The following is a 140,483-nucleotide window of genomic DNA, read 5'->3' on the forward strand; positions in this document are numbered from 1 at the left end:
GGAAGGTGGGCACAGCGTGCCCCACACCTATCTGGTTGTGGACACTAAAAATAGGCTGATTGTTTAGCTGGGGGACCCATGGGGTTCTATTTGGGCAGGTTTGGATTTATGCACCTGAGAACCCAGGTGTCCAGGCTTCTTACTGAGCTGATGAAACGGAGAAGACACATGAGATGGCGTAGCCCATGTTACGTAGGGTCTTACTCTGAACCATGTGTGTGCACATACGTGCATATGTGTGCTGGTAGGTGCGGGTGTAGGCAGAGGGGTGTGGAGGTGAGCATGTGTGCAGATGTGCATGGAGGTGAGCGTGGTGCAGAGGTGCATGGAGATGAGCGTGTGTGCAGGGGTGTGTGGAGATGAGTATATGTGCAAGGGGGTGTGAGTCTGGAGGTGAGTGTGTGTGTAGGGGGTGTGAGTGTGACGGTGAACGTGTGTGGAGATGAGCGTGTGTGCAGAGGGGTATGGAAGCGAACGTGTGTACAGGTGTGCATGGAGGTGAGCATGTGTGGAGGGAGTGTGGAGGTGAGTGTGTGTGCAGGTATACATGGAGGTAAATATGTGTGCCGAGGGGTGTGAATGTGGAGGTGAGTGTGTGTGCAGGGGCACGTGGAGGTGAGCGTGTGCATGTTGGGGGGGTGACTTGTGCGCCCAGAGAAAACATGACATGACGTTCACCAAAAGATTCAAGGTCGACTTCTCTAGGAACAGGATTTTTGGCCTGATTCCTAAACATTCTGTGTGATCTCCCACCTGTTTCTTTCTCCTCATTTGTGAAGTGCATGTCCCGTGTCAAAAAACAAAAACTGCTCTTTTCCAGAGACTCCGCCGCAAGGCTGCCCTCAGCAGAGCTGCAGAAACACATGTCAGCTGTTTGTGGTGTTGTCGGTCTGGAAGAGCAGCCAAGGTCCCGTCCACTGCGGTCTGCGTTGTGAGGCTGGAGGACCCTCTCCCCGCAGCCTCCCTCCAGGGGGCAGCCTGGCCGGGGGTCCCAGCCACCCCATGCACAGGGGGAGTTCTGAGGAACATGTTAAAAATTCATAATTCAGCCCACACTGTAGAGACCCTCGGCGGGAGCAGCGATGGCCTCTCCAAGGAGGAGCCAGAGGGACCTGACAAGGAGCAGATGGGGAGCGGGGTATGCTCTGCTGAAAGCAAGTGACATGGCAGGGCGAGGGGCCTCGGGGGCTCGTGGACGACCCGCAGGCCCAGACAGTGGCCTTGCAGTGTGTTCTTGTCTCTGCCACAGGACACATCACCCACAGCAACATTGTTTACCATTTGTGGGTCACAAGTCTGGGCGGCACTCACAGTCCAACGTGGTGGGGGTGCGACCCACCTGGAGCCCAGTCCCCTCAGCATCCAGGGTCACTTTCAGGCCTGTCCCCTGGGACCCTCTGCCTCCAGAGCCAGGAGCATGGCCCATTCCCACAAACAAGCCCTTTGGGAAGAAGGGATGTTCCTGATCAGGTCAGGCCCACCAGGATGCCCCTTTCCTTAAAGTCAGGTTCCCGGCCTCGCCCGCATCCCGGGTGAGACGATGATTCCGGCATGCGTGCAGGGGCAGAACCCTGGGACCATGTCAACCTGTTGCCTCTCACCCCAGGGCAGCCGCCCTCTCTGCCAGAACAGTCCTACGCACTTAGCCCAGATTAGTAGGGCTGTGGTCGGTGGTCTCGGTGTCCACCTCCGGTCAGGCCAGCCAGAGCCTGAGGGTGGTGAGCCCAGAGATCAGCAGGGGGCATGGTTGCAAAGCCGCTAGCCTCCAGGCTCTGGCCGAGGAGGCCACGGCCCAGCGCCCTCATGGCTGACGACCCGCAGTCCCAGGAGCACAGGGTCACCTGAAAAGCTTCCAGGCCATCTCTGCCACCCTTCCTGTCCTGGAGGCCCTCCCGGGAGGGGCGGCTAATGTGGGGAACAGCTGGTGGAGAGGCTCGTCCGCCCTGGGCTTGGCCGCTGAGGTGTGGCAGCCTGGCTCTGGGCCGTGGGACCCGGGCCAGACCCCAGCTCAGCAACCCTGGGATGCCACGGCCTGCCCTCAGCCATGCTGGATCAATCACTCCTTTTACAGCTGAGAAACCAGGGCCTGAGGGTTCTAGACTCTCCGTGCATTTCTCACTCGATCTTCACGTCCATTCTGGGAGAAAGGGGATATCGTCTGCTTTCAAACATGAGGAAGCCAAGCCTTCACTCGGAAGGCGAGTTAGGACAAGCTTCTGGGTCCCTGTTATAGTCACTCAACATGCGTGGACTGGGCACTGGCTCCAGGCTGGCCCCGGCTGGGCCTGGGGGCATGGATGCAGATGTTCTCTGGTCCCTGACTTCCATGGCCCACAGCGGTGACGCGGGCACAGCGGGGAGGGCAAGGGGGTGAAGGGGGCCCTCAGCCTCACAGATCCTGTTGCTTGCAGGCCACGTGCAGAACACGCCGGGAGTTTCCTGGGGACCCCCAGGGATCCATCTCTTCTCACACCCCGACCAGCCTGCATGGACCTGCCAGGGGTCTGACTGGCCGAGGCTTGACTCCGCCCAGTGGCCCTGCTCAGTTACCCATGCCCCCAACCTCCCTTGTCCCCTTGCATAGCTCTTCAGTCATGCTCACTGGGGTGGCTCCTCCCCCTCCTGCTCAGCACAGATGCAGGTCCTGTCTATCTCCTTGGACATCAGCCTTCACTTGGATATCTCCAAGAATGGGGAACTCACTTCCTTGTAAGGTAACCCATCCCCTATTCTAATGTTTTGGACATTCTTCCTCTTAACCTCAGGTCTTTGTACAGGCCATTCCCTCTGTCTGGAGTATTGTCCCTGCTCCACCCAGTGTCCACTGCTCAGGCTGGCTCTGACCCTTCTTCAGGTCTACTCTAGGAAATCTCAGATCCTTTCTCAGTCTGGGGGACGTGTCCTCCAGGGACCCCAACAGTCCCGTGCCCTGACTGTGATGTCACCACTACATAATTACATGCTTACATTTGGGGTACCCCCTCTAAGCTCTGGGGGCAGGGACTACATCATGGCACCACCATGCCCCAATGCCAGGCCTTAAGCTGCACCCCTGAAGTCCCCATTATTAACTCACATTCTCCCCAAGAAAGCCACACAGGAAGTCGTTATTCCCAGTGGGAAGAGCCAGCTTCCCTGAAGGCATCCCCCTCCCCAGTGGAGTGGACATCAGTAAGCCAGGGACAAAGCAGCCGCTGGCCACCAGTAATGCTGTCCTCCCAGCCAGTGTACTGAACAGTCCTTTACCGCCCCAATCTTATAGATAGGGTACTTGAGTCTCAGGTTTTTTAGTTGATAATGGAAATCAGCAATCAGGATTTGGCTCAGCTAGATGGGAGAGAAAGCCCAAATGAGCAGAGAAATAAGGTAGAAGTTTTGTCTCTCCCATAGTAAAGTCCAGAGGGGGAACATCCAGGGCAGAGGCAATGGGCAGTCACAAGATCATCCAGGACCCTGGCTCCGTCCTTTTGTTCTGTCATCCTTACAGAGCAGCTGACATCTTCAGGGTCACCTCCTGGTCCAAAATTGCCACTGGAGCTCCAGCCATCACATCCAAATTCCAGGCAGAAAGGAGAAGGAAGGGGAAGAAGGCAGAAGGGATATATACAAATAGCCCAGTCCCTTCGAACATTTCTCGGTAGCCCATCCAAGCAACTCCTGTCACCTCTCTTTGACCACACTGGGTTACAAGGGAAGCTGGGACATGGAGTCTTCCAATGAGTACATTACCACTGTGCTGATTGCTCACCCTTTTGCTCTCAGCCTCATCCCTGCTCCGTGTCATGGGGACACGTCTCAGGATCCCAGGCCAGGTGGCCTTCAGGTAGGCTTTAGCGGTGGAAGATGTGGCTGGGGGATGGGAGAAGCAGACTATCTGCTCTTTCCAGGGTCACGTGGGAGCTCTGGACTCCTGCAGTAACAGCTGTAACAGCCTCGGTGCTGGGCCCAGCGGGCCACGTCTGCGGAACTCCACCAGCAGGCACGGACTTGGGCTCCGCCCCCGGAGCGAGCAGCCCTGATCCCGGGGCATCAAGCTCCTGTCACTTGCTCCCCCAGCCTTTCCAGCACTCGGTGACCAGCACCTTGTATTAGATCCCATCTGAAGGACCTGGATGGGCTTCTGTTTTCCAGACCAACAGCAGCACGGGATGAAATCAGTTTGTATTGGGAAGAAATCGGGACAGCAGGCAGTGAATGGGCAACTCTCAGTGTCCTCCAGCCACACTGGGGAAACAGGGTCCCCACGCCCAGCACCCTGCAGTCCCCATTCTGACTCACTGCCTTATTAGGACAGGAGGCCACACATTGCATTTCGTTTTGTTCAATTTATGGCTGGACCTAACACAAGCAGTTTCCCTACCGTCACAATCTCTGGTATTCTGTGTGCTCGAAGACTCTCAGGCCACTGCCCCTGCCCATAAATAAAGGAAGCTAGAAAAGGAAAAGCTTTCCCCAGGCTCGTCGGCAGAGACGGTGGCTCGGGCTTGGGAATGCCATCCCCGCAGTGAATTGACAAGAACAGAGAAGTTCGTTTCTTCACAAAAGATGCCAGGCTGTGTAATCAGGCTCTGGGTTACCAACAGATTTTGAACGTATCACAAGAAACCTCTACCTTCCAAGAAGATCTCCGATCGCCTGTAGATCCTTGGAAACCCTGCGGCCGGCCCAGACAGACGGGGGACCATGTTATTGATTGGATGCTCTCAGGAGTAACTGTCACCTGCCCATCAATCAGGCAGTGCCAGCGCGAGCTGAGCTCTCTGCCCTGCTGCCCATTGAGGGACAGGCCATATATACAGTGACTGCACTGCTAGGTTCTTCTGCTACCTCTGGGGTGGGGGTGCGGGGGAAAACCAGCCACTCGGGCTGCTGAACCCACAACACATTTGGACTCAGATGTGCAGGCTGGACATGGGGTGGGGGACACGGGGAGCCTCATCATTGTCACCCGGCCACCTCCCCTGCCAAGTGGGGGAGCACAAGAGAGAAGCTGAGTAAGAGGGAATTGCAGAGGAATTAGGGAATGAATGACTGCTCATGAGAGCTGCATTAGGTAACTGCCTTCACGTGCCCCGGGCCTCCTGCTTCCAAAGGTGCAGCGGGCCCTGTGGGGGCTGTTTGCCGATGATGGGCCCAGGGCCATGCTGCCGTCAAGACTGGGATTCCTTGAGGGCCTGGAAGAGCAGCTGGGGACCCTTTCTGGAAGGGGTCCGTTCAGCCATTTATCCTGCCATTCAGTACCCCGTGTTGGGTCCCCAGGGCAAGGTAGGGTGCAGGAAGGGCACAGACTTGGTGCTCCCCTGTTCAGCAGTGGGGTTCCGGGTGCCTGTACTATGGGGCTGTCGATGGGACACAATGACAAAGCCCCCTATTCCTGCAGCGGTGTTTAACGTCTGGGCCTGCACATCAGCTGTGCTCAACACGCTGACAGAAAACAGCCTAATCTGAGATGAGCAGGTGGTCTGGGGGCAGAAGCTGGGGCGGGGGGGGGGGGCGGGCAGGCAGCACAAGGCCCAGCTGGAAGACAAGGTCCTAAGGTGTGTGCGGGCCACCTGACTCCCCTCCCTTGGTGGTGTGCTGGCAAACCCGTTCCCAGGAAAGCCAAGAATGAAGAGCCCTGATCTGTAGCCCTTGTCAGTTTCCTTGGCGCAAACACAGCTCCCTTGGCCGATTCTGAGCTGGGGGCCATTTAACAGTTCCTCCCTGTGTTCCTCAGGTCATAGCATCTGTCCTCTAGAAGATGAAGGCCATGCCCCCAGCAGCATCACCCAGCCATTTGTCCAGACCATCCGTCCACCCGACCCCCAAACTCTGTGACACACAGCCCTCATGCATCCTCAGCAGCCAGGCTCCTAGCTGCCTCCAGAAGGCTTTTCCAAACCATGAGATGTCCCAGATTCCTCGAGGAGCCCATATCACCAGAGGGCTGGGACCTCTGCTCAGGGCAGGACCCCTCCCAAGAGGAGACTGTTTCCTTTGCGTCCCTCCTGGGTCCAAGGGAAGGAGGAGACGCACCTGCACCAAGGCCCCCCATGCTGTACCAGGCCCCAGGCTGCACACTTGCCCTCAGAGCCCATTTCACCGGTCAGGAAGTAGAGGCTCCCAGGAGTGAAGGGTGTCCACTCGGGCTTGATGGCAGAGCCAGGATCCCAGCCTGGGGCTCAGGCTCTTCCCTGCACCCCTCTGCCTCCCAGAGGGAGAGGAGAGCAGAGCCTGGGAGTGAGCGGTCCGGTTCTGGAGCGTAGCCAAGCCACACCCCATCCTGACTGTCCAGCCTACGGGCTCAGCCAGTCCCACAGTCTGACCCAGCCACCCCACCAGGCAGCTACCTCCACTCTGGGCTGCTTGGTCTCATCAGTCACTTAGGTTCCCACTATCACGCTGCCACCCCTGCCCTGACGAGGGTCCCCAGACAGTCAAAGCCCCCGTGTCCACCACAGGCCAGAGCCCGTTGGGGGCAGCCCTGTTGAGCCACCTGCTTCCAGCCATTTCTGTGATGACCAAAGCCTTGGATGGCTCCTGGAAGCCCTCCTGGCTGAAGGTCAGCTTCCCTGACTCTGGGTGTCTAGGGAGAAGAGGGACCCATGGCACAGATGCCAGAGCAGCAGGGGTCTCATTGGACACATCGCCCAGGTTTTACGGGCTCCGTTGAGACTTCAGTTCTCCCTCACGAGCTGAGAGGCAGTGCTGCTATGTGAGTGACCTGTTTGAAAAGTGTCACAGAGATACAGGGCTTGGGGGAGCAGGGAGGATGATAGCGAGGCAAGAGTGGGGAGCAGGGCCTCATGGGCAGGCACAGCCGTAGTGAGAGGTCAGGAGGCTGGCTGCGGGATGTCTGGGAGTAGAGCTGGACGCTGTCATGAGGATCGGGAATTACACGAAGCCGCGAGCAGGCAGTGGGCTGTTGTCCAAACGTCCACTCAATCCCCCCGCCGTGCCCCGGGAAAGGGTTACTGCTCTTGCCATCCACGCAAGGCTTCGGGACAATTCCAGCCCCTCAGTCTGCAGGCCTACCTCCTTTGCTGTGACCTAAGCTGGTGGCTTGCTGCTGGGACACACCCAGCATGACCCCATGGAAGTAGGACAGGAGAGGAATCCAGACGCCTGGCACTGTGACCTCCACATTGACCATGGCAGGTGCCCAGGGTCTGACCTGGAGATTGAGCCTGGAACCCCCACTGCCCAGCCTCAACCTCCAACATTCTCTCTGCCTGGCTCCTGCTGGTTGTCCTTTCAGGCCTCACGTGCTGGCCCCCAAATCCCCGGGACCCTGTCGCCGCCTCCCCACCCTGCACGTTTCCTCCTCCCACCGGCCTCCCCGTGAATGTGCTCTGGGCTGGACTGTTTACAAGGGCAGGTTTGCTGCAGCAGTGCTCCCGGAGGCCAGTGCTCCCAGAGGTCGGTGCTCCGGGAGGGCTGTTCTCCTGGAGGGCGGTGCTCCCAGAGGTCAGCGGCCATGCCTGCTCCCCTAGCCCAGGGCACCCCGCAGAGCTGCACTAGGGCTGGCTCACTGAGCTCCAACCGTGGAAACTGCCCATTGCTTCTGTGCAGAAAGGGACAGAAGGTCACCTTGGAGCATCTCTGCTTGGCCATTGAAGAGTCACCTGAACCGCTGTCCATAGCTTGTTACTGAATTCCAACATAATTAACGAACAGCATTGTGTTTGTTTCCGGTGGACAATATGATGACTCGATTCTGTACATCGCCCGGTGCTCACCACCAGTGTGCTCCCCAGTCCCCACCACCTCTTTCAGCCACCGCCCCACCCACTGTCCTTCTGGTGACCATCTGCTTGCTCTCTTTAGGTAAGAGTCTATTTCTTGGTTTGGGTCATTTTTTCTTTGTTGATCTGTTTTGTTTCTTAAATTCCACAGATGAGTGAAATCACATGGTCTTTGTCTTTCTCCGATTGACTTATTTCGCTTAGAATAATACCCTCTAGATCCATCCACGTTGTTGCAAATGGCAAGATTTCATTCTTTTTGATGGCTGCATAATATTCCATTGTGTGTGTATATACCACATCTTCTTTATCTATTCATCTGTTGATAGACATCTGGGCTCTTCCCTTATCTTGGCTATTGTAGATAATGCTGCTATAAATATAGGGGTGCATGTGTCTTTTCAAATTAGTGTGTTAATGTTCTTTGCATAAATACCCAGTAGTAGAATTGCTGGGTCATAGGGCTGTTCTATTTTTAACATTTTGAGGAAACTTCATACTGTTTTCCAGAGTGGTTGAACCAGCTTGCATTCCCACAAACATTGCATGAGGGTTCCACTTTCTCCACATCCTCGCCAACATTTGTTGTTTCTTATGTTTTTTATTTTAGCCATTCTGACTGGTGTGAGGTGGTATCTCGTTGTGGTTTTGATTTGTATTTCCCTGATACCGTGGGATGTTGAGCACTTGTTCATATGTCTGCTGGCCATCTGGATGTCTTCTTTGGAGAAATGTCTGTTTGATGCCTTCTTCCCATTTTTTAATTTGTTAAAAAATGATTATTTATTTTGGGGATGTCGAGTTGTATCAGTTCTTTATGTGTTTTGGATATTAACTCTCTCTGGATATGTCCATTGCAAATATCTTCTCCCATTCAGTATGCTGCCTTTTTGTTTTGTTGATTGTTTCCTTTGCCATGCAGTAGTTTCTATTTTGATGTGATCCCAACAGTCTGACTAGAGACAGAGGTCACGTACCTCAGTGGTGGCCCTACCCCACAAGCCATGCTGCACTGGGGTTGGAACCTGCCATACGGTGAGAGCACATGGCCAGTCCTCCTGTCTGGCCCACTTCCTCCTGGTACCCACCTGACACAGTTCCCAACATCTGGTTTGCCTCAAGCGTTATTCTCAATTCCTCCAACTACCCATTGGGACAGGGATGCTCTGAGCCATTTCATGGGCTTGTCCTTGGTGCTGCCTGACCCCAAGCCCCCTGTGTCCTTGAGCGAGGCACTCCCCTGCAGGCGGGGATGTGAGCTGGGCTGGACGCCCTCATCCTGCCTGCCCAGCATCCATCCCACAGTTCAGGCCAGACTTTGCCTGGTGACTCATCCTCGCCATTGGCCACTACCTTGGTGAGGTATGGGTCAGGGACCTCCCCTTCCCTGCCTGGCAGAGAGGGCTCACAAGACCAAAGCCAGGTTACCCGCTGCTCTCCCAGGACGGTACTCCTGGATCTACAAAGCACTGTGCACTCATAGTGAAACTGTCTCAGAAGTCACACTGAGTCACTCCCACCCCTGGGGTCCCACTCCAGCCCTGCCCTCCCACCCTCTTCAAAGCACGGATCCTTAGCATCTCCCTGGCTTCTGTTAATGTCTTGATATGCTTCTAGCACATTCCACTCTGACTTAAGTTTTCCAGAGCAGTTCCCACTATTTGTATTTTTTAAAAGATTTTATTTTTATTTATTTGATAGAGGGAGAGAGAGGCAGGCAGATGGAGAGGGAGAAGCAGATTCCCCACTAAGTAAGGAGCCTGATATGGGCCTCAATCCCAGGACCCTGGGATCATGACCTGAGCTGAAGGCACTTAACCGGTCATGGTGTCTTCTCTGTGAGGTCTGTAGCTCTCATTTCAGCTTGCTCAACACCTCAAGTTGGGCTTGGACCTGCAGCTGCCAGAGAATGTGCCCTCAGAGCCCTTGCCAGCACAGCCACGGTCCTCAGCGGGGAAAGTCGGCCCTGAAAAAAGATGAGGAAGTAACAGCCTCCCTTTCCTCCCTATCCCCCTGCCTATTGCTCAGCCCTGGTCCCTGGCTCTGCTCCCAGAAGCTCCATGGGGAGGTGGTCCTGGGGATCCCCAGAGGGACGGGAAAGGCCCAGCCCAGAGCCCCCCTGTGGCCTTAAGCTGAGCTGCAGTCAGGGCCAGGAACACTTCAGTCGCTCATCTGTTCAAGTCTCATCTCCCATGATGCATCTCCACACACCTGACTACACAGACTTTCCTCTTTCCTGTTCTCAGCTGAACAACTTCTCTGTCAGGACCTTCCAAATGCAGTCCACCTGCAGAGATGGTGTCTTAACCAGCACCCAGGGAGGGTGGGGCCAGGGCAAGTGGCTGGTGGTGGGTCTGAACAAAACAGAAAAAGCTAGAAATTGGCCCCAGACACTCAGGTTCCAAAACCACTAACCTTAACTAACTCCCATGGATGAGGGAGCCATGGGACCTAGGAAGCAGCAGAGCCAGTCCAGGAGGAGAGCAAAGACAGCTGCAGAAACTTGCAGTGCAGCAGACCTGAGGGGCAGCCTAGCCAGGGTGGAGCTGTAGGTAGAAGGCCCCAGGGAAGAGGCTATTAAAAATGACCAGGAGGTAACCTGATGCACTTGGCCACAGTGTAGGGAGTTTAGGGATAAGTTAGTGATAAGTATGTGAAAAAGCAAGCAAATGAAAAATACAAGGCAAGTGCCAACTCCAGGCAAGCGAGAAGGCTGGAAAGTCAATATAATCATGGTCTATTTCGTGCCCATAGGTGAGGGGCATTTACTAGGTCACAACACTGAACACTGGCTAAGCCAAAACTGTGCTGCAACTTCTGGGAGAGGACGTAGAAGGGAGGGAAAAGAAGAAAAATACCCCTCTTCCAGAGGAGGAAGCCAGGAATAGTGTCTCCAGTTAGGAAACTGAGAAATAGCAGCACTTTTCAAGTGGGGGAAGGAAGATGCCATGGCAGACACACAGCCAATTTTGCCAATACCCAGCAAGTCTGAACATTTTGTGAGATTTTTACCTAGCAAAGCATCAATATTTTCCATAAACAGGTGTTTCATTTTCCCTGTTTGGATGCTATGAAGTCCCCAAGAAGGAAGATATGTCCTAAGGGTGCCAGACTAAAGTCAGTAAAGAAATAGACAGTCTTAGCCATGAGCACGGCTTTCCTGGGGCCTCTGGAACATTCTTCCCAGCATCCAGAGAGCCATGGCCAAGGGTGTGGACGCCTGGGGACCATGGCAGGGCTTGGTCCTGAGAAGTTGGGTCTGGACCCACTCCCTGATGACCCTAGTCTCAGGAGCAGACCTGAGAATTGGCCCCTCCCACAAACTGAGACCCTGCCTCATCCCACCTATCCATGTTGCCCCTAGCAGGAGAAGACAGGTGGCAAGCTCAGAAGAGGTTCCCAGCTCCTGGACCTCACAACTGGGTGGAGGGTGTGGGTGAAGCAGTATGGGGAGTGGAAGAAAGGTTTGCAGGTGGGCAGACCTGGGTCTAGCTCTGGCCCTGCTGGGGGCTGCCATGGGTCCCAGGCAACACTACTTCCTTCTGAGCCTCTTCTTTTCCTGCTGTGTTATGGGTGCCCCCCTAGGAAGCCAGAGAGGACTAGAAGGGCTCATATGGGTAAAGCCAAGCCAGTCCATGAGGAGCACACAGCCTTTACATCTCTGCATCTTGGTCCATCACGTTTCTGAGTTTGGCATCTGGAGGAACTTGGCAAATGTCTAATAAGTGAATGACTTAATGAATGGACAGGTGAGTGAATGAGTGAAGGGCTAGAACCAGGCAGCCAGGCTCCTGGTCCAGGAATCTTAATAGCATCCTTGTTGCTACCTCAGAAAGAAGCTCCAAGTGGCTTTCACTTCTTTGATTGTGAAATTCTGTGATTTCAATGAGCACCGTCCTTCAGAAATCGCCAGAAGGAAGCCAGTGCTCCCTGGTCCTCAGCATTTCCCTTGCACTGTATGGCTGACTGCATCCAGCTAACACCAATCTGAGAAGTGTGGGAAGATGCATGAGTTATCAGTGTTCTGGATGAATCATCCGAGACCCTAGGTTGGAAGTAGGCAGAGCTCTCAAAGGCCCCAAGTCTACGGGCCCTGAGCACCACAAGCCATCCTGCTGTGGCGGTCCCCACCCTTCTCTCTGCTCAAGGCCAGGAGCCGGCTGAGGATTCACCCCTGCACTGAGGGTCTCCCAGCCAGCTGCGAGCACAGAGCGTGCTTCTGCTGCCTGGCCTCCCTGCCTGCCGTGGAGGGGGTCTTTGCCTGGTGCTTGTGCCCACAGCCTCCTCTGCTTGAGGAGGAGAGAAGCTCCATACTTCTCTTCTGTGTCGTGTTTTCCACAAGTAAGTCTTTCACTACACTCTTCAGAATATACGGAGGTTTCAGGACTGACTGGGTGCCTGTCTGTCCCTTCTCCTTCAGGCCCATGACTGTGCTGTCCACACAGAACTCGCTGCGGATTTTCCCACTGGTCCTGTTCTTCCTCTCACCATTTTTACCTTCTTCTTCTTTTTTTTTAAAGATTTTATTTATTTATTTGACAGACAGATCACAAGTAGGCAGAGAGGCAGGCAGAGAGAGAGAAAAGGAAGCAGGCTCCCTGCTGGGCAGAAAGCCCGATGTGGGGTTCGATCCCAGGACCCTGGGATCATGACCTGAACCGAAGGCAGAGGCTTTAACCCACTGAGCCACCCAGGTGCCCGCCATTTTTACCTTCTTATAACCTACAGGTTTGACCACATATCCAAATTCTTTTCCAACTCATGTTAAACGACTACACAGAAAATCTTGCCTCCTTCTGTCCTGGGACCTTGGTGTCAGTCTGTTGCCAAGAGATTCCTTGAGGGATTAACTCAGGCTTATCTTATCTTTTTTCCTTCTTCCCTTTTAGTATTTTATTTCTTCTTTACAAGCTGCTCTTACATTGCATGGCCAGTGACTTGTTTAGAGTCGTATTAGCAATCAGACCCCTGAACGTCGTCTATCAGAGCACACATTGGGTCTCACTCTCCTGGGAGCTCAGCTGGGGGCCGGGCGGGGGCAAGCGTTGGCACAGTCACCCGGGGTCCCGGGCCTGGTGACGTGTGTGTCAACACCCAGCTGGTGGAGGGAGCGAGAGGGGGTAACACACAGCTCTTCCCAGCTGCTCAGGCCCAACTTTCTGGAGCTTTCTGGTGCAAAGGGCAAGGAAGGCAGAGTCTGGTGGGTGCGGCTTGCAAACCCAGCTCTGCCTTTGTGAGTCACTCCCTTAGATTCTCTGAGCCTTGGTTTTCTAAGTGTTCTTTGGTAAAAACTGCAGACCCTGAGAAGTGACAGGGACAAAGAGTGAGAGCTGTGGTCACGTGTGACTGAGTGCCATGTGGGCATGGGGTGGGGGCAGGGATAGAATGAGTGGATAGGTTGGAGGGAGAGGAGGGGAGAGAGGATTTGTGACGGGTGGGGCAGCAGGGAACAGCTCCCTCTGGAAAGAGTCAGAAGAAGCTCGGCCTGTCTCAGGCCGGAATGAAGGAGAGGTGACAGGAAGGTAGGGAGTTTTCAGTCAGGGAAGGAGCAGCTCTTGGGGTTGGGCACCTGGCTGAGGGAGGCGGAGGGAGAAGAGAGGGGCTGCAGAGGGGAGAGCACCAGGCACCAGGCCCCCATCTGTGCTGGCCTCCTGGGCTGTTTCCTGCTGTCTCCCAGACGACAGGATTCACTGCACTAACAACAAGGCCCCAGGAGCCCACAGGTGTCCACACCTCCCTCTCCCAGTCCAAGGAGCCTAAGTCTCTGGAGCAAGGGACAAAGCTGATTGCTTGGTGTCCTGTCCTCCCACCATCTGTCCCGCACGCAGCATAGCTCCAGGAGATGTGCAGGAGGTCAGGCAAACCCAGACTGAAGAGGGGACCCCTGAGAACCAGAAAGCCCCCAGAGACATCATAAAGAGGAAGGAGCTTGGATCCTGACACCAGGGGCTGTTCCTGAACCCCTAGGCCCACTCCTGAGCTGCCCATGTGTGCATCCGTGTAGACAGTGTGCTAGGACTGAGGACTTGGCTGAGTAGAGACCACCAGACCCAGACTGGCCACTGGGTGGTGCATGCAGGACAAGTCACATCCAAGACTGGAAACGGAGCCCGTGTTAACGATATTAAACCTCGACACAAAGAACCTGTGGGAGACTGTGGGCTGGACCCAGCTAGATCCATCCCCAGTTACTACAAAAATATGGATATTCTCCATAATATTTAAACAAGACCCAGAGTCGTATAACGTAATACTCTAAATGTCCAGGATACAATCCAGAAGTACATGGCATACGAAGAACCAGGAAAATTTCAACTTGGTGGGAGAAGACCACCAGCAGACAGGAAAGCCACGAAGACTCAGATGTCAGCACTGTCTCTGACAACTTGAAGGCAGGATCGTAAAACTAACCCAGGAAGAAAGCATGAACATGACTGAAATGAAAGAAACGATTTTTTAAAAAAAAATCTCAGCAAAGAAACACAAGATGTAGAGAGGAACCAAATGAAAAAAGTAAGGCTGAAAAATACAGGAATCAAAATTTAAAACTCATTGTAGGGCCTCGATGGTCAGAGAGAAATGACAGAAGAAAAAGCTGGTGAATTTGGAAATGGAGCAATAGAGATTACCCAGTATGAACAAAAGAGAACAAAAGAGGTTAAAAAAAATGATTACAAAATCCAACGCCCTTTCATGAGAATAACACCCAACAAATGGCACAGGAGAGAACTTCCACCACCTGATAAAGGGCATCCACAGAACGGTCACCCACAGTGACCATCACGCCTAACAGTGACAGGCTGGCTGCTTCCCTGAAGATCAGGCCACTTCTGTTCAAGGTTGTACAAGGGCTCTAGCCAGGCAATGCAAGGAAATTACAGGCTCCAGGTTGCAAAGGAAGAAGTAAAAGTCTCAGTTGACGTGTGACATGAACTTATGACTTGGGACATAAGTCACAAGTGATTTGTGACATAAACCCCAAGAAAGAAATGAAAGCAGAGCTAAATAAACAGGAAGACATCGTGTGTGCCTGGACTGGACGGCTTTGCTATTTTGTTCCAAAGGCAATACTCCCCAGACGGAGCTACGGCTTCCGGGCAATCCCTATCGAAAGTCCAATTGCAGAGATGGATACGCTGGTTCTAAAATTCATCTGGAATTTTAGAAAGGGAGCCCAAATAGCCAAAGAACTCAGAAAAGGGAAAACAGAGCTGGAGGATGCACGTCCCTGATTTCCAAACCGACTAACAAGCTAGCTTCATTGAAATGCTGCAGGGCTGGCGTCACCATAGACAGAGACCCGGGCGCGTGCCGACACAGCTGGGGCCGGCTGATCTTCCACGCGGCTGGTGAGACCATTCGACGGAGAAAGAACTGTCTGTTTAATAAACGGCGGCCGGACCATTGGGTAATCCATGTGCAAAAAAAATAAATTGGGACCCCTACCTCACACCATATATAAAAATTAATTCAAAAATTAATTTGAAGACTTTAAGGAAAAAGCTAAGACCATTGAACCCTGGGGAGGAAACACAGGTGTAAGACTCTGTGAACTCTGATTTGATAAGTTTCTTAGCTATAGAAGCAAAAGCACAAGCAATAAAAGAAAGACGAGATCAGTTGGACTTCATCAAAATTAAAGACCTCCACTGCAAAGCATATTCCCAAGAAAGTGAAAAAGAAAAAAACCCGCACAGAATGGGACAGACTATTTGCAAATCATGTATCTGATCAGAGTCTGGTGCCTGGGTTATAAGAGTAAAAACACCAATGATCCAATTTCGACATGAACTAAGATCTGAACGGACACTTCCCCAAAGAAGACATATGGAGGGCCAGTCGGCCCACGAGAAGGTGCTCACGTCCCTTGTCACTGGGGACATGCGGATGCTCACACAGCATTACTCCCGGTAGCCAGGTGGGGGAAGCAGCACGCGTGTGCACCAACGCATGGACAGAGCTTTTAAGTGTAATGCGTCCGTACAAGGGAATGCTTCTTAGCCACTGGAAGGACACGGGCTGTGGCCTTGAGGACTCCAAGGGGCTCCAAGGAAGAAGCTGGGCACTACAGGCCACGTGTCCCTGGTCTCGTCCACCGGCAATGTCCACACCAGGCAGATCCACAGAGACAGAAGGCAGACAAGGGGCTCCGACTCTGGGAGAGGGGGCTGGGGTGGTGGCTTACAGGTATGACATTTCTTTCTGGGTGGGGACGAATGTTCTGGAAGCAGACTGCTGATGGCTGCCCAACACTGGGAATGTACTAAAAACCATTACACTGTACATGTTTCAACAGTTTAAAGGGTAACTTGTGTTACATGAGATTCGTCTCAATAAAAAGTGTAATTAAAAAAAGAGAATTAGGGGGCGCCTGGGTGGCTCAGTGGGTTAAGCCGCTGCCTTCGGCTCAGGTCATGATCTCAGGGTCCTGGGATCGAGTCCCACATCGGGCTCTCTGCTCAGCAGGGAGCCTGCTTCCCTCTCTCTCTCTCTGCCTGCCTCTCTGTCTACTTGTGATCTCTCTCTGTCAAATAAATAAATAAAATCTTAAAAAAAAAAAGAGAGAATTAGGGGTGCCTGGGTGGCTCAGTAGGTTAAAGCCTCTGCCTTCAGCTCAGGTCATGATCCCAGGGTCCTGGGATTGAGCCCCGCATTGGGCTCTCTGCTCAGCAGGGAGCCTGCTTCCTCTTCTCTCTCTGCCTGCCTCTCTGCCTACTTGTGATCTCTGTCTGTCAAATAAATAAATAAATAAAATCTTTAAAAAAAAAAGAGAATTAGTGGTTCAGTCAGTTAAGCGTTCGGCTCTTCATTCTGGCTCTGGTCGTGATCTCAGGGTCATGAGATCGAGACCCAGATCAGGCTCTCTGCTCAGTGGGGAGTCTGCTTGAGACTCTCCCTCCCTCCCTCTGCCCCTGCCCCTCCCTCCCTGTGTGTGCACGAGTTCTCGTTCTCTCTGCCTCTAAAATAAATAAATCTTTAGAGAAATAAAAAGAAAAAAAGAAAGATGTGAGTACCGCTTTGGAGACCTGGGGAAGAGCAGAAGTTCTCAGGCGTGATGGGAGAGGGGCTGGCGGGCGTCTGGAGGAACAGCGGCTGACACCTCGCCACACTGGGCGAAGGACACCCATGTGAAACAAGGCACGTGTCCTCCCCTGGGTGAACGGAAAACCAGCCAGGCCATGTCCCCCGACATCGCCCACCAGCGACAAATGGGAATGGCCCCAAGGGTCTCACAATGGTGAAGGAAGCTGTCCTCCGAGGCCCACTTTCTTCTCGGGCAAACTTCACAAAGCTGCTGTGAAAAATTTGTCGTGTCTCATTCCACTCACATGATGTCCTGGGAGGACAGAGCCACCGGCATGGGGTGGGCATGGGGGGGGGGCATGGGGGCGGGCGTGAGCGCTGCGGACAGGGTCTCCCATGGCATCTGAAGGGGTTCTCTGGGGGACAGGCTGGTGCGCTCACACAAATCCACACGCATGTTAAAACCCACAACACCCTGCACCCAAACAGCCACATGGCCTGTGCGATAATTTGAAAAACAAAACATATAAACTTAAAAACAAAATTTTCATAACAACCCAGGCTCAGAGAAGAGACGCACTCAGATCAAGAAAAAGTGGGCGGTCCTCCCGGTCAGTATTTCGTCCTAGGAAACATTATTTACACACATGGGACGGCGCAGGTCCAGAAGCCTGGCCTCCGCACCCACGGAGTCAGGTTGCTGCATACCAGCTCCCAGAGCACAGAGGCCCAGACACACAGCCTCACATGTGCACACACACTCACACATGCATACACTCGTGTGCACACGCATTCACATGTATACTCACATGTGCCTATGCACATGCACGTGTGCACACACGCACAGTCATGCACACACGGTCTCATTTGCTGGGATGTCACTTTTGTGACGTGGCTGCAGAGGGCTTTCCCTGGGGTGGGGGGAACGACGGAGAGCTGGGCTGGGTTGGGGGGAAAAATGGAATCTCTAAGCATAACCCAGTGCCTCGCCCACAAAGCCACCCCCAGACCCCGCAGCCACAGGCTGTCTGCACGCCTGTTTCCTCAGCTCCAAAACTGGGAACAGAAAGTCAAGACAGAAAGAGGAGGTGTCCAGGCCGCAGCACCCAGGGGACGAATATCAAGCCTCGGTGCCTGTCCTCACTGCGCCGTGCACCCTCACGCTCCCCAGGGGCAGCTAGACACGACTCGAGGGAGCCTGGTCCCCACCCCTTCGCGTGCATGTCTGCACAGAGCTGCGGGTCTGGCACGGAGAGCAGAGCTGCGTTCCAGTTCCCTGGCAGTGGTTTCTCCCCTAGCGGTCTGCAGATGAGGAAGCATCTTGCAGAGGACCGTGTCCAGGGTCAGTGGGGGTGGGGCTCCCTGGATGTCGCCTGCCGCCCCCATCCCCCGTGCTGCCTGGGGCTCCCTGAAGAATGAAACCTATCCCAGGGCCAGCCACGTAGACACAGTCGGAGCAGGGGTGAGTGGCAGGCAGATGGAGGCCCGCCCCAAATGTTTGCCATGTTGGGGGCTGACCCTGGCGCAGCACCACCACCCCGTGCACACTCCCCCAAGCACGCCTTCACGGCGCTGACCTTGCTCCTCCCTGGAGGCCTTGGCCTCGCCCGTGATAGAAGAGTCCAGACGGGCTGACATCCCGGGAACACAAACCCTCCTTCCTCTGAAACTTGGAATATTTGAGATTCCACAGGATGCCCCAATGAACTTTTCCAGAAATATTTCCTGAGCAGCAAATTCTTGACCCTCCTTTGAAATGCGTCTTCCTTCTGCTCTGCTTTTCTGCTGCCCTTTGCCAATTCCATGGCCCAGAAACCTCTCCGGTTCACAGGGAGGCCTGCATGCTTTTCAACCGCCTTTGCTGGAGGCCCTCGATGAAAGGCTGAGTTTTCAACCTCTGTCTGTCCCGGGGCCTCTATGGAGATGGATTCTGAAGGTGTCACCCACAAAGCACCTCCCACTAGAAGCCCTCCTGATTAACACCCAACCCTGGGGCAGAGACCTGGCTGGAGACCTGAATTGCCCTCTCCCTTTGCCTCCTCTTGGCCAGCTCCTATTCATCCCTCAATACACAGCTGTGGTTTCACGGCTCCCAGGCAGACTTCACCCAGGCCAGGCCTGTCTTTGGTGCCTCCTCTGGGCTCCCCCAGCCTCTCTTCTCCCCTCTGTCACAGCAGAAACACCATCCAACAAACTGGGGTCAGTCAACACAGTTCAAAACCCTGCTTCTCTTTTACTGGGTGACCTTAGGGAGGTTCCTTAACCTCTCTAAGTTCAGTTTCCTTGTCTATAAAACAAGACGCTAACATAGCCTCTAAGGATGTCTCAGGTGTTCAATAAGGTTATCTTTACAAGCTTCCTGGCACCATAGAAGGATGCTGTCGCTGACCATTGTCGTGGCCGTGCACGTGTGGCCCTCTCTCGGCTCCCCAGCTTCCCCGCTGCACCCAGTGCTCCTGGGGTCAGGAACCGAGTGTGGCCTGTGTGGCTGTTTGCATCTGCTGAGCAGAGCGAAACTGCACTGCCCGGAGACAAGGCTAGGACACGGGGAGGATTGCTGGAAGGAAGAGCAGCTTGGCCTTGGGGAAACGGGGCTCCGGTCCACGTGGCCACCCGGTTCCTTCCAGAGCATTCCTTTTCACAGTGGAAAGTCAGCCCTGGCAACCTCCCTTGCCGGAGGCGGAGACACAAACACCGGCCAGGAGAGGGCTCCTCCAGATGGGCTGGGGAACATCTCAACTGCATCCCGGCCCAGCGTGCTCTCCAGCCCACTGCAGTCACCCGGACCCCAGCATACAGGGTGGGACTGCTCAGTGTGGGAGGCCTGGCATACACCAGGGACACAGCCAAGCAGGCTCTACGGGGGAACCCAGGCCGGACACTTTCTCTCCTGAAAGTCAAAACGAGGAGGTTGAAATGTTGAAAAACCACCAGTTTTTTCAACAAGACCTCTTTAGCCCTTGCCATGTCCAGCCCTCAATAAGACGTGGAGGGTTGAGGGGGGCGGGGTTTGGAGACCCAGCCCCTGCTGTCCAGCTGGAATACCACCCACGTCCTGCCTGTGATCCCATCACTAAGATGGGAGCCAACGGGGCACAGGGGGCCCCCAGAGGGTCCATCCTCCTCACCCGCACACCAGGGGCTGCCCTACCCCAGGCCTGCCACCCCACCTAGCCCTTTGTGTCGAAGGCACGGTATCCTATGGCAAGGAGCCCCTATATGAATGCACATGGTCCTTCCGTTCACTTATCTTTCTGGGCCTCAGTTTCCTCATCTGCACAATGGGGACATGAACATTCCCCACCTCGCAGGGATGGTGTGTGGATTATCTCTGGGAGCAAAGAAGTCTTAATTAACCATGCGTTTTCGCCCTGTCCGAGATCTGTTGCAGCCAAGTGGGAGACCAAGGAATCAGGCAGAGGAGAATGGAAATGCATGATTAGCTTGTTGGTTAAAAGAGAACAAAAGGTTGGATTCAGAAGAAGGTAGCTTGATGGTGCAGCAATAATCACTTCCTAACAGCAGGCCCTGGGCTTAGGCTGCTGCCCGGCCAGCAACAGCAGGGACCCCCAGCAAGGAGCTGTCCCGAAGCCTGGCAGCCGGGAGAAGCCGCCACCCTGCACACCTGGAGTGGCCAGAGGGCGCAGAAACTGTGCCTGGGTGCACGGTGCGCTCCCGCGGGAAAGGATGCCGTCCTCTGGAGGGGGCCCAGCAAGGCTGGAGGCCAGAGCCCAGGAGGGTCCAGGAAGAGTCCCTTCTTAGGATCCTGGGTGTGGGAAGCTGCATTCTGCCACCCTCGTCCCGTCCATATATTCACACACATGGACAGGGTGTAGACAGAGCCAGGGGGGGACTTGGGGCACAGTGACCACTAGCTGTCATAGCGCTGGCCACCGGTAACTTCTCAACCCTAAGTGCATGTGTGCCAGGCATGGGGCTGGAAGCCGGAGACACAGCAGTCCTCAGAGCGCAGGCAGTCCTGCCGCCTGGGCCTCCAGCCCCTGTGCTCCTGGCTGGGGGTATCCGGTGAGCCAGCAGCTTCCTACACCCCAGTACCCTGCAGGGTCCTTGAAGGGACGCTGTGAGATAGTGCACAGCCCCCATGAGCATCCCTTCTTTTTCCCCTACCTCATGCAGTCCCCGGTTCCGGAGAATGGTGGGTGTTCGCAGATGTCTTTGATCCAGAGGAAGTTCCCCTCCACTCCTAGTCTGCTGAGAGTTTTTACCAAAAATAGGCACTGGCTTTTGTAAAAGGTTTTTTAGCTTCTTTTGAGATGATTCTGTTTTTTTGTTTTTTTTTTTCATGTTTTGCTTGTTAATGTGGTAAATTACTCTGGTTGCTTTTTTAATGTTAAACTGACCTTGCATACCTGGTATAAATTTGCTTCGGTTATATTAGCCTATTTACATATTATTGGATTCAATTTGCAAAATTTTGATTAAAGATTTACACCTACATTTATAACAGAGATTAGCTTCCGGTCGTCTTCTTCAGACATGAGGTCAGCTGGGACCCCAGATCCTCCTGTTTCTGCTTTGGCGTACTCTGTGTGCTGTGCGGTGTGTGTCTTCAGAGTCACAGTGCAGCTGCTACAGCTCCAACTAGCAGATCTGCATTCCAACCGAGAGGAAGGGAACAGCAAAAATTCGAAGGGGCGAGCACCTGCGGTCTGCACCCCCCCCCCGCCACATCCCTTAAGGAACATTCCTAGAGAATCCCTGGACTATGTCCACCTCCCTCTCATTGGCCCGTGCCCGCAGCTCTAGCTGACCCTGCTCTTCCCCCCAGCCTGTCTGCCGGGGTCACAATAGGCCCACCCCTTTCTCCAGCTCAGCTCCACACCTGACGCCTCACCTCCCCACCAGAGGAAGCCTGGCTCCTTCCCTAACCAAGGTTCCCCATCACTCCACACATGGGGAAACAGAGGCCTCTAAAGACGGGGACCCACCCAGGGGCACTCACAAAGTTAGTGACCCAGCAGGGCAACCAGGCCAGCCAGAGCCCTTGTAGGCACATTCCGTCTGGCTCTCTGAAGATGACATTTGGAGGGCATAATGGATGCCTCTAGGACCACCCAGAGAGTTGTCCCATGGTCAGTGTGCCAGGCGCCCTGAGCCCTCCGGAAATGTGGTTATTGTCTTACTTATGGTGAACACTCTCATTCCCTCCCCACACGTTTCTCTGACCCGACGCAGACCAGATGTGGCTCTGAGCCTCGGTTTCTGCGAAGGTTCTTCTTGTCTTCCCAGAAATCGCTGTCTGCCCTGCTGGGCTCTGGGAGTGCAGCCAGGCCACCCATCTCCTCCTCACCTGGGGCACACTAGGACACAAAATGGGACCTGAGGGCAAATGACATGACATGGGCAGGATCCACCCCACACCCCTTGTCAGGGTTGCAAAGAACCAAAGGAAGCCTTTGATGCATCCGGGGCTGCCCTGTCTCCTGCCCATTTGACAGGTGGGCAGCCTGAGGTCCCGGCTGGTGTGACCACAGGGGCCTGGCTACGAAGCCAGCTGTGAGAAGGGCCACCTGCCCCTGATGGTGCTCTCCTGGGCCTGGCTGTCCCTCCAGAGCCCTTACTCCCCCGGCCGTCTCCCCTCCTGGGTCAGGGTCCCCCAGTAGGCCCTCTGCCCCCTGCTGCCCTTACATGTGACTGAAGCCAGGTGGGCAGAAGCAGAGCCCTTTGCAAACACCAGCTGGCGCAGAGAAAGGGGTCCTTTCAAGGCAGAAAGTTTCCTGAATACGACTCAGTTCTTGGAAGTCACTTTTTCCTTCTCAGTCTGAGGAGAGGAAAGCAGCTCCCTGGGGGCCTGCTCTCCCTTGCTTCCTGCCAGAAGCCTGTGCCTCGTGGAAACCCAGAGAGCACGGGCTGCCTCCCAGGTCAGGCCTGCTGCTGACGTGGCCTTGAGCCTGGGCCACCATGGGAGAACTCAGGGATCTTCCAAGGAACCCGTGCTGGGAAGGGGCCGTTTAGGCCCAACTGCCCAGACCCTTGCAGTTGGCCTCCAATCTTGGGGAGCTTCCTGGGCAGGGGCTTGCCCCGCCTCTACTCTCATTTGACCCTTCAGCCCACAGATCTCCACCCCAGGGCTCCCCAACAGCCCTGCCAGCCCCTCCTTCCTTCCCTGCAAAGCCCGGAGGAACTGCCTTGGGCACCTACCTGGTACAGGTCAGAGCAGAAGAGTCTGACCCCAGTTACCCAGGAGTGCGTGGCTCAGCCCACAGCCTATACTCCTGTGCAGGCTGCTCCCTCCTGTAGTGGAAGACAGGCTCAGCGAAGGGGCACAGCCACAGCAGACTGTCCACGTCAGGGGACTCAGGGGACCTGGCCCATGTGCAGGTCTCACGTGGGGAATCAGAGGCCCAGGATCTGCACACAGAGGGTTGGTGACGGGGCTGGGACATGCCTGCCACTGCCTCTAGGGTAGGAGACCCCGCACTGCCCTTCCACATGGCCTGCTTCCGGAGGTGAGAGAGTTGCACCAGGGTCCGGATTCAACACGCTACAAGCCCCACCGGAGAGAGAGGAGTTTTGAAATAAATTTCTGGATGGAATCAGAGCTCCGGGAAACCTTCAAAAACTTCCTGGGTCTGCTGGAGGCTTCTGTCCTGTCTACCCTGTCCAACCGCTTCCTGCTCCCTCTGTCCTGAAAACCTGTAAGTAATTCAGGGGCTCCAGATTCGGCACCAACGCTGCCCCACAGATGGCTGCCTGGCAATCGTGACTGATCGCGGAGGACGTGGTGCTTTGTCTTGTTACGTTCATTCTCATCTCAGACAGCAGTGAAGTGGGATGGCACCTGCATCGAGAAGAGGCTTGGTCTGCACGCCAGTCCCTTGCTCAGAGTTTAAAGATCTTTTTTTTTAAATTTCTTTATTTGACAGAGATCACAAGTAGGCAGAGAGGCAGGCAGAAAGAGAAGAGGAAGCAGGCTCCCTGCTGAGCAGAGAGCCCGATTCGGGGCTCAATCCCAGGATCCCGAGATCATGACCTGAGCCAAAGGCAGAGGCTTAACCCACTAAGCCACCCAGGTGCCCTCGCTCAGGGTTTAAACACAGCTCTGGAGAGAGCAGACTCCAGAAATGGTGTTCGGGTAGTGCTGGTTACACTGTTACAAGGTTACAATATCGCAAATGTCCTTCGGGACCTCCAGGCAGAATCACACAGCGGGGAGCACCGAGCAGGTGGGATGTCTGTGGTTCAACAAGCCTCTTGTAGGACAAAAGGATGGATAGATGGGTGGTGTGTGACCTGGCAGGTCAGCTGCTCCCCTTGGTCTCCGAGTCTTCGTTTGTCCAGTGGAAGGGACTGCCTTGTTCACAGCACTGTCATGAGTGTTGAGCGAGAAGATGAATGGGTCGGACTCCGTGGGGCAGCTCGGACACCGTGGGGCAGACTCACACCCAGCAGCAGGGTGGGGACCTCCCCATGTGCGGGCTTTTGCTTCCCCCATCTCAAGGCCGGCCACAGCCCCCAGGAGAGAGCAGGGTGAGGCCCGGGCCTCAAACCTCCCGCAGGGGGCAGAGGGGTGGGGGGGATCCCAGCCCCGCACATGACGGCCAGTCACACAGCTTAACTCAGCACCGCTGCGCGGGGCAACCCAGTAACCTATCCCTTTGGAAACAGACTCGTAGGTACACACGTGTGAGGATAAAGAGAATCCTGCACTGAAGTGTGTAAGCATGTGTGTACGTGTGTTCTTCTATAAAGGAATGAGTAGATATACATGTCTATGCAATGCTTGATACAAGCCTGATATACATGTGTGTATGTGCATGTACACATACATTTATGTAAAGACATTAATTAATTTAATAACAATTATTTTATAATTTCATAATATAAATTATACTTACAATAAAAATATATTCATTATTTGTGCATAAAGGACTATGATAACATAGTCTTTTCTATAAATCTGTACATTGATAGATTCACACGAATGTATGTCCAGAGACATGCAGACGAGAACCGGTAAGAAACATACACATTGGAGACACAGTGTCCTGCCTCCCTGACAGACCCCTGACAAGGGGCCCCTGGGTATCTAAATGTCTTTTGATTCTTTATCTAGAAAGTAAAACAATAGCCCCCTCGAATTCTAGCAAAGGGCAGCACAAAACAGAGTTAAAAATGGCCCAATCCATCTCATCGTTTCCAAGGAAACCTAAGTTTATGTGTAACAGTCGTCATCAGAATTAATTTCCCATGCACTTCCATTGTTTCGATCTACTTGGTTCTAATGACAAATGTAGGGTAACTAAATCCAGAAGATGATGTAAAGTCTTCACATATAAAGAAGGATCGTAGGAATTTTCTTTTTTGATCTGTTTTAATTTACATGATTACGTTTGTAACAGAGCGGCTTTGAAGATGGCGAGGCAGAACCGCACAGTTTCCAATTCAGCAACTGGGATCTAGACATCACAGACTCAGGTGTGTACTTTCCTGGAGTGGATAATAATCAACCACATTTGTTGAAATGCCAACATTAAAAACTAAGCTTATTTGGCCATTCATCGCCATTTAAACTTGGGGTGACAGTGTGGAGAGAGCTGTTCAACACTCACTTGGGGGACAGGCAAGAGGAAGAGTGGGAGAGCCCTGTCCCCAGCCCAGCCTGGCCGCCCCTCTGGGAACTCCCTCCTGGCCCCAGGGCCCCCATGCCGGGTGGCCTCCTTTGGGGAGGGCACGTGGAGATGGAATGGGGAGTCAGACCCCATTTGGTCTGTGGGGACCCACACTCACCCTTGGGGACATGAAACCGGAGACCCTGCAGACATCTGCCCCCTTCACTCCAGGCACATGGGGACAGCACTCTGCGCTCCTAGGACTTGGGACGTCTGAGGCTCTAAAGGCCCTTTTTTGGAGTTGAAGGAGCCCAGATCCCCCTTCACTTTCATCTTTGCCTGGAAACGACTTTCTCTCTGAGTGGCAGGGGAGGGTCCAGGCAGCTGAACACACAGCGGTCAATCGGGAGTGGGCTCTCAGGTGGCCCACCCAGACAGGGTTCCTGGCCTCTGTGGGAGACCCTGCCAGCAGGCCCTAAGCCGGAGGCTGGCACAGTCGGTGTTAAAGACTTTTCTCATCTCCCCTGCCCCGCCCTGAGCCCCGGGCTGTTTTCCTGGAGTTTCTGTCCCGTTAAGAGTGTCCCTTCTTCTGTATGATTATTGATGGTTTGCTCCTGTCCCTTATAGTAACAACCAAACCCAGAGCCAGGGCCACCCACTACTGTACCTGCACGCCCCCCTCCCCCCCAGGGAGACAGTCCAAGAGTGAGCCGCCCACCCAGACGCCCAGGCCCATGCTCTCGTAAGCAGACATCCCAGGAAGGATCCCCACGTGTGCATGCGTGTGGCAGGGGCAGTGGGAAGGGGTCCATCCTCCACCCACCACCCTGGCCAGATCCTCCACATCCTTGTCCAAGACGAGGTCTCTGCGCCATGAGCTTGAGCTGTGGCCCACACCCCAGGGCCTCTGTGTGGTCACTGCTGGACAATGTTCTACGGGGGATCACTCCTGACCTGCCCGGCCTCTTCAGGAGGGAGCGCTGTGCCCTGCCCGGTAATACTTCGGCGTTCCCCTAGTGCATCTTTCTGATGGAGTTAGCCACATCCATGGAAAATGTCAGAGGGACTGAGCATGCCCTCAGTATGTGTGACTACATTATCATCATGTCCGTCCCCCCTGAATATGCAACAGTCTTAAGGGCCCAGAAACATGCCGCATTCCTCTTTAGAGCTTCTGTATCCGATATGACACAGGGGTCACAGTCGGCACTCAGCAAATGGTGGGTGGATGGATAAATGGAAGCATGGATAAATACATGAGTGGGCAGGTGGACGCGGGACGGGTGGGGGATGGCTGGGCGGGTGGACGAGGGATGGGTGGCTGAAGGAAAGGGAGGAAGACAGGACGGGTGGTCGGATAGGTGAGCCATGGAGCAAGCCGGCAGTGAAGGCTGAGCACACCTCGGGTAAAGATAAAGGAGAATGAGGGCAACAGTGCACACATCCTCTTCACAAAGAACTAAGTCCATTTATTTGCTAACTGATGGGAAATAACAGGAGTTTTGATGTGGAAACAGACTCGTGGACCCCTTGGGTGCAGCCCACCTGATAAAAAAAAGCCTGTGGGGGCCGTGTGTCTGGCTTCGGTCCCTCCAGACTGCAGGATCTGCAGGGGCCTGAATGTGGGTCTTAATGGAGACCCCTGGAGGCCATCGGTCCTTGGGAATGGGTTCTGAGGGCCACTGTGCTCCCCCACTCTGAGGAGACACGCTCCATCCTTCCAGGACCAACCCACCCTGCTCCCTTATTCTGATGGCTGTCCTGGAGGGTCTTCATGATGCTCTCCGAAATGGTCTTTCATCTGCATTGCCAGTGGGCGCCTGTGGGCATCCCACCTTGACCCAGACATGGGGAGCCTCCATTCTTCGTCCCACGCCCCCAGACTCCCCCGGTGTCTCCGTGGGGCTCCAGACGGAAACATTGCAGGGCCTGGAGGTGTCCTCCAAGACATGTCCCACGCCCCCTCCACCACCACCACCGCAGGGATGGCAGGGGACTGCGGACATCCCTGGAGGTCTGGGGTGAGTGTGAAGCCAGAGGTCTGGTTCTGGCCCCAGTCGTGTGGCTAAGTTCCTGCACTCAGCTTTGGGCTGTCCCTTTTTCCACAAGATGGGGTTACCGACGCCATGTCAGGGGTTCACAGTGACATGTCAGGGCCTCAATCAGAGTAGAACAAAGAAGTGTTCACCAGAGCAACAACACTCCTTCCAGAAGCTGAGAGCTTGTCCTGAGGTGTGTGCCCCCCACCCCCAGGAGCCTGACCTCCAGAATGGGAGGACTGCCCCAGGTCCATCCCCCGGTTCTTTCCACAAACCTGGCCAGCCCCTCCCCAGGTCTCAAAGCCCCACCAGGACCCACCCAGTGTCTGCAGCTGACCCCTCTAAGAGAGGCAGGGGTCCAGGGGCAGAGCCAGTGCCCTCCAGCCAGTCCCAAACAGGCCCCAGGGAGGGATTCAGCGCCCCTACCCCACAGCCCATGTCAGCAGATACCGAAACTCTTATCTGGGGCCAGAAAGAGACTTCTAGCAGCATCTCGGTGCAGAGTGACCCCCACAGGGTAAATGGGGCCAACCAGGGGCTGTACTTCCAATTTGAGCAACTCCCTGCATTCAAGTCAGACGAAAGCCTTCTTGTGCATCCAAATCCTCGAGGGAAATGACCATGCTGAGGGAGGGCTGTTAAGATCCTGTTAAGACCGGGCCTCCCCATGGAGGGTGTTGCCTCCCAGTCAGAAGCTCCAATATCGGGTACACACCCCACATGCACCCATCTCTCTGAGCCCGGGATTCTGCATCCGTGAGAGGGGATCGGACACACCACCGCAGGGTGGACACCCTGGGTGTCCTGACCAGAGCTCCCCTCCCCCAGCAGCAGGGGGGCTGGCTGACTCACAAGTGCCCCTTCAGAGGAGAACTGCCCTCTGTCAGTGCCTCCCCTGAGGGCCGCCCCCGCCCCAACCCGGAGCACATGCAGGCATGCCTGATGGCTCCTTTCACGCTCCAGAGCCCCTGGGTGGAGGGCGGGGACCAGGCTGCCTCCAACAGAGACCCTGCCTCATCCTGAGAGCATCCCCAGCAAATCCCAAAGCCACAATCCTTGCCTCAGGCTCTGCTTCTAGGGGACCTGGGTGCAGAAAGAGCCAACCCCTGTCCAGGGTCTCCCCCATGCCTTCTGCCACAGTCAGCCCAGATGCTGCAGCCCTCAGTCATCCTTTCTCTCGGGAGGGGCCTGGGGGCACCTGCCTTTGCCCCCGCTCTTTCATGGGGGAGGGCACCTCAGCACCATGCAGAAACCCAGCTCCAATGGCTAGAGTGGGATTGAAGATCTCATTGTGTTTTCAGGTTACCCGAGAGCTGCGATTACAAAATCTCAAATTTATCTGTGCTCTGTTTTCTGATTTCCATGGAAACGCCACAGGCTCTCTGTCATCAGCTGTGGGAGGAGTGGCTGGCTGGGCGCCCCCAGGCCCTGCCCCTGCCAGCCCTTTGGGGGAGCGTGGTGTAAGGAGAGGCCAAGCAGGGAAAGGGGCTGAAAGTAGGTGTCACCCAAGGACACCCCTGCTTTACAGGCGAACACTCTGAGGCTCGGGGAGGGGAACAGACTTGTCCCCGAGTGCAGAGGAACCGTCTCAGGACCCACTGGGAACGGAACCCTGGGGACACGTCGTCCCATGCGTGCAGCCATCACCTCACGTTAGGGCCAATGTCCCCGTGTCCTCGTTGCAGCAATCACATGGCCACAGTAGGGTCAGCCGGACCCTGGTGGCTGTGATCATACACTTGAGGGACAGGCTCTGTGAGCGGCTGCCTGCACGTGGAGGTAGCTCGGAGTGGCCCTTGTCTTGGTCAGAGGCCTCTCCTCGGGCTAGGGAGTCTGGTGAGATGTGGCCAGGAGTTCCTGTCCATCCCACAAGGCCAACAACGACCAGCTGGCTAGTGATGGCACAACTGCTGGGACTGTCCCCTGCCTGCCTCACAGGCCCAGTTCTCGCCCCAGGGCTGCCTTGGAGTCCCGTGTGGACAGAGCAGATGCCCCCGACTCCCGAGAGCGCGCTGGGCAGAGCGTTTTCGGGAGTAGACCTCCACCTCCTGGTGGATTCAAACTGGGGGCCAGTGGTGCAGACCGTGGACATGCAGGCTCGTTCTCGGGCCCTCAGGGTCTGCGTGCTTCTGTTCACTGACCAACAGCCCTGCTTCAGGTTCTGGGTGGAGTGGACAAGGGCGGGACCCCAGACCCCCAGGCAGGGGGCACCTCACACCCCAAGTTAACTCTTCCTGGATGTTGTAACAGACACGAACTCTAGTTTAGCCAAACAAGAGAGAGAGAGAGAGAAAGAGAGAGAGAGAGGGGAAGGAGGAAGGAGATGGTGTCACAGAACCCACAGCCAAGCATGGCTAGGGAGCTCAGGGACCTTCTAGAACCAGGCAGTGTAGGAGCCTATGGGACTCTGTTTATCACTTATGCATCTCTCAGGGATTTGGCCTGGTCCATTCTAGGTGGAATCACAGGACAGAGTAAATCCCCACCCACGTGACCCCAGGGTTTCTGACCGGCCAGGCCTGGTCCCTCTGTTGTGACCGTGTGGGCGAGGCGTGCGGTGGAGGGACTGTCACTGGATCCCGGAGCAGGCGGTGCCCCTGGGAGAGCAGGGGGTAGAGGGGGGTGGAGGGGGGTGGAGGGCGGGGCCCCCCACAGGCCCAGGCCAGGCTGGGGGAATCAGCATGGCCACAAGTGTCTATAGCGAAGTGGGTTCCGATGGGGAAGCTTTCTCTGGCCAGTCTCAAGGGAAGGCCGGCCACACTGTACTGGGGGGCTCCACAGAGGCAGCCCTGGCCCCCCAGCTGCAGCCAGGCCCTGGGTGAGCCCAGACGGAGGGCAGGCTGCCTGGCTGACCAGGCAGCACTTCTCTTGTGGAGCAAGACGGAGCTTGAGCTGTGGTTGTTATTCCTGCCAACAAACGGCTCCTAGTTCTCCACGCTGGGCCTCTGCGGAGCCTCGGTGGGGCGGGCGCCAAGCAGGCGAGGATCCACAGAGGAAGTGCACACGCAGCACTTGGCCGGCCCACAGGGACCCCCAGGCGGAGGGAGGGACCCCAGGATGGAGCAGAGCCAGCTCTGAGGTTACATCGGGTGAGTCGGCGTGGAGTCTGGAGCCGTGCCCTGGCCGAGCCCCGCTGGCTGTGGAGAATTGTCCTGACTCCCTTCCAGCCTGGGCAGCGGAGCTGCAGGCTCTGCCACCAGCGCCAAGGTCTGGCAATTCCACAGGCTGGTTAGGAAACCGGGTGTTCCAGGCAATGCTCTCTGGGGCCCCTGAGGGTTTGTTTCACTGCTCGGCTGGAGGAACCTCTTTGCGCTGAGCTGTCGGCGGGGTTCAGCATCAGGGGTGCCCCTCCTGGAGCTGTGGGACACCCCCCGTGGCTCCAGATCTCAGGGAGGTCCTAGGACATCGCGGGGACCCCATATCTTCATCTGGGACCCACGAGAGCAGGGAGAGCCCTTTCTCCTGCACTCCAGCGAGACAGCCCAGATCCAGCGCTGGGCTGCCATCCACTGTGTGGCCTTGGGCAAGTGTCTCAGCCTCTCTGGGTCTCTGATTCCTCCTCAGTGTAAAGACTGAAGGTGAGGACACCCTCTCTTGGGGGTTGTGTGAGGATGAAAGGCAATCCAAAGCAGGGGACAGGGTACATGTTACCTGCCTCTCTGACACTGTGACCTCAGCCCTCCCTCCACTGCTTCTCCAGGGCCACAAAGAAAGCCCAGGAGGGTTTCTGTCCACCACCCCTTTTACAGGTGAGAAAGCACCATCCAGTCCTCCACCCAGGAGAGCAGCCCACGACCCACATATACAGGGTGGATGAGTGCGGGCAGCAGAAGTCGCTCTGGGGGCATGCTCTCTGCTCCTCACCGGGGCCCCGCGCATCCCTTCTCCTCATGGACCCTCCTGTGGACCACAAACTCTGCCCCTCTTGGCTTGGATCTCCACCTGAGTGAGTCTGGTGCTTTGAGCCAGACTGGTTCAGGTCCTCAGGCTGGGTCCCTTCGGGCAGAGTCGGAGCAGGAGCGCTCCCTTCCAGGGGCTGTGGGCTGGCAGGTCTCACATTGTGATTTATAATATGAAATATATATTTGGTCTTCGTCCATCCTGGCACAGAGCCCCCAAAACTCTTGGGATCTCTCAAGTTCTGACAGTGACAAAAGTGTCTTGTTGTGTGAATGAGGTGACCTTTGAAAAGTCCCCTGAGGTCCCAGGGGGCTGGTTGCCAGGGAAACCAATCACGAGATTGGAGGGGGGTCCAACTCTCAGTATCCCCCTCAAGCCTCAAGGGCACAGTGGCTGGAGACTGAGGCCCAGGAGCAAGGCCCGGGATTGGATTCGTCAGGCCCATGGGCACGTGGGCGAGGATTGGGGCCAGTAACCGTGGGTATGCAGGGACAGGATGGCACTTACATGGGGAGCCTCTCTCCCATCTGGGGGCTCTGAGCGATGTCCTCTTATCACAAATCAGTGACCCCGGCACACGACACACTGGGCAAGGCTCCACAAGCTCCTCCAGCCAATGGTCAAACCCAAGGAGGGGGCTGTGGGACCCCTGGATCCACGGGCAGGCGGTCAGAGTGCGGGTGACTGTGGGGCCTAAAGTGGGGGGGGGTGGCCCCGTGGGACTGAGCCCTTCCCCGTGGGGCCTGATGGCACCTCCAGGAAGAGTAGGTTGGGGCTAAGTTAGACTGGGGGGGATCTCAGCCAGGGTCCATGGAGAACTGAGCTAATTGCTCGGTAGTACAGGAAACAAAACCTCCACTGGTCAGCCTGGGAGGTGGGTGGAGTGGTTGCTCGTGTCAACTTATGGAAGGGATCGGGGCGGGGGGGACAGCCTGCAGCCTGGGGCAGGGGGACACAGCCACGGCATCCGGGACCCGGGTCAAGCCGCACCACTGCTGATGGCTGAGGAAGCAGAGACCCAGCGGGAGGCTGGTCACCAGGACCCGTACAGGCCTGGGAGCATGTGTCTGCAAGGATGAGGACCAAAAGGCTTGTGCCCACCCACACTGGGACGCACATAGCAGCGGCCCTGAGGCCCCTGTCCTTCCCCGAGCATGGGCAGGCCTGCTCCTCACATCTCGCCAATGGGGTCCATGGGGGGACACGTGCCGCTCCCACGGTCACGGGGCACGGCACTGAAAGAGGTCAAGCCGGACTCTCTGCCTTGGGGCTCCCAAGAAGCAAGTGGCCCCATCCGGAACTTGACTCCTCAAGCCAAGCAAGGGCAGCCTCTGGCCAACAGCCGGCGAAGAACGGGATCTGCCAATAATCTCAGGCTTTAACACACAGGTTCTTCCCCAGCCGAGCCTGAGCGGAGACCCCGTCCCCTGCCGACTCGTGTATAGCCTGGTGTGGTCCCGAGCGGACGACTCCCGCCGCAGCTGACCCAGGGCTCCTGGGAGGGGACACATAATTCCTGCTCTAGGCTGCTTGGTTCATGGCTCCCAGCCGTAGATAAAAGACAGACGGAGGGGTCCTTATTGCCCACCTGACCCGTCTGTGGGAAACACGCAGGCGTGGCCAGCCAGCGCCACAGAGAAAAGTCAGGCATGTGCCCCGAAGTCATGAGGACACTCCAGGGATACACTCAGGACTCAGGGAGCGTGTTCTAAAAATACGCCCGTTAGCCTTTGTGGTCAACAGACAGGACTCTGAATTTTCAAGGTTGAACCATTTTGGAGAAGACCATGGCAGGCTTATCAGAACAGACGGATTCTCTCTCTGAAGACAGCGTCAAGAACCCCTCTGTCGACACGGTCAAGTGCTGTGTAAAGACCCAGTGGTGTTTCCCTCTAGGAGAGGCAGGAAACCTGGATGTCCGGCCTGGGGCTGTCCCACTGGCACCCAGAACCTAGGCAGGGGGCCTCGCCCATGTGGCCTTCTGGAGCCCAGGATGGGGGAGAGCTTTGCCTGAGACCACATTGCAAGTTGGAAGCATGAAAGGGAGGAGACTCCAAGTCTCCACAGCTGGGTTTCACACGGCCTAGAGCTCCACCCAAACACCTCCATTCCCAGACACAGACTCTAAATCAAGAGGCACTCTGGAGTTCATACCCCCAAAAAATATCAGCAGGGAAAACCATCACCCAGCATCCCTGCCAGATAATCCTGCAGCTTCCACTTACACACCCCTGGCAACAGGATGCTCACTACCCAAAGGCAGTGTGTTCTACTTCTCATCAGTAGATGGCCCAAAAGTGTTTTATGGACTGGGCAGAAATCTGCCCCCATCCATGTTCCTGAATTCTGTGAAGTCTCACAGTGGAGGGTGGCACAGAACATGCCATTTTGTCCTCCACTTGAGGCCCCTGGGATGGCCGCTTCTCCCCGAGCTGAGCTCCTCCACTCGGCCCCAGCCACTCCTCCTCAGCATGGTTGCCTCCCCAGCCCCTCTCCAGCCCTCAGAAGGCCCCCCCGGAGCTGCCATGAATGGTCAGGTCAGCAAGGGAGCCAAGAAGGAGCACCTTCCCAGAGGGCTGGATTCCTCTGGGTTTGGAGGAGTAGGAACTTGGCAAGCAGAGGGAGGAGCTTTTCCAGGCAGAGAGAAGAGCATGTGAAAAGGTGTGGAAATGCAGCATTTCCCTCCCCAACTCACACCACTGGACAAGTCAATCGCAGCTGCTGAGCTTGCTGGTTTCACCTCAGGGGTTCTGTGAGCAGAAGCCCCACAATCTGCATTTCCAAGACTCCCAGGCCAGGCCCACACTGTGTGTCAGATCACACTTGGAGCAGCAAAGAAAGGACTGCAGCTCTCTGCATGTGCGGCCATGTAAATTTGAATCATAATTACTAAAGCTAGAGGGGCCATTCCTCAGTTACAATGGCCACATTTCCAGTGGCTGGTGACCAGGTCGGCACACCAGACAGTACAGCTTGTGGGTATCCCCACCGTTGCAGAAGCTCACGCAGGGCCAACTCTACCATCAACAACTAGAAACCTGGTGAAAACAGATGTCTGAAGGCATCAGACAATGATCAGAATCAGGTGTGATGAGGGGAGGGGTATATCCCTGACAGAAGGGGTGCACATGGGGTGATGTACATCGAAGACACCGTCTGGACCACGCAGCGTATGGGGGCAGAGATCAGGCAGAAAGCTGTGGTCTCACCACCCCAAGGAGTCCATGCATGGGGTTTAGGGTTGCCAAAATAACTGGAAATTGAGGGGAAATCACCCCACAATCTGCATATGAGCTCCCCTGAAACCCTGGCGGGAGCAGGCCAAAAGACCAAGAGGGTCTGGATGGGAGCTGGACATGAAGCTGAGCAAGGCTCATGTGTGCCTGCATGTCACGGGGGACACTGTATGGGATTCAAGTCCTGCAACTTCCCCCTGAAACCCCAGAAAGGCCCATCTTAGCAGGAAGGCTTGTCCCAGGACTGGAAGGTGGGCAAACCAGAAACAGATCGGCCTTAACAAAGCCTGATGCCAAGCCTCCACCAAGTCAAAGCGATTCACTGACAAATTAAACAGGCACTAAAACAAAACTCAGCACTCTTCGTAGGAAGACAACAGAGTTCAGGATCCTATGATACATCACCCACAATATCCATTATACAATAACAGCAAAAAAAATTCTCGTCATATGAGAAATAGGAAAATGTGACTCATGGTCAAGAGAAAAAACAGTCAATAAAAACAGACCCGGAGATGGCCCAAATGTTGGGTCTGGCCAGAAAGGACATTAAACCTGATGGACAGAGGCTGAAGAAATGGGAAGTTTCAGAAGTTCAGAAGTTGTTTTGTAAAGACAAAAACTATGATATCTGAAATTTTGAAAAAATATATATCATTGAATGGGATTAACAGTATATTGGATGCAACACAAGAAAGGACCAACAACTTAGAGACCAGTTAAGATAGAAGTCACGTGTTAGAAACTGAGACACGTGTTAGAAAAAGGTTAAAAAGTAAACAGACTCAGTGACCAGGAGAGGTGGTGTCAAGTGATTGTTAATACACACACTGGAATTCTAGCATCAGACACTGAGAGGAATAGAAAGAGCTGTACGGAATATTGGCTGATTTTTTTCCCCCCAAACTTGATCAAAAACAGCAACCCAGGGATTTAGAAAGCATACCCATGCAAGATAAATAAAAGAAAATCACACCTCATGCATGTTACACACAACAGCTGAGAACCACAGATAGGGAAAAAATTCTAAAAATCAGCCACAGATGGAGCATTCATTGCATACAGGGGTAAAACAATGAAAACCACAGTTAACCTCTTACCAGAAACCTGGGCCAGAAAAAGATGGAATGACATCTTCAAAGAGCTAAAAGAAAAACACTGTCAAGCCAGAATGTTATATGCAACTATAAAATACCTTTCAAGGGGCGCCTGGCTGGCTCAGTTGTTAAGTGTCTGCCTTCGACTCAGGTCATGATCCCAGGGTTCTGGGATGGAGCCCCACATCAGGCTCCCTGTTCATCAGCTCCCTCTCCTTCTGCTGCTCTGCTGCTTATGCTCTCTCGCTTTCTCTGTCAAATAAATAAAATCTTAAAAAAAAAATACTTTTCAAAAATGAGGACCAAAAAAAAAATGTCATTTTTCAGGCAAACCAAAGATAGATGATTAGATCACCAACAGACCCTTGCTGCACGAAATGCTAAAGGAAGATCATCAGGCTGCAAGGAAGTGATACTAGACAGAAATTGGTATGGACAGAAAGGAATGTGAAATACAAGAAATGGTAAATATGTGGGTAAATATAAAATTTTTTCCTTTTAATGTTTAAAAGTCAATGGACTGTTTCAGGCAACAGCAACAACACTGTGCTCCTAGGTTTACAACATGAGAAATAAAATGCCTGATAACAACAGCACAAAGAACAGGAGGATGTAAATGGCATGACGTCACTGGGGAGGCTTCTGCCTATTCTGGAAGTGGCTTTAATATTGATCGAAGGTAGACAATGACATGTGAAGGACATGAACTGTAAATCCCGACCAGCCACTAGAAATGCAATGTAAGGGACGGTAGAGTGCATGCCAGGTTGTGACTCTTCCGGGGACCACCCTTGCCCTGCTACCCCCAGCCCGGCCACCCAGGATGGCCTCTCTCTTCCTGGAATCCAGCCTGGCACTGCCAGGACACGGGGCCCTGCTCCAGCACTCCTGCCCATCCAGCACCCCTTGGCCCTTCTGGAAGGAACCACCTCCATTCCCCGTGCCAACTCAGGGCATGGCCCACCAGAGGGGCTTTGTTAAGTGTTTGCTAAACACCTGGCCCAGGGCAATCTTTCCACTCCCACTCAGGGTACGGCTCCTTCCCCCCACCCACAGTGTGCTCCAGCTGTCCAGCAGCACCCCAGCCATACTGGCCTTCTAGTCCCCCCCGTTCCCCGCACCATGTGGGCGGCTCAGGGGGGAGACCACGGAATCACACAAGACGGCAGATGCTCCGCAGCCCCTCACCTGGATAAATCATTGAGGGAGAGGGGGCTGGAGGCCAGCCACAAAGGTTGCTGTGGCCTCTTTGTATTAAAAGTCCCTAGACTGCTAATTACCCAAGAAGCCCTAGAGGCCAGGTCCTCCGGGAGCAACAAAGGCCAGATGGATTACTGTGTGGTTTCAAGTAGCCTCCCAGCTGTGGCCCTGCGTGATTCACCTCCGTTCATTAGAGGAGCCGCCAGGTCCATTCATTAGAGGAGCCGCCAGGATGAAGGGCCCAAAGGTCTAGGGTTTGATGCGCCACCGTGACTGACACACAAGAGCCAGGGGGCCAAGCTCCTGCCTGGGGCCCGGCCGGCAGAGCCCTCAACAGCTGCTCTCGTGTCTTCCGCTGTTTCCAGATGTCTCGCAGACAAGGATGCTTCAGCACCGACACGGGGAGGCCAGCAGCACGAGCCCTAACTGGCAGATGAGACGCCAGTACCTGACCAGTTAGGCCCCCGGGTGCCCCCTCCAGTCAAGGACCTTGCTAGGGAAGAACCTCCTGGAAGAAGCCATAGCCAGATTGGAACCCTGCCCCCGGTAGCTACTCACCATGACTTTGGGCAAGTCACCTGGCCTGAGGGACAGCCTGCTCGCTGTGGCACTGGGTCACTGACACACCACAGGGTGGCAGGGTTTAAACACAACAGTGGGTATACTCTGTCGTCAAGAGCAACAGGGCTGGAGGCACCAAGGGGGTACCCTCTGTGGGCCATCAGTCTCTCACCACCTCGGGCCTTGCCAAAGCTGTGTGTCCCCACTGGACCCAGGGCCACGAAGATGGTGTGCCAGGTCGTGCCAAACAACCATGGAAACCGTTTCGGAAGTTAGAGCCTGGTGACAAGAAGTCAACCAGGAGCTGGGAGACCCACGATTCACCCGACTTAAATATGTTTCTCATGCGATGCCTCTCCCTGACCACAAAGCCCATGAGAAACCCCCCAGGGAGGTGCCGGCCCACTCTGAACTCTCAGCCTCTCCGGGCTGGGCTGTCCCCCTGACACAGGGTCCTCCTGCAGGGGCCCTGGGTCAGTTTGCTGTGACACCTGTGCCCCTGCGTGGTGGCCCTCAGTGGGCAGAGGAAAAGAGAAGCACAGTGTCATCTTCCAATCCCCTTTGAGGGGGTGACAGGCCTAACAGGGAGAGGTAAGTGGGGGTCACCTCAGAGGTGGGAGTGGACCTCTGCTGGCCAGGGGCACAGAGCAGGTAGAGGAGGGTAGAGAGGCTAGAGGCCACTCCCCTGTCCATGCCCCCAGGACCCTCCCTGGGGGACTCTTCATCACTCCCATCCCGTACTCTCCAGCCACACAATCCTGTGGACATGTGTGCTGTGATGCCACATGAGTGTAACGCTATATGCGACAGTGACCTCTGGGCAGGGACACGGTGCCGGTGGCCATTAAGAAGGGGTACCTGCAACCAAGAAGTCAGGTCTGGGTGACATGGCCTAGCAGGCCACTTCTGCTGCCCAGAGTAGCAGGCAGGGAGTCTCTGAGGCAGGGCATGTCCTCCTGCAGCACAACACCCAGCCTGGCAGGACCCTTGGCCACCCGCCTTGAGACAGGCATAACCCCGGGGGCACCCAGGAGAGCTGAGATCATCCAACACCCACCCCTGATCCCAGCCAAGATGCGTGTTTTTCAGGGCAAAGCATCCACCTCAAGACTTTGTGGGGCCGCTCATTTCCCCAAGGGCCAGCCCACCCACTCCAAGACGAGCAGCTCCAGGGCTGGTGACAGGGACAGGAGCACAGCCTGCAGGACCAGGCTGCTGTGGCCGCCATAGTAGCTCTCCCTCAGTTGGAAAGTGAAGTGGACACATGCGGGCTACCAGAGCCTAGCCACCGGCAGCTGTGCGCCCTCAAAGGCCAGTCCCAGGGCTCCCACTGCACCCCTTAGAAGGGGCTCCCCTTTCGAGAAGAGGGAAGGGGAGGTTGCCCCAGGTCTGAGCCCAAAGCAGAGAGGCCAGGGCTTGTCTTGCGGGGAATCGTCCCAGAGGCGTCAGGCAGCAAGTGCACAGGACACCTCCACTCACCGGTGTCACGCCGATGAAGACCCCTGGTGGCCATAGCTGAGATCAGAGGCAGGAAAGCCGCAGCCCCAGCATGGGCTAACCCAGCTCACGGCCACCATGGGAAGCCCGGGACTTTCTCCTTCTGCTCAGCCAGCCACAGTTGCCCACACCGGGCATCCCCACAAACGCGGCCAGAGGGGCCTCTGCACCAGGCCCCCCACCTCGTGGCTCAGAGCAGCTCCGTGTGCACCGGTCATGCCAATCGTAGCCCAAGGGGCACCGCAGCGGCCACTGGCACCAGCAGGACTTTCTGCTGGGAGCCTCCTGCAGGGAAGAGGCTGGGGGTGGGGAGGAACACGCCCACCACACGTGGTAAGGGAGGCAGGCACAGCCGTAGGCCCCACCTGGCTGCGGCTGGCCAGGCACCCCTGTACTGCACTGAGCGGAGGCGCCTCTCTGGGAAAGGGAAAAGCTCATTCTCATGGTCGCGAGCGAAGCGAGAATACCCACACCGCGGAATACCACACTGCGGAAGTCACCAGGGCACGCTGTGCAGAAAATGAAGGGCAGGACAATGCACATCGACGTGACCTTTTATGTAAAACTGAAAAAATAATTTCAAACAGAAACACATGGGGGATTTTTTTTCTCCAGAACCAAAAGATCCGCTGACAGCACTTCTGGGGAGAAGGTCTAGTAGAGAGGGACGGCAAGGGGGTTTTCGCTTTCTGTGATCTTTAGATTTTCTGGCCTTGTTGGGTATCACTTAGGATTTTCTTTCCCATCACCTAGCGTGACCTGGCTAAAGACATGACGGTTGTTTTGTTCTCTGTAACTACAAACAACCTGCATGTGTAAGCATTACAGCCTTGACAAAATCTGCATGTAATGATAAGCACCCGGAGTGGCTGGGCTGCCTGTACAGCCTGGAGTGGGTGGGACTGGCTGTGCTCCTGGGGTGAGCCCGCTCTCAGCCATGAGTCCAGCGAGCCCGAGCCAAGCTCCCGAGAGGGGCCGGATGGTCCAGGGACTTCCTCACCTTCGAGACAATGAAATGCTCCAAGTGCTTCTGTGCTCTTTCTGGAATAAAGATGCTAAACACAGGTGTGACCTCGTTTACAACACAGCGCCAGCACTGACTCAGGGGCGGATGCAGGAGGGACACCAGCTTCTGCAGCGTCTGGTGTGCGTGTAACTAACAGGCCACATTACAGGGGAATCCAGAGGAAGTCACCCCAAACTGCAGAGTCTGCAGTCCCCAAGGGAGCCAGGGTGTGCCCCTTGCATGCAGCTCACAGAACTGGTTTCTTCCTCTTGGGAAGCTGGGGCGGCCGCAGCTCTGCCGGCCCGTGGGCAAACGGGCAGCTGTCCGAAGGCAGAACACAGCCATCGGGGTGGTGACTGTAGAACCAGCACACGCGGGTCTTGAAAGCTTCTGAGCAGAGTCTCCGCTTTGCTTCCGAGTGAGGCTGCCTCTGTAGCTTCTCTTCTCTCCAGTCGCGAATGTGAACTCTCCCGTTCACAACTGTATTTGGAACAAAGAGAAGACATGGCCCAGTCATTCTCCTCCAAGTGCACCAACTCACCAAGGCCTGGGGCTGTAGGCCCCCGACACCAGCCGTCCACGCCTGAAGGGTGAGCACCCGTGGAGGCCGAACCTGGAGCCTTGGCCTGGAGGGGCGGACAGGGGGATGGGAGGGAGGGCCCGAGGGAGCAGGCAAGGAGCAGGCTGGGGGAGGCTGGGGGAGCCTGGAAGGGCCAGTGCCAGGGGCCTGGGGCCTTCAGGAGGCACACGCTGGACACCTGGGGCTGGGGCATGAGCCGCAGGGAAGCTGAGGGGGCGCTGCTGACAAGATCCGGGCTGCGACCATGGACAAGTGCCTGGGGCTGCACCAGGACGGGCCTATGGGCAGCGGCCAAGGGCGTGGGAGACCACGGTGTAAGAGCCACATGTGGTCCCAGGCTCAGGTGCAGCTTGGGAAGCCGCAGTGGCGTCTATCATGGAGAGCCTCACCTCCGCCTCAAAGAGAGAACAAGCAAAGCTCCCATCCAGGCAGGTGAAGAGGAGGGTTTACCTGTGCCCAGCAAAGTCAGAGCCCCCAAACGCAAACAGTGTGGGGAGGGGTATAGCAGCCCCACTGGCAGGGTGGGGGCTGCCACAGGACACGGGGACAGGGGAGTGGTACAGCCCCAGCGGCTGCCCGGGCCCCCCACCGGGCTGCCTCCTGAGCCAGCCACCCCCATTAAAGCCCAGACTCCACCCAGGCGTTCACCTGGCCATCTGACCCCCAGAAGCCAGCAACTCCACCAAAACATGGCCAAAGCAGCCACATCCATCCTGGTTTTCCCTGGAAGCTGTAAGGCCACCCGGAGACAGACACGCTCAAGGAGAAAGAAAGGAAGCTTAGTGAATAAATCTGGCTCTCCAGCTTCTAATGAGAACTTGAAAGCACAAATTAAAGCTTGGAGTTTGCTTTCAAACAGCCTCGTGTTGTGGCAATGATGAGAGTGTCTCTGTGGGCTGCCATTTATTAAACATTTTCCGTTAAGGCAAGGAAAGGAGCCACAGAGAGGCGCCTCACAGACGGAGGGCCACATGGACAGCTGGCTCCCCCTCGGAGCTGGCCTCCTGCACTGCTCCCCACAAGGCCGATGCCCAGCTTCCTTAGTGTGAGAGCTCAGGTCAGGGGAATATCACTAGGTTCCACTTGATGTCCCTGCAGAAGGACATGGCCCTGAAGTGCGTCCCCAAGGAGCCCCGAGGCGAGACTCCCACCAGGTGCCTTTGGTGTGTGCCCAAAAATGCAAGGAGCCCTCGGCCTGGTCCAAAGCCTCCACAGGGATCCCCACCCGAGGAGAGGCTGGCCTGCAGCAGGCTGTCACAGTGGTCTCGTGAGTTAAATGGGCACCTCGTCACGTTTCTGGAGCAACACCTGCAGGGCCAGGGGCCAGGGGGCCCGGGCACCAATGACAGAGGACCGGCCCTGGCAGAGATGGGTTTTCCCGAGCTCTCCCACGACACGCTCCCATGCACCCCCAGGTCCCAGGGAAGCTCCCTGCCGTGCCCCTCCTGACACCCCCAGCTCCCATCCTGGGGAGGCCTGGGCCGGGCACCTGCACCCACTCCAGCTGGCTCACAGGTCAGAGCACCAGCAGGCCTTCCCAACCGCTGTGGGAAATATGCTCCTGATCCTACGGTGGAATCACAGGATTCTCCTCCCAAAGTACTTTCCCTCCCACAATCACTACGGGCAATTTACCAGAACAGTGCTCCATGCTCAGGTTCTGATCAGACGTGACCTGGGTTGCAATCTCTAACCAGGAGAGACTTTGAGCAAGTCCCCACGTGAGAGGCAGCCACAAGTTCATCACGGCCAGCACAGAATGACAGCACCTCGGGCACAGACCACTCGGCCACGGCCCCGCCAAGCCCCTGCCCCCAGCACGCACCACCCGGGCACTGGCCCATCCCTCACAAGGTGCTCGGCTCCTGCAGAACTGAGGGCATCCAAAATCGCTCCAACCTCCTTGGCCCTGTAAACACGACCAGAAACTAGAGGCTCTTGTTTCAAACACCCTGGGAGATAAGAGCATACCCCGTGCATAGTTTTTGCGTGATCGTGGGCAGAATGTTTACTCAGTGCTCAGGCCCTGAGCTGCCTACTCAGAAGTGTTTCCAAAAATAAATGTGCCCCCCACACCCCCGCCATGTGAACTGCATAGGAAAGCAGTCACATACATGCATATTTATAGTGGGGGGAAAAAGCTACGATTTCACGAAGTCAAACAGAAAGCCACGCTGGGAAAACAGAAGGGCAGCCCTTCTGGGTTACAGCGGGTGTTTTCACGGACAAAGACCATGTGAGACGGAGAGCAAAGCCCAGGTAGCCATGCCAGAGCTGGAATACAGCAGGAACTTCAGGTTCAGGAAGACCGCCCCCCGGGCCTGCCAGCCCACACCCCAGCCTCTGCAGCCGCTCAAAACATGGAGACTCCAATTCAGCTTACAGGGCTCCATGCCATCACAGGCACTGCCCCCGAGAAAACCAGGTTTAAATGAAAACTAAGTCTATCTCCACCAACGGCACCTGGGCCACCCAAAGGCACTATAAGCCTGCGCACCTGAGCTCTCCCATGTGCATCCAAACTCTGCTGTCCACATGTGGGGGGTCGCATACTCCTGAGATCTCCTGTGCACGCATGGGGGGGCCACACACACCTGAGCTCTCCCATGCATGCGTGGGGGGTTGTGCGCACCCAAGCTCTCCTGTGCATGTGTGGGGGGGGGCTGTGTATACCTGAGCTCTCCCTTGCACGCGTGGGGGGCTGCACACACCCAAGCTCTTCCATGCACACATGGGGAGGGTCATGAACACCCGAGATCTCCCGTGTGCGCAGGAGCCATGCATACCCAGGTTCTCCCATGCATGAGTGGGGGCCGTGTGCACCTGAGCTCTCCCGTGCACACATGCGGGCCTTGCTCACCTGAGCTCTCCTGTGCACTCGTGGGAGCCATGCACACCTGAGCTCTCATGTGTCATGTGCACACACTGGCAGGGAAGATAAGGTGACAGCGCCCAACTCCCTTAGCTTTACAGGCTAGGAGTGGACAGATGCGCTTCATCAGCCATGGCCACTTGCCCCAAGTCACTGCCCAACCACTTCTCAGCAGCAGCACAAGGGTGGGGGTGTGGGGACTGACCCAAAGGAGCTTGGCTCAGCAGCTGCAGGGTGGCCCCAGGAGCACAGGAGCAGCCCCTGCCGGCCGGGTCTTCTCCGGACTCCACGTTCTCAGCACATCTTCAGGCACCATCACCCAGAACCCACCAACCTGTACGCCCTGCACCCACCTCCCAGAAAGAAGAGGTACTCAGCACCAGCCCACAGCTGGCCTTCCTGGGCCACCTCCCAGCGGAAACAGAATCAAGTGTGCTTCCCCAGATATAGTCTGAAGGAGCCAGATGTTGTGCTGTGGGGGGACTTGCACCGGGCCCTGCCCTTGACCCTTGAGGCCCCCGATGTGGCAGAGAGCGGGTGCACAGATGGTGACCCCACAGCTGGCCTAGAGCTGGTCACAAAGGTGTCACTATTCCCCTGCCGTCACAGAGTCCCAAGCCCTCCCTGCAGCCACGGAGGCTGCAGGCCACACCCTCTCATTGTGCCCCAATTCCACTTCTTCCCAGCACAGGCCTTTAACAAAGGCTGTTCCTCATCCTCTTTACCAAGTCCTGGCCCAGAGGTCATGTCCCCAGCACGGCCCTCCCGCCCCCCGGCGGTAGGCCTCCCTGCACATCACAACTCCAGTGGACACGCGCCTATGGCGCAACGGTGATACCAGACACCAAGATCTCTAAAGCCCCTCGCTGATGTACTCAGGGGTGATCATGGGCAGGCTGGGATTCACACTAAAACACTTCCACAAAGAAAAGAGGGAGAGGAGCTCCAAGAAGGAAACAGGACAAATGGCTGATCGCGCTCTAAGTAAGGGAACTTCCTTCTACCCCTGGTCCCCATGTGAGTACCTGTTCTGCATCCCCCTCCCCACCAGCCTGGACACTCCAGGAGGCCAAGAGCAGACTGAGTGAAAGGGCACAGGTTCCTGGGCCCCTCTATACCACCTGGCTGTCCTGGAAGCCTGGAGCATGGGGCAGGAGGGGATTGAGAGCCTTGCTCCCAAAGGCCCGGGGCAGACACACAGGGCAGGGCCATGACGGGCATCGGGGCTCCCTCCTCTAACTGCTGGGAGCTCGGGATGCTTCCAGAATTCAGGTAGCCGAGGGCCAATGCAAGTAACAACCCCCCCCACCCAGAAAGTCCTTCAGTGACACCCGGCCCAGAGGCTTTCAGACTTGCTCTTCCTTCCATGTGAGGCGTGAGCACATCCCAGACAGGGTTAAGGCCAGACGTGGCCAGGGGTGCCATGCCTGTGGGGGCTGGGCTGGAGAAAATCAGACAAGAGGCATGGCCAACATCCCTTTCTGGTGGAAGGCGCTCAGCGGGCAGAAGCTAGGCATGGGCAGGGGGACTCTATCCTCTCTCTCTCCCACTTTCCTAGGTACCTAAATCTCCTCTAAAGCAAACTTTACTCATGGGTGCCTGGGTGCTCAGTTGGTTGAGCTTCTGACTCTTGGTTTCAGCTCAGGTCATGATCTCAGGGTCCTGGGATTGAGCCCCGTATCAGGCTCCGCACTCAGTTCTCTCCCTCTGCCCTTCCCCTCAGATCACTCATATGCACACACTCCAAAATAGATCAATCTTTTAAAAAATTTAAGAGAAAAATAAAGCAAACTTCACTTAATAGAAAAAGCAGGGACAGGGATGGCAGAATCTGTGGGGAAGAACCTTCTGATTCAGGAAAGCTAGGCGTGTCCTCCACATCTGAGGAATGAGTGTGTTTCCGGGCTTAATCCCTTACCTTCAAACACCTGATGGTTGTTTCTGAGCAGCGTCTGCAGGCCTCCACACTCCCGCTTCAACCTCTGCAGCGTCTCCCCGGCCAGTTCACGGGCCACTTCTGCCAAGGAGAGGCTTCCTGCGGAAACCGGGTTTCCCCAATAACATAAAGGCCGATGGAGACCTTAAACAGGCACGATGCCTATTGCCCGGGGACAGTGCCAGCTCCGTCTGTCCCGGCCCCTCAAACATGTCAGGAGGAGGGGCCATGAGATTGACTGTGGCTCTGAGGCCACGCCACATGGAGTGGGAACGACATGGCTGAGCCACCACCCCCCGGGAATGCCAGGGACGTCCCACCTGCCAGGCCCTGTACCTGGGCTCTTGCCTTCGCCCACCGGATGACTGTGCAGGCCAGCAGAGACAGCCCTTCCTTCCAGACATGGAAAATCAGTGCCGCCGTGCAGCCCAGCCCCAGACACCCAGGGGAGCAGCCGTGCTGTGCCTGGGATTCCAGCTACCAGAGCCAGCCCACCTTCACGATGCACCTCTCAGCCACCTCAAACCCGTTCCGAGAGCAAGCGGGCCATCTAAGGAGAAGGCTGAAACCCTCGCAGATGGCCTCCCCTGCCCCTCCTGGGTCTGGCCCCGCCCCAGCTGCCGGCGGTGGTGCTCACACACACAGCTGCACACGGCCTCCCCCTGGTTGCTCATCCTCGGCCGTGTGTGTGTCCTGACCCAGCTGTGAGGGCAGGGACCACCTGCTCCGACCCTGTGCCCCCTGCAGAGATCACTCAGGGCCTGGAGACAGACCTATGCCTACGTCACACAGGGGCAGGCTGTAGAGGGGTCACTAAACTCCAGCAGCCAGAAGGTGGGAAGACCACCCGAGGGCAGGAACCTGTGGGCTGAGAGGCCAAGGGCACAGGTCCACCCCACCGGAGCACCTCAGGCCAGCCCCAGACACCGAGACCCATGTGGCACAATGGCCCCCCAGCTCTGCAGGGGTTTCCACTGGGCAGGCAGGCCCTGAGACCCGACACCTGATGATCAACTATCTATGTCGGACCAAGAAGACCCAGGTGGTTACCGCTGGGAAAGTGCCATCCCAGGCACAGGCATGGACCTCCTGAACTCAATCACTCCTGGGTCTGAAGGTCGAACTCCCCATTTTCAGATTCGCACAAACGTCTCTGAGGCACCTGCCTGCCTACTGCAGGGACTCCAGGCCCCTCGAGGCCCCACTGGAAGCCCCCCACCCAGCCTGCCTTCCTCTTTACTCGGGCCCCACCTCAGCAGGGCACAGCAGGAAGTGGGGCACCAACCCACGGAGCAGGCCATAGCACCCAGTTACACGGGCGGTCAGCCACCTGCAGCAGGGGCTCTGGCAGAGGCCGCCGCACATCCCTAGAGAGGCCCTTCAGTCAGACGCCACCAGGGTCAGTGATCCACAGGGAAGGGGAGTTGCTCCACAGCCCTGCCCCGTGGCACGTACACCAGAGCCGTGGAGGCTCTGGGCAGGACGACGTCACCGGTGGGGGAGAACAGGCTCGCCGCCTGCTCCCGGGCCCCCACTCACAGGCAGCCAGGCAGCAGCCCCAGACAGGCTGAGGTAGGGCTCCCCCGGGCCCTCCAATGACTCCCAAAACTCAGAGGCAAGTCTCAGGCGCCGCCCAGCCCAGCCAGCTCCACAGCGCCCTCTGGTGCCGCCGCTCAGGAAAGAAACCAGCTTGGACGGGGCAGCCGCCTAGGACTGGAAACACTCACTTTACAAAACTAACGGAAGCCCACACTTGGTTCCCTATCTCTCCTGAACGCCACTGATTTCAGCACGTTACTCATCCTATGAGGACAATCAGATATAACTGTCTCCCTTTCACCACGTCTGAGTTTTGCACTTGGGGGATTTCAAAGAGAACCAGGTTATCCGACTACGTCTCCCAAGTGTTACCCTATTGTCAAGGCGACAGTGTGCTTTCCTGGCATTCAGGACTGTTTTCCGTTTGGAACCCCTATAAACTGAAAATAAAGAGCTCCACCCCCTGAAGCCTGGACAATTCTGTGAAGGTGAACTAAGGGTCTTGAACACCATCCCTCTGCCCTCAGTGCCTTCCTCTGAGGGAATGGAGTCCTGAACATTAATGGGAACTGCAGGGAAACCTTTAAACAATGAGAGTGTCGGAGGCCTGTTCATCCTCGATGTCTCTTTAAAATACATGTAATTAAAAACAACCACACAATTTCAAGTTGGTCCTAAAGGAGAGCTGAGCCACCACCTGAAAGCCAGCAGGCATGTGGCTGCCGGGGGCCTACCTCCTCGGTTCCAAGCCTTCGAGCTGCCGCTGGAAGCGCTTCCTGTGTTTAACTGCTCTCCATCCAACAGCAAATGTGCCACTTGCAAAACCACTTGGTCAATAAAATCTCGAGGAAGGGTGGCACAGTTCCTCACGCGCTCAGCTTTCTCTCTAGGCTGAAATCCAGACAGCCAGAGTTGGTCGGCCCAGATCTCTGCCCCTCCTGTGGCAGCCCCGGTGTCCAAGGCCTGGTGCCCGTCGGGGTGACCTGCGTGTTCCACCATGGCCCGGGGTGGAGGAGGGACAGACGCCTCGCCAGGTGGGCTCATGGGGCGGCCCCGCCTGCTGTTAATGTACTGGGTTCTCTGCTCATCCATGGCAACTTCCCCAGCAGGTGGGTATGTTCTGGATTTCCCGATGAGACAAACCTGCGTGTGAAAAACAGCAGGGTATATCACCAGGCTCCTAGAGCATGGCCTGGTTTCTACTCAACTCTCTTGTTCTGCAGCACAAATTAAAAGCTTTAGACATTTATCATGAAAGAAATGCTTACTCTAGGAACCAGTATCAATAAAAACGTCCAGAATAATCCAAGAGCAAAAGCCCAAGAAGAATCTCAAGGCTCAGACGTTGAGGGCCCTAACACACATGTAACAACAGAGCCCCCCACTGAGCTTACGGCCGTGCCTGCTCTGAACACTTCACTTGTGGGCTCCTTCGTGTGACCCCAAGCATGGACGCTACTGGGAAGCCAGACCTCTCCAACTAGGATGTCCTTCTGGACACCTGGTCCGATGAGGGGGGCACGTGGCCCTTGCAGAGTACCTGGGGCAGCACGAATGCTCTCTTCAAGCTTTCTCCTCTATATAGCCCAGAGGAAGGCGGCCGCGCAGGCGTCCCCGGGGTGAGCGAGGCCGGTCTGGCGCCGCCGCCCTGGGTACAGCATCTCTCAACGTCCTCCCCGAGCGAGAGCTACAAAACCAGCTTACAGGCAATGAAAGCAAGCATCAGAGCCACCCCTCACTACACTCCAGCTCTGCCACCTGTTCCCATGTGATCCTGGGCAGGTGACATGATGTTGCTGTGTGGGGACAAATGTGCCAGGTGCCCCCATTGAACAGCACGACGTGTGCACACCTGCTCTCGCATCTGCCCCCCAGTCCACCGGGTTACAAGCAAGCCGAGGCTCAGAGCGATGCAGGGTACGTGCCCTCCAGCAAGACAATGGAAAGACTAGTGCAAAAACCCAAACTGTGGGACCCTTGTATGCACATGACCCAAACCTCAGCGGTTCCCGGGGGGACTTGCTGACATGAGGGCACTTATGAGAATAACACCGTGGCTCGAAAGCACAGTCCCAAAGGAAGCTTTCAGAGTGATCTGAGTGGTGTATCTGAGCAATGATGTACCCGAGGCCCCGGGGGCCCCACTCACCGCCACCACTGGGTGCCCACAATGAAGGTGCCGTGTTATCGCCTCCCCTCTGGAAACACGGGGACACAGGTACGGTTTGCAATGTGTGCGACAGTTCGCGGCGAGCAGGGGGCAGAGCCAAGAGCTCACCTCCTATCTGTCTTGGGTCCTTCTCAGCATATCAAGCAATTAAGCAATCAAGCTTCTAATTTGGATATGATGGGTTTCAGTGTTTTGCTGGTCAAAAAAGCACACTGACAGCCATGGAGTCTGACAAAAGGAAGCTACCAGAGATTATCACAAATCGGTAGCTCAGAGGGTGAGCGGGAAGGCTACCCAGTCCACTCTGACCCCTCCGGCAGGGAGGTCACACTTGCTGTTTTCACAGACTGGGCAAGGGCCAAAGTTTGTCTGGGCAAACTACCTTTCAGGCAAATCTGAATTAATGGAGCATGTCACGAGAAAATGGGGACTCATTTGGAACTTCTAACCAGACTTCAATTTGGGCCAATCACTGGGGAACCCGAGGAGTCGGAACTCAGAGCGGGCAGCCCCAGACAATACTCGGGCCACCACTACACAAGTCAGGCTGACGCCTACTCTGGGCAGGTACCCGAGGGCCACGTGCAATTTCTGGGAAGGAAATGAAGACTTGGCGAGCGTCCTGCAAAGCCACCACGGGAGGGGCCGTGGGTGCAGAATGAGCCCTCCGAAGGCCACCGGTGGTTGAGACACTGAGATCAACACAGGCAGCTTCTGGAATGCCCCAGTGTTGAACGCCAGCAGTCCTTTTGGTTCTGTGACACGACCCTCAGCCCCCCATCCAGATGCCAGCACCCCACCGAGGACAGCGAGCCCATGGTGACCAGAACGCACCCTTTTGGTTGACGGAATGCGCAGGCAGTCCTCCTCGACGTGAAACCCGCAGGTCAGCCCCACTTCTGTGATGAAATCAAGGTACTCTCGGTACTGAGTCTTCCTGCTCTGCCTCCGGGAGTACTTCCCGGTGAAGTCAAAGAAGCAGCAGGGAAGGACAAAGAAACGGCAGCCATAGGAGGACCTTCAAAATCAATCCACCAAAACCGAAAGAAAATTCAGCAGGAGAGCCACGTGGCTATCATGCCTCGGGATAAGACGTGTGCTGGCGGCTGCTCGTGTTTTCTGATGAGAACATGAATAACAGCTCTCCCTAATTCAGTTTCCAGAAACAGTGCAGCATGCCATACTTTCTTCATAAAACATGAATCTAATTACTTTCATAAAAACCTGCTCCCTCGCAGCTGTTCTCCTCAACTGCAACATAAGACTTCCAGAAGCACGTGAGGCTTCAGCCGGGAGGACAGGAGCTCAGAGGCAGGCATGGCAAAGACTAAGATGTGCTCCTTGACCTACATTACCCTTGGAGAGCCAGGGCAGTTCCAAAGACCCTGGATGGCAGACCATAGCCACAGAACATTCAGGGCGACATCTCCTCCTGAGCCAGAAGGGCCGCCGCCCCGCATGCAGCCCCTGGGCTGAGAGAGAAATATTGTTCCAAGGGCCACCTTGTCCACAGACTTTTCCTTTGAAGACCGACCCTCGCTGTCAGAAAACAACTTCCAAGGAAACACGACCTGTCTCCACACCAGCTATAAACACCGCCGAAGTCCTTAGTTTTCATCAGCATTGTTGAGCAGAATGCCGTGAACCACATTTGGGAGCTGATCTTCTCCAGCCAGGCAGAATTCAGCCCTGGCCTGATACGCTCGACACATCATCCTTCCGACAATCTGAGCCAGCTCCATTTCCAGTGTCCAACAGCCACTAGTGGCCAGATGCGGACAGAGAGGGCACCCAAACCTCCCCCGCCATCCACCCTGCCGCCAGGGCCACCTGCTCACCGGGCTGCAATGACGGGCACCCACGGCGTCAGTTCATCGGAATGGTTACCAATCAACCAATCGACGTCAGGGAAAAGGGTCTTATCACTTGGGGTGATTGCACCTTCCTGAGAGAAAAACACAAAACAAGACCGCGTGTTCAGTAAAGCAGCACAGAGCTCCCGAAGCAAGGCCCCGCAGAACCCCCGCTCGCTGGGCGAGGTCTCAGCCCCACCCCGGGGCCTCAGGGACACCCGGCGGGCACCTGAACATAGGGCTGCATCTGCCCCAGAGGTCGTGAAACCCAGCAGCTTCCAGCGTCATCGCTAGAGAAACCAACCATGCCCTCTGAGTGCTCATCTCTTTCTGATCCGTACAAATGTGCTTCTGTTCATCAACATACAACATACAAGGAGCTGCAGGAGGTGGGACAAAGGAACCGTTTCCACACTCCAGAACATCGGAGCCATAGAGGGCTTTAGGAGCAAGTGAGCAGAAAGCAAGCAGGTCTGAAGTTGATCTAAGTGTATAACGTAATACATCACACAACCTCACGCCTGCTAATCAACGTCACGAAGCACGCCCACGGCAGCACAGGTAAGAGACCAGGGCAGCTCACACGGAGCAGAAGCCTCTGCTATCATGTGATTTTTTTTTAAAAAGATTTTATTTATTTATTTGACAGAGAAAGACACAGCGAGAGAGGGAACACAAGCAGTGGGAGTGGGAGAAGTAGGCTTCCCGTGGAGCAGGGAGCCCGATGCGGGGCTCAATCCCAGGACCCTGGGATCATGACCCGAGCTGAAGGTAGAGGCTTTAACCCACTGAGCCACCCAGGTGCCCCCATGCGAGGTTTTGTAAACACTCAGACACCAAGTAAAAACCCACTCCACAGGCAGGTTAACCATTCTGATAATTCCTATCATTAAGCTGAAAGCAGCTTGATTTTATGACTTAATAACAGTCATTATGAATGACTGAGGTCGGGTCCCAACAGTGGGTCTGTCGGTAAAAACCGGAAAGATACAGAGAAAGGACATCATCCAACCACTCAAAACCCTAATCTTGAAGCCCCAAGGGAAGTAAGTGCAGCTGCCATTCCTTCATCAAAACAAAGAAGACATCAGGGCAACCCCACTTTCAAGACCACTCTGTAGGACAACAAAAACCATGGGTCTTGTGCAGACATGATGTAAACGAAAGTAGAATTTAAACTCCACAATCTTTCTGATTCTTAAATAAGCATCTGGGCTTCTACTTACACACATACTAAAACACCGAAAACTACCAGTCAACAAGCATATGCGTAATTTAAAGGCAGGAAAAACAAACCTTTGATGTTATTCTCTATTTCCACCCTGTCTAGATTTAAAGTTGCTTATTTCCCTTTAAACGGCCTGCATGAATTAAAACACAATTCACAGCTGCTGTTATTTAAGACAGGTGGTTTTGCTTACAATCAAACGAGGACTTGGAAAGAAGCTGGAAGCTCATGCTCGGCTTTTGACCATGCAGATAAAGACAACCAGCCCACAGAAGCAGCCGTGAACTCCCTTCCATGAATCTTTTTTATTTTTTGCAATATTATTCTCAACTTTAGAAGAAAGTGAGGTAGAAGGTATAAAAAGAGTCTCAGAGTCTAACTACTTACAGATGAAGTGGCAGAGCTGAGATTTGTTTCCCAAGAGCAGCGGGCGGAGTGGGGGCTACAAGAGTGGCTGTGACGCCTGTAAGCTTCCGGGACGACCACGCGCCTTGTGACGTCCGTGTGCTCTTACACTGTCCACAGCAAAAAGTGAACATGAGACGTCCCGTCAGCACTCTGCCACCGGGGAGGACAATCTGCATCCTAGTCACACCCTGCATATAACTCCAGGACCAAGGTCCTGAGGCCACAGGGGCGGCAGAGTCCCGTTGGGTGGCAGGAGGAGCTGAGTGTGCAGACCCTTGCTGCTGAGCCTTCCGCTGGCCGGCTTGGAGGCCTTGACTGAACCCCAACTCCATAAACACTGAACACCAGACCTGACGTGGGACTGCTGCTCAGGGGTCCGGTCACTTCCTCCCTTGAGGAGACACTCCTCTCTGACTCATACCAGGACAAGTGAGCTACTCCTGAGCAAGGTTGCGGGGACCTGGGTTCACTGTGGCCTGAGGGTCATGGGCTCTGGAGGTCAGACCACTAAATGGCCCATAGGAAATGTGCGTGGCTCAGCTCTGCAGCTCCATGGGGCGTCCGCACACCTGTGGCCCTGCCCCAGCCCAGCTGCATTTTACCTTCCTCTCCTGGGCTCCTCAGCACCTGCCCTCTTGCTGGGAGGCCCTGCCGGCCACCCCCACACACAGCACAACCCAGACCCACGGCAGCCCCCTCACCCCCCTCAGCATGTACACCTGCCACCCCGAACCCGCTCTGTATGGGTGGGTGCTCCCCGCCCCCCGAAGGGGGCAGAAGCCTCCCATCACTGTCGAAGTATCAGCACCTGAGAATGCCTGGCAGGTTGAGCTCACTCAAGTATTTGGTAAATACGCAAACCTCTACTTTTTCTCCTGTTTTTTTTTGGATGCGTCTCTTATAGTGTTCCAAACTCTCCTTGAAAGTGTATTTCAGGAAAAACCTTTCTGAAAAGCATTATGAAAATATCATCCAAAACTTCTCAAGTTTGGCCTACGTCAGATTTTTTTTTAAGTTGACTAAGACTGATGCACAAGGATTTACGCAGTGTGACTTGTCATCTGAAAACACCGTTGAGAACAAGAGGTGAGCCAAGAAGCAGGGTGCATGTGCCCTGGCCTCCAGGCACAGTGGGCAGGACGGGGGACCAACAGCTGGCACTGCGCGAGGACTAGCACGAGGCAGCTGGAAAGGTCAGCGCCGGGCACGCTCGTGAGAACAATTGCCCCCGGGGGCAAGCACACAAGAGCAGACAAATGAACACAGTCAGTACCTCCAAGCAAGTCTGTGGTCCATACATGTCCCAGATTTTTCTTCTCCGGACATCGATCCCTCTGCCTGGGTGCTAGAAGAATTTCAGAATGCAAAGGTCAACGTCAGTACATCATAATAAATGAGCAAGAATGCCTGATGGCTCCCGCAGCTTCTCAGCGACTGAGGCAGGTCAGATCCCGAGGGCTGCTGAGGGTCACCAGGAGTCTTCACCAAGGGGAAAGAGAGTCGAGGCATGGAAACGGGTTCGAGGCCAGTGGCCCAGAAGACACACCTGGACACAGAGCTCCCTCTCATGGCCCAGAGTCAGGCCCAGACCCCAGTGCACCCGCCCCTCCAGCTGGCCAGCCAATGAGGCCGGTCCCCCTGCAGCAGCTTCACCACCAGGATGCATGCCCGTGCCCATGGGCTCCTGCGGGGCAGCCATGTTCGTTTCCAAGTTGGGGGCAGAGAAGAGGTGCACAAGGTGCCGGGTCCTTACCTACCAGCCTGAAGGTCACCGCCCGATGTGCTGACACGCCCTACCCCAGACAACTTGTTTACAGCTGTTACTGTCACAAACCCATTTTTTTAACAAAGCAAATAAAAAGTATTCCAACAACCCCATTTCAAGTCCTACAGCTGTGCACAGAGCACCTTTCCCACAGGGCAGAATGCCACAGTCAGAAGTCAGCGGGGGTCATGGGGTGACAGTCACCTCCCACAGTGACTCTGAGGGAAGGCTGGACACCGGCTGGAAGCACAGGACCGGGAAGCTCATGGCTCACACTGAACCGCTTGCTCTAAGTGACAGGGGCTGTTCTATTGCATCCCGCCTTTACCGCATGGATCTGACACACTCCCGTCGCTGGTGTACACCACAGCGGGAGTGTAACTGGCCTCTGCACGGGGATTCCAGCTTCTGGAGGACAGAACCCATCGCCTCTCCTTCCCCTTCCAATGCCCTGACATGCCTCATTCCCCAAAGAGCACCCGACGGCCACAAGAGCCGTGCTGTGCGAAGTCTGTCGTCCCTAGGCACACCCATGTGAGCCCTGTTCCAACCAGCAGGATGGCCATCCTCTCCCCGAGCCACACAGGCCCCCGCTCTCCTCGGTCCCAGCCCAACAGCCAGGCAGACTCTGGGTTCAGCTTGTACCAGCAGTGAAAAAACATCAAGGACCCTTGTCCTGGTCTGGGAGACACTCGGAAAAGGCATTAGGTGGGCCATGGGAGTGCCCTTACCCCCTCGGTGCTCAGGATATGGACCAGGAGACCGTTCCCGCATCCTAAGTCAACAAAGGACTGCTTGGCCATCAAGCCCCGCTCAGCTCTTTCTTCTTCCCACAAAATCTAAGTTTAAAAAAAAAAAAAAAATCAGTACCTCATTCATTCCCTCCAAGAATAACTCAGACACAAACTCTGCATGAGTTACAAATCGCATTTCCAGGACAGGTGGCCAATCCTTGTCTGTGGCCCTGGGTCTGTGCAGGTGACACACAGGTGAGCAGAGGGGCTGCCCTCGCCCGATGCCACGGGGGTCTCAAGGCCGCCCGTCCCAGCAAGAGTCCACATGGAAGTGGTCCTCTCCAGGCAAGAGCTTCACAGGCTACTGCTGGGTCCTCATGCCTTCTCTCTGTTCTTCTGAGCTGTACACTTTGATAATCAAAGCAAAATGTGCAATTTCTAAAGAGGCTCTGAGAATCATAGACAAAAGGGAATTAGAAATCCTCTGGCCCAAACATGTGCTAGATAGGGGAGTCAAGGCAATTCCATCAAGGGCACACCCAAATTCCGGGGCTAGCGAGCTAGCCAAGGACGGACCCAGGAGTGGAGGGCAAGTGCATGTCACGGGGGGCCTGTCAGTGGCTCGAGTGGTGCCATGGGCCGTGGTGAGGGGGCGTTAGAAATGCCCGCCTGAGCTGGAGCCCCTGCGGGTGGCCTTCAAAGCACAGGCGTGCCCCTCTCCCACAGTCAGACGAGGGCCCCGGCCACCACGCCAGCACACTGGCTTACGGATTTAATGACTGTTGCTCCCCACTGGCGGCGGACAGCATGCCACCCCCACTGCAGAGGGGCTTAGGCGACTGGACGTGCGCTTACCAGCAGGTATGCAGCGATAGCCACATCTTCATACACAAACTTCTCGGGATCGGTTACTTCGGGCCACACCTAGAACATATTCCAGGGCATATGTAACTGTTCGCTGTCACCCGGCCATTTCACGACACGTGAAGTAGCCGTATCAGCCTAAGTCAAATGAGACTAACCAGGCAGGAAAGTTGGAAAAAAAGAGTTCATTCCGAAGGCAGACACAGATAAAGCCTCTCTCACAGTAAGAGCACAACATAAAGACACGCCAAATCTTCACCGCACGCATGCGTCACGGGCCACGGCAAGAGCACTGCAGTCCGTGGCAGGACTTCGCAACAGAAATGACGGATGTAGCTGTTTAGATGAGGCCACATTGAGGAGAACGCTCAGCTCTCCTGCTCCATCGTTCCTCTAGATGAGGAAGAGGAACAAGGAACCCCGGGCGAGGAAAGCAAAGGGCTCAGGAAGCGGGGCCCAGCTGTCTGGTCTGTGGGCGCTTGGCTGTCATTTGTCAGGGGTAGCCCTCAGCAGGGGTCCCCACTTCCCTCTGGGGAAAGCGAAAGCCTCCATGGCCACATGGGACAAGAAGCTGGTACTCCGAAAGCACTAGCCGCCCAGACGTAATGCCTCACTGCCCACACAGGCCACATGCAGAACAGACAACTGGCAAGAGAGGAAAAACCCAAGACAAGGCAACACGTTCCGATGTCCGTGTCTAGTCATAGGGGATTAAACAGGTCGGGCTGTCTCACTAAGGACAATTTCAAAGGCTGGAATAATAGATGAAGTCCCTTCCAGAAGGAAATGAATAGTTAGGAAGATAATGAAGGCCTCTCCATCCAGGATCTGGAAGCGAAGGGGCCACCAGCTTTGTCGGCCAGGCCTAGGACCCACACACTACAGCAAGAATGAAAGGGCACGGTCTCTAGCCTGTGACCTTTGGAATGTTCTGTTATACGACGATAGGTAACTGAGAAAAAACCACACCCACATATGGGTGCCTGGTGGCTCAGTCGGTTAAGGATCTGACTCCTAATCTCGGGTCAGGTCTTGATCTCAGGTTCATGAGACTGCGCCCCACATCAGGCTCTGTGCTGAACATCTCTCTCTGAAGATTCTCTCCCTCTGCAACCCCCCTCAAAACAAAACAAAACACAGAACACACACATACACACAAATGACAAATCACGGTTCCTTCCAGAAAGAGGGCCATACGTGGGCAAGACTACAAAAGAAGTTCAGCCACGTTAGGGAAACTTTATTTCTTCCTCTGGATGTGAGCACAGAGGTTTGCTGTTACTTTCTCTTTACATCTTAAATATAAAGTTAAGGACATGTTCTGAAATTAACCTTCTTTCTGAAAGTATATGCTTTTTATACTTTAATTTTTTGTATCTTTTCTTTAAACATGTTTAAGTTTACATAAGGAAATGTGGCAATTTCAGAACTAATATCCAATTATTTTCAATTAAGTACTTTGCTTTTATTTGCTTGGGAAAAAATCAGCAATATGCAAAAAAAAAAAAAAAAAAGAAAGAAAGAAAAGATCCTTTTCCATGCGTCAACAGTTTCGCAGTTTTCATCCCTATCTAAGTCAAAATACAGCCTATAATGCAGGCCCTTAAGTGGCGCTGTTTTGACTTGAGGCCTGTGTCTGCATACACCACAAAGTTTACCGGAAAATGTCTTTTCCTGGCATAATTTGGTCAATGTCCCCTCATCTAAAGGAGGGAATCACCAATGTTTCCCCAGTTACCTTGACCATGTCTTTATACTTCTCCTTAAGCATCTGGTACATTTTGCTGTACTTGATGATGGAAATGAGGGACAGGGTGCTTTTAAATCCGCTCTTCTTGCTCTCCACAGACCACCGGGCCAACCTGGCCAGCAGCTCTTCTCCCAGCCAGGCAGGCTGGGGATAAACGATGCCATCTGAATGCCATCTTTCTGGACAGAAAATTAAAATAGATATGAACCTTTAAAAATAAGAGAAATATGAATAAGCAGAGCTAGTTTCAATTCTTATTTTTAAATTAAACATTTACCAAAAGACAGGACATGTTAAGACAGCTGTAAGTATAAATTATTTGATCTGAAACCTGAGAATTGGGAACTAGTGGCAGAGCTTTCAACAAATAGAGAAAAACACATTTTTTCTAAGAGCAGAAAGAATTCTTTCCTTACAAATGCTATTAAATATGTGTTTACCCGGGGCACCTGGATGGCTCAGTGGGTTAAAGCCTCTGCCTTCGGTTCAGGTCATGATCCCAGGGTCCTGGGATCGAGCCCCGCATCAGGCTCTCTGCTCAGCAGGGAGCCTGCTTCCTCCCCTCTCTCTCTGCCTGCCTCTCTGCCTACTTGTGATCTCTGTCTGTCAAATAAATAAATAAAATCTTAAAAAAAAAAAATGTGTTTACCCATCCTATGAAGCCCGTCCAAAGGATGGACACGTAACAGAACTCCCACTGTCTGCTTCACGCACTGATTAGCCGCCTTCCAGATGTGTCAGGATTCTCCTAACACTGTTTTTATGTATTTTCACACATGCAACTCAAGTGTGAGTACACTGGCTCACCAAATACTTCCCGGCCAGAAAGTGGAGCGCTCAGCCCCACATCTAAGGATGACCACAGTCACCATGCAGCTCAGGGCTGCGTGCGCTGTGTGTCTCCATTCACTGCTACCTGCCCCATGCCAGGCACACAGCGGGGCCTCTCTGTCCGTGTGTTGAACACGCAAGTAAAAGCTCACCCCCAGGGACTCAGATCACAGGACACTGTCTGAGGACACGATTCAGGCAGACCAATAAGGGGAGAGTGTCCAGTCTGTCGGGTGTGGAAAGGCTATAAAAAGGTGGTGTTCCACAGCGGCCCTAAGACAAGAGGAAGCATGGGAGACAAGGGTGCATAGGGGTCAAGGACAAGTAGGGGGCGAGAGTGAGAGGTCAGGCGCTCTGGCTGGAGCTAGGGCTGTCACGCTTTTAGCCACTGTGAGCCCTGGAGACACAACTCACCCCCTCTAAGTAACAGGCTCCGACTGTGCACTGGGAGGCACACCTTGGGGAGCTCACGCTGCAGGAAGAGCCTGGGAAGGACTCAGGCTGCCCCCTTCTACCCATCCCTTCACCTTTCACCTTGGAAGCTCCCTGATGGGGTAGGCACACCCTGTCAGGCCCCTCCCCTGCTCGTCCCTGGGCCTCTGGCTCTTCTCCCAGGTGTCCCCCAAAGTCCCCATGGCCTACTTGCCCACCTGCTCAGGCCTCACCTGGGATGCCCCCTCCTCACGGGCATTGCCCACCCACTCTGTGTGGACATGACATGACACCGCCTTTGTTACCGAGGGGCCATGGGGACACAGACACGGTTCCCCTGCTTTCCAGCCCTGCATGGTCCTCAGCACCAGGTGGTGGCAGAGCGAGTGTGAGTGTGTGTGTGTGTGTGTGTGTGTGTGTGTGTGGCACCGCTCCCGGCCCGCTGCGGAGCACGAGGTGGGACAGGCACACACCAACACCACTGTGATGACAGAAGTCCACGAGGAGCGCAGTGCACTACTGATGCAGCCCCGTCAAACCCCATTTCGCTTATGCTCAGCACTTGGCCCGAATGCCCAAAGGGATGTAAGGGACAGCTACCTAGGGGCTCGAAGACAGGAAACGCCAACCCGGAATGATGGGAGCAGGCAGCCGAGTCCGAGCCCTGAGTCTGTGAGCAAAGAGTGGAACTGCCATGAGTGCAACGTACCATCGTGCTGCTACGACAGTGCCATGCTGGGCGCCCGCACAGCAGCCCTGAGCACAGGCCTTTAGGGGCTACCTGCCATCTCTGCCATCAGCGCCCCCCACCCAGTGACCGCCACAGGAAACACGCTGTCCCCCAGGTGCCTGCTCCCAGTCCCCACTTTCCAACACAAGCACATAGAGGAAGGGCCCAGGGCCAGGTCCCTCGGGCAGTCTCGATAATTCTAAGAGTCTTCAGCCAGGCTGTAAGTCTTGCTATCAAGCTTCTATGCCTGCAACAGGTCCCTTTGAAGCCTAGGCCCTCCTCAGAAGTTAAAGAATTATTAAACCCATCACACAGGTAAGGCGACTGAGGGCCAGAGGCCACGTACCCAGGGTCACACTGCTAGTGGGCAAACCCAGGTCTGTCTGCCTGCATAAGCAGGCTCTTCCCACAGTACTCCCCTGCTTTATACAAAGCCATGTGCCAAGCCCAGTCTGATTCAACAGCACAATCCCCAAGGTTGTTCTGAAAGTACAGACCAGACATGGCTCTCAGGAAAACAGCAGCAGCAGAGTGATGAAGTGAATGTATCCTTCCTCTGACTTTTCCATTTAAAAAACACCAAAGGGAAGTAAAACAATTTTCACATTTGTGGTATAGGCCCAAAGCCACATGGAACGAAGGGGGCTACTGAACTGCCACTTTCGGGATAAGAACCACTGACTACCCACTACATACAGAACGTGAGCCTCAGCAGGAAATAAAAAAGGAAGCTATCCTCACTCCCCATTCCCAAGTTATAAGAAAGAAAATAATAAGGGGATTTGCGAATACTCAATTAGGCTAAACCTATGTGCTACTCATCACCCTGGCTACGTGGACTGGGCAGAATACAGACTCAGGCCAGATGCCGAAAGGAACCAAGACACGCCATGGAAAGGGCAACCAGAAACAGGTAACACGTTCCCACACCGCTTCACTGCCAAAGGGCACCTTCATCTATCTCTTCCATGACCCTGAGACCTGCAGCTCCCCACACATGGATGGAAACCATACAGCTCTGGAAGAGGACTCCATTCTGGAGCTCTTACCATTCTTCCTGGCTCTGAGTGAGCCGGATTTGATACACGTTGCTCGTCTCAACCTTTACATTCCCACCATCATCTTCTTCCAAAGGTAAAAAAGTTACAGTTCCATTGAGGACATCTGGGGGAAAAAAGACAGGGATAATCCAGTAAAACTGCTCGGTTCAGCGTTTTATAGAAGCAGTACTAAAAAGAGTCATGACTCAGGCCGACTTTGCTCTCCCAGGGCTTCCCTCCTCCCCACCCCACTCCCCCTTTATCACAGCGTCCGGGAGGACAGACACGTTTGATGTCCTACTCACTGCTGCATCCCGAGCCTACAGAGGGCCAGGCCCACACAGCAGACACGCTCAGCAGCAGCTGAAGGGAGAAAGCCCTAGTTGAGGACCACTGCCTCTCCTCCACAGGGAAGCCAATCTGCGAGTGCAGACGTCTACATCTGAAGCCCTCGGGGGCACTGACTCACCAACCGCTGTCTGGTAGAGGGGAAATGAAGATCAAACACAGGAGACAGAAGCTGGAAGAGTTCCTAAATTTGTGTGGACATAACAGATGAAAAGAGAGCCTCCCAGCAGAGGGGACACGTGGGAAGAGCCTTGCAGAGGCAGAGAGGCGGACAGCGCTGGGAAGTGGGGGTGGGAGGGAAGGCACGTACAGCAATTTGGTGTTGCTGAATGTGGTCTCACAGCCTCTCGAAGGCAATGGCACCCAAATGCCCCAGCCTGTGTCTCTGCCATGTGACAAGGCACAGAGAGTCTCTGCAGATGTGACGAGGCTACAAACCTCAGGAAAGGGAGTACTCGGGATTAAGCAGGAAGCTCAGGTCAGTCACAGGGGCCCAGCTAAGCTGAGAACTTTCTCCAGCTGGAGGGAGAAAAGGAGGATGCAAGCATGAGAAGGACTGGACACCACTGCGGGCTCTGAGATGCAAAAACCCGAGGGAGGCCTCCAGCAGCTGCTCCAGGAGCGGGCCTTCCACTCATCTCTTCCCCTGCTAAACTCCTATCCATCATTCAACACAGGGAGCTCCTTCACCTTCTCCCTCAGGCATTCCAGACCCCTCCCAACAATGACCCCATTCTCTACACTAGAAATACATATTTCTATACATCCCTTCAAAAAACAGTAAAAAAAAAAAAAAATTTACAACCTTCCTAGGACACTACAAAGGTACTGACATAGTAACCGTGCGTGCCTCTTCACTGATCTGAGGTTCAACAAATGCTTTTTCATCTAACTGCATCCTGTGCCAAAGATTCTCTCCCTGACCCAACTCCAGCCCGCCTCCTCTGCGCCCCGTCTCAACGAGACTCCAACCTGGCCTAGAAGCTTCATTCAACCCTGACACGGCTTTAATAGCTCAAGGCTGCAGCCCTAGAATGACCCAAGCCTCCTCCAAAGCTGCCAGGGCGGTATCTGCCCTGACCTGAAGGTGGGCCCCGCGCCCCCGCGACGCGGGGAGGAGCCTAGGTTCCAGGAGCCCGCTGAGAAACCCCCGCTTCGGTGAATTTCCACCTCCCACCCTCCGCCTGTCACCACGAGACCGGCTCGTACCTTGCACGACTAGTTCTCTCCTCGGGACAGCAAGCGGGCAGCGAGGGCCTGTTTTCGGGATGAGGGTTCTGAGAACCACGACGAGCTCGCTCGGCGCCTGCGGCTGGGATCCCGCCTGGGGCCCGCTAAGGAAGGCCAGCAGCTCGGGATGGCCGCCGTCGAGGCTCTGAGAGAGAGCGTCCCAGAGAGAATCCAGATTCGAGGCAGGGAAATCGCTCTCCCCGACTCCAGCCTCGCCGGCTGGCCCGGAACCCCCTGCGAGCCGAGCCGCGGCGGCCACTTCCCTGCGGTTCTCCCTTTGCCCGTGCCGGGGCTGCGATTCCCCGGACCCGCGAATCGCGGTGCCCTGCGCCGGGCCTGTAATCTGCCCAGGACCCAGGCCCTCACCGGGGGAGCGAGGACGGGGTCCGGCAGTGGCCCGGGGTAACGCCACACTCCGCCGGGCCTCCAGACGGACGCCACACAGCCGTTTGTTGGCCACCTGCGGCCTCTCCAGCCACACGGCCACCGCCGCCCAGAAGCCCCCCGGGAGTAGCGCACCCGGGTTGCGCACAGCAGCCCGGCCCACCTCCGCCATGGTTAGCCCGCGCCCAGCGCTGCGGGACTACAGCGTGCCGCGACGACGCACAGGCGGCGCAGCCTGCGACGTCACGGGGCGGGGCGGAGTCGTTCCCGCGGGCGGCCCGCGCGCTACGCAGTGTCGCCCACGCTGGCTTCTCCGGGGCCGCCCGCGCGGCGCGTGATTCCTGCAGGGGCGCGTCCTCGCGGGGCTCGGACCACAGCCCTGGCGGCAGCGTGTGGATACTGCGTCGGGCTCGCTAGGGCCGGGGCGTCTGTGGCGGATGCAAAGAGTGGGCCGAGGTCCGGGCAGCGCGGGCCTATGGTCCGCGTGCGTCGGGTGGCCGCTGTCGCCGGCGTGTCCCCTGGAGGCCCGGGGCGGGTGGAAGGGCGGGCCCTGCCAGGCTGAGTCTGCAGGAACTGTGCCATGCCCAAAACTCCGGGAGCCTTTATTCTATTGGTGCCCTGGCCCCACTGCTGGGGCTCCTATCACCCCCTCCAACAGTCTCTGCGGAGTGCAGGAGAAGCGCGTGATCTCCGGGAGAGCAGAGCGTGCCCCTGGTCTGTGCAGTCAGAACAGCCTGCACGAGTGCTGGAGCCCCAGACACACCTGTTGACGCCGTCGCTGGGTCTTGGACAGCGTGGCTCTTGTTTATGCTGTCTGCAGGGTCCGCCTTACAAAGGGAAGAGCCAGTTACTTTGCTAGCAAAACTAGTTTATCGCAGAGAAACTAGGAATCGCAGAGAAATCGCGAGCTATGGTGAGCCATAGACAGGTCTGAAGAGACGGAGGAAAGGTCAGCTTCTCTTAGGTTTTAGGAGAAAACTGGGGATGGAGAAGACCAGGAGTTCGAGGTTGGGCAGTTCCTCCTTGCGGCAAGCGTGCTTCATGCCCTGTTGCTGGGGTGGGGAGGGACCTTCCTTCTTTGTCTTAAAAGGAGCTGGAATTCCGTGTGAAAAATGTCCTCTCTTGTCCCAAATAATTCTTTCTGCTGGTGATGCCAGCTGTAGTGAGTGGTATTTATGTGAGTGCTCCCTCTTTAAGGATTCCCAACTCTTATTTATTTATTTATTTATTTGAGAGAGAGAGAGAGAGAGAGGATGCGCAGGAGGGGCAGAAGGAAAGACTCAAGCAGACTCCAGGTGGACTATGGAGCCCCATACAGGGCTCAGTCTCACACCCCTGACATCATGACCTGAGCTGAAATCAAGAATTGGATAAAACAGACAGAACCACTCGGGCACTCCCCCCAACACACACTTTAAATGAGGCTGTTTCTCTTCCTCTTTCCTGAGGGCTGCTATGACGAATCCCCACACAGTGAGGGGCTTGGAACAACAGAAATTCATTCTCTCATGCTTCTGGAGGCCCCGAGAGGGAACATTTCTTGCCTCTTTGGTTTCTGATGGTTGCCGGCAATTGTTAGCATCACTGGACTGTAGCCACATAACTTGCCTCCATGGTCACACACTTTCTCTGAGTCTCTTCTACAAAGCCCCTATTTCCAAATAAGGCCACAGGTATAGTGGGTTGGGACTTGGACCTGTTTTTTTTAAGGGGGGGACAGAATTCAACCCCCAACTCTGTCCAAAGGGGCCTGGTTAGAGCAACCAAAAGACAAGTAATGACAAACTTGCCAGTTGCTAATATGTGGGGGTGTACCTGAGCCAAGTGTGGAGAATGCAGAGCTGAATGCAGGCACTTGGGCAAACTTCAGGCCAATGGCAGAGGCAAACATCTAAGACATGGTTTTGAAACATGAAAAGTGCAACACTCAACACAGGGTTGTGGGTTCAGAGGTTACAAAAAGAGGGAAGTTTCTCAGGCTCAGTGTTCTATGTGTCCAGACCCTCTGGGGGTACGGAGGCTTTAGCTTGTCCTGACATTGGCTGATGGGTCCCTGCTGCCCTGCTGTGTGTCACAGGAGCCCAGGAGAGAGAGAGGATGCAGCAGAAACCTGGAGGCCTAGGGCTCTGGGGTGAGAGGTCATGAAGCCAGAAGACAGTGTTTAGAGGGGGTGGAAAATTCCAGTTGGCAGTGGGCGGGAATCCTTGTGTACGAGTTTATCGGCTTCTTGCTGGAACAGGAACAGATTTCACCCACCTCTTGGCTCATACCTCCAAAGTCTGGATTACTCATCACCAAGGCCCTAGCCTTAGTTTTTGGCACAGAGGAGCTACCTAGTTAATTACTGAGTGTGAAGATCTGCGAGCGAAGGGAGCGTGGAGTGGGCGAGGAAGGAAGGATGGGGATAGAGAGAGACAAATGGCCAGAGCCAGGCAGGAAACTTGAGTAATAACAATGTGTTCAAATCATTGCACTTACCAGTGACGGCCAATAGAGCAAAGGGCTAAAGATGAGCAAGGCCAAATGGGGTGGAGTGGAGAGATGTCAAAATGATCAAGAATGGGTGGATGGGGACTGCTGCAGAGGACTGCCAGTTCATTGTCAGTGATGTCACCGCAAGAGCTCTTGGCCTCCCCTGCTGTTTGTAACCGGCTCCACTGCCTTTCCTGGAAGTCTTACCAGGAAGTATCTCACAAAACCTGCAGAAAACCAAGCTCCCCTTCTTTTCCCCCTAAATTGCTCTCCCCTCTGCCGGTCTCATAGGCATCTCTACCCACCCAGATCCCAGCAGGACAACCCAAACTTGAGTGTGACCCCTTCCTCTCTTCCTACCTCACTGCCATCCAAGAAGTTTCAGAGACCACCTAGTCCTACCCAGAGATGTCTAAAGCACACTCCTTGTCAGACTTGGGTCAAGCAGTGTCCTAAGGCCAGAGGGGAAACTGAGTGTGGGGTGCTGGGGGGCTGGCAAGCAGAGACCAGAAGGTGGGTTGTGTAGGAAAGCTGGGGTCAGAGCTGGGAACAGTAGTCCTGAACCCAGTCATCTGTGCAGGGATCCAGTGGAGAGATGAAGCAATAAGACCGAAGCTGGCTATGAGCCAGCCCTGAGCAGCCTGAAGGGTTGCACTGACCTGCGAAGCAGAGGGCTAGGTGGAGAGAGAGAGCGGGGAGCCTCTTCTTCGTGTGTGCCCACCACCCCATGAGATACAGAACCAACAGTACAAAGTCATCCCCCATCCCTGCACCAGCTGCCTGCCACAGGCCTTCCCACCTCTCCCCTGCACCAGTTCACCTGTTCCTCCATCTTTACTTCTAGCCTTCCTGCCAGTGCCTGCTCCCCACCTCTGCACTGGACTGCAGTGATTTCCAAGTGGAAAGATATTTATCTGATATCAATAAAACATGTGAACCCAAATCATTTTCTAGTAGTCATTATTTTGGAAGAAACTGATCTAAAGGTGTGAATTATTACTCTATAATTCATTCATTTTATAAAAGATTCTCAAAAGTATATCCATTTGAAAAACAGTGGCGTGTACTTCTATTAGACCACTAATTTTTATAAAGATTTATTTATTTGAGAGATAGAGAGAGAGAATGAGCAAGAGGGGAGAGGGAGAGAAAATCTCAAACAGATTCCACACTGAGCATGGAGCTAGACATGGGGCTCGATCTCATGAGCCTGAAATCACAACCTGAGCCAAAACCAAGAGTCAGTTGCTCAACTGACTGTGCCACTCAGGCGCCCCTTATTAGACCATTATTATCTATTTGATTTTCAGGCCCTCCTGGGTGCTCCTGTGGACTCAGGGACCCCTTGTAATGATGGAGACCTGTGGCTGGAAACAGTGCCTGGTGGAGAATTAATTCTGTTGGCTTAGCATGGTAGATTCAGGGTCCCAACCGGTCATCCAGACTTTCCCTTCTGCTTCTGCAACAGGAAGAACTCCCTGATACTGAGTCTGGGAACACAGGGGAAGGTTCTACAGGACCAGCCAATAGGTCCCTTGGCTTCACACAGGACAGAAATCAAATGCAAGCCAGAGAAAGTGAAAACAGAGTTTACTGAATAGCGTGAGTGACAGAGACGAGCAGATGAAGTGTATGGGAGACTCAGAAAGGAAATGAGAATGAGCCTCTTCCTCACTTCGGGTTAGGGGTTTATATTGGAAAAGGGTTCAGGGTACTGTTCCCCCAGGAATCCAGGGTAGCGTCAGTCAAAGGAGAGTGTTGGGTGAATGACAAATGTAATTCTGGGGGCGCCCGGGTGGCTCAGTGGGTTAAAGCCTCTGCCTTCAGCTCAGGTCATGATCCCTGGGTCCTGAGATCGAGCCCCGCATCAGGCTCTGTGCTTGGCAGATAGCCTGCTTCCCCCTCTCTCTCTGCCTGCCTCTCTGCCTACTTGTGATCTCTGTCTGTCAAATGAATAAATAAAATCTTTTTTAAAAATGTAATTCTGTACATAACCAAAGATGGGAATACTGAAGCCAGCATCGGCGGAGGCTTGCTTGGAGATAATGTCTTGGAACAAGTTTGGGACCCGCTCTTCTTAGATATTATCAGGTGTTGGGGACCTAGGACAAAACTCAGAGAATGATTCACTTTCTTGCTCCCCCCACCCCATGAAGTGGGAACATAGCTTTGTTGGCTCATTCAGAAGCAAAATGCGGAACATGAGTAAACGGGACCCAGCAGAGGAACTGCGGAGAGGGAACCTTTCTGAAATGGAGTCCCGTCAGTTCCCCTACCTCAGTGTTCCCAATGCTGAGTCCGTTTTCAATGAGAATCACAAGTGCGACAATGTGCAGCCATGGGACAAAGGAGAAGGTATTTCAGAGTGGAATGGGAACAGAGAGAGACTTCCCAAATATCAGCTGAGCGTTGCCACACAGTTCTACCATGGGTGTTGGGGGAGCAAAAGGCAAGCTGGGGGTCAATCCCAAGCTAACACCCCCAAAGCCCCCCGGGTGGGAGATGTGTGACATTCCTCAAGCACTTCTGGCTGCTGGAGAACAAAGGAAGGGGAAAAACCCAAACAGTTGACTGATACAGAGTCCCACAGGACACACATCTCCATGAGTTTGGAATTGTCTCAAAAATTTATAAGAAAAAAAGCAATCTTATCCATAGCATGCCTCCAGAAACCATAGAATCAATTTCCTGGGACCCTAATATCACCCTCCTTCCATAGGATAAGAAATCTTATATAATCACCCACTGCACACAACCCCAGTGCAGCTCTTTCTGCACATGGGTCCTGTCCCCAAGCTTTAATAAAAACACCTTTTTCCATCAAAAACATCTTAAGAATTCTTTCTTGACCATTTTCTCCAAACCCCAACTGTCCCAAATTATTTGCCCCACAACGTGGGGCTTCGAGTCCTTTCATCGGGACTCTGAGCCATGGTGCAAATTTGGTGAGTGCTTCCTCTCTTCTTCCTTTGCTCTCATTCCAGAGGCTTTTCAGAGAGTATGGTCTTATTGGAACACTTTCATGCCCATTGGTTAGGCTCCAATCCTCTAGCTAGAGGCTGGTCTATAGGGTTGCCTTTTGCTGGAAGTTGGTACCCTGGCCAGGATGGTAATAAGACCTAGAAACTCGGTGCCCTCTTTTCATTCCTGTCCTTACACAAAGCTGTCTGTCTTGGGCACAGGAGAGCACCTAAGTCCCAATCTTGACTCCCGTGTGAGGTCTCCTCCTCCTTGGTCTAACACGATCCCTTTCACATCTCTGGTCTAGTTGCTTCTGACTGTGGGACCTCCACTGGGAGCCAGCTGAAACCAGTACCCAATGGAATAAATCCAACCCAGGACTGAGAAGCTGACATGTAAGTTGACTACATGTGTTGGAATGTTACTTAGACCATGATGGATTTCTATCTTTACTATCTTCTGTCAATGTCCTCTACTAACTACTTAAATTACAAAATTGGGTAATTTCCCCCCTTGGAAAACCTTTCTAGGGTTCTCCAATGGTTAACAACTGCGGGTTCTTCAAGGCAGGGTAAAATAGGACACAGCCTTCAAGACAAGGCATGGGGTCTTGGTCCATGCCCTGGCACCCACTGAATAGCGTGAGTGACAGAGACGAGCTACATGGCCTTTGAGGGCAGGCGGTGATCATAGCCATTCCATCTGAGGGATGCTTCAGGTCACTTTGACACCAGGAAATTCTGACATATCTTTTGTGGGATGCCACCTGGGAGTTGGGGGAGGGTTTCTTGGCTAATGGACCTTCTCTCTTCTTCAGTTCCCTGGACTCTCCATCGGAATGCTTTTTAATGCACTGGAATGATTTCAGGTTGCAAAATTTAAGAAAGGACTGATCTCCTGTAACACTGCATGGCCTCAGTAGGATCTGTCCCCTAGATCTCTCCTGCAGGAAGGGAACAGGGCAGATGGATAGAGGTACCCCAGATCCAGGGCTTCAGGGTCCTAACTTGGGACCCTGACCTAAGTGCCTCCTGCAGAACATGTTTGCTCACTTAACCAGGCCAGTAAACTCTCTCCTGAAAGATTAAATGATAATTATTAAAATGGGCTTCCTCCTGACAGAACCCAGGATGGAGGAAACAGGACCTCCTTAAGGAAGGGGAAGGTGACCCTCTCACTCTGCCTCCTCCTAACAGATGTGGGGGTTTTCCGTTCATCCAACTCCTAGGTTAATGTCTAGACTAACTGGAGCCACATAGAATGAGTTTGCAAGTTTTCCTTCCATTTCTATTTTTTGAAACAGCTTCAGTAGAATACATATTAATTCTTCTTTAAATGATTGGTAGAATTCCCCTGGGAAGCCATCTGGCCCTGGACTCTTGTTTCTTGGAGAGGTTTTTGATTAGTGTTCCAATTTCCTCTCTGGTTTTTGGTCTGTTCAAATTGCCTGCCTCTTCCTGTTTCAGTCTTGGGAATTTATAAGTTTCCAGGGATGTATTCATTTCTTCCAGATTGCCTAATATGTTGACATACAGTTGCTGGTGATATGTTCTCACAATTGTCTCTATTTCCTCGGTATTGGTTGCGATCTCTGCCCTTTCATTCACAATTGTTTTAATTTGGGTCCTTTCTCTTTTCTTTTGGGTCAGTCTGGCCAGAGGTTTATCGATCTTATTAATTCTTTCAAAGACCCAGCTTCTACTTTTGTTGATCTGTTCTATTATTCTTCCAGTTTTTGTTTCATTGATTCCGGCTCTGATCTTTATTATTTCTCTTCTCCTGCTTGATTTAGGCTTTATTCTCAGTTCTTTCTCCAGGTCCTTTAAGTGTAAGGCTAGCTTGTGTATTGGGGGTTTTGCTAATTTTTTGAGAGAGACTTGTATGGCTATGTATTTCTAAGAACCGCCTTTGCAGTATCCCAAAAGTTTTGAACCAATGTGTTTTCATACTCATTAGTTTGCATGAATTGTTTAACTTCTTTGATTTCCTGGCTGACCCATTCATTCTTTAGTAGGATGTTCTCTGACCTCCAAGTGTTTGAGTTCCTTCCAAATTTCTTCTCGTGATTGAGTTCCAGTTTCAAAGCATTGTGGTCTAAAAATATGGAGGGAATAATCTCAGTCTTTTGGTATCAGTTGAGACCTGATTTGTGACCCAGTATGTGCTCTATTCTGGAGAAAGTTCCATGTGAGCCCAAGAAGAATGAATATTGGGTTACCACCTTACACCAGCTAGACTGGCTAAAATTAACAAGACAGGACACAATAGATGTTGGTGAGATGTGGAGAGACAGGAACCCTCCTACACTGCTGGTGGGAATGCAAGCTGGTACAGCCACTCTGGAAAGCAGTATGGAGGTTCCTCAATACATTAGAAATAGAGCTACCCTAGGACCCGGCAATTGCACTACTGGTTATTTATCCCAAAGATACAGATGTAGGGAGAAGAAGGGGCATATACACCCCAGTGTTCACAGCAGCAATATCCACAATAGCTGAACTGTGGAAGGAACCAATATGTCCTTCAATGGATGAATGGATAAAGAAGATGTGGTTCATATATACAATGGAATATTACTCAGCCATTAGGAAGGATGAATACCTACCATTTTCATCGACATGGATGGAACTGGGGGGGATTATGCTGAGTGAAATAAGCCAAGCAGAGAAAGACAGTTACAATATGGTGTCACTCATTTGTGGAACATAAGGAATAGCGCAGAGGACCACATGGGAAGGAAGGGAAAACAGAAAGCAAAGAAATCAGAGAAGGAGATAAACCATGAGAGACTCTGGACTCTGGGAAACAAACTGAGGGTTGCAGAAAGGACAGGGGGTGAAGGGATGGGGTAACTGGATGAAAAGCATTAAGGAGAACATGTGATGAGCACTGGGTGTTTTATGCAACTGATGAATCATTGAACACCCCATCAAAAACAACTGATGTACTGGGGCTCCTGGGCAGCTCAGTGGGTTAAGCCTCTGCCTTCGGCTCAGGTCATGATCTCAGGGTCCTGGATTCGAGCCCCACATTGGGCTCTCTGCTCAGCGCGGAGCCTACTTCCCCCTCTCTCTCTGCCTGCTTCTCTGCCTACTTGTGATCTCTCTCTCTCTGTCAAATAAAAAAAAATCTTGAAAAAAACCTGATGTACTGTATGTTGGCTAATTGGACTCAATATAAAAATAACTGGAGGGGTGCCTGCGTGGCTCTGTCTGAGCTCAGAATGGGGAAACCTCTTCCTCTGCCTCAGGCAGCACCTCACCTTTCCTGCTCCCCCACAACCCAGTGGTCCCCCTGTTGTGACACAACCTTGAGTGTGGCCTGCATACCTGTTTCCTAACCATCTGGGTGCTTCTCACCTCACTGTCCGGAAGGGAAAAGTAACCACTTGGACCTAACACTGTCCACTTCAGATTTCCCCACTGGTGCACCAGGTACCACTTGACAACGGGGAAGAAATTTATGGACTTTACAGTGGATCTGGGTCAAACAGAATATAAACTAACTTGTATGTGAACTAACTTATAGTTTGTTGGTTTTGGGGTTTTTTTTTTTTTTTTTTTTAAGATTTTATTTATTTGACAGAGAGAGAGATCACAAGGAGAGAGAGAGAGAGAGAGCAGGAGGCAGGCTCCCTGCCTAGCAGAGAGCTTGATGTGGGACTTGATCCCAGAACCCTGAGATCAGGACCTGAGGTGAAGGCAGAGGCTTAACCCACTGAGCCACCCAGGCAGCCCCTAGTTTGTTGGTTTAATTAAGATAGACATTTCTTTAGAGTTATCAGCATTAAATAAGAAACTTCTATTCTATCAAGATTTGCTGACGGTCCAATAAGCTCGTGCTATCTCTGCAGCAATTTGTTAGAAAAAGATGACTTAAAGGGGCACCTGGGTGGCTCAGTGGGTTAAAGCCTCTGCCTTCGGCTCAGGTCATGATCCCAGGGTCCTGGGATCGAGCCCCACAATGGGCTTTCTGCTCAGTGGGGAGCCTGCTTCCTTCTCTCTCTCTCTCTCTCTCTCTCTCTCTCTGCCTGCCTCTCTGCCTACCTGTGAACTCTGTCAAATAAATAAATAAAAATCTTTTTAAAAAATGACTTAAAATGATGGTTAATTTCATCTGTCTCAAGATGTTCATGGGTCATTGTTAAAATAGCTCTCAAGGGGCGCCTGGGTGGCTCAGTGGGTTAAGCTGCTGCCTTCGGCTCAGGTCATGATCTCAGGGTCCTGGGATCGAGTCCCGCATCAGGCTCTCTGCTCAGCGGGGAGCCTGCTTCCCTCTCTCTCTCTCTGCCTGCCTCTGTCTACTGTGATCTCTCTCTGTCAAATAAATAAATAAAATCTTTAAAAAAAATAAAATAGCTCTCAATGTCTTTGGTAACCTGGAACTTTAAAGTGTTGCTTGGATGATAAATGAGATTGAAATTGTTGCATATCTACATCTCTTCTACATAGGATGGAGTGCTAAAGCATTGATTCCTGGGTGTAGGTTTGTGCTTTTGACTGCTTATTGCAGAAAAACTAAGGATATTTGGGTCCGGTGGTAAATATACTTTGTGCTTTCTTTAAAGATTGCACTATGAAAAAAAAACATGTTTTAAATTATAAATTATAAAATATATTTATATTTATACATTTCAGATCTAAATAATTATGGCATAACAGACAGTTCACAATTGATTACACTTAGTTTTCATGGGAGACTAAGGTTTCTAAGAGTAAAAATTCAGCTAAATGTAATGAAGACCGATTTTTAAAGAAGGGCATAGGTCAAAATAGGAGTAAATAAAAATGTTGGAGAAGGCTTATGAAGGAAAATCTTTGGAATTTTATGTGCTGTCAGGACTAAGACTGAAATGAATGGATTTTTAAAAAAAAATTTTAAAGATTTTATTTATTTATTTGACAGAGAGAGATCACAAATAGGCAGAGAGGCAGGCAGAGAGAGGGGGAAGCAGGCTCCCCGCTGAGCAGAAAGCCCGATGTGAGGCTCAATCCTAGGACCCTGAGAGGCTTAACCCACTGAGCCACCCAGGAGCCCCTGAAATGAATGGATTCTAAAAGCACACTGGTATAAGACTGAAATTCTGCTTTTCTCTCTCTTTAAAAAAACCTCTTTTTTTTTTTTCTGTCTGCCCAGAAAACTAAGTTTTCTATATTTTGTCTTTATCGGGTCTTTAATTAATCAATTAAAACGCTTCAACATTAAAGGAGCTGAGTTTTGCTAACAGCCATATAACCCAACATACTTGCCTTTGAAGTCTCTCGTTGCCACCTTGGTTAAATAATTAAATTTTAAGTTTTATAATGATCTGTAATCCTATTTAGGCATGTGCTTTGTAACTTTCTGAGGGTTTTAACAAACTTGCCCCATTCCCTGCCATAACAGTTGATCCTTTCTGCTCAAGGAGACTCCCATATGTTATCAACTCCAGATACAGCTGCCTCAGCCTTTCCTAACTCCTATTCATTCCTCAACTGAGCAATCTCAACCCATAGGTAGGGACACATCTCCCATCTCCACCCCCATCCAGCGGGATGCTGCTCCAGAAGATGACACCGACCCCCCAGCAATCTTAAAGATTTAAGGGTCAAATTTGTTCAGGGGCGAAAATGATGAGGGAAACAAAGGTGAGAGAAATGTAGCTTAAATTAAATATTACAGCTTGTAGCCCACGGACTCTTGAAACCTATAGAGCTTGGCCCTTCCCAAGGAACTCAGGGCTGCCTTAGTGCCCTAATGTTTACGTTTTATTAAAGACTAAAAGTAACCTGACCTTAGCAATGGCTATCCCCTCAAGGTCCTGAAAGCCTTGCTCCCCGATTCTTTATGCTATCCCTAACACACACTAATTAAAAAGTATATAATGAGCCACTTCTCACGACCCCAGTGCATCTCTTTCTACCCACAGGTCCTGTCCCATGCTTTAATAAAAACACCTTTTTGCACCAAAGACCCTTCAAAAATTCTTTCTTAGCTGTTTGCTCACAAATCCAAAACTTCCAGATTTCATCAAGAGGCGTCTTAAACTTCATGCATCCCAAAAACTGAACTTGTCTTCCTGTGACCACAGTGTCAATCTCTCAGATCCCTTTAAATGGAAACCTTCTGACTTGGTCTTCCTTGCTCTTCTTGTGGTAAATTGCCAGATCCAGTTGCTTCTGATGTGATCTGATGCAATGTGGGGTCTGGAAGTGAGTGGTCCAGAAAGAATTCTTGAGATGTTTTGGGTTAAAAAAAAAAAAAGTGGCTTTATCAAAGCACAGGGACAGGACCCACAGGCAGAACGAGGTGCCCTGGGGGAGTGAGGAATAATTGTTTATACAGCTTTGGGTTGGGAGGGGCAGACATAAAGCAAGTTTCCAACAGGATTTTCACATTTAAAAAAAATATTTTATTTTTTCAATGTTCCAAGATTGATTGTTTATGCACCACACCCAGTGCTCCATTCATTACGTGCCCTCCATAATACCCACCACCAGGCTCACCCAAACTTCCCACCTCCTTGCTCCCGCTCCCTCCCAAAACCCTGTTTGTTTCTCAGAGTCCACAGTCTCTCATGGTCTATCTCCCTCTCCGATTTCCCCCCAACTCACTTCTCTTCTCCATCTCCTCATGTCCTCCGTGTTATTCCTTATGCTCCACAAGTAAGTGAAACCATATGATAACTGACTCTCTCTGCTTGACTTATTTCACTCTGCATGTTCTCCTCCAGTCCCGTCCATGCTGATACAAAAGTTGGGTATTCATCCTTTCTGATGGAGGCATAATATTCTATTGTATATATGGACCATATCTTCTCTTTCCATTCCTCTGTTGAAGGGCATCTTGGTTCTTTCCACAGTTTTGCGATTGTGGCCATTGCTGCTATGAACATTGGGGTACACACGGCCCTTCTTTTCACTACATCTGTATTTTGATCTTTGGGGTAAATACCCAATAGTGCAATTGCAGGGTCATAGGGTAGCTCTATTTTTAATCTCTTAAGGAATCTCCACACTGTTTTCCAAAGTGGCTGCACAAACATGCAAGTTGGTGCAAGATTTTCACATGTTAAAGAAGAATGTCAGGGGCACCTAGGTGGCACATTTGGTAAGCGTCTGCCTTTGGCTCAAGTCATGACCCCAGGGTCCTGGGATAGTGGTTTCCCCCTCCCCTTGCTCACCGGGGAGCCTACTTCTCCCTCTGCCTGCGCACCCCTTGCTTGTGTTCTCTCCTTCTCTGACAAATAAATAAAATCTTAAAAAATAAATAAATAAAAAAGGAAGACGACGACGACGACGACTGCGGGGTCCTGGAGGCCGGGCTCTGGTCTAGCTAAGGCTGTTTATCCCTTATAAGGTGGGTCCACCGGAGAGGTGGACCCTGCCTGCCTGGAGTGTCGGCAACTGGCGGCGGGAGGCCGCGGACTTTCATCTCCGTCTCCTCTGATGTCCCCGCGTTTCGGGGGAAGGGGCCGGCTCAGTCTGGAGCCTCCACACAGCCCGAGACAGAGCTGAGGAGCAGGGGTTTAGGTTTGCGGGTCTGGAGCCCCCACACAGCCCGAGACAGGGCTGGGGGAGCGGTGTTTAGGTTTGCAACTGCCCTTGGAAATAGCAGCGCGGCAGCGGGCAGCTGGTCCAGTCCGGGCTGGACTGGGGGATTGGAGACTGCCGGGGGAGGGGGCCAGGGAGCAGCCGCCTCCGGGCCTGGGAGGGACTGGGTAGTAGCACCACTCGCAAATATCGCTGAGCACGCGGTGCAGCCGCTCCGACCCACGGTTCTGATGCCCTGGCTCCGGAGGGGGCCCAGGAATCAGCATACCCAGCAAACACCCCAAGACCCGCACACAGAGTACGTAAGGAGACCCACCAGCCCACAAGGCAGGCTCTCCCCAAGCGCGCCTCGCGTCTCCCAGGCAACGGGCCGGCGGCGCGCTGTGATGACGTAGGGGGGCGGACGGTGGCCGGGAGGCGTGCGGTGCTGTCAGGCTGCCCATCCGGGTGTCGCTCGCCTTCGGATGTCTGCCACGCCCCAGAGGACATTCGTCGGGCACCTGCTGTGTGCGCTGGACAGTGTGGGGACCCAGCGACCAGGAGGGACGGCGAAATTCAAGGTCGGGTCTGTGGGGTCGGGGGCCCAGGCGGCGCGGGAGGCGCGGGCGGCGCGGGCGGCGCAGGGGCGGAGGGCCTAGCGGGAGGGGAGGGCTTGGGGGGGATGGCTTGTGCAAAGGCCCGGTGGCACACCGGTTCCCCTCCAGAGCTGCTGGGGGCGAGACTGCTGGCTCCTGGACCGGGCAGATCAACTGGAGAGACAGTCTCAGGAGGTCAGACATTGTCCCCCAAGGTCGCCACAGAGCTGTCACCTAAAGGGAGAATGATCAGTCTGCATTTTAGTCATCTCTCTGCTGCTGAGAGGAAAACTGTCTAAAGGCGGCTGTCGCTATTGTAATGATGTCTTGCGGCGAGACTGCTCCAGGGCCCCCTGGGAACTGCAGCAGACTAGACACTAGACACTAGACTAGCATGACCATGGGGTCATCCTAACACACAGAGGGGCGAAGTGACCGGCTAAGTGCTCCCAACTCAGAAGTGCTAATGTTGGTGTCTCACACCAGGCATTCTGGCTTCAGACTCCTTGGTCACCACGGCGAGACCATCATGCAGCTATGTGGGTGACCTCAGGAGGCATGGAGTCCTAGGGGTCTCCCTGGCTGCTTAGGATCTTGGGATTTGAGGTTGGGTGTGCTAACAGCTGTGGATCTCGGGCAACTTCTTCCGTCTAACAAGCTTCCATTCACTCACCTGCTGAGAACACTTGGGGTTGTGAGCACCACTGAGATAATGTAGCTGCTTAACATTCACCTACAGTCAGGGATTGCTCAATGATTGGACAGTCTTGTCATCGGTTTAATAGTTGCGGAGGGAAGAAAGGATTCAGTAGGTGTTAGAGAGCTGCAGTTGGGGGCTTGGTAACCAACCAGTTCTGGGGGCAGAGAAGGGAATTCCAGCATGGCACTCAGGCTTATTGCTCCAGTAACCCAGGGCTGCGGAGCCCTGGGTTGGACCATTCAGAGCTCGAGGGCTTCTAGATTGTGTGTGTGTGTGTGTGTGTGTGTGTGTGTGTGTGTGTGGCGGTGGGGTGGGGGTGTGTTTCCCAGGAAACTGCTAACTGACCCTGCAGGTCTGCAGGGTCCTGTCTGGGAGCCCTCGACGTATCGGGGACAATGTCAGCAGGTGATGAAGAGTGAGTGTGGCCGAGACTGAGTCTGCAAGGAGCTCGAGGGGAGCAGGAAGGGACACCCGGTGTGGTGTCCTGGACCTCAGGGAGGGAGCATGATGGGTGACCGGGATGCATCGAGGGCATGGAAGTCCAGAAAGATAAGAGTTTCCCTTGGACTTCATAGCTGGCATTTTTGGAGCACTTGAATTCTGCCAAGAGTGTGGCTTACCTTTAGAAAAGTCTTGTTTGGTTGAGACATAACACACTATACAGTCCATCCACAGCCGTCCAGTGTGGTGCGACCACCACTGCTTTTTATTTCCAGAATGCTTTCATCACTCCAGAAGAAATCTTGGCCCCATTAGGAGTCATTCCCCAGCTACTGGAAGCCGCCAGTCTGCTTTCTCTGTGTATTTGCCCACACTGAACGTTTTGTTAAAGCAGGCTCAGGCAATATGTGATCTTTGGTGTGTGACTTCTGTCACTTTAGCTAACACTGTCAAGGTTCCTCCAGTGATATTTTATCGTATGGATAAACTACACTTTGTTTATGCATTCGTCAGTTGTTGGACATAACGGTTGTTTCCGCTTTGGGGGAGTTATAAATAAATAATGCCATGACGAACATTCGTGCACAAAGTTTTGTGTGGCTATTTCTTTCCATTTTTCTTGGGTGTGTACCTGTGAGTGGAGTTGCCGGGTCATGTGGTGGCTGTGTAGCTGAGCTTTTGAAGAACCATCAGACTTTCCCAAAATGGTTGTACCCTTCTGCCTTGGCACCAGCAAGGAATGGGGGTATGAGGATTCCACTGTCTGCACATTCTCTCTCTGCACTTTCTCATCAATGTACGTTACTGGCTGTCAGTTTGATCCTGGACATCATAAGGGAGGTGAGGTGGTGTCCCATCATGGTTTCGGTTTGCCCTCCCGGATGGCTAATGACACTGAGCATCTCTTCACGTGCTCCTTGGCCATCTGCCTATCCTTGGAGAAACCTCTATTTGAGGCCTTTAAATTGGGCTATTTGGCTTTGCTATTAAGATTCTTCATATAGTCTGGGAGCAAGTTCCTTATCAATACATGATTTGCAAAACTTTCCTTTCTCTGGGTTGCCTTTTCACTCAGTCATGGGTGTTCTTTGCAGCAAAAGTTTTTGATTTTGATGAAGTTTAATCAATCTACTTTTATTGCTTGTGCTTCTGATGCCATGTCCAGAAAGGTGTGATCTCACCAAAGGTAGTGAAGGTTTACTCCTACCTTACCTTCTTTGAGGTTTTAGTGTTAGATCCTACATCGAGGTCTGTGTCCCTTCTGAGTTAAGTGGGGTGTGTGTGTGTGTGTGTGTGTGTGTGTAAAGAGTAGGCCCTTATTCCTTTGCACGTGGACATTGGGGACCCCCAACACCAGTTGAGAAAACTGCTCCTTCTTCAGGATGTTGTCCGGGCACCCTGGCCAAAGGCAGCTGACCCTACATATTAGGGTTTGCTGCTGGACTCTCAGCTCTCCCATCAGTTTGCATACATCTGTCTTCACGTGGTGCCGTATCGGTCCCTTTGCGTCAGGTTTGGACAACAGGCAGAATGGATTCTCCAACTTTGTTCTTTTCAAGGAGGTTTTGACGATTCTGGGTTCCTTACATTTCCAGTATATTTTAGGATTAGCTCTTTAATTCCTGCTGGGGGAAAAAAAGCCAGCTGGGATTTCGGACCACCATTGGCTCTGTAGATGAGTTGGCGAATGTCAGTATTTTAACAGTGTTGAGTCCTTCTGACTCGTGAACAAGGGGTGTCTCTCCATTTATTGAGGCCTCAGGTTTCTTTAAAAAAATGCTTTGTAGTTTTCAGAGTATAAGTTTTGCATTTCTTTCAGTGAATCTGTTTCTCCATATTTTATTATTTTTGATGCTGCCATAAATTGAATTTTTTCTTAATTTCATTTTTGAGTTCTTTGTGGTGAGTGTATAGAAATTGAGTTGAGTTTTGTGTATTGATTTTGTACCCTGTAAATTGGCTGAGCTAACTGATTTTAGTCGTTTTTTTAGTGGGTTCCTTGGGATTTTCTGTATACATGATCGTATCATCTGTAGACAAGAGATGGTTTCTAATCCGGATGCCTTTGATTTCATTTTCCTGCACGACAGCACTGGCTGGAGCATCCAGTAGTGTGTTGATGGGAAGAGGCAAAGTGGACACCTTTGTCTTGTTGCTGGTATTCGGAGAAGGGCAGTCAGTCTTATTGACATGTGATAAGAGCTGTGGGCATTTCATAGACACCCTTTTTCTAAGGTGGAGGGCATACCCTCCTGATTGTTCAGAATTTGTGCCATGAAAGGCCGTAGGATTTTGTCAAATGCTTTTTTTCTGCATCCTTTGACACGATTATACATTTTTGTCCTTATCATGTTGGCATGGCGTATTACATTAATTGACTTTCTTTCTTTCTTTTCTATTCTTTTGGGGTTTTTGTTGTTGTTGTTGTTGTTGTTGTTGTTGTTTAGAGAGAAAGAGAGAAATGGGGAGGGGCAGAGGGAGAGATAGAGGACTGCCCAGTGAGATTCTGTACTCAGCCGGGTCCTGACGCGGGGCTCAGTCTCACAACCCAAGATCCTGAGCTGAAATCAAGAGTCTGACACTCAACTGTCCACACCAGCCACATGCCCTCTGATTGACTTTGTCCTGTTGAGCTGTGTGTAGTTTCCTGGGGGCACAGGTCCTTGTCCTGGTGTGCGATCTTTCTCCAGTGGGGCTGGATTCAGTCTGCAGGACTTACCGAGGAGCTGTGCCCCTGTGTTCGTAAGGGATGTTGGTCTGTCGCCCTCCTTTCCTGAGATGTCTTTGGTTTGGGGTTCCAGGTGCCACTGGCTTTATGGGGTACCTTATGGCAGTGTTCCCTGTGCTTTGTGGATAACTGGTATGTTTCTTTAACTGTTCGGTGGAATTCTTAGTGGAAGCCCCGTGGCTCGTCTTTGTGGGCAATTTGTTGGTTCTCCCCCAGTGTCCATGTCCGCTGTAGGTCTGCTCAGATTTCCTGCCCCCTCGCACTCGCCTGTGGGGGAGTGCGTCCCCTCTGCGCCTTTCCCCTCTCGTGCAGACACACACAAGTTCTTTTGTCCAGTGCTTGTCCAAGCCCCCATTGCTTCTCAGCAGTACTGAGCAGCCATACTCGGAGCCCCGTGTCCAAGACTGTTTCCACACTCAGCAGAAACAGACCCAGGTTCCCGGAGGTGTTAAAGATTCGGCTGGGCGGGCTGAGGATGGTCCGTGCTTGGGACCCAACTCTGCTGCTCTTCCTCTATGACTGGGTTCACCAGCCCTTCCTGTCCTGGGCCTTGATGAGCCAGCACTGTGGAAAAGGAGCCAGTCCTCTCAGAAAATTCCAGAATGAGTCTTTGGTCAAGAGGGCTGGGTTGCAGGGTACCTGCTTTGTTGGTGGGAAGCCAGATGTCTGTTTGGGAAGAGAGTTCAGGACAAAAGTCTGTGTTCAAAGGCTCTCCAGCAGATGGCCCATATCCAGTCCAGATGGGCGGGAAGGGGACCTTTGGTCCTGTCCTATGTGGCCAGAGTAGACCAGTCAGCAGTGGCCGGACTCTAGAGGGAGGGTTCCTGGGTCATGAGGTGTGGCTGGGCCTTGAGGGACGGATCTGGTGGCCCTGAGAGGGTGAGGTGTCCTTGGGCCAGTCTGTAGCCCATGGAGTCTCTGGTCTCAGCTGCCTGGGGTTGCCCACTGCGACTGCCTCCTCACCCTATCTTCGGGGAAGGTAGACGTGAGGTTTGTATGGTCATTCTCTCTTGCTGGCCCTTTGGGAGTCCATTTGCTCCTCTCCTCCTTGCTGCATAGCATGCCTGCACTGTGGCTCCGGTGGGTGACCTGGCCAGCTCACTGGCTCAGGTTGTCTGTCTCCTGCAGGCTCATACCCGAAGATGGCGCCCGCATCAGAAGGTGGCGCTGAGGCCTTGCTGCCAGATCTCCCCAAGGGGCCCCTGCAGGCCTACCGCTCCCGCGCCTCCTTCTGCTGGAAGGAGCTGGCGCTGTTCCTGGAAGGCGAGGACGTGCTGCGTCTGAAGGTAAGGCAAGCTGTCAGAGGGCCGACCCGAGCCCTGTGGCTGTGCTGGGTGTCTGCTTCATGGGTGCAGGCCGTCTGGTCCCTCCGGGCGAGCCTCACTGCCACCCAGGAAGGACCACAGCCTGGTTCACCTTCTGAGGCCTTGGGTCCCTGTGCTCATGACCAGAACAACTTCCATTTGTCCCTGGGGTTCTGGGCTAGACCATGTCCCGGGAGGGTGGTGGCCTTGAGAAGAGCCATAGTCAGAGCGTGGTAAGGGCCGGCCTTTGCCTCTAAGTGGGGCACTCCCTGTCTCCTGCATTTCCAGAAGACCATCTTCTCGACTTTGGAGAATGACCCGCTCTTTGCTCATTCCCACGGGGAAGAACTGTGCCTGGAGAAGTGCCGGGAGCTGAGCTTCCTCCGTTGCCAGCGCCTCCTGGAACTCAGCTTCCTCTCCATGGAAGACATGGTGGCGAGCCCCTTGTTGGTCCAGACGCTCGTCGCCTGTCTGGGCATGTATGACTGGTCCCTGGGCATCAAGTTCTTGCTGCACATGCTGGTGAGTGGCTGGTGAGGAGAGCAGAGGATTGCACCTTCCCTGCTTCACACGGAGTGGAGGAAACCCCACCCCCGCACTGCACCGCCCCAGGCCCAGATGAGGTTGAGGCACGGAGAGAGAAGGTCCTCATTCATGTGAATGACACACGGCCCGTGGGACGTGGACGGCGCCCGTGGGCTGTGCTGCTGGCCAGCATTTGCTGCCTTGTAGATGGCGATGCTTGCATTTGGGGAAGTGTTTCTTTTAAGAGAGTTCTAAATAATAATATAGGAAACAAAAATGGAGATGAGAACATGTGGGCACGATGATTTAGGAAGTCCTGCTGTTCTCAGCCGGCTGTGCAAATTGGCGAGAATTTGCATAGTCCTTGGCAAGAATGCCGTGCTACCTAAAGCTTCATAAGAAGAGGAGATCTGGGGGACACCTGGGTGGCTTAGTGGATTAAAGCCTCTGCTTTCAGCTCAGGTCATGATCCCAGGGTCCTGGGATCAAGCCCCGCATCGGGCTCTCCACTCAGCAGGGAGCCTGCTTCTCCCTCTCTCTCTGCCTGCCTGTCTGCCTACTTGTGATCACTCTCTCTCTCTCTCTCTGTCAAATAAATAAATAAATAATCTTAAAAAAAAAAAAAGAAGAGGAGGTTTGGGGCTTTTTTTGCTTTATGCCAACACCCCCCCAAAGAAAACCCCCACAAGGGACGCCTGGGTGGCTCAGTTGGTTAAGCAGCTGCCTTCGGCTCAGGTCATGATCCCGGCGTCCTGGGATCGAGTCCCGCATCGGGCTCCTTGCTTGGCGGGGAGCCTGCTTCTCCCTCTGCCTGCCACTCTGTCTGCCTGTGCTCACTCTCGCTTCTCTCTCTATGACAAATAAATAAATAAAATCTTTAAAAAAAAAAAGAAAAAAAAAAAGAAAACCCCCACAAAAAAGCAAAACAGGCAGGGAAGGGGAGGCAGGTCAGAGGAGATCCTGGGGCTCCCACTGCCGGAGCACGGTAGAGGTGACGACGTGTCCCCAGCCTTAGACATATGGCCCCCTGTGGGGCTCTGAAGGGAAGCTGGGCTCCCCCGCCTGTCCTGTACCCTCGTCCCTCCCCTCCCCCTCCGCTCCTGTCTCCCTGTTGGTCCGTCCCCTTGGGATTTCCCTTGGGCATCTTAGGTGCTCCTGCTTAACTTAAACGTGAACTGCTTGGGCCAGGGACTCAGGTCTCACCTCGGCCATGGGCATTACAGTGCTTGCCTCCCCCAATGTCCCAGAGCAGGACGTCTTAACTTGCATCTGTTTGCGTGACCATTTTGTACTTCCAGACTTTTGGATCAGCGATTTACAGCTCTGGTTCTAAAAGACATTTAAAATACCTTCCAAAGATCTTCAACATGGAGGTGAGTTGAGAGCCCCAGTGAGGCATGAGCCCATATTCTTCTCCCTGTGCACCCCCAAGCACAGGAAGTGGGTCCCCGGGGGCCGCATATTCCCTGGCATCCGGTGGGTTTAGCATGGGGCTCTCAAAATGAAGCCTTCTGTTTTCTTCCGCTCCCGGGAGCAGTTCCTGGCTCTGCATTGCCCGGGCGAGTAGCCCACTGTCCTCGCAGGCTGGGGCGATGGTGTCCCGCATGTCCCCATGACCCCGTAAGACCCCAGCTGGTTGGGTCGGGGGTGGGGACTTGGGGCTTTGGACTCTAGTTTAGTCCTTCCAGAAGGATGGTGGTGGGACCCCTCCAGGAGCACGCAGAAAGAACCTTTCTTGCCTTAACCCGTTTCCTGCTTTGATATTAGATTTTCGGCTGCTTTGCAGTGACCGAGCTCAGTCATGGCAGTAATGCCAAGGCCGTCCGAACAACAGCTCACTATGACCCCACAACCGAGGTAGGTATCATATTCCCGTCGGTCTCACAGCCTCAAGCCTGCGTAACATGGGGTCCCTACACTCCGAGATCTGTCTTTGTGCACGTATGCTTCTCACGTGCACCCTGAGATTGTCCCCCTGCCAAGTGGCAGCTTGGGACATGGGGGGCTCATCTCTTTGTTCCCCAGGCAGCCTCGGTGTTGGGTTTGCAAATCTTCAAGCTGCCCACGCTTTCTAAAATGAACAGTGCAAACAAGGTTCTTCGTGACCCTGGTCCCTTTCTAGCTGCCCCGTCCCAGGCTCCACTGGCCAGGGGCCTGCCCTGTCCACTCCCGCCCCCACATCTGGCTCCTTGGGCCGTGTGGCCAGTGAGCACCGTCAGCTGCTACCTGGTGCCTTCCTCCGGTGCATCCATTGTTCTCAGCATTGGGCCCTCACAGGCTATGTCCTTGCTGTCGGGGAGCAGACGCTCTAGGCTCTAGTCGGGGGAGACAGATGTCAGCTAATGGAGTCATGATTTATCAGGTGGTCAGCACTACGGATGGAAGGGAGGGCAGGAAGAGGATGGGGTGCATGGGTCAGGCATCTTCCTCTCTCCGTGACCTCCGTACCCTGCTACTCCCATCGCTGGGGTCAGACTCCTCTGCTTCTCTGAGGACCGTGCCCTCTGCCGCCCTTCCCACACCTGGTCCGGTGTTTCAGGAGCCCTCTGCCTTCCCTGAGTTGGGAACGCAGTTTGAAAGAGTCTGTATAAAGGAAAGTAAAGCCCTGTGCTCGTGTGTTTGTTCTTCACTCATTCATTCTTCAGCAACATGGGCCAGGTGCACACTGCACAGAGCCACAGACCCGAGGGGAGCCCCTGGCAGGCAGAGCAGGGCCGAGGGAGAGGTGGTCCTGGCCTGGCGTGGATGGCCCTCCATGGCAGAGTCGGGCAGAGAGAGAGCTGCTCGGCCACGGCCCCCTTTGCCTTTCCAGCCATCAGATACCTTTCTCTTAACCCGGGTTCTTCTTGGCCTGGCCTGGTCTCTTCACTCTGCACTCTGGCACTGTGGGCTCTTCTTGCTAAGTGGGGAGGCGGGGTGAAGCCCAGGGGTCTGTGGGGCGGCCTGGTTCTGACCCACTGCCTGTTGGTGGCATCCGCACCTAAGTGACCAGCAGAGCATGATGTCAGAGCAGGGGAGATCGGGACCCCGGGGCCCTTTGTGGGCTGCTGGTCAGGTGCCCATGTCAACAGGTGTTTTTTGAGTACCTAGTATGTGCCAGGCTCTGTTTTAAGAGATGGGGCACCCAGCAGTGAGCATGACAGATCAGTCCCTGCTCTGGGGATTCACCAATGCTGGAGGAGAGACAGGGACAGCAGCAAGGAAAGCTGTGAGTGCCCGGGGACTGTGGAGACAACAAAGGGATGGGGTAGTGTGCTGTGTGCAGGGAGGACATCTGCAGAGGTGACGGGCTGGGACCGAGGGAAGGCTGTGGGCAGATGTGGGTGGACAGAGTGGTGGTGTCGTGGCCCTGAGGGAGCCCCCATCCCTCCCGCGGAGGACAGGTGGCGGGTGGAGGTGTCCCTGCCGTCCCAAGCAGTGGCCAGCTGAGGGACAGTGATGGGTGGTGGCACTATGGAGAGGGGAGCTGTAGGCAGGACTGGCAGGCCTACCCCTGTCCCCACTTTCCTTGAGTGGGGTCTCGGCATCTGGAAGGGGGTCACCAGGGCCCTCGGAGTTGATAAGCAAGGACGTTCCCTGTGCGCTTGTCTCAGCTGCCCACCCACAGGGAGAGGGAGACCTGCCCACCGTGGCCAGTCCAACGCTGGCTCTGCCCAGCTAGCCTAGGGCTCCCAGCCTGCCTCCAAGCCCTTGGGCTAGCTCCCATCCTGCCCCCAGCCCATCTCACTCCCAGCCTGGTCCCCCACATGGCCTGTCTCCTGTCTCACTGAGTGCCCGGCAAGCCTCCCAGCTCCTGCCTTGATCTGTGGGCTCATTCACTCTGATGTTTCAAGAGTCTGCCTTGTGCTCCTGGACACATGGCCCTCGTGGAGCTCATGGGTAGGGGACACCGTGGAAGGGGAAATGATAGTGCCCATGAGGGGTGAGGAAGGAGCACAGCAGAGGAGGGCCTCCGTTTCAAGGCTGTGGCCAGGGAAGGCACCCTGAGGGAGTGAGGCATGGTGCTAAGCACCGCTGGGGCACCGGCCGGCTGCCAGAATAGTGGGCATATAAGTTATTGTCTGACGCGACTCCTCATTTTCCACAGACGTGTCTTCATTAAGTTATGGGACCCAGAGATACTCTGTGTTTAAAAACAGGGCTCCCTTGGGGCACCTGGGTTGCTCAGTCAACTAAGTGTCTTCCTTTGGCTCAAGTCATCATCTCAGGGTCCTGGGATCGAGCCCCACATCAGGCTCCCTACTCAGCTGGGAGTCTGCTTCTCCCTCTGCCTGCTGCTCCCCCTGCTTGTGCTCTCTCTCCCCCCCCCAACAAATAAATAAACAAAATCTTAAAAAAAAAAAAAAAAAGGTAAAACAGGGCTCCCTGCTCAAGAAAGGAGCTAAAATGTTAAGTTGTTTCTACTCTTAGGACTTTTGAACAGAGAATGTTGAGTCCGTTGGAAAGGGAAGGAAGTTCTGTGTGTGCTTCAGTTGTTCATTATAACTTTGGTTACAACTTTATGATTATTACTTTTTTTGGTGCAGGAATTCATCATACACACCCCCGACTTTGAAGCTGCCAAATTCTGGGTTGGCAACATGGGCAAGACGGCGACACACGCCGTGGTGTTCGCTCAGCTGTACACGCCGGGGGGCCAGTGCCACGGCCTGCATTCCTTCGTGGTGCAGGTGAGTGGATTTTGGTGGGGCGGCTCTGGCCACGGATGCGCAACCAAGTCTGAAGGCACCTTTGTCACTGCTGGGTGCCGGGGTGCTCCTGGCTTCCAGTGAGCACAGCCCAAGGGGAAGGAGAACCCCCCCCCCCCCCGCACGCATGGGACAGCCCATCCGCCAAAGAGGGCATTATCCAGCCCCCAGTGTCAAGGGTGCTGGGGTCCTTCCACCCGGTCTAGACCCGAGATCACCGTGGGAGAGTCTTTCCGTCCTTCTGGTGGCCACATCCCTGTGTTTTCAGCAGCTCGTCACAAACCTGGGCTTCCCAGCCCCCCCATCCTGTGGTTCTGACCCAATGGGTGTGAGGTAGGCTCCAGTGCTTCTGGGAAGTCCGACTTGGGGGCCTTGATGTAGCCTGTTCCCGAGTCACAAGTGGGAAGCTACGGCCAGGGGCTGCCCGGGACCATTGGCCCACGCTTGCTCCCGAAGAACCCCCTCCCCAGCCCCTGGCAGGGGCTGATCTCTCTGCCGCCGTGGGTTTGCCTGCGGGATGTTGCATGTGGATGGGCACTACAGCATGAGCTTTCCTATCTGGCTACCTGTACGTAGTATGGTTCTGAAGTCCCCCCATACCGTCACAGTGCCGGGATTGCCGCACCTCTGAAGGCTGAGCCATCGTCGTGTGGACTGGGCCACAGTGTGTGTATCTACTTGCCTCCTGAGGCACGTTCGGGTGGTTTTCACCTTTTGGCTGTCGTGAACAGTGCTGTGTGCGCTCACAAGTGGGTGTCCGTTTGAACCCCTGTTTCTCTACTTCGGGGTAGAGACACCCGGGAGGGGACTTGCTGAGTCCTACGGCGATGCTGTGCTTAACTCCCTGAGGCGTCACCATACTGCTTTCCACAGTCCCCACCAATCCGTATTCCCATCCGCGCCGCCGTGTGAGGCTCCCAGCTCTTCAGACCCTCCAGAGGCGTGTTTTCCTTTGTGTTAAATAAGCGTGCTGCTGGGCATGGGTTCGTGTTTGCTGGGCTCTTGATTGCATTTTCGTAATGACCATGATATTGGGCTTCTCTTCGTGTGTCAGCCGGCTGCTCATGTATGCTCTTTGGAGAAATGTCTGTTCAAGTCCTTTGCCCCGTGGAGCTGGCTCCGGCAGTGAGGTGGCCACCATCCCTCTGGAGGCTGGGACAGCCGCTGAGCCTGGTCAGGGAGTGGGCTGGGCTTCTCCAGGTTGGTCCTAGCCTGGTTAGCAGGGCAGAAATGAGGGACACTGTCAGTCACCCATTGCAACCTGGCCTGTTGCCACCAGGTCCTTGCTTGCCTTCCCACACTGCTTGCTACAGGCTGTGGCTCACGATCCTCCCATCACGTGACCGGGCCGTCGTCCATCAGTGCCTCTCCATCTGGCTCTGAATCGGGTGGTTTGTCTTCTTAGTGTTGAGTCCCGTGTGCTGGAGACTCAACCCTCATCCGATAGACGATTTTCTCTCATTCCACCCGTTGTCTTTCTATTTTCTTGTTTGTGTCCTTTGAGGCACCAAAGGTTTTAAATTCAGTGAAGTCTGGTTGCTCCCTGTCCCCCTTGTTGTTCGTGTCCCTATTCTCAACTCACATTTGAGCCATTGAAGCCCAGGTGTCACTTCTCATGACCTCAGGCTATCACACGCTGCTTCGGTGAGTACAGGTGTGTCCCTGAAGGGATCTTCTGATGGAGACTGGGCTAGTGTTCACTTTGTTGAGGGTTTCCGGCCCTTTAGGCAAGAGAACAGGGGTGTTTCACTCTCCGGCGGGACTGTGTCGCTCCTCCATCCAGCAGGGCGTTTCCATGTGCCTAGTGTGCACCAAGCGAGGGCTCGTGGGTGGCGAGCATCCCCGTCCCTATCGAGGAGGGGAGCATGAAACGAGGACTCACCAAGCCAGTCAGAGGTGCGGTGCCTGCTGCGGGCAGTGGCCAATCTGGTGAGGGGCTGAGGTTTTTCACAGGTTCGGTCTCTCACGTCAGTCAGGTTGGCGGAGCTCAGAAATTATACGCAGACATGGCTACTCCTGTTTGCAATCGGCATGACGTTGACTCGCTCTGTTCGTTGGTCTGCTCCCTTTCCGCAACTGGGAGGTTAGTTGGGATTGGTGGCAACTGCGTGGTCATGGATTTCCATGGGAATCTGGACTTGCACCCACTCTATTTTTGTCTGCGATTCCTTGAAAAGCACACCCACCTGTTTTCTTCCACTTTCACCTCCTTTCCAACTTTTTTTCATTTCAAAATGTTATGAAAAGTTAGCATCCTAATCTTCACCGGGATTTCGTGAAAGCTGAGAAAGGGGGAAAGAGTGTTTACGTTTAGATATCAGCCCTTGTTCTCATCTGAGATTTCCCTCTCATGACATTCAGTCGGATCCGATGGTTGTTCCCCCAGAATAAACGAAAGCAAGCCATTCTGCAAATAGCTAAACTCGGAAGAGTGCGAACTCACGGTTTCCTTGAAGCAGAGTTTCTTGCCCTGTGCTGTGGACCTCTGGGCTGTGTGAGCCTCTCGCAGGGCCAAGCTATGTAAGTTGGGTGTGCTCCACCCGCTGTGTGCCCAGGATGCCCTCCAGGACGGACAGCCAGAGAGCCTAAGATAGGACACGCAGCCCCGGCAGCGAGGGGCAGTGTGGGCTCCCACCTGGTTGGGAGTCACTAGCATATTGGTGGTCTCGGGTGCAGCCCCGTGTCCCTGGCTTAGGGCCCCCATGGTGTGGTGAGGAACTGCCTGCTAGCCACACCTGCATTTCTGGGAAGGTAGATCCATGGAACCTAGCTTTGGGGGCAGAGATCTACAGGACCGATCTCAGGCTGCATCTCCTCTGGCTCGCATGCCAGCCGCCCGGCACTGCTGCGGTGACAAAAGACCACAGAGCCGGAGGCCAGACGTCTGACCTCAGTGTGGGCAGCTCCCCACCCCCAGGCTCCAGGGGACAGTCCACTCATGCCTCGTCCTGCTACCGGTGGCTGCCAAGACACTGGACCTGTGGCTGCATTGTCTGTCTCTTCCAGGACACGTCATTGGATTTGGGGCCTGCCTGGGTCATCTGGGAGGACCTCATCTCCAGATCCTTTGCTTAATTACAGTTGTGAAAGCCCTAGCCCCAAATAAGGTCACGTTTTTGAAGGACATGGTTTCCGCCCACGGATACAACAAGGGAGCCTGGGGCTCAGTCACTGGGGGTTTTTAACACGTTCGTTTTCATTTCTGTCAGGTCCTAATGGTTGCCCTTGGTTGTTTTCTGTGTGTTGTGCAGATTCGGGACCCCAAGACTCTTCTTCCCATGCCGGGGGTGATGGTTGGCGACATGGGGAAGAAGCTGGGGCTGAACGGTGTGGACAATGGGTGAGTGTGCGCCCTGACCTCTATGGTCACTGTATTCCCTATGGGGTTGCTGCTTGAGGCTTCTCACTGAGGACATCGATCCCCACTGATGTCGGCCTGTGAGCCAGGTCCCTCAGTGCTGTCCCCGGCTCTCCTAGACGCTTGTGGGGGAGGGGACACACAGTGGGACGCACACCTCACCTGCCCCTTGAGAGCTGTGCCACACACATGCCATGTCACACATCCCATGTCACACAGACCTGTGTTACACACAACCTGTCACATACCCCATGTCTCACACACACACATCCTGACACACGCACCCGTGTAACACACCCTACATTGCACATACCCCATGTCACACACACTTATGTGACACACACCCTGTGTCACACATACCCTCTGTCTCACATACATTGTTTCACACATGCCATGTCACACAAACACATCATGTCACATACTGTCTCCCACATCCATGTCACACATACACACCGTGTCACATGCGTCTTGTCACACACACCCTGTGTCGTGCCCACGCCTCCTGGCTGGGCCGCCACCTGTTTCTGGAACAGCTTTTGTGGTCTGCACCTCAAAAGAGGTGCATGCAGTTTTGCTTTTAGTTAGACTCAAGTGATTCTTTTCACGAGTATCAACACGCTTGGCCTTGTTCTACCTCCTTGTAGCAGGAACGGATGAACATTTTCCATTCCTTAGAAAGGGTGCTTAGAGTTTCCAGAGTCGGGCCTGCAGAAGCATTCCTCAGCCTCCAAGCGATAAGTTGGAACAGTCCAGGGTGCCGGCACCCAGTCTCTTCTTGAACAGGGGACATCTGTGAGCACTGCCTCGGGGACCCCACTGTGGCCAGGCCAAGCGCCCCATGGAGGCCCAGGAGCAGTGGCCGCTCGTCAGCAGGGCCTCGATGCTCTCTGTGGGCCTGCGGAAGAGCCAGTCCATAGCTGACCTTCATTTCATACCTGGGTGGGCGGCCTGCAGGGGTCGGCCTCTTGCCTGGATGCTGGTGGGGGCCTGGCAGCCAGCCGAGCTTTCCTCCCCTGCAGATTCTCTCGGGGCTTCCCAGGGAGTTTGGGAGGTGCTGCGCCAGCCCACCCTGTGCCCCGCCCCAGGTCTGTGCTCCTCCCTGGGGGTCCTGGACAGGCGCACCGCACCTCTCCTCCAAGGTTGGCCTGGCCCCAGGATGTGGTGGGGAGATCAGTGGTACCCAGGGGACAGTGTCTTGCTTGCTGTCCATGTACTACATGGCCCTCAGTAGGCATCTTCCAGGAGTCACACCCGACAGCCATTATTAAAGGGTATAAAGGGTAAGACCCACAGAAACTGCCAAGGAGGAGGTGGCCTGGTGAGAGTGTGGACAGTGGGCCGTGGCCTCCTGTGGTGGCGCAAGGATCCACCCGTACCTGCTGCAGGCAGGGTGAGAGGATAATCACGATGGACCTCTGGAGGAGGCGGTGGCGCCCTGAGGGCTGCCAGCACAGGGATCACAGGAGAGCTGGGCTTGTTTAAGGGTCACAGCAGGTGCCATGTGGCTGGAGGCTGGGGGTTGGGGGGTGGCTGGCAGGGGCGAAGGGACTTGTGCAGTTGTTGCCGTTCTGATCAGTGGTCTGGAAGGGCCTGTGCTGCTGTGTGCACCACGGGCTGAACAGGTGGGTCTACAGAGAGCCTGGGGGTGACTGTCACTGTGAACCTGACCAGAGCGGTGGAGGCTGAGTGAACATGGACGGCAAGGACGGGTAGGTCAGGACCCTGCTTGGGCAGAGCTCACACCCGGCTTTGATGGGTGCTTGGCCCTGTCTTGGGAGTAACCGCCGTTTGAGCAGGAGCTGGCGTGAGCCAAGAGGGTCTGCTCCCCTCTTGGGCTTGGTGACACCGTGCTTTCAGCCGTGGCCTCCCATGGGCCAGAAGCGCATTCGGATGACCCTGGAAGTGATCTTGGCCATCAGACAAGTCATGTGGGAACTGTCAGTATTTCTAAGATGGTTTGGAGCTGTGGTTCGGTTTATGTGGCATCCGTTTCTCTGTGTGGTAGTCTTGTCCTGCAGACGACCCAGCACCCCTAACAAACACCTTTGATTACTAACACACAGGGGTCTATGACGGTGTGTGAGTGAGCCTCTCATCTTAGTTTTTCAAAAGAAACGAGTTTGTGTGCCTTCGAGCCCCGATGTGAAACACAGTTCTTTTGTTGGACATGTGAGTTTTCAGACCTTAGTTTGCTGGTTTTTCACATTGTCTTGTGGATCCTGGTATGAGACTGAAGGCTGAGAACCAGATTCTGATCTTTAAATAAATCAGTTTCCCCCTTTTCTGTTGACTCCCCAGCTTCGTCCCAGCAGCCTGAGGCCCCTGGCCCCGTGGTTACCGGTACATGGTCATTTGCTTCCAAACAGAACCCTGCCACAAACACGCCACATTGTTTTCCCAAACCTACTTTTTAGATAGAAAAATGTTTTGAAATTTCCTGTCTCTGGTGTTTCCTCCCTTTTTTTCTGGGGTGGGGGGGATTATGGCCCTTTTAACTTTCCTTTGCTTTTATTTGACTGGGTTTCTGGAGGGAGAGGAGAGGAGCCCCAGGGCCAGAGCCCCATTTAACCAGAGGTCCTGCTGTCTTTCCACACAGATTTGCCATGTTCCACAAAGTTCGAATTCCTCGCCAAGACCTCCTGAACCGGACTGGAGACGTCACCCCTGAGGGTACCTACGTCACCCCCTTTAAGGTACAGGGATCCACACAGGACTCTGCCTGGGCTTGCACAAAGACCCGCCACCCATGCTGGGTTGGCGGGGGGAGAACCCCTGTTGGTTCAGGCTCCAGTGCCACCAACAAGGAAGGTGGCACTTGAGTCGGATGCACCCCCAAGGGTCCTGGGCATGACAGATAGTGACCAACAACTACCCATGGATGTCCACTCCTCTGCCCAACCCCCAGCTCTCCAGGGTTAGTTAGGGAGGATGTCCCCTGCTGTTGCTGTTTCCCCGAAGAGCTTAAGCGCATAGGTCGCATGGTGGACCATTCCAAATGGGGGTGACCGTGTTCTCTTGAGTCTGGGGCTCACCACATCCCCAAATTCTTTGAAGGGTAGACCCAAGATGGCCACAGCCCACATTGGAACAGGTGGTCACCTCCCAGTTCTGAGCTCGCAGTCAGGGTGGCCACACCCCCAGCAACACGTGAGCCTCAGAGGCCTGGGTCTGACGATACTCACTGCCCGACCGGAGCCGGAACTGCAGGGTGGGAAGCAAGCATGATGGGGACACTAGGGGTGAGGAGAGAAGTTGGCCATATGGAACCAAGTCTCTTCCCAATGGGATGTAGCATCGGCTGTTCATTAGAAGCTGGTAAGAAGATGAGGGTGCAGAAGGCACACGCTGGAGGGGACGAGCATAGCGGGGGTTGGGTTGGAGGCTGGAGAGCCTGAGTGAGGAGTGCCTAGGGGACAGGAGAGGCTGAGGTGAAGTGAGGAGGGGAAGGTGGCAGCAGAGATGGGGAGCGTCTCACGAAGGGAGGGAAGACCCGATGGGGGGCCATGGAGCATGCTGTAGAGAAATGGAAACATATCACAGAGAAACTTCTGAGACCTTCCAGAGAGGGGGTGCGGCTCAGACTCTCCTGGGGCGGGGGGCTCCCTGAGCCTTCCGATTTCCCCAGCGATGCTGACACAAACCCTTGTGCCCTTGTGGGGATGTCCCAACTGTTCTCTGCATTTGCCGGCATTTGCCAGGGCATGTAACTTGGGAAGAAAACCCCAGATAATAAAAGAAATGAAGGCAGGAGAGGCAGCAAGAGGTGAGGGAGGTCGGGATGGCTGGGTGAGTTCAGGCTGGTGGCACCCAGGCCACCACTGCTGCAGAAAATCATGCCTGGGGCTCTGAGGCCGGCGGCTGGAGAGTCACCCAGGTGCATGCGAGGCCGCCGTCCATCGTAAAAGAACACAGACCTTGATTGTCACCGCCCTCAGCAAGGTTGTCCTCCCTGGGAGGGAGGCATTCCAGAGGAATGGGGGTCACGGGAATAGGACGTTGGCACCAGTGGCAGCCCCTCAGACTGGGGCCCGGAGTGGACTCGTGCGGCTCGGTCCCCTCCATCCAGAGCCCATGCCTCTGTAGCAGAGCCTTCCCCCCGGGGGCTCCTGCCGTCGCCGTCCATGACCCAGGGCCGGTAGCGCGGTAGCCCTGGCCTGGAGTTCTGGGTTGGGGGTGCACCGGGGCCAGTCCAGGCAGGCAAGCTCTGTGGCCACTGTGGGAGTGACCTGGCTTCATGGCCCCGTGAGTCTGTCCCTGAGGCTGCCAGGCCACCCGGCGGGCCCTCACCACGTGCCTTCCTCCCGCAGGATGACAAACAGCGCTTCGGGGCGTCCCTGGGCACCTTGTCCTTCGGCCGGGTTGCCATCGTGGGCATGTCCATCGTGAACTTAAAGCTGGCTGTCTCCATCGCACTCCGTTTCTCAGCCACCCGCTGTCAGTTTGGGCCCACGGACGGGGAGGAAGTCCCAGTGCTCGAGTATCAGATGCAGGTACGGGTTTGGCACGTCTGGGGCTGCACTCCCAGGTCACTCGCAACATTCCCGGGACGGGACCCTCGTGGGAATAATCGGCCACAGCAGCTGGGCCTCCAGGCTGTTCATAGTGATGTCACTCAGGGGAGCAGGAGGGGCCCTTGTCCTGCCTGTTTTCAGGGGGCAGGCCCCCTGGGATGACCAAGGGGGGACCTGGTCGGGAACACCAAAAAGCGGCTTGGCTCCTGGCAGAGGGAGATAAATTGTATCCCGGGGGTGCTCGGGGTGCTGGTGGGTTACCAGCGTTTCACCCCACGCCCGGCCCTCACGCTGCCTGAGCTGAGATGCCCTGACACTTTCTTCCACATATGCTGGGCCTTCTCACTCCTTTACATGCTTGGCCTTCAAATTTCTTCACACATCTGGGCCTTCACAGTAACTCCTATCCTCGGCCTCATGACTTCCTCACGTGCCTTCCTCACACACCTGGGCTTCACCCCTTCCTCGTACACCTAGGCTCCGGGACGCCAGCCTTCACCCCTCCTCACATGTTTGGCTTTCCCCCAGTGGGCTGGGGTTGCCATTCCCTTGAGGGGGTTCCTGTCTGAGTTCAGCAGCAAGTCTGACCTAGCCTTGGGCCAAGTACTGTGTAAGCACAGGTGCATTCAAGTGAGAGCTGGAGGGAATCGTAAGAGTCCCAGCTTCTTCTGACATTTCTTACCATGGCTGTGAGCCTGTTTTAATAATAAATAAAAGAGGAGAAGTAGAATATCGGGGTCATGACTGGGCACACGTCATCCCCTCCAGCACAGGTCCCATGGCCTCTGTGAGCTCAGTGCCCCTGACTGCCTGGATGTCGAGGGTGGTCAGCGGTCGGAGAGCCCGCTCGAGCCATAAGCTTGGGCTCCTGACCCCGCTCCCCACTACTGTCTGTGTGCCCTCGGGCAGGGTACTTAGCCTCTCTGTGTCCTGAGTTCTGGCTCTCTTATTAATAAATTAGAGCTGCTCACACCTCCTTCTGGGCTGCTTGTGAGGATTAAATACGTTAGTCCATGGGAAGCAGCTGGCGGGGTGTCTAGGTCTCGGCACTCGGCAATAGACGGTGGCCATGTCGATGGTGGTGGTGACAGCTTCCCAGGTCCTTTCCTGCTTTTTCCTCTATCCCCCTTCCATCCATGCAACAGTGTGTGTGCAACAGACCCCCCTCCCTGCCTTGGGGGTACTTCTAGCTCCTTATGAACTTCAGTTTCCCCATCTGGCTGGAGAGGGATTGCTTGATCCCTGGTAGGTCCACAAAGCATGAACTATCAGCATAGGGGGCTGGTTTCCTTAGCTGCAGATGGGCTGAGAGTCCCCGCTCCAGTCACCGTGTGCTGAGATGGGGAGCACGGCGCCCAGGGGTCGCACCTGTGGGCAAGACTGTGGGCAGGTAGGGAGGGACCAGCTGGGTTGGAAGCACATCAGCCAGTGGGGGGGCGGGGGGCTTCCCGGTAAGCGTGGCTGCAGCTGCAGGGTCCTGTTCCTGACCTGTTGCCCCTGGTCTCTCCTCTGGGCCTCATCACCATTGGCCATCAGGAGGGGTGCAGGAAGGGGGCTCCCTGCAAGGATGTGTGATATGTTAACACGGGGTTGGTTCTCTGCAGGGGTGCGGGAGGGGGGCTCCCTGCGAGGACGTGTGACGTGTTAACACGAGTGTCTTGTTGATTGTAGCAATGGCGCTTGCTTCCCTATCTGGCCGCCATCTACGCCTTGGACCACTTCTCGAAATCGCTCTTCCTGGACCTGGCAGAGCTGCAGCAAGACCTCGCGGGGACCGACCACAGCGCCAGGCAGGTGAGCTCCCGTGCTCTTTTCTCTGTGGGCTTTACTGTTCCTAACTCTCACTAAGGCCGAACAGCACAGCCCTCAGCCTGTCTTTCAAAACAACATCTGTCCATCCGTGGCGGCCCTCTGGGGTTCTGAGATGCCCCCCGAGTTGTGGCCGCCCACCTGGGCCTCCCAGAATCCTCGCCGTGATCTGGACAATTGGGGTGCTATCCGTGTTACCGGGTCACAAGGATGTGCCAACATGACTCCACTCCGGGCCTGCAGGTCCAGCTGTCCTTCTGCTTTGGGGAACGCGATGACTTTACCAAATTCTCATTACCGGCCCCTCAGTGGGTTTCATGGTTCTGATCCTTCCATAAACAACCCTGTCAAGGCCTGAATCCAGGTGATGGGATTCGAACTGACCACCAAGGATTGGTGCTGCAAGTGAGCGTCCACGGGGCTCAGCCTCGACATAGTCATCCTTGGCAGATCTCTGTGTAAACAGTTTGCAGCTGCCTTTCCGTGGCCCCTCAGTTTCCTCCTGGGCGTGAGCAAAATGGGAATCACAAGGAATGTGTTTGAAAACAGACTTGAAATACTGCAGATCGGTGTTACGTACAATACCCTAAAAAGCCTGGATTGGATTAGTACGTTTTGGAATATTCAGCACAAACACCCAGGAAGTCGGGGGGTGCCGGGGGGTGTGGAGACAGCCAGTAGGCTGCGCTGCTCAGCAATGACGGGTCCTCGGGAATCAGGGATTAAATGTGTTTTTCCCCAGCATGAGTCACCGGGACCTTTGCCAGGAGGACCCGTTCTCCTGTTAGTAACGTTATAAAGCGTAAGCATGCTTTATTCTCTCTGAAACTCTGCGGTTTCACGGAGGCGCGCCAGGACCTAAAAGTGGCCCTTATTTCATGTTGGAAATACTGGTAGAAGGGATCGTCTTCTTTAGCAGGCGTATGTTTGTCTCGTTCTCTAAATTCTTTTTGTTAAACGTTTGGTGGAAGCAGAAGGATATCTGCAAGACACATAAGGCCCAGAGACGCTGGCCAGGGATAGCCTTACAGAGTCGACTGCAAATCGCCATCCCCTGCATGGTCTCCTGCAAGCCGGTCCCCGCCTGCACCCATCCTCAGAGGGGGGGGGGCCTGTCTCCACCTCCTGTTTGGTTTCTTGCTTTTCTTTCTGCCATCAGATTCTGCCTGGTTGCAGGTTCAGAAGCGTCCCCTACACCGAGTTGAAATGTTTATGTTTCGCGCTCTACGCCTGCGATTATCCTCACGCCCCTGGAGTTTATTTGCCGCACAGAGCTCTGGACCATCTGTTTCCACGGCTGTGAAACCATCTGTACCCCAGTGTGTCCACTCTGAGATGAGCCCCCCCTTCTGAAGCTAAAATTGGGTTTCTTTCTTTCTCCTGCAGCTGTCGGGTATTTTAGATTGGACTACAGGGGACACAAGCCTTTGACGCTAGGGCTGAAGTGACCTCTGACCTCCAGTGTTGGAGCCTTTTTTCACCTGTTCTTGTTGGATTTCCTCTCCCAAGGCAGAGCTCGGACGTGAGATCCATGCCTTGGCGTCAGCGGGTAAGCCGCTGGCCTCATGGACTGCCCAGTGGGGAATTCAGGAATGCCGGGAGGCTTGTGGAGGACATGGCTATCTGGCCGGTAGGTTTTGAAGTGTGTGATGGTTTTCTGTCCACAGCCCTGCTTTTGGCTACCGCCTGCCAGCCAAAGTTGGCAATCGCTGGTTTTTGCGAATAAAGTTTTATCAGAATGTAACCACACCTATTCGTTCGTGAAGTTTCTGTGGCCATGTTCGCATGACACGCAGGGCCGAGTCGTCTTTGTCAAGCCTAAAATGTTCACTGGCTGGCCTTTCCCAAAGCAGCTTTGCCACCCCCCTGCCCTAGACAAAGGCCTCCACTCACTGCTGCCTCCTGTTCTCTGTCTCCTTCTGGGGGTAACGGGCGGCAGGGAGGCTGTGTGACGGAGCCTGCCAGCCCCCCAGTGGAACGTAGATAATCTGAATCTGTTCGTTTTTGTTGTCACTCTTTGCTTAATGACTTGGCAGTAATCCGGCACCAAGCTTTGTCCCGACGAAAAATTCTTCAACTTAGAAAAAGACGATTTTCTTTGGCAGTGGCCCTTGTTTGGGCAGCTGGAGTGAGGTTAAGAGAGTGAGCAGCCGAGGGCCTGCGACCAAGTCCTTATCTGCCAACCGCTGGCTGCACAGCCCGGCCAGCTAGCCAGCCTCACTGGGCCTCAGTTTCCTTGCCTGTAGCCTGGGGACGATTGTGGTGCATAACAATGAAGGTTCCTGCCATGGTCACATGAATGAGCGCGCGTTAAGTGCTCCTTGCCGTGGTGGATGTGTGGCACATGGCCAGTGACTTCTACTGGCGGTTATCGTTGAAGCTTTTAGTATTATTGTAGTTGCCACTGTTATTTGCAAACGTCCTGTGTGCGAGTGTTCAATAATTGGTAAAATCTAATTAGTCCAAGCAGACCAACACATGCGTTCCAAACAACGAAATTGGCAGAAACCTTGTTTTCGGTTAATGACCCCACAAGCATTTTAGGCTCTTGCCAACTTTGATCATCTCGGCGATGGTCTGTGGACAATTATGTTTTCAGCAAGGACCTGCCCCAGGTGCTTGTCATGTCAGGGCCAGGAGTGGTCCCTTGGCTCCCGCCACGTGGTGCCTCCCCATTACCCACGGACCAGCGGGTGACCATGCCTGCGTCCAAGTCGCTTACATGTCTCGTCCTCTGTGCAACATTCCGTACTTTCTGTTTGTTGTCACAGCTCAAAGAGACGCAATAAATAGTTCGCTTTGTTGGGCTTTGAATAGAATAACGAATGGAGTCGGGCAGCCCCGCAAATGACATAAACAAGTGAGTCAGGTGTCGTGAGTACAAACGCTGGGCTGAAACCAGCAAGGCTGGGCTCAGTGGGGTAGATGTGATGGGCTGGTCTGGGTTTAATATCAACTGTGACCTCTTCCTTGGTGGTCATGTCTGGTTGTTTCAGTAGACCGGTCTGTGGCAGGGGGCAGTGGGTCGGGGGGAAAATGATCAGCATGTCCCAGGTGACCACAAGCCCCAGGGCTGCTGCAGAATGTCTCACACCCTCTCTGGCTATGCTCTCAGCAGTGTGAGCATGGGACTCCCACTCCTCTAACTCCCGGCTCATCCTGTCCCACCCAGCCTCCCATGTGGAGAACATGCTTCATCAGAGGAAGGAGACCCAGATAAGAGGGTCTAGAAGGCATACCTTATAAAAAGTGTGAAGGAATCAGGGCCCTTCACTGGCAGGAGAGATGACAGAAGAAAACTGAGAGTTCTCTTGAGATATTTGAAAAAATTTTTAAGATTATTTGTTTTGAGAGAGAGCACGCAAAAGCAGGAGGGGCAGAGGGAGAAGGAGAGACAATCCCAAGCAGATGCAGTTCTGAGCGTGGAGCCCAAGGTGGGGCTTGATCTCACAGCCTGATATTGTGTCCTGAGCCAAAATCCAGAGTCCAACACTCGACCAATGGCACCACCCAGGTGCCTGAGATATTTGAAATTTCTTGTGTGAAAAGATGAACTCGCCACAGGGTAGGCAGGTGCCCTGCAGCATGCGTCAGTGATCCCCATGCCTGGGATCTGGCATTTGACTGCGTGAAGCTTGGTGTCCACAGGGGAGAGGGACAAGCGGGTGACACGGGGCGTTTCTTAGTGTTCCTGCTTGCCGGCGCCATGGGGTCAGCCGCTGGGAGGACCAGTTGGGGGAGGCGTGGGTGGGGCTGGGCAGCCTCGGAGTGCTGTGTCCCGGTGCTGGGGCTCCCGGGGAGTGGCGTGGGTCCTGCCCCCACATGCACTGGAAGTGACAAGGTGCATGGCTTCCTTGTAGTGAACCGGCTGGGTGACCTCCGGAATGACAACGACCCTAACTGCACGTACGAAGGGGACAACAACGTCCTGCTGCAGCAGACCAGCAGCTACCTGCTCAGCCTGCTGGCTCGCCACATCCAAGGTGAGGCCCTCGCACTCATGGGAGAGTGGTCAGCCCGCACACACTGGCCCCATGAGGCGGTCCCTGTGTCTGCAGGAGGATGTGCGTTCTGAAGCACGACTGACCGTCGTCGGGGGCACCTAGCACGGTGGGGTGGGTGGTCACTCCAGGACTTGATGTGCTCACAGGTGGTGCTCGCATCGAGAGCCCTCTGAGGACGGTGGACTTTCTGGAAGCCTACCCCGATATCCTTGGCCGGAGGTTCACATGCCCGAGCGTCGAGAGCTGCTTGGATTCTGCAGGTGAGCGTACCGTCTCCCCATTTGCCTCCTGCCGCGATCCCCCTGCCTGCTGTGCAGCAAGGTGGGCCGTGGTGGGCCCTGTATTCATCCAGACCCCCCCTCCTGGGTGTGGTGCTGAGTTAGGCGCTGACTCTCCCCAAGGATGGAGACGGAGGGGCTCTGGGTCCTGTCCCTGCCTCACTGGGCAGCTGGTCTCCAGCCTGCCGGCTGCCCCTGAAACTGAGCTGTCTTCACAAGAACCCGGGGTCCTCCCACTCAGGGCCTTTGCACATGCCAGCCTCGCTGGCCTCACTTCTGTGGCCCCTGGCCCGTGGCACATTCACCCTTCTCAGCCCTGAGTAGGCTCAGCTCAGCGGCAGTTAGCACGGGGCTCTGTGCTCATCATGCTTGGCCATGATCATTGAGCACCCCTGTAATCCAGGGCATGGGAAACCCTTGACTCAGAGCAAGAGAGCCGCTCACTTACTTGGGTCTGTGTGTTCATTGTTTTGATTCACTCTTGAATGTTATTTTGGAGAAAAGGCCACTCCGGCCGCTCTGGAAACAGAGGGACACAGGAGAAGAGGGTGCCCCGGCTGGGGCGGCAGCAGTGGAGGAGGGGGCTAGTGCTGCCAGGACCTGGGTGGGGCAGCTTGGGGGGATGGGGCTTGCTCAGGCGCCGGTCCCATCCTGGGGTCCCCTCCCTCTGCTCCTGCCCCAAGCCTGCACCCCCGCCTCCCCCGAGCACCTGCAGCCACAGCTAGAACATCACTCATCTCACTGCCATCTGACCCGTGAGCCCCGAGGGCATGTGCTTCACGTGGGTTTCCATACCTCCTGGAGACTGCCCCTGTGGCACGTGGGCCGGGCAGGAGCCGCCCTTGTACAGAGCCCCCCAGGGACCTGGCAGTGTGGGCCCCGCCAGGAGAGTGAGGGGGTGCTCCTTCCCCACCCCAGCCTGCTGACTGCACCTGGGAAGAGCCGCATCCACTCTGTCAGGCTCTCGTGGGGACACAGGAACTCACATCGTGGGGTGCTTTGCATCCATGCTCAGGATCCACTGGCCGCCATGGTACACGCAACCACCTGCGCCCTCTTCTCCATCACGGAAGGCACCACAAGGAATTCCCTTGTTCCTCTGAGCGCCTTTGGCATGGGAGGGGGGCAGCTGGTCTGGATCAGGAGACCACAGAGCCAGCGTCCCCTGGGGTCTGGGGGCCGAGAGCCCGTGGCCTCCCAGTGTCACCTGCTGTGGGTGCCAAGTGCACCCACCTCACTCTCTGCCCGGCCGCAGACCCTGCTCCCATCTTCCTGAGAGGAGACCAGGCCAGGTGGCGCCAGTGGTCGGAGCAAGACTAGAACTCAGGCTGGGCTGACGTCCCAGCTGCTTCCTCCGTCATCATCCTCTTCATCCAGAAAGCTTCTGCCCACAAGTGCTTTCTTTCTTGGCGGTCACCACAGTCTGTCACAGTTTTCCCGAAGACAGCCCCCTGACAGGTCCTCACCAGCCTTTGTCAAGTGCCCATGGGATGTGGGACCCACCTGAAGGTCTATTTCAGATGGTTTCAGAGCGCCCCAGCCAACCGTTGCTGCAGAAAACACTAGAAAATGAGCTCATGCTTCTCATAACATCAACCTAACCAGCATTTTTCCCCTAAAACCATTACCCGCTGTAAACCAAAGAACAAACAAGCCGTCTGGCAGCTCCTGGCCGCACGGGGCGCTCTGCTCTGTCGCCTCCCTCGCGGACACTACACGCGGTGACCCCATCTGTGCGGTGGCCGCAGGACACAGGCCAGGCTGCGTCATCTGTTTTTCCTGCGAGTGTCCTGGTTTTTGCAAGATCCAACAAAGTGAAAACATCTTCTGGAGGGAAAAAAAATGGAATAAGAACCCAAGTAGTGCAAGTGACACTGAATGCTGACATCACTGTCCACACGGTCGAGGGAGCTGGTGGCACGGGGCAGGCCCCTCGTCTCTGGGGCCTGTGGTCCTCCCAGCCCATGTGTCAGCCCTGGCCTCCACCCGTGGGATCTGCCATAAGGACGATGTGAAATCTTCACGAGCCTCGAACTCTGTGGGACCAGAGACGGCAGCTCAGTACTGCACATAGCCCATCGGGAAGGTCCGAGGGTTTTCATTCAGGGGACGAGTCGTTTATCTGGGGAGGGAGCGGGGGGCATGGTCCCTGTCCTCGGCTGTCTCTGGGTTTCCTCCATTTCTCACGCAGGCGTGCGTGCCGAGGACGAGCCTCACAGATGTTCCTGTGTGTTTGAGATCTGCACTGTCACTTGGCAACATGAGGCCCGTTTGTTTTCCTCAAGTTGGCTGCTTTGCAAAAACAGTCAACGGTTGTGGCTCACGATGTGTGGTGCTGACAGCCGTGTGCGTGTACAGGGTAGTGGGCTCGAGTCGCATCCTGTTCCCTGGGGAACCTAGGCTCTGGAGTTGGCATGACCTAGGGCTAGATAGTGAACCTTTCTGAGCCTCAGTTTCCCCTGTAGTCCATGCAGGTGGGGATGTGGTCAGCCCCATGTGGACCCTAGTAGGGCCTGGGCTGTGGTTCACTCTTGCCAGGGGCTGGCTGCCAGGTGCCAGAGCCTGGCTGCCAGGTGCTGGGGGGCCACCACTCTGCGCACCCCCGCAGGCACGACACGCGCAGGGATTGCTTCGCTGTTTCCCTGGCAGTCAGCTCCGTGGCGGGTCTTACACCTTTGGAGGAGGTCATGTGGGGACATCCCAGCCACACAGGAGTGTGAGGGTGTGGGAACACAGACAGCAGGCAACACCCAGACCTGGGCCGTGCCAACCAGGGAACTGGGGCCAGTCGTTCCCGCCTTGCTTTTTGGGCACACCAAGGTTGGAGAGCTCTGCTTTAGAGGGGGAGATCAGCCAGGAAATGGACCCTGGGTGGAGGCAGCCTGGGAGAGGAGAGGGGCAGGGCGGAAGGCCAGGGAGGTGGTCGGAGGGGGCTGGCCAACCTTGAGGGGCTCCCTGAAGCAACTGGGTGTCAGGGTGAAGAGGTGGGAGGATGCTCTGAGTTCAGGTGTCATTTGTGGAGTCTAGTGCCCTGCAGACAGGGATGGGGCCCAGGATCCCCAGGACTGGGAGGTGGGGCAGGAGCGGCAGGTCTAGGGACCACAGGAATGCTATGGCAGTGACCCCTGGGGCATGTGGGAATCCGTAGTGACACTGAGGGGACGCACCGTGTCCCGGCAGACGGAGCACGTGAGCACCAGCCAGAACTAGCAACCCTCCCAAACAAGGCGCTCTCCCCAAAGCTGGCTCGCGGCCCCCCGGCCTGTGGGTGCCGCAGTAGTGCAGAATGTGGGGTGCCCTCTGGGTGCCTCCATGTCTGTGTCTCACAGGCTCTTCCCCAGGATGGCTGTGCTTGCGAGCCGCCCGTCCTGGGGAAGTGCTCGCAGGCCGCGGGTGCTTCATTGTTACTCTCATTTTTCTGTTTCTTGTTTTGAAGTCCCCCTTGCAGCATACGAGTGGTTGGTTTGTTACCTGCTCCGTGAGAGTCATCGGAAACTAACTCAGGAGAAAAGATCAGGAAGCAATGACTTCGAAGCGAGAAACAACAGTCAGGTATGTCTGTTTTGAAAATTGCTTTTGTAATTCGCTTGGACTCCCTGTGCTGCCATGGCCTCGGTGAGCCGCCTGTTGCGGTGGTGGCAGCCAAGCCCTCTGGCCCCTGGGACCTCAGGAACGTGGCCACCCTGTGCCTTGGTGAGCTGCAGGGACCTTAATGGATGGTGGATGTTGTGTTCAGAGTGTCTGGTGGCATCTGGACGCCGCCAGAGCCATCACGGTGGGACCGGGGACACTGGGCCATGGGACCCCAGCCCTGGTCCCTCCCAGCTGACCAGCGGCTGCTTGGTGACTCACCCTTGGTTCTCTCAGGACATTACCACCCTTCTCAGGGAGCCTGGGTGGGAATGGCCCCAGGATGGCTTTGGTTCTCAGGCTTGGACGGGGCTGAACCCATCGTGGAAACGCAGCCCACTCTGAGATGCCTCCTGGCGTCTGGATCTGGGCTGTTGTGACCCATACATCCTGTCTATCTGGAGTGATGGCTGTTGCTTGGGAGAGCACGGATAAAGGAAACATAAGTTTCTAGAACTGGTGTTGTTCCTTCTCCTCGGCCTGGTTTTGTGAGGCTCTTCTTATGCCCTCTGAGAACTCAGCATCCCTGTCTGCCCATCTCCCCTGAATGAACTCCAGCCCTCCTGTTATGCTGTGATGGGTGGCCTCTGCACTGGGGTAGATGTGGCCAGGAGTGAAGCCAGTGGCGTCTCCTGGGACCTGCTGGACACACCTGCCCCAGGTGTGGAGGTGAGGGGACAGGATGGCATCTTGACTGGAAAGGCCTGGATGGAGAACTCAAACCCAGGCCTTCCTTACAGGAATTCAGCAGGAGGCCCCGGTCAGTAAACTTGATTTCAGTGCTACGGTGACCAAAGTACGGGGTATGGTAATGATCTTCCAGAATGGCTGGGGCTGCTGTAGCCTTAGTCTCTTGGACACTGATGGGAGTGGATTAGCTTGTCCCATGTCACCCCCTTCCCTGCCTGTCAGGGAGTAGAAACGGAGGGCCTCCTTGGAGTCACAAGCCAAGGCCCCAAAGAGATAGAGGGCACAAGAGGCTCCCATTCCCACTGCGTCCAAATCCTGGAGAGCTGCCTGGAGGTGGCTGTGGGTCTTGGTGCCGTCCTTCTGCACCCCTGCCAGCTGGCCCCTGCCCAGAACCCTGATGACAGACCTTAGGCAGGGCCTCAGCTGTTTTAGAAATAATTCCCCTTTAGACCTCTGTGAAAGCCCTCTGTAGCAGCATTCAATATGCCGCACGACAGAAAAGGACGGGAGAGACCAGCTGAGCTGGGGTCTGAATCTTGGAGCCTGCTAAGAGCCAGCCCTGGGTCAGATCTCATGGCCTGGGCTGGATGCTCATGTGTGCCCTGGGAGAACACAACCTCTTCCCATACCGTGCCCTGAGCAGCAACCCCGGGCACAAGAGGAAATGCTCAGAGAATGTGTGGGTAGCCTCGGTTTGGGACGTGCCTTCTTGAGATGGGAAATCAGAAGCCGTAAAAGATAAAAAGTGATCAGATGTGACTGTGTAAACACTCGTCATTCTGTAAACAAAGTCAGGCAATGGGCTGCAGACTGGGGAATCATGTGCAGCAGGACGAGCAGGGCGCCCCAGTGGAGAAGGGTCCCCGGCCAGGGAACCAGCCACCGGCACAGGGGTTGCTGAGCACATCCCAGGGTCATGTGGGGGAAGGATGGTATCTGGCGGGTCGTGGAGGCGTGAGCTGCTGTGTCCTCTGGAGCAGTCAGTGGCTGCTTGCATGGAAATATGGAGTGAGCTGACTCTCACCTGGCAGAGGCGGGGCATTTATCCCCCGTCCCCTCCCCTCACCCCTGGAACAGCTACCCCTTGCTCTGTGCCTCCTGCAAGCGGGCCACACACAGTAAGTTCTTTAAAAAGAAGAGAGATGTGTTTATTGCCTCTTTTGGCCAAGTAGTACCCTCCCATGTTCAGAGGAAGAATGTGTAATAAGGTGGACGGTGGGGCCCCGAACCCCCAGAGCCCTGTACTCCCTGTCCAGAGCTGTCAACCTCGGAAGGCAGATGTGCCGTGTTCTCCCCTCACCGCACCCGGGTCTCCTGACGTGGGTCATTTCCTGCTATCTCCTCTGATGGATCGGGCCATCGGGGCCAAGAGAGATGCCCAGGGTCACTCCTCTCAGCTGTGCTGGGGCCGGCCTGGAACCCAGCACCATCCCCGGGGCCTGGTCCTCTTCCCTGAACTGAGGTCTGAATATGGACACTGAGGAGTTCGTTTTCTGCCTGGAGTGTTGATGATTTGCTGACGTGCAGATATCCTCAGGAATTAGAGCACAGCAGGACCCAATAGCTGCATCTGATGGTTTAGGGCTTCGTGGGGGTGGGGGCTCATGGGAGAGGAAGGGGCTGGGAGTAGGGGCTGGCCCTCGGGGCTCTCCGCATGTGACTGCCCTGCCCTCGAGTGCTTGTAGTCCACAAGCAGCAGTCCCAGGTTCACTGCAGCTGCGGACAACTGACCCCAGGCCATGTTAGATCCCCCAAGGGGACAGGTTAACAGCTGGGCGCTGGAGGGTCAGCGGACTCCGCAGGAGCCTAAGGACAGGTCTGTGGCCTCACCGCCCGTCCCTGCCTGGCGGAGCCTCGGCTCCATCCAGACGCGCCATCCAGACCCATCCATGGGTCCTGTACGCTGTCCGCTGCTCGGCGGTACCCCACCTCTGCCCACAAAGACGTCCACCGCACCCCTGAGTTCTGACAACCAGAGACACCAGCCAGGGGCAGGTGTAGACACGGCTCCCAGACGCCCCACAGGACGGCTCCGCGTGTTTATCAGCGCAGGTCAGGCCCCATGCACGCTCTTCTCATTAGAACAAATCCGGTAAAATGACACGGTAGTGACGGGAGAAGAAAACCTAATGAAGCTGCTGATACTCAACGGGATCTGGGGGAGCAGGTGAGAAAGGAAACACTGGGACCAGAGGACCTGCCGTGGCCTCCTGCTCCCACAAACAGCGGGCATCAGAACTCCTGGAAATGCAGGCTGGCTGGGAACGGTACACGTCGGAGCCACAGGGAGCCGCCCTGGCTTCGGGTGGATACATGAGTGGGACAGAAGACGGGTTTCCTCCATGGCCCGGGGAGGAGTGCAGCCATGCCTGGAGTGGCCGGGGGCTCACGGAGCGCCCTCACTGTGTGTGCAGTGCAGGAGAGGACTGTCGTGTGCCCTCACACCTCCTATGGCAGTGCCTGGCATGGTTGTCCCTGGGTGTGTTGGGTGGGGCCAAGCTGAAAGCAGTCATCAGGCTTGCCCAGGTCATGGAGCCCACAGACGCCGGCCTTGGCCTTCTCTCGGTGCTGGCCTTCTCCTGATGTTTGCGCACAGGTGATTCTCATGCCCTGCCCCCTTCGTGCATGGCTTCCCTTGGTGTCATTGTCCCGCCCGGGGCCTTGGCTGGAGCGCCCACCTTGGTCTGTGTTCCTGATGGTTTCTGCCCCTGGCCCCTGCCCCAGGCTGGAACGGCGGCCCTGGCTGTTGGCTCACAGGGGCTGGCGGCTCCATGTTGTGTTCTGTTCTAAGGTGTACTACTGCCGTCCCCTGGCCCTCGCATTCCTGGAGCTCACTGTGGTGCGGCGGTTCCACGAGTACACACACCAACCCCACGTGCCGCCTGGGCTGCGGGCCGTGCTGGGCCGCCTCAGTGCCCTCTACGCCCTGTGGTCCCTGAGCCAGCACACAGCCCTGCTCTACCAAGGTGAGGCCCCTGCGGTGGGCACCTGCCTCCCCAGCCAGTCCCACCTGATCCCGCCCTGGTCCCAGCCGCATCTTCTTCAGAAGGCTTTCCTTCTGAGTCCTTACCTCCACTGCTTTCCCTGAGCACTCCTCACGGGCTGGAGGAGCCTGGGGGCAGATGAGGATTCCAGATTCCACCGGAGGGAAAGTGGTGTCAGGACAGGACAACATTTGCCTTTAGTCAAGGGAAGTCTATTTCCTTGAAGTCTATTTCCTGTTCAGAGAATATTTCCAGGAGGCCCACGTTAGCCAGGCAGGGAGCTGGTCTATGGCAAGCTGAAGCCCATGCCTCCCAGCCCATGGGGCCCAGAGAGACATGAGCCCAAGCTGCTGGGAGGCACCCTCAGGAATGTCCAGCCTGAGGACCCAGGAGGGCTTCCTGAAGGAGGTGGTTTGGGGGCTGATTCCCAGCAGATTGGTGAAAAATGTGATAAGCTTGAATCTGTTTCCATTATTGTCCTTCTAAGGAGCATCTTTAGACTGTTTTCCCTCATCTCCCCCAAAACACATTAATGATATAGACAGGCTGTGTATCTGTTCACATCCTGTGTGTGTATCTCAGCTTTCTGAAAAGTGAGACCATTTGTCCTACTCCCCTTGCCAAGAACCAGTTTCCCTGCTTAGGGATGGTGTTGCCCTGTGGAGGTGATGAGAGCAAATGGCTAGATTTACAAGGGGAAGAGCAGGCTTTGAACCTAGGGAGTGGCGGTGTGCAAGACAGGGGACTGGGCACTAAAAGTGACAATTCTGAGGGATGGACAGTTTCCTTCACAAAAATCCAACAAAAGATTCTGTAGAAAATGTGTGCTCAAATGCACAGGCCATAGCCTTGGGCCCCACGAGATGCCACGGCAACCCTACTGTGGTCGTGTGATGGTGGTGATGGTGGTGATGGTATGATGGTAATGATGATGGTGATGGTGGTGATGGTGGTAATGATGATGGTGATGGTGGTGATGGTGATAATGGTGGTGATGGTGATGATGGTGATGATGGTGGTGATGATGGTGATGATGGTGATGATGGTGGTGGTGATGATGGTGATGATGGTGATGGTGGTGATGATGATGGTCATGATGGTGGTGATGGTGGAGGTGATGGTGATGGTGATGATGGTGATGATGATGGTGATGGTGATGATGGCGATGATGATAATGGCGATGATGGTGATGATGGTGGTGTTGATAATGGTGGTGGTGATGATGGTGGAGGTAGGGGTGATGGTGATGACAGTGGTGGAGGTGATAATGGTGGTGATGGTGGTGATGGTGGTGGTGGGGGTAGTGGTGGTTGAGGATATCTCCTGGCCTGGCTGTGACCTTCTGGCACATGCACAGTGATGGGAAAGAGCACGGGAACCTGGCCCTGGCCAGCATGTTCCGCAGTGGGGAGAGCTCATACAAAGCACCTGGGGGCTAAGGTGGACATAGGGTACCAGACCCCATTGTAACCAGCGCTGTGCTTACAGGTGGCTACTTCTCTGGTGAGCGAGCTGGTAAAATGATCCAGAATGCCGTCCTGGACCTGTGCTCAAAGGTGAGCAGCAATCACTCCTGTGTCATCATGATTCCCCCACATCATGTGTGCCTGCTGCAGGGTAATGCACACCTTTGCTTTGCACACACGTGTATCTATGCAATGATGAGCAAGAACAGGAAGATGACAGAAAAATACGCCGATGTCAGGGGTCTTAGGCAAAGAGTCACTTTTAGGGATCATCTTAGAGTCCACACTCTGTAATACAATTTTCACAGCCGCCCTTGTAATTCTCTCAAGCTTCCCAAGGGATTCAGCCTCCAGCTTAAACTCATCTCATGGTATTTTTCTTGTGTGTGGGATTCTGTCATCTTTGTCCCCAGAAAGGTCATGTGGGCCAAACCCTGACTCTGTGCCCTCATGGTGCTCTATCCAGGGAGCCTTTCTACAGGGGCAGACATGGCCAGAGCTGTGCCATCCCATTGGTCACTGCAGCCTGCACAGCTGTTGGCCATGGACATGTGCCCGTGTGACCGAGGGTGTTTGTCTTTGATTTTCACCCACTTACACTTAAAAGGCCACCCATGCTGGTGCTGCCAGACTGGGTGACCATCCTTAGCAGAGTCATCTCTCCTCTCAATGGTAGGAAATCATTTTATCAGATGTCTCAAATGACCAGCGACCTGCCACTTCCTTTCTCCCTCTCAGAGCTCAGAGTCGATGCGGTTCCAGGCAGCCCCCCTGATTGGTTCTATACCTCTCCCCAGACTCAGCTCGCCAGTGGCCATCCCTCGGTCTCCCGACGTTCTGGGTCGGCGTGCATCCGTGACCGCGCCACACCTATGTGTGGCCACGCGTACTTCCTGTCCAGTCAAACCCATGACTGGAGGGATTTCCTAGGTGTGTTCCCCTTGCTCTCAAACAGCTGCATCCCTGGGGACCTGTGCCTGGTGGCTGGGGCCCGGGCGGGCAGATGCTTGCACACACAGTCATGCAGCTGAAGCATCCTGTCCATCCGCCACCAGGGAGGCCCAGGTCCTTGCTGCCACTCCAGGGGGTCTGGCTCAGGCAGGTGGAAGGGGCGGGGTGCCCGTCCCACAGTTTACTCGTGCATCGTCTGTGGGTGCATTGGTGCCACCACAGCAGAGGTGGCCACTGAGCCGGACTATTTCCTGCCATCACCTGGCAGGTGTGCTGGCCCCTGTCTGGACAAGGGCCTTGCTCTGCGGACAGTTACATCTGAGGTGGGCATGCTCGTTCGTCAGGAGCCAAGGGACAGAGGGCGTGTGGCTGCGGAGCAAGGGGCCAGGTATGGTCACGAGCAGCAGCTGAACCACAAGCTGTGCTCCCTCCTCTCTTGGGTGGACTGGCTTAGTCCTGGATGGCCAGTTGCTTTCCCTCTGCGTCGCCAAAACTGTCCCACTCCAGGACTCCAGTTGGTGCACCCAGGGGCCATGTCACAATTATTTTAAGAAAAAATCCCTCTGCATTTCAAGAACGCTCTTGGGAGTCTTATTACATAAATTCCACATGTCCTATTGAAGAACCGCTTGCACGAGGGAATGGGGACATCCTCAAGCCACCTTGCACCTAACAGCCCTCGTAGCACGGCTTTCCCAGGTGCCTGTAAACACCAGCCCCGGCACATTTTTTCTGGACGTGCTCTCCTCTGCTGGAATGGCAGCTGCCCGGATCAGGCGGATTCAGACACGAATCTGAGGACGCTTGCCCTGTTAGTGAGCTGCTGAGCCGCTTTTACGAGCAGCTCCCTCCTTCTTGAGAAACAGTTAACGCACTGGAAGTTGTGAGTGATTAGCAACATGGAGAAAATATTCAGACACGCACCGAGGGAGTCTGTGATGCAGGCCAGCGGGAAGATAATGCATTAGTAACCGAGCCTCACATGTGCCTGCTGGGGTTACCGTTGCTAGTGGGTCATTGCTAGCGGGTCGTAGCAACAAACGGCCAACGCTCTGTTTCTCGGCAGTCGCCATGGAAACTCCCCGGGGTTGCCAAGAGAATGAACTTTGTTTTCCCACAGCTGAAAGACGATGCGGTTGCCCTGGTGGACGTGATTGCCCCTCCCGACTTTGTCCTGGACTCACCGATTGGCAGAGCCGACGGCGAGGTGAGTCCCCCCAGGGCCGGGGGCTGCTGGCAGTTACTGCTGGGTTCAGATGATGGCATGGGCCAGGGCTGTTGATGCTCTCGGGCAGCAGCAGAGGGAGCGGCCAGGAGCGGGGGGTGGTTTGGGGAGGGTTAGCTGCACCCCAGCCTACCTTTCTCCCAGATATGGGCTGGCAACCCCGCCCTCACAGACCCAGGGTGCTGGGGTCGGCATAGGCCCATGCCGAGTGCTGGGCCCTCCAGCCGTCCCCCTGCTCTCACAACCCCCAGGGGCCCTTCCCAGCGCTGGGTCTTCCTGACCTCTCACCGTGCTGACTCCTGACCTTTTCCATCCACTGACCACTCACCCCTGGTACTTTTGCTTCCAGCAGCTCCCTCTTGGCTCCCTAATCTCCGTTGCCCTGCCATGCTCCATCCAGAATGACTGCTTCAAGTGATCTTGTCAGACTGCCCCCTGCTGAGCCTCCCACCAACATCCCTCATCCCCACACCCCTAGCCTAGGCGGCCTGACCTCCAAGGTCATTTTATGCTGTGCTCCCCCTGCCCGCTGGACTCCAACCTCACTGTCCCCCTCTATTCTTTGATGACAGCAGGCTTTCCCACCACAGGGCCTTTGCACCTGCTGTTCGCTCTGCCTGGAGCACTTCCATCCATTGCATCTAAGCAGAAGGCTGCCTTTCAGCTCTTCTCTGAGGCGGGTGCCCCCACTTTGTCCTGCCATCTCACCCTACAGTGCTCGTTCCTGAGCCCGCCCCTGTCCCTACGTTCTGTGTCCTCAGCTCCTCCCAGCAGTGCACCCCGTACAGGCTGATCAAGGCCATGTTCTTTGTGCGAAACACCTGCTTTCCACTCAGGCTCTGTTTCATTGGAGACTGAATGTGAGGGGGCAGGAGCCCTCCATGCCTGCTCAGGGGAACAGACTTCTCCCAAGCAGGGGGTAGGCACCCCGACCATGGCCAGGCTCAGGCCACACTTGGGCTTGGGATGGTGTACTGGGCCCTAGGGTGGGCAGGACAGAAGAAGTACCCAGGCTGGCATGAGGACAGTATCATCCTTGGAGGCCTGCTGTCCTCTGGCCTCTCCCACACGGTGTCTGTTACGCACATGCTTTGCCACGGAGAAACCCAACACCCAGGGAAGCCAGGTGGCCTGCCCACAGCTGCCCAGCCAGGAAGCAGCAGAGCCGGGATGTGGGTAGACACCTACCACCCGGAGAGAAGACAGGAGACTGGACCTCAGTCCCCAGTGTGGTCAGGGCCCCAATGAGCACCCGCAGGAGGACATACCAGTAAGGCTGTGGGAGGGGGGCTCAGCTGCCCATGGGGGCATGACCAGGCTGCAGGTTGGGAGGCAATGAGGAGGACCTGGACATAGTGTCATGCAAGACCCCGAGCCCCCAGGAGTGTTAGCGGGTACAGAAGGAGCCAGGGCAGCTGACTCACTGGGCCCCGTGTGTGCCCTGTAGAGACAGCCCCACTCCAGGTAGGACAGTGGCTGGTGCGCAGGGGCCGTCCCTGTGCTGCAGGCTCCTTCTGGCTCTGGAGTCCACCGTGGACTCCTGAGGCCTTGCCTGGCAAGAAGAAATATATGGCACGCAGTTTGACCAGGTGCTGCTAGGTGAGAAGTGCAATTTAAGGGAACATGCCGCTGCCAGAGGCTAAGATGGCCATTCCCTGAAGCATCAGGCTCCAAATTGTAATACGTAACCTGTGCAGAGAAAGTGGGCCTGAGTGTGCCTGGGGGGGCCCAGGAGTGCACTCAGCAGGTTCAGGGACACTGGCTTCTTCGAAGTAAGGAGAGCCTGGCTGGCTCAGTGCTCAAGCGTGTGAGTCTTGATCTCAGGTTGTGAGTTCAAGCCCCATGGCGGGTGTGGAGCCCACTTAAAAAAGAAAAAAAAAAATGTGGAATTTGTCAAGACCAGCCAGGGACACAGGAGGCCCCTTCCCTGGCTCTGTGGACTGGAGACCTGCCAGCCTGTATGCCACGTTTGGGCGGATGGAGAACCCCAGCAATGCTCATGGCCTTCCGCCCATATAGACGCTGCTCTGCTTTTCCCATGGGGCAGCCCGGTGGAAAGGGTTTGTGTGAGCTGCTGGAGGAGGTGGTCTGCTAGCCTAGCTGCTGAAGGAGAGGGCACGCTTCGGAGCAGACAGCCAGCACTCACCTGCGGAACCCGTGTGAGCCTCCCCCTACAAGAGTCCCCAGAGGAAAGGACGCATCCAAAGCTGTCGTCATAAATTGTTTTAAAGTATTACATGTTTCCAGTTGTTTTCCATGAGGAAAAAAGATTGATGTAAACGAAATCATCTTAAAATTTTCTAAGAAGTGACAAGAGGATTTTCCGTATTTTCAGCAAAAGCGTGTATGAGGGGCTCTGCAACTCCCTCCTCAGCTCTGTGAGGAACCTTGTTTATTACCCATGTATGTGCTTATTTCTTGCAGCTCTATAAAAACCTCTGGACTGCTGTCCTTCTGGAAAGCAAAGTGCTGGAGAGGCCATCGTGGTGGCCGGAGTTTTCCAGCAGGAAGCCCCGCATGGGAAGCTTGAAATCAAAGCTATAGTCGCATCACACACTCAGCTGAATCTAAGTGAGCTGATCCTGCTGGCGAAGATGGTGACCTCAAATCCTAGTTCCAGATGATGCTGGAAACACTGCTGCTTTCTGAACACACCCATGCTCGTCCCACACCGGCCTCTCCCCGCACCGCCCGGAGATGGCTCCCCCAACACAGTGCCGGGAGGACGCCTCCGCCAGATTTGCTGTGTGCAGAGAAAATCCGTGTGATCACCTCTCTTCCTGATGGTCTGTTTTTTTGGTAATGAGGACATCGCACGTGCTGTGTTCACATGCCCGAGAGGAGGCCGCGTGCTCGTAATCAGGGCATTTCTGGGCTGATGGTTTTCCTCCTCCTGAGATTTCTTACAAAGCTCTGCTTCACTAAGTACTTAACGATGCCAATCTGATTCTTTGTTAACTGGTTTGACTTTATCATGTAATTATATCCTATTTTAAGCTTACCTGAATGATGTACTTTGAGATTTCTAAGGAGAAGAAAATCCATTTTGTGGGGAAATCCAGGTTTCCACCAAGGAAACGTTTCCAAAGAAAATAAATGCATCACACGGGTCTGGTCCGTTTAAGGCCCTGAGCTGCTGGCTGCACACATGTTCTTTCGTTCTGGTTCGAGGCTCTGGTCTGGCTGTTCGGCCCTTGGCAGGATGCCGGGTGCTGCTTGGTGGCTCCCCGCCCTGTGGACCAGCGCACCTGCCTTCTCGTGGAGGCCAGGTTGGAGGGGGACAAACCCCCACATGGTAGCTCCTGGGTCCCCTCTAAGCACGCCTGGCTCGCGGGTTCCTCTCTGTCATCAGCCGCCGCTCTGAAACCTCAGAGCAGAGCAGGCAGACATGGCCCCGGGCACCCAAGGAGCACAGGCCGTGCCAGGGAACTGGGACGGCTTCTTATCTCGGAATAGCTCCAAGTGCCTCTGAGCACGGAAGAGGCGGGGGCAGGACCTGTTTTTATTAAAGACTGACTTTCCAGCTTTGGGAACTACCAGAGGGGCTCCTTGACTTCTCTAGCCTCAGTTATCACACCTAGAAAAGGGGAATCCGACCCCATCTCAGCCCTGCAGGGCCGCCAGGCACACATGAGTGGGTGAGAGGGGCTGCTTTTATTAAGCTCTACTGGACACAGGGACTTCGTCGTCACCATCTCCTGGACCCTCAGACACTGGGTGGGGAGAGTCTGACAAGCACGCCCATTTTACAGGTGAGAAAACAAACACGGCCAGGAGGTGGTCCGGCCCAGATTGCACACAACCATCCCAACGTTCTCGGCCCAGCACAAAACAGGCCCTTAAAACTACAGGGCTGTAGTTTTAACTGGGAAGAACCCTGCCTGAGTGTAATACTCTCACCCCAGCAGCGTGGGCAGCTTCTACCAGGAGCTGCAAGAGGGCTGTCCTCGATGCAGCTCATTCGGCTGTTAGCATCCCTCGGGCAGGTTCTCAGAGGAATTGTTTGCATTGTCACGCCTGTCCTTTGGGAACAACGGATGGCAGCTAGCACACCCTCCGGTCTGCTGGCCTCTGATGTCATTTGTGAAGCCAGCACATGGCCATCGGGCATTATTTCAGGAATGTAGAAAGCATCAAAGAGGAAAACGTCACAGCTCCACTCTTGAGTGATAATGACTGCTTACCTGTCATTTCCTTTGGGGCCAGAGGTCACAGAAGGGGGTTCATGGTTGTCCTGGGTTCATACTGGTTTTGCCCCATGCCGCTCTGAGGCCGGAAAGATGACCATCTTGCCCCCACTGGTCAGAGCCCAGTGGACAGCTCATCCCGTCTTCTGGTGGCGTGCTGGAGCACCCCATTCCTGAAGCCCTCTGTGTGCTTGTGTACTCCTGTGTGTGTGCGATTTTCCTAACAGAGCCTGGGGCCATCCTCTACACCCTTTCCCTGCTGAAGGGCACTTCTCAGGCACTTCTTGTGTCGAGCAGCATGGACATAGAAGCTTAACAAGCCTCCTGAGGGACGTGGAGAGTTAGAGTTTCTGCTCGGAGGAGCTCTGTGCACGGGTCGGCTCCTGGAAGCTGGGGCACCCAGACCAGTGCCTTGGGGGCGGGGCTTGTGATACCACCACCAAGTCAGAGGTGAAACAGCCTGATGGACAAGCATAGGATGAGAGCTGGGCAGAGCCAGGTGGTGCCCTTGACAAAACAGCATGAATGACAGAATCTGCCTCACTCTGCCCTTGTCAGTGTTGTCACAGCTAGCAAGGAAAGCACAGAACGCAGGCCTGGCCCACAGACGGCCGCTGCTCGAGAGGTCTCCACATTATCACACTCTTCCCAGGAAGACACCTGCCTTTTCTGCTCTGTTACCTTTCCCAGTGGTGTCCAGTCTGGGGCTCCCTGGGCAGATATGCTCTTCCCTACGGAGGCTGAACATGTCTTCCCAACTATTTATGGGCTATCTCTACGCGCTCAGGATGATTGCCACTTCTCGCTTTTTGCCTAATGGAGACTTGAGGCGCCACAATATTTTTGTTGATTTTAAAAATACTCTTTACATATTAAGAACAATAAACCTGGAACATATGTATTATCTATCACTTTTCTTTGTTTATCCTTCACCTTTTGATTGTATTAATTTTTTTCTTTTTGATTTAACATGAAGTTTAAAATAGAATTTGAAATCTTATATAAAATTAAGAACCTTTCCTGCTTTGCCCTTTGAGGTCGTGCTTGGAATCTTCTCTCCCATACTGGGATTATTTCTACCTTATCTGTTTCTTCCAGAGTGTATCGCCAGTGCTTTGTTGACCAGGAATTGACTTCAAGATACAGTGCAAGGTAGGGATCCCGGTGGCTGGCCCTAACCAGAAGTGCCACCTGCAGCAAATGCAGGAATCATGGATGTTCCTGGACCCATTTCTGCCTTTTTCTATTTTATTGTCTTTTCTCACATTAGCTCCTATGATTTCCATGAGTGTGGCTTTCATACTTTCCAGTATCCTTTGAAGCAGACAAAACCTCTCTCATCTTTTGAAAAAAATTTCTTAGGTGTGCAAACTTTGGTATTATTTTGTCAAATTCAGTGCCCTCCCTTCCCCAGATTAATGAAAGATTCTTTGGAATTTGTGGGTTTGGTTTAATCTATAGATTACTATCAGAATTTAGATCTTTATGGTGAGTAGTCTCTCCATCTAAGACCATTTTTCCATGTTGTTTTTAATAAGCTTCCTTGCTCTGGTGTATTTACTTTGGAAATGGTCACTTTAAAAAAAAAAACACCTTAGTTATAATAGTCTTATATTGATTCTCTTTGGTGTTCCGTATATGTCATTGGCAAATAGTGATGGTTTGGCCATTACCTTATCAAAACTTTTACCAGTCATTTAGCCTTCCTGGCTAGTGTCTACTGGTCCTGCCAGAACAGTCTCCTTACAGCTGACAGTCTTAGACACTCAGACTTCGCCTTCAGTGGTGCATTGATGTGATGTTGTATGGGGGATCGGTTGCTAAGAGAGACAAAGGCAGGGGACCACGCCAGGGACCTTCTCTCTGGGCCGCACACACAGGCATGTGCTTGTGGCTGGAACTCTGACTCCCCAAGGACATAGGCTGTGGAGTGGGAGTCCTCCCCTGGGTGCAGACCAGGAGCCAGCCTCCCGGGGCTCCATGGGGCCAGCTGGGCGGATATGAGCGGAAACCACTGGAGCATAAAGAAGACAGTAAAAACCCACCCAAACCCCATCATCATTCTTGAGAGCCCATTAACATCTTAGGATCGAGGTCTTCCTCATGGCCGCTAAGGTTCTTGGTGGCCGTTGGGCCCTCTGTTATCATGGGCCGTGTTATTGACATTTGGGGACCGTCCCTTTTGATGTGCTTCCAGTAGCCTGAAGGTGGTCTTGCCCTTGGGACCACCCCTTCCACAAAGTCAGCGACCACCCAGCACCCAGCCACACCAGGCCCCACACAAGGCTGTGCATCTCTGTTACAAGGTCCCTTTCTGTGTGACTTGGCTCATACAGCTGTTTGGACATTCCCCAGACTCTCTGGGGAGTGTGGCCTGCCACACGGTGGGCCCCATCTGAAGACAACAGGGGCCACCCAGCTTTGGGCAGTGGCCTCCAGGTGCGTGAGCCACCAGCTGCCTAACCGCCCATGACTGCAAGCTGGGCTGACAGGCCGACATGGAGCCCTAGCGCCAAACCGGCCCCTGGGCACCCACAGAATGGCTCAGCCGGGTGGCTCCTGGCTACACTTGCGGGAGGTGCACTCTCCATGAGGAGCAGGAGAATGCCCGCCGCCTTCGGACTGGGGACTCCTGGCCACATAGGGCTGCCCAGTGATCCTATGTGGCCCTGGTTTGCTTTCATGTTTAGTCACAGCCCCTTGCCATCCCTGAAAACTGATATCTGGGGACTTTGTCGGGCTGTGGGCATTGATCCTGAGTCCAGGAGGTCAGGAAGTCTCAGGAGGACCCCCGTTCCTACCAGCTGCTGGGAAAGCTCCCCCACCCTATTTCCCTTCCAGTGCAAAGACTGACCTCAGCTGGTCTTGTCTCGCTAGATGGCCCAGAGGCCCAGGGAGGTGGCTCCGCTTCGTGATGCCCAGAGGAAGGCAGTGCTGGTCCCATGAAATGGCGCAGGAGCAGTTACTCCCCTCACATACTTGCTCACGGGAGTAGGTTTGCCAGTCTGTTGAGCAAGGAGGCCCGTGGTGTTCACAAGAGAAGACTCGACTAGGGTCTTACAGAGGCCAAAGGCTTGGGGTGAGAAAACCAGACGTGAGACTCGCCCCCAGGTGTGTGTTCCAGGTGCCCCAATGCCATTTGCAAACATTGCTGACATCTCCCAAAATTCTTCATCTTCACTCCAGAGCGAGGCTTGTAAAAACAAAATACATTTTTAGGAATATGTCCTTACGTCATCATCCGTAAAAACCCTGGCCTGACATTCCTCCTGGCAGCCTGGAGAGGTGGCCGGCTGCTCCTAGAGAGGACCAGCTTCGGTTCAAGTCCTCTGTGGTTGGTCGCTGGCTGTGAGGCCTGGGGCACATTTCTTAACTTCCCTAAAGCTGTTTGTTCCTTCCTAAGTCGAGATACCTGTTTGCCGGTTTACAGGAGCTGATAGAGGCAGTATGTCCGTGGGAGGGCCCACGGTGCACTGACCGGGACTCTTGTGGCAGGGCCTAGGACTCTGCATTTCTTTCAGTACGGTGGGCGGTTGTGATGTGCAGAGTCTGAGGACTCCCACCTCTGTTATGGGCCCGAATTCTGGGGAGAATGGAGGTGGGTCAGTGGCCCTGGGGATAGGTGAAGAACCATCCCATGGCCCCTTACAAAGATGCCAAGATGAGGAATGACCATGCGTGGTCCCACCAACTGCCCACAGGTGCCCAGAGGCCAGCCCCACTCTTGGCCTCCAGTCCTTCCTCAAAAGAGGGTCTTTTCCAGGGACCAGACCGGCCATAGCAGGAGTTTCCAGTGACTTCAGGCTGGCCCTTCTCTGTGAACCCTGGGCCTGCACAGAGAGCCACTCCTTGGCTCTTTGTATCTGTGTGTGTACCCCTCAACACCAGCCACCAAGGGCCAGGGACCTGGGGGACAGTTCACTCCACCCCTGGGTACTGCCTGCTGCTGGCTGCCCACATGGGTTTCTAACCCCAGGATGGCCACCGGGCCCCACACCCAAGTCTAACTCTCTCTGTGTCATTCCTTGGTGCTTCTGTGTGGACGTGGGTGTAGTGTTGGCAGGAGATGCACTTCCCACTGACGTCACAGCTACACTGGCCCAGCACTTTCCCTGCCCAGCTAGCACCCTTTTGCCACAAGGAATTTCATGACATTCCTCCGTTATCATGTCATAGCCCAGATTCCCTGGATAGCACTGCTTGGTTTGTGGTCAGTCTTCCCACCAGTCTGGAAACTTGTTGAAGTCAGGGATTGGGCCCAAATCCTCTGCGGTCTTCAGCACCCAGCACAAGGCCACTCATGGGAAGTGTTTGGCAAGCACTGAAGGGAGGCATAGATGGATGGATGGATGGATGGATGGATGGATGGATGGATGGATGGGTGAGTGGGTGGGTGGATGGATGGATGGATGGGTAAGTGGGTGGATGGATAGGTGGATGAATGGACAGACAGATAAAAGAATTAAATGAAAATGATAAATGAGTAAATACATGTGAAGAAATGAATTAATGAATGAGTAAAAGAAAGGTTTGCATGCGTCTAGATATTGCAGAGTGAAGGATGACCATTTTGGCCCCAAGATCCTTAGTGATGGCCTTGAGAGCTATGGTCTCATCACTCTGTTGAGTAGGGCTGCTCACCATATGAGACATTGTCTTTCCTGTCACTATATTGGGCTTGTGCTGTCCCCTCAGCCTCTGTGCTAGCTCCCTCCCCAGCCCTGCCACCTTTCCAGGTCCAGTGCCGGCTACAGCTCCCAGTTAGCCCCTCCAGGGGGGGCTGTCTCCTCTCTGCACCCCTGTGACCAGGGACGGGAGTCCTGTTGAGGTCCTCATGGGACCCGCCTGTGTGGTGATGGGTGGAGGGAGTGGTGAGCAGAGGGATGGATGCATCCCTTACCCTGAGGACAGAGGGAGTCCCATGTCCCTTAGGCACACAACGTGGACAGCTTCGAAACTAACATGGAGCAGTAAGACTAGACAGAGCTTGGGAGCCAGCAAGAAACCCATTTTTCATCTTGTGATGTCACTGCAGCTAAAATTCTTTAAAAATCACCACATGGACAAAAAAGCTCAAGCCGCTATTCTCCTCCAGTCCCATTCTGTGAACACGTGTTTCAGTGACTGGAGGTTGTTTTAAGGCACGTGTGTCTACTCCCGTACTGAATGTCACTTTTGGTACGACAGAACGCAGGGTAACGGCTTTGTGAGCACAGACTCCGCGAACAGCCCGAGGAAGCTGCCGTCACTCCTGCTCCAACTTTGTCATTTGGCACAGTGTGCTGGCCTTCCATGGCGACCGGTGCAGCTGGGGACCCACGGAAGAGCGGCTCCAGGAAGGGTTGCAAAAGGGGAGCTCAGCAAGGACTCCCGAGAAAAGTCCCAGGTCTTCCCTTTGGCCATAGTGCTTCTAATCTCAGCCTTTATGTCCTCCTTCCCTGCGGTAACAGCCACACGAGTGTAATGGCTGAACTGTGTCCCCCCAAATCCGTATGCAAAGCCCTTCCCCTCCTAGCACCTCAGAACGTGACCATATTTGGAGGTGGGGCCTTTACAGAGGCGATGACCATGAAATGAGGTCCTTGGGGGGGTTGGGTGGGTCCTGATCCAGAGTGACAGGCGTCCCTGTAAGGAGAGGAGATTGGGACACAGACATGCAGAGAAACGACCACGTGAGGACATCGGAAGAAGATAGCTGTCCATACACCAGACAGAGAGGCCTTGGGGGAAACCAACCTGTCCATACCTGGAGCTCGGGTTTCCAGCCTCCAGGAGCATGAGGAAAGAAATTTCTGTAGTTTGGGTTCTGTTCTGTGGGTATGGCAGCCCAAATAAGCTAGGGCACAAGGATTCATTCCTTTTGTGATCTCTGGGAACCCAGCCAATGGCTGGAACATTCCACCCATTTCAAATAAGGAGACTGAAGCAGCGAGTGACTTGGGAGCTGGTCCAGTGTCCCTCTGTCCATGAGGCACATGCATGTAGGTAAGGGGATTCTAGCTTCTGGTCCAGCTGCCCAGAGGGAAAAGGCTAGGGACATAAAGGGGCATGTGTGTGTCCAGGGAAATCATGGGGCCTGTGGACGCTGGCCAGTGTAGACATCCGCAGGGAAGTGGGCTGGCTGGAGAATCAGCATCTACTTGGCGTGGCAGCTGGCATCTAAGTGAGGAAGTGACCTCTGAGGGCAACCGGCGGTCCAGGGTCAAGTGCCCTGCCCCAGGGTGCCCTGGGCTGCTGGCTGTTTATACCATCCACACGTCACCGGATTCAAGAAGGAGGGATCTTCTCCTGTCGCCATATGAGGACACTGATATTCGGAGAGACTGAGTGACCAGCTTGCAGCACCAGGTGCTCCCACAGTCCCCTTGGGGAGGGTTCCCATGGGCCAGGGGTCCCTTGGGGCAGATGCTCTGCTGGTCCAGAGGTGGTTCAGGATCCCCGTGTGCCAAAAAGAGCAAAAGAAGACTTGTTGCCTTGTGTTCATCTGCAGGAAGCTCTTCCTTCTAGAAGGTTCCTTCACTACCCCTCTCCTCAGGCCCTTCCAGCCACATTTCTGAAGTCCATGGAGACACCAGGACATACCAGGGGCTAGAGAACACAAGTTGGTGTTTCTTTCTGCAGTGTTTGGGGGTAGGCAGGGGATGTTAGAGATTCAGAGAGACTCTGTTACGGAACAGAAAGCTCCAGACTTTGGGATATCCAGTCCTCACAGGACCCGTGAAGAATGTGGGTGTCCAGTCAGTGGCCCACAGGTGTGTTCGCTCACCTGCTTTCAGAGCAGCGCTGGGGACACAAGGGTTTACGGCCAGGCAAATCCTCTTCCCAGAGAAGTCACTCAGGGGCGGGAGGCCCCAGAAGCCTCACCTCTGCACCCCTCCTACTTGCCGTCTGCAGCCACGGTGATGGTGATGATGGGGAGGCAGCTCTGTGAACGGTGCCCGGCCCCACCCCTGCCTTGCTGGCCCCTGACATCCAGGCAGCCAAGACAGCGCTTTGCCCAGAAAGCCATGACAACCGCCCAGCCAGGAGGACACACGGCTCTTTGTGGGGACAGGAGGGCGGGCGTCTTGCCCACTTGTGGGCATCAGACAAGCGTCTGATCTGTGTTTGCATCCTGTCTTCCCACAGCCAGGCTGGAGAACTGCCCCCCTCCCCTGCTGCCCGGGAGGGATTATTTCCTTTGCCTGCTGCGATCCAGGAACACAGTGGTTTCTACTGATGTCGGCCTCTGACCAGGTACTACACTTCCCGAGGCCACCTTGAAAACTACAGGATGGATGTGAGCTCCATGAAGCAAGACAAGCTGCTGCTGCCAGAGCCCATCACTACCCACATCCCTCAGCCCCTCCCACATCCACCAGCCCCTCCCACATCCCTCAGTCTCTCCCCATCCACCAGCTCCTCCCACATCCCTCAGCTCCTCCCACATCCCTCAGCCCCTCCCACATCCCTCAGTCTCTCCCCATCCACCAGCTCCCCACATCCCTCAGCCCCTCCCATATCCACCCAGCCCCTCCCACATAGACCAGCCGGGCCTCAACTCCATCCCAACCCTCTCCCAAATCATCAGCCCCTCCCACATCCGCCCAGCCCCACTGCCCTTATTCACCCAGCCCCATCCCTCCTTATCTACCCCTCCCAATCCACTAGCTCCTCCCAACTAAACATACACCAGACATTCTCACACGCACCCAGCAACGCCTCATCCCTCATACTTCCAGCCCCTCCCCCACCTCTCCTAGTCCTTCCCCCACATTTACCCAGCACCCCCTCCCCCACCTCACCTAGTCCTCCCCCATATTTACCCAGCACCCCCACATCCACCCAGCCCCTCCCCAATTCCATCCCCCTCCTATCTTCTTCCATCACCTCCCAGACCACCTAGACCCACATCCACCAACCCCTCCACACCCACCCAGCACGCCCACCCCCACCTCCCCCAGCCCCTGCCCCACATCCAAAGCCCAGCAAGGATGACTATCTCTTCACTCCTGCCAGATGTGCGGGCGTGTCCTTCCTGCCTCCCTGCTCTCTCCCCTGCTGTCTGCTGTCCATTCTTCCTGAGGGCTCTCTGTCCCAGCTCCACACCTCCACTCCCAGCCGCCCTCTGTTCCCAGCCCATCCTTCCTCTGAGGCCCTCCGGGGCTCCATCCAACACAGCCTTAACCTCGGCCCACCCCAGAGTCTTCCCAGGGTGCCCCCTGCCCTAGGGCCAGAGCCTGAACTTAGGCTTCCCTCCCGCTGCTGCCCGAAGCCCCTCTGCCGAAGCTGGGCCTTGGCACAGCTGCTCCCTCACCTGGGGCGCCCTTCCCGCCACCCTCCCAGAGCATCCACTCAGCAGCTGGGACCCCCTGGAAAGTCACTCAGCCTTGCCCCGCACGTGCCAAGCGCCTGGCCCTGCTGGGGGCTCGGTACAGACTGTCCAGCTGGCTCAGTCCCCCACCCCCGAAAAGGGAGACCAGGGAATTTCAGGACCTGTTCCCTTTGCACAGAATTTCCACCAGGGCAGCAGACCAGTGTACTTTCCGGGTGAGGTCACCACATTGCTGCTGACACCCGAGGCTAAACAAGTAAATAAGAGGCCTGGAGAACAGAGTGACCCAGACGCGAGCCCCAGCACCTGTGGTTTGAGCAGCCTCCGGCGGGCGTTGATCAGCTGTGAGGGGGCCAGGCCCCATGGCTAAGCTGTGTCCCCCCAACCCCGGGACCGCAGAGGTGACGTATTTGGAGATAGGGTCTTTAATGAGGTGACTAAGGTAAACTGAGGTCACCAGGGCCCTGATCTGATCCCGCAGCATCCTTATAGAGAGGGGAGATTGGAACACAGACAGGCACGGGGGCACGACCACGTGAGGACACAGAAGGAGCAGATGTCAACATGTGGGTCGTCGCTATGGTGGCCCCAGGAAACTGGGGTGCCGTGCCTCCTAGGTCTGGGCAGTGGGTGGAAGCATTTGGGGGTGGGGTTTCCAGGAAGGTTTTAAAGAAGTGATCGATTCTGGAAAGCCCATTGGTCCTTCCCTCTCCGCCTGCCTGGGAGACCGTGGGATGCCAGGGACCATGATGGGAAAACCAGTAACAGCAGGAGACACCTGGAGGGACTCTGTGGATCCCAGGGATGGACCCAGCAGCAGCCAGTGCATGATGGGTTTTCTGTCCCTGGCTGACCAGCACAGGCCCCCACTTCCCTGGCCACCCCTGTGAGGGGTGGGCTTCTTCTCCATGCCCACACCTGACTCCCTGTCCATCTGTGGCACCATGCTGCCCCAGGCCACCCACCCAGGCAGCCAGATCCAGAGGACCCTCCTATTGTCACCAGTCGTCAGCAACCACTTCTGCCCCACCGACCTGACCAAGGGTCCAGACTATGACATTCATGCTGCCCGGTCCCAGCCCACCCTGTTCTTAGCTGGAGGACACGTGACCTCCAACACTTGCTGTTGGAACCTCCGTATTAGCAGAAGGGCACTGGGCCCAGCTCCTTGCTGGAGGACACATGGCCTGCAACGCTTGCTGTTGGAAACTGTATTAGCAGAAGGGCACTGGGCCCAGCTCCTTGCTGTGGGGTCCGACATGAGCTCCTACCTCAGTTTCCCCCATCTGCTCATCACAGGCCTCCCCAGGCTGCCCTGACTCAGAGCCCAGCCTGGAATCCCATCCTCAGGCCTCTAGTCGAGCATCCTTCCTCACATCCCACTGCCTCTTGGCCCTTTTCTAAGCCAGATGTAGGTATCTGGGAGGGAAGAGACCTTGTGTGCTGGTGTCCAGAGCTCCTGGGCCTCGCTATGGGGCTCAGACCCCTGATGCAAACTTGGGGCACCTCAGTTCCCTCATCTGGGAAATGGGACAGCACCACCTGCATGGCGGGACTCCTTCAGGATTCCAGGAGATGGTGGGCCCGGCTGGCCTTAGACCTTCAGTGGATGCTGTCACAGTGGCTACTCTTGCTGGGGCTCACAGCAGGAGGCTGACACTGTCCGGCAATCTGGGAGCACAGAGGATGGCGCCATGCCGAGCACGTGCTCAGTGGGGACAGCTGTGGGCTGCACCACCCAGGCCCCAGGCTCAGGCCAGTCCGGTGAGTGGGGTCTGAGAGTGTGTGGAGACACCGAGTGAGCTGGTCTGGATGCTCCCCCCGCCGGGAGTGCTCCACCCCTGGGAGTGCTCCACCTGCGAGGAGTGCTCCACCTGCGGGGACTGCTCCACCTGCCAGGAAGTTGCCATGCGAGGGGCCATGCTCCATCTGCGGGGAGTGCTCCATCTGCCAAGAGTGCTCCATCTTCCATTAATGCTCCACCCACGGGGAGTGCTCCAGTCACAGAAAGATGGAGGAGGGTAAACTCTGTGCTGGCCTGAGTCTGAGGCCCGAAGGGCAGGGTTGCCATCCTGGTTGTGACCCCCAGATGGGTCAGCTCAGTTCAGACTGTGCGTGGGATTGCTGCAGCCAGCCCTGCCTGGGTTGTTTTGGGACCTGGCCCCAAGTTTAGAAGCTGGGCTTGTAGTACCAGAAGTTTCTCCAAAATACCCATTCTCTCTTGGCCTCACAGCTGTTTTTCCTTAAAAAGAAAAACACAAATCAAAACCAAAACAACGATGTGGATTTCAGGGGCGCCCTTGCCAGTTTGCTGTCGGATATGTGAACAACATGAACAGCTGTGCCGGCCAACATCCGCTGAAAAGAGCTCTGACCCTTCTGGCTGAAGTTGCCATACGAGGAGCCAAGCAGCGTCCACCATAATCCCGTCAGGCCCCTCAGAGAACACAGGGGCAGCTGGGGCTTCCTGCTCAGAGCCTTTGCACAGGCTGTTCCCCCGACCTCCAACACCGTTCCCTCATTGTCCTCCCTGCAGCTCTCATTGTGGCTGTGCTCCCAGCCAACCCTCACCCCCTGCTTCTCAGCCATCCGTGTAACCCGTGTGCTTCTGTTCCACGTACATGCTCTCTTGTGGCTGTGGGCTGGGCCATGGCTCTGTGGTTCCCCTCTGGGTCTCCAGATCCAGATCCAGTTACTACCTGCTGCATGAAGGCCTTAATGGTCTGTGTGCCTGCTGGTTCCGGGGGCACAACAATGCATCCCCAGGGCCCCTGCTCTCTGCAAGTGCTTCTCTAAGGCTTTATCCCAATTAGCAGGGGGATGAGATGTCCTTACAGAGCCCATGCTGATACGAGTCACTGCAGCATATGGTTTTCGAATGTGCACCACCAGGCCAACTCAACTCAGCCACATCTCCTCCAGGGAGCCCTCCTGAGCCCATAGGTCAGCACCTCTGCTCCATACTTCCCTCCATCAGAGCACCCCTTGGGCTGGCCCCCCTCCCCTGCATCTGCCCTCTCTCTGATGGCTCTAGGATGTGGGTGCCTAGGGAGCAAAGAAGAGGGCATGCACTGCTCCTCAGTGCTGACATCCCAGAGGGGAGAGGGGGAATCAAAAAACACACAATAGTGGGAAACAATTACTGAGTATGTACACAAAATGCCAGACAGCAGTAGCTCTGCAGGAATAGCAAAGATGAGCAGGATCAGGCCAAGGGCAGCAAGGGGAGACGCAGAGAGATGGCCAAAGGTTCCCGCAGACACAGAGGTGGTGAGAACACTCTAGATGTTGTGGAAGTGGCACCTTTAGGACTGGCTGGTGGGTTGCATAGCATGCTAGGAGAAAGGAGTGACGGCTGTGGTCCAGTGGAAGGGTGTGGGACAGTCCCCAGGGTGGAGACCCCAGGAGCAGATTTGACTGTGAGGGTAGTAGGGAGGCAATGGGCATGTTCTCACTGGGCCTGACCCGGAGGCCTTGTGACCCGGGACAAGTGACAGGTCCCTGGGTCTGGCATCCTACCTATGGAAGGCAGACACAGTTCCACCGGGCAGCTGTGGGAGGGCAGCCTGGCCTACACGGAGGAAGCCATCCCCCCAGGGATCCAGCATGGCTGCTGTTCTTCTGCAGGTGTGTCTGTCCCCCCGTCCTGGGCACCTGCTTCCTGGAGGCCCCTGGGGTCATTTGGGGTCAGAAGCTCAGGGGCCAATAGGCTACATACTTGCTTCCGAATGTCCTCTCTGCCTGGGGCTTCACAGGCCACAGCCCCAGCCTTTGGCCCTGGAGCTGGGGACACGTCCACGTGGACGTGGGTGTGTGGGCCCTCACGGATGTAATAGTGGGCCCGAGAGGGGCTGACCCCTGTGGAGGGGGTGCCTGTGAGAAGGAGGTGGTCTGTAAGGAGGGGATGATCTGTCAGTGGAGGGCAGGCTGGGAGGAACGTTCTGTGTCTGCAGCGGCCGGCACTGTGAGCTGAGCCCAAGGATGCAGTCCTCAGTGCCCAGAAGCCAGACCTTCCCATGGCTTTTTCTAGAAGACAACATAAGCTGGTGGGGAACATCTCCTCAAGGTTCTGGAATCATTTCAGACTCTGAGGACCTGGCATCTCACCCAGCAGGTGGGGCAGAGTGGGGTCCAGCAGGCCCTGCCTTCCCGCATTTCCCCCTGCTACCCTGCTGGGCCCAGCCACGTGCTGGGCACCCCATCCTGAGGGTCCCCTAGTCTCCTTTCTCCCCGCCTGGCCCTCAGCCCTGCTCCTCCTCTCCTCAGTGGCCTCAGCCTGGGTTGTCCTCCGGGAAGCCCCTCCACCCATGCCCCTCCCCCACCCCTTGTTGCTTCTCCCTCCTTCTCTCTGCTGACTATTCACCAAACAAATCTAGAGAGCTCCCCCTGTAAGGGGCTCCACTGTAGACCCCCAGCAGAGAGTAACATCCTTCATCCCCAGCTAGTCTCTTATTCCCAGAAGAGGAAACTCCAAGCACAGAGAGGGTGGGTGGCTTGCCCAAGATCACACACAGCCAGCAGTGGTGATGCCGGGCTCTGCCCTGTGCGCTGCCTTCTGCCCTTGCCTGCCCCCCACCTGTCTTCCCCATGGGCCCCGGGCGGGGCTGGCCCTGACCCCCGATAGGCTCCAGCTCGGTCTGCCCACAGCCAAGCAGGGGCTGGTCATAGTGTGCAAAATCAGATCTTCTCTCCTGTTGCCAGTGAGGAAATGTCCTTAGAGGCTGTGTTCACATGAGCTGGCCACCGTCCTGAGCCCCCACAGCTCGGCCCTGGGTTTGAGGCCAAAGTGTTTATTTATACCTGGCTTCACCCCAGAGGCCAGTCGCTCAGCCTCACCGAGCCTCCCCTTTCTCACCGGATCCCCTAACCTTGTGTGATTGGGGTGGGAATTAAGTCCTGTGAGCCGTAGTGCCCTGAACTGTAACGTCCCCACGTACCTGCTGAATGCAGACCCCATGTCGGTGAGACTCACCTTACCCCCAGGTCTTGGGCGACACCAAAGCTGCCTGCTGTGGCCGTGTTCCAAGCAGCAAGGGCCAGCACAGGACCAAACATAGGGAGTCCTCCCTGAGCCAGCCCCCTACCATGCCTCTGCCTGGGGCACGTGGGCACACTGGGCAGATTTAGGGATTAGGAAACTGAACTCTTTGGATTGGCATGGGGCTCACAGGGAGAGAGCAAAGCGTGCATGGCTGCTGTGAGAACTGCAGAATTTGCCAGGAATTTGGAAAGAACCGGCCCAAAGCACGAAAGACAGATGGAGCCTGTGAGCGTGGGTCTGTATCTTCTCTCCCCGAGCGAGGAGTTGTTTGCTCCCACACTTGGGGCAGAGGAACCAGATGTATTTTTCTCAGAATGTAAATGATACTGGACCTCACTTGTTTTCCCTCTGATGGGAAAAAAATTCATGTTGGCTCTCCATCTGGTGGCGGAAGCAGGGGGATGAAACTCTAGCGTGGCAGGAGGGCTGACCACATGGGCTCACAGCACGAAGCACTAGCTGTCCCCGGACCTGTGTCCATGGCCCCTACCCTCAAGGGACTCCAGTTAGGATCTAAGAGGAGGCAAGCATAAGGTGCCACAAGATGTCCCACATTCACCTGGGCTCTGCTGCTGTGACTTCCCCATACATCTCAGGTCGTGAGGCTAAGTACCTTCCTCCCACACAATGGGCAACAATAGGAAGGTAGACACAACTCCACAGAGTGGGGACCCCAGGCTCACCTGCTGGACACTGAAGTCTATGCCTTCCACCAGGAGCCTGTGGCTTGAGGTCTCATGCCTGCCCCTCCTCCCTGCCTCTCTGGCTAGGATGGGTCTCCATCCCCTTCCTTGGGCATACTCCCCTTGGGCCACTGTCCGAGCTCTCCTTTTGCCATGGCTCACAGGAAGACTTTCTTTCGGCTTCATTTTAAATCAAAGTTGTATGTGCTTGTGATGTAAGGAATTAAATCATTCCCTAGGCTTGTCATAAAAACCAGCCATCCCCTGCCTCCCGTGCACCCACTCCAACTGTTCTTCCCAGAGGGAACTGCTTCCTTTTTTTTTTTTTTCTTAACTAATTCTTTTGGTATTCATGTCTGTATTCCTAAATAGCCTTCTTGTGTTCCTGATTCTAGCTTTTTCAGCTTAGTCAATACTACTGACTTCCTTTATGGAAGAGAGGCGCTAGCTTTTTCTCATCCTTGCGCCCCCCACACACCTCCTTCCTGTCATCTCCCCCATCACAGAGAGTGTAGTTTGAGTTAAAGTCACGTGATCATCCAACTGTAACTCAGAGCAGAGCCAGGTCATAGACTATGATCATTTTACCTGCCCTTCTGTTTTCCCCCTACGGTTATCAATCGCTATGTTATTTTATGTTTTTATTTTTTAAACTAATGGGCTTATTTCTAATTCAACACCAACCTTTTTGCCTCTTGTCTAAATTTCCAGACCTTTGGATACACCAGGTGTTCTATATCTTGTTTGGTCTGGATTTACCCCCTTGTTTGGTGGAGCTTCCATTCTGTTGGCTTTTTTTTTTTTTAAGATTTTATTTATTTATTTGACAGAAATCACAAGTAGGCAGAGAGAGGGAGAAGCAGGCTCCCTGCTGAGCAGAGAGCCCGATGTGGGGTTTGTTCCCAGGACTCTGAGATCATGACCCGAGCCTAAGGCAGAGGCTTAACCCTCTGAGCCACCCAGGCGCCCCTTCTGTTGGCTTTCTAATGAGGGTGCAGGGGAAGCAAATATGTTGTGATCTCAACTGCCTGAAAATGCCCTACCCAGTCCTCACACTTGATTGGTAGTTTGGCTGGCTATCTCAGTACCACAGACTGGGGGGATTAGAGACAATAGAAATTTATTTCTCATGGTGTTGAGGGCTGGAAATCCAGGATCAAGGTGCCAGCAGATTCGGTGTCTAGTGAGGACCTGCTTCCTTGTTCATAGATAGTGTCTTCTCCCTGTTTCTTACAAGGTAGAGGGGGCGAGAGCTCTCTGAGTTCCCTCTTTTAAGGGCACTAATCCCATTAATGGGGCTCTACCCTCATGACCTAAGCACTCCCAGAGGCCCCACCTCCTAATGCCGTAACACTGGGAGTTAGCGTTTCAACGTATAACTCTGACAGTAGGGCACAAGCGTGCAGTCTATAGCACTGGGCAGAATTCTAGTTCGGAAATCATTTCCTACAGGAAAAGGTGGCAGAACCAACTGTGCAGGAATTCTTCCATCCTCCCTTTGTCAGTATAGCCATTGTCAAGTCCAAAGCCCTTCTGACCCCTAATTCTTTATGAATGACCTGTCCTTCTTGTATTACCTATTGAAGAATAAAAATAAAAATAAGTTCATTGTTGAACACTCTGATCTGGCCCTCCAAATTGGAAAAAAAAAAGAAAAAAAAAAAGACCCATCTTGGTTTTTCTGAGGGTCACAGAAGCTGAACTACAAACCTCAAAATAATCTAAGGAGTCAACCCTGGCTTTGTTTCCTCCTCCTCAAACCCATCAAGTGTGGAGCCACGGAGGGTAATGAAGAATGCCATCAGCTCATTGTTGTCAGAAATCTCGGTTGTTAGGTCTGCATGTTGTGGGCACCAGATGTGGGACAGTGAGGGCTGTGCCTGGTGCCAGGGTGCCTGCCAGGGGGACCTTCCAGTACCAGCATCCCTGCACAGGGCCCCTGCAATGTCCCATCCACCCACTGGGGCTGGGCTCTTCTGGCACACACCTGACCTGGCTGTCCCTGATTCAGCCCATCCCTGGTCTCCGTGGCCCTCCCTGCTGGTGAGAGCTGACTCTACACATCCTCCCGTCTCAGGGTGGAGTGGGGACACCCAGGCCCCAGAGGCTTCTCACACTGCAAGTGACCCTCTGCGGGAAGCAGATTGCTCCCTCTCCCACCTATGTTGGATTGAAGTGGGATTGTCTCAGCTACAAGCATAGGTCAGAAGGGTAACATCCCAGGGCTGACTTCACAGTTGTGTAAATCGAGGTTAGGGGCTTGGTCTTCTGGGGCTCAGTTTCCCCATCTGTAAAATGGGGAGAAGAGGGCTAGTTTGGAAATTAAAGCAGTGACAAGATGTGCTTTGACAAACAGTGCACAGTAGGGGATCATATTTGCTGTAGAACTGTCTCCCAGAAAGCTGGGGTTCTTGGATGGCTCAAATGCTCGTGATAGACACACCCTCGGAGGCTCTGCCTGGAGAGGCCCCAGACTTGTCTGACGCCAACTGCAGCCCCCTTGGCTGAGGCGGCCCGGGAGCAGCGTCATTCTGGGATTCGAGCGACTCCTGCCAGCAAGGGCCGGACTGCCAGCTCCCTCTGGTTCTCATTAGGATGCCCCGCCTCCCCCTCCCTTGCTGGGCAACATCGCTCCTCGCAGTCCCCTTGGGACCTTCATGGCCCAAGTTCTGTCAGTTCACCAGGGTCAAGCCAGAGGCTCTGAGGCTTCCAGAAAGGAGGTGGGACAAGACCAGACTTCAGCCTGTGAGCCAGTGAACCAGGCCCAGGCAGGCTGGGGATGCTGAACCAGATGGCCATGAGTGTTTGGACCCGAGAGGATTGGGTCAGGGGTCTCCCTCACAAAGCTGTGCATGGCTGGGCCAGGCAGACCCCGAGACAGAGGCAGAGACTGGGATGAAGGATTGGGAGCTGGCCCCTACCCTGAGGCTCTAGGGGCCACCAAAGGGTGTTCTTGCCCTGGATGGGGGGTTGAGGGAATGGGTGATGTCAGAATGACTTCTGGGGGGCTGGAGCAGGGCAGGTGGGGCTGATGGGTGGGGATATCTAGGAGGTCACTGGGTACCCAGTCAGGTGCTGGGAGAGGGCTTCCTGTGTTCCCAAGGCCCCCTGGCATGCTCTGATCACTTTCTCCTGGGTCCCCTTCCCAGACGGTCCAGGGGTCTAACTAGACCAGGGCCTTGGGTACTGATATATTTGTGGGGGTTGCATCAGGTTTCCAGCAACTTCTGCCCTCTTCCTGGACACTTTTCCAAGTGACCGCTTGGCCCAACATTTGGGGCATGTTGTGGGTGGGGGTGAGGGCAGGGCCCGGGGCTCTGGCTGGCCCACTCAGGTCTGGCGTCTCCAGCAGACCAGGGCCCTGCAAATGTTTGGCTTTAGGTTCTTTTAAAATCAGAAAGTAAAGAAAACCAGCCTAGAGCCCTTTCATCTTTGTACCAACTCAGCTATAAAATATCATGCAAAGAATTTGTTTCACAGGGAGGAAGTAGTCCATGAAAGCACCATACCATGAGCCCATGGGGGTCACCTGGTGGCCTGGGGTCGCACAGACAAAAGAGGCATTGGGCTGTGTGTGACGCAGGCTGCACGTGGGGCTGATTCACAGTGGGGTGACTGTTTTCCCCGTAGTGACAGCTTTGCTTCCCGAGGCATTCTCCGGATGCTGGCCTTCAGGTTATGACTTTCAGATGCAGTAGACCCTTACTGGGTTTGTCTGGACCCTCTTGTGACAAGATGTCAAAACTTAACTCAAACCGGCTGAATCCAAACAGGCAGTTGACAGACTCAGTGACCGATAAGGCTAAGTGAGGTCAAGATGCAGGTATGGATTGATCTAGGCTCAGATGGTGTTTTCAGGGCCCAGGCCCCATCTGTGGTTCTGAGACAGGCTCTCTCCTCCCTCAGTGTGTAAGCCCGAGTTTGGTCTGAGGTGTGTTCAAGGTCACACTCAAGGATGACCTCCTGTCTGCCCCACCCCCAGCAATCCCTGTCCTGGGGCTGCAGGGTAGCCCAGGCTGCAGGACATGTTGCCGACCACACCTCATTCCCACTCCACATGACTTAGTGGCACCTTTAAAACAGGAAGGGTTGATGCCTCTATGACCTGGTCCCCCTGCTGCCCATGGGGAGACTGAGGCCTGTGATGCATGACTGTGCCCACCCTCTGTGGCCTTCAGGGTCTCCCTGTCTGTGGGTTGGGGGCAGCTCAGGCTGGCCTTTGCCTGTACCCCTCTCTGGGCAAGTGACCGCCACCAGCCCTCACTCTCCTGGGGCCCACAGCCCCGGTCACCCAGCTTGCATGAGGCCACTTGGCTTAAACCCTAAACAGCGTCCAGCAGCCCACAAGTAGCAGTGTGTCATGTCCTTGCATTCCAGAGCCTTCCGCAGATTTGCCAGCCTAGGACCGAAGACTCCCTGCCATGGTCTTTCTGTCTACCTGGCCATTAGGCCCTCCTGGGGCAGCTGGAGCAGCCCCCTCTGCCTGGGGCGGCCCATCCATGGGGCTGCGTGTCATGTTCTAAGCAGCATTCTGGCTTTAGGTGTTTGACTGTAAGCAAGTGATGCCCTCTGACACCAGGACCCCATCTTTCCCTGGCTCCCCCAAACTGTCCAGCCGGCAGGACCCCAGGAGCCCTCTCAGGGCCTGAGGACCTTCCATCCAGTTCGCTCAGTCCCCAAGCAGGAGGCTGGTCTGGGGTTCTCTCCCACTGCACGGGTGGGGGCTGTGGCCTGGGTGGGGAAGGGGCTGGGCAGGGCTGCTCGGTGCCCTCCAACCTGCTTGCTGTGCAAAGCGTCTCCCCATAGGCCTGCACTCTGCACCTCTGCGTTCCCCACCTCTATGCCTTCACTTTCCTGGGCACCAGACACTACCTCACCCGCCTGGCTCTGCCAGCCATGGGACCATGGCCACAGCCAGCCAGCCAGACCAGGAGAGGAGACAGGAGTTCCTAAGTCTGCCTCATGCTGGCTGTGCGATGGGTGAGTGCTTGTCCTTCCCATCTCAGACATTCTAGAATGGTGAGCTGCCACTCATGCTGGGCAGAGAGGGGGAGGGGCTTCTGCAGGCCTCGACCGAGTGACCTGGGTCATTCCTGAGACCCTTCCTACGGACTCTGTGAAGTAGAGACTCAAGGACCCGTTTGACAGAGGAGGCCTCAGAGGTGAGCTGACCAATGCTGGGTCTCAGCTCTAGGGGGTGGGGGTGGGCAGGGCGACTGCCAGCCTACGCCCATGTCCCCAGGTGACACACAACTTTCTAAGGGCTGGATAGCCTGATAACCTCCTGGAATCCCACCAATGAGCCTCGGGCTGTGCAGAGCCTGGCAGAGCCTCGTGAGATGAGGAGGTCCAGAGCTCAGCTGTCTCCTGTGGTTGAGAATTCCAAGGTCGAGGCCCAGGGCAGAGCTGGGTGAGGAGAGGGGGGACCAGAGTGAGGCCTGGTGGGGAGATGTGCTGACCCCTTCCTAAATGCTGTGTCCCGGGGCCACTCTCCCTGGCCTGTCCTGGCCCTGATCAGCCACCTGTTTCCAGCAGCAGGGGCAGGGCATGGGGAGCTGGGGAGAGGTGGTGGGCAAGTTTCGGGAAGTGAAGGCCTGCTTAGAACGTCAGCCTAGAGCGGACCCAGCCTCGCCTGGAGGAGTGGTTCTAAGAGCAGGTCTCTCCAGCCAGTGATACATTGTCACTTTGTTACTTTTGGCTAAATACAATGTAATTCTTTCCGATTGTGGAAGTAGCGTGTTCTCATCCAAGATGGTGGAGCAGGGGGCGCCTGGGTGCTGAGGTTGCCCCCTGGTCCCACCAGCTCCTGTGAGGCTTTGGACTTACCATGCTTCAGCGTGTCTCCCTAGCTGTGCGCAGCTGTGGACAGGGCCGCAGGGGGAGGGGGCTGCACTTTGACTTCCAAGATCCCAGGGTTCAGAGTTGGGGGATTCAATATGTTTTTTTGTTTTGGTGTTTTTGGGTGGGGGGCTGCTAAGGACTGAATGTTTGTGTCTCCTAAAATATATACGTTGAAGCCCTAACCCCCAACGTAGAGGGGTTAGGAGGTGGGGGATCACTCTGGGGAGGGGATCAGAGAGAGAGAAACAGGCTCCCCGCTGAGCAAGGAGCCCGACTCAGGACTTGATCCCAGGACCCTGGGATCCTGACCTGAGCTGAAGGCAGCCGGTTAACCGACTGAGCCACCCAGGTGTCCTGGGATTAAGTGTTCTTATAGGAAGAGATGGAGCAAGGTGGTGTCTCTGGGCCACATGAGGACAGAGCAAGAAGGTGGCCGTCTGCACACCTGGGGGACTGAGGACCCAATCTGCCAGCCACTCACTCTCTGCCTTCCAGCCCCCAGAACCGTGAGGGATGAATGTCCGCTGGTGAAGCCCTCATTCCTGGTGTCCCGTTGCAAGACCCCGAGTGGACCAGAAGCCCGCCCCCTCTGTCCCACCCTGACCATCAGTTGGCAGACCATCTACTCCTTGCAGGTTTCTGAGCAGACTCTAACCCTGGTGGGTCCCAGGGCACAGAGTGACCAGGGTGTCTCGGGGGTCAGCAAGTGCAGGGATGTGCCTTGGGTGTCACAGGTACAGCCTGATGCCCACCGCCCAGGGACTGTCTCAGCATCTGTGAGCCCCAGGGGCTGCAGGGCCCAGCAAGGGCACAGATCCCTGGCCTAGGCCCCCGGGCATCCTCTGGTCTGATTCCTCGGCCGGGCCTCCAGTCTGCCATGGGTGTGCGTGGACCTCCCTTGCTAGGGAGCATGCCCAGCTGTGAGTGCCTGGACTTGGGGTGGCTTCTAGGATTTCCCCCCCTCACCCAGATGCCATGTGGTTGTTGGGGCCCCTGTTCCACACCCCCGCCTACCAAGTCCTAGTGCATTCCCTCTTCCCAGGTTGGTCTCAGTGCAGGGGCTCCCGAGGGAGCATAGGCATCCCCAGTCCATCTCTGGGTCCCAGTCCTGGGAGAGACACTTCCTGGGATGCATTCCCAACCTCCTCTCTTAGAACTGTCACTGTTCTGTCCCAGAAGGCTGGGACACTCTGTCCTCCTTCTCCTCTAAGAGCCTGGCTTAGGGGTCGTCATAGCACCTGTAGTAGATGACCTTCCCCTGTTCCCCAAGAGGCCCCCGGTCCCCACACAAGGATCAGGTGCTGGAGACCTGTCCCATCCCCTGGAGAGCGTCACCCCGTTGTGACAAGCTCTGAACTGGGGCTGGCATTGATTGTGCATCATGATCCCTAGACTTGACCTTAACTCAGGCGGGGTGCAATAAGGACAGGGCTCACTGATTGGGGAGCACGGAGGGGGTAGGGGGTGATGGTGAAATGAGTCTAGAAAGGCCCGATGCGGCTGGGTTCTGTTGCTGGCCTAGGGGACAGGCAGAGCCGGTCAATACAGCTACAGGGCAGGACAGACTGGAGCAGGGTCTCCAACCTGGGCACTGTGGACCTTCCCGGCAGGAGATGTGCGGGATGGGGGAGGGGGGTGCCCTGCCCGGGGGGAGGCTGAGCAGCCTCCCTGGCCTCGGCCCTCCTAGTGCCAGCAGCACTCTATCAGTGTGGCCATCCAGAAGCCCGCACACACTGCCCGTGTCCCCCGGCTGAGAGCCCCTGGGTGAAGGCGGGGATGGACAGTCACCCCAGGTATTCACCCATGTGAATTGTTCAGTCACCCGGTATTGTTCCCCATGTGGTATGTTCACACTGCAAGATGTACATTGCAGTCCACGGTCGTCAGAGTCCTGCTCCACAGCTAGAGTTCCTGAAGAAAAGGATCCTGGGAAAGTAGGACGGAGGACATGCCATAGGGTTTCAGGGTCTTTGTCAAGAGCAAGCTCTGAGGGTGTCAGCGTGGGGTAGAGTCTGAAAGAGCCCCGAGGCCGCTTTGCACGCGTAGATGTACACCAAGGTCAGCCCTGGCACTCAGGCTGGCCTGGGACCGCTGGCAGGGTTCCTATCCTGACCCCACACTGCTAGGAGATCCCCGTGCTGGGAGACCCCAGGGCCCAGCACATAGTAGGTCTCAGCGATGCCCCCAAGTGGCCGCAGCTGGCACTGGGACATGGATAGGCGATTAAAGGTGCATGAGCAGTCTCCCAGGCTCTTGGCCAAACTGCTCCCAGGCTTTCCTGAGCCAAAGATAAGCCTGTTAGAGTGAAGAGTGAGCCTGGAGGAGCAGCTCTGGGGCTGGGGCATGGGGGTGCCCTGGGAATCTGTGCGTGGAGAGGGGCCTTGCTTCTGTGTGGCAGGGTGGGAAAGCAGACCCGCGGGCCCCACGGGGCGCAGCCTCAGGGCGGTGAGCCTTGGGCAGAGGAAGGCTGGCCACTGAAGGGGTAATCAGTGGAGGAAACTCGTCCATGTCAGCGGCCAGGGAGTCTCAGTATTGCTCCCCGGCTGGATCTGCGGGTTCAGAGCAAGCCCGTCCCCACACGAGCAGGCCCCTTGGTGGATGTCGAAGGAGACCACAGACCGGAAAGCTGTACACACCATCTCCACAGATTGGCTTTAGGAATGTTTTCAGTTTTTTCTTTGTGCTTTTTGGATTTTTCTGCTATGAATTGTGCTACTTTACCATGAGGAAAGGGCAGTCAGCTTATTATTTTATTGAAGGAAGAAATGCAGAGAGAAGGACCAGCAGGCCGGGGCTGGGGCAGATGCGTTTAGCAGCAGAGCCTTCTGGAGGGAGCTGGCCGGGGCCCAGCAGAGCCACTGGGCCCCCCTGTCACACATCTCCGGCTGGCGTCTGGCGGCCCCAGGCCGTGGGCTCTGATGGGAGATGGGCCCGCCGTGAAATCCGACTCGGGCTGGCCTGGGGTGTGGGCCCCTCTGCCTCTTACAGCTGTAGTGGGGGGACGCCTGGGGAGCAGCCCATTTTCTACAGTCTGGATGGGCCGAGAGAGGATGATTTCTCCAGCTGTGGTCCTTTCTTTGAAAAGCTTTTTAAAATAGATGACGGGACAGGTCCTCATGGTCAAGTCCGTCCTCAGAGCCTGCCCTGGAAAGGGCCTGAGGAAGCCCAAGGGCAGTTACAGGCTTGCCCCTCACACTCTGCTTAGCCTCAAGGGGTTAATTCTGGGGTTGCTTCCTTCAGGAAGCACACCACCCTCCCCCTCCCATAATTTCCTCGGCCCACAGTGCTCGCTCTCTCACCTGCCGTCCTAATGTGCTTCACCTGCCCTGTGCTGGGTCCCCAAGCAGGACAACCCCAGCCAGCCCCTGCAGAGGAGCCGGGAAGGGAGGACACACACCCAGAATTGCATGAAGAAGGCATGAAGAAGCTGGTGTCATCCATGCAGCTGTCCCTGTCTGGCTAGTAGATGATCCTGGACATGGCCTCTCCAGCACGGGGCTGGCGCCCACCCAGGCTGTCCCTTTGGCCTGAGATCAGCGGAGGCAGACAGAGGCAGCCCTCGGCGGGAGTGACGGGATGGTCTGCAGATGAGCTGGTCAAGGTGCAGGGATGGGCACCACCGCACCTACTCCTGCATGCCCACAGCCACCAGGAACTTTGAGGCTGCACCCTCAAGACCGGCCCAGAGCCAGTATCCGATGAGCTAGAGCATGTGCCCAGGACCAGGGGTGCCTCTTCCCTGAGCCCCTCTTGTCTTGAGCCTCAAGCAAGTACTCGGGGAGGTTTGATGAAGGAAACAGAGATCAAGGAGGGCCCGTTCCAGCTCTGACTCAGTCCTGGAGAGGCAACAAAGCATTCATTCCACGAATATTTTTCGTCAGCCCTGTATCTGCTTGGCCCAGAACCTGAGCCTGTCAGAGAGGCTGGTAGTGGCTCAGAGACCCGGACTCAAAAGCAGGACCCTCGGTCCCTATGAAACAGGCAAATGCTGGGTCAGACTGGTTTTGCGAGTAGTGTGCACGAAGCTCACTGCTTAGCTTTGGAATTTGTGTGGATGCCTTTGCGCTGTGTGGCCTGGGCACACTCCTTACTCTGTCTGAGCATGTCTGCTTGTCTGAACAAAGTGGGAAACGACGCGTTTCTAAAGTCGTGAGATGACACCCTGTACCTCGGGTGCTCTGATGCCTTCCTCATGGGGTGAGGCCAACACAGTGTAACTGCTGTAACACAGTGTGGGTGGGCTCTCCCCACCCACAATGAGCATCTAAGAGCAAAAGAGCCACATTCCCACCTCTTCTAAAGAGCCTTCTCTGAAGGAGTGCCTGGGGGTGCTGGATACACCAACAGTAGCCGTCCCTTGCTTCAGGCAAATGGGAAGAGAGTGGAGGGTAGTTGCCCAGGAGAGGACTGGCTGGGCCTGTGGTCTCCCGCACCCGTGGGGAGGGGTGTGCGCAGCCACCAGGCCAAGTGAGAAGCTGGACAGACCCACTCGGTGGAGCGCACAGCTCAGCCTGGCCTTGACACAGGGAACCAGGTTGGGAGCACTGGCCCTTGGAGAGTGTGGGGTGAAGACCCCAGGTTCCAGAGCGGATGCCACGTGGGCTCCAGGAGTCTTCCTGCCAGGCAGGGGTCCCCAGGAAGAGCACCGGCATCCCCCTGCCCTGCCTACAGTAGACCTATAGCCATCTCCTCTGCCCATTAATGGCAGGATGGCATCTCGTTGTTGCTGTCACTCAACTTCCCCCAGTGCCCAGCAAATCCGGGCTGGGACCACTTGCCTCAGAAGAGCTTTATAGACACCGTCTCCAGCTTGCCTGTTACACTTCCTTCTAAAACATCAGGGACAGAGATCCCCATTTCATAGGTATGCAGAAACAGGCTCAGAGGAGGTCCTTTGCCCAAGGCCACACAGCACATTCCTACGCTGGTTCCACTGAGCGAGCAGAACTGACAACGTAAACGCTGGCCATTCGCGATGGGCGCACGCCCAGCACACGTCTCCCTCTGGGAACCACCACCTCTGGCCTGTGCACT

General features: G+C 55.0%; 2 protein-coding genes across 8 annotated transcripts; one reads left to right on the top strand and one right to left on the bottom strand.

Annotated features, from left to right (window-relative positions):
• Positions 1-23,741: 23,741 nt before the first annotated feature.
• Positions 23,742-63,042, bottom strand: TRMT44 (tRNA methyltransferase 44 homolog). 5 transcript variants are annotated; one of them, XM_047718751.1, is made up of 13 exons: positions 62,687-63,031; positions 62,147-62,312; positions 61,244-61,456; positions 60,599-60,713; positions 57,545-57,735; positions 55,798-55,866; positions 54,940-55,047; positions 53,717-53,788; positions 50,793-50,899; positions 49,789-49,972; positions 47,519-47,927; positions 45,228-45,344; positions 39,394-40,337 (listed from the first exon to the last, which is right to left on the bottom strand). In XM_047718751.1, exons 5-13 carry the CDS (start codon positions 57,584-57,586, stop codon positions 40,105-40,107), a joined length of 1,341 nt encoding a protein of 446 aa, XP_047574707.1. In that variant the 5' UTR covers positions 57,587-57,735; positions 60,599-60,713; positions 61,244-61,456; positions 62,147-62,312; positions 62,687-63,031; the 3' UTR covers positions 39,394-40,104. The 5 variants fall into 5 exon arrangements, with proteins under 5 accessions (XP_047574704.1, XP_047574707.1, XP_047574703.1 ...); XM_047718749.1 differs by lacking the exon at positions 61,244-61,456 and adding exons at positions 44,431-44,434; positions 44,641-44,750 and having other exon boundaries at positions 40,216-40,337; positions 57,545-57,764; positions 62,147-63,040; XM_047718748.1 differs by lacking the exons at positions 39,394-40,337; positions 61,244-61,456 and adding exons at positions 23,742-24,076; positions 25,093-25,199 and having other exon boundaries at positions 57,545-57,764; positions 62,147-63,042.
• Positions 63,043-75,919: 12,877 nt separating this feature from the next.
• ACOX3 (acyl-CoA oxidase 3, pristanoyl) lies at positions 75,920-114,384 on the top strand. Of its 3 annotated transcripts, none has more exons than XM_047718753.1 (18): positions 75,920-76,076; positions 81,089-81,246; positions 81,553-81,786; positions 83,088-83,162; positions 83,557-83,646; positions 86,316-86,459; positions 89,729-89,817; positions 92,432-92,528; positions 94,143-94,325; positions 96,018-96,140; positions 97,665-97,785; positions 100,016-100,138; positions 100,306-100,419; positions 103,874-103,989; positions 107,549-107,723; positions 109,230-109,297; positions 111,279-111,365; positions 113,808-114,384. In XM_047718753.1, exons 2-18 carry the CDS (start codon positions 81,103-81,105, stop codon positions 113,925-113,927), a joined length of 2,103 nt encoding a protein of 700 aa, XP_047574709.1. In that variant the 5' UTR covers positions 75,920-76,076; positions 81,089-81,102; the 3' UTR covers positions 113,928-114,384. The 3 variants fall into 3 exon arrangements, 2 of the variants coding, with proteins under 2 accessions (XP_047574709.1, XP_047574710.1); XM_047718754.1 differs by lacking the exon at positions 75,920-76,076 and adding an exon at positions 80,768-80,950; XR_007125263.1 differs by lacking the exon at positions 107,549-107,723 and having other exon boundaries at positions 113,808-113,863.
• Positions 114,385-140,483: the final 26,099 nt, after the last annotated feature.

Source organism: Lutra lutra, chromosome 2 (assembly GCF_902655055.1).
Source record: "Lutra lutra chromosome 2, mLutLut1.2, whole genome shotgun sequence".
Taxonomy (NCBI): Eukaryota; Metazoa; Chordata; class Mammalia; order Carnivora; family Mustelidae; genus Lutra; species Lutra lutra.

Excerpts from the sequence above, each read along its gene's own strand:
- TRMT44 (XM_047718747.1), bottom strand. The coding sequence starts at position 62,723 with ATGGCGGAGGTGGGCCGGGCTGCTGTGCGCAACCCGGGTGCGCTACTC. Across the intron at positions 55,867-57,544 it reads AGTATAAAGACATGGTCAAG|GTGTGGCCCGAAGTAACCGA; the intron begins GTAACTGGGGAA and ends AATATGTTCTAG. Across the intron at positions 50,900-53,716 it reads GACCACAGACTTGCTTGGAG|GAAGGTGCAATCACCCCAAG; the intron begins GTACTGACTGTG and ends TTTTTCTCTCAG.
- ACOX3 (XM_047718753.1), top strand. The coding sequence starts at position 81,103 with ATGGCGCCCGCATCAGAAGGTGGCGCTGAGGCCTTGCTGCCAGATCTC. Across the intron at positions 81,247-81,552 it reads AGGACGTGCTGCGTCTGAAG|AAGACCATCTTCTCGACTTT; the intron begins GTAAGGCAAGCT and ends CTGCATTTCCAG. Across the intron at positions 96,141-97,664 it reads CCGACCACAGCGCCAGGCAG|GCAGAGCTCGGACGTGAGAT; the intron begins GTGAGCTCCCGT and ends TCCTCTCCCAAG.